General features: G+C 43.0%; 1 protein-coding gene and 1 long non-coding RNA gene across 2 annotated transcripts; both read right to left on the reverse strand.

Moving 5' to 3' along the window:
- Window positions 1-4,185: 4,185 nt before the first annotated feature.
- Window positions 4,186-31,490, reverse strand: EGLN3 (egl-9 family hypoxia inducible factor 3). The gene is made up of 5 exons (XM_080808414.1): window positions 30,821-31,490; window positions 10,825-10,944; window positions 9,060-9,196; window positions 7,018-7,091; window positions 4,186-5,862 (listed from the first exon to the last, which is right to left on the reverse strand). The coding sequence occupies exons 1-5, from the start codon at window positions 31,175-31,177 to the stop codon at window positions 5,831-5,833; spliced, it is 720 nt and encodes a 239-aa protein (XP_080664540.1). The 5' UTR covers window positions 31,178-31,490; the 3' UTR covers window positions 4,186-5,830.
- A 38,283-nt stretch (window positions 31,491-69,773) lies between these two features.
- Window positions 69,774-114,277, reverse strand: LOC308346454. The gene is made up of 3 exons (XR_013967183.1): window positions 114,179-114,277; window positions 94,545-94,618; window positions 69,774-70,246 (listed from the first exon to the last, which is right to left on the reverse strand). It is a non-coding gene; the product is annotated as an uncharacterized lncRNA (long non-coding RNA).
- Between the last annotated feature and the right edge of the window lie 29,902 nt (window positions 114,278-144,179).

Raw genomic sequence — 144,179 nt, forward strand, 5'->3', positions numbered from 1 at the left:
TGCCAGGAAGACAGTCCATGCTAATCACGGCAAGTCACAGCTGTCTTGTTTTGTTTTGTTTTAAAGCGTGTTTCCTTCATCAAGATAACAGAAATGTACTCACAAAGGAAACTTACAGACAGCCCAGAAAGGAAGCAGGAGGTAAGAGTGAATTGCCCAGTTAAAAACAAGAACGTGTGCAGAGGAGAAAGTTTCCCTCCCCTTGGAAACTAAGCCAGGTTCCCAGCACCCTGAGCGCCGCCTGCTCCAAGATGGGGACACCCGCCAGCCCGGTACCCTCCGTTGTCACCAGACGTACTCACACCTTCTGAGAAAGCTGGGGAAGGCCAAGGCGCACGTGGGCTCAGGAAAATAAGAAGCAAAGAAGAAAGGATGTAGAGGTTGGTTAAAAATAAAACTTATCAGATGAGAATTAAGTCCGGAGAATGTTATCTCTCCCTGCAGGAGGGTGGGAAAAAAAAATAGGCATGTCAAAGAGAACACAGGCCACAGGATGAATAAGCATAAAAATAGGAGGAAATGACCAAGGGAACGTGCCAACTCTGCCAGAGGAGGGCCTTTCTGGAGGTGCTGACACTCCAGGACAGGCCAGGAACCCTCAGGGGGGTACCCAAGGAACGGGCCAATGGACCATTTCTCAGGCTGAGATAGATTTTTTCCCCTCTATCCTTTTTTCAAATCAATTGCTTTAACCCTTTCCCTTTCCCTGCCGCACCGCCATGTGCCTTAATTATCTTTTCAGAAAAAAAATAAAAGATCTATGGAAAAGGTTCTTGGGGAATTCCTACTCACCAGCATTTTTATGGCAGGTAACCTTGTCCCCAGTGAATTTTTCAATATTCAAAAGTTGGCAAGTGCTTAAGCCTTCCCCGGCTGCTTGCTACCACTTCCTTCATCCTGGCCCAGCCCTTGGGCACAGGGAACAGCTGCCCACCTCCCCACCACCACCCACCCACAGCTTATGGGACACCTGACAGGAATTTGGGCTACTCCCAAAGCTCCCGTAGCAAGGAGCTGACCGCACCTGGCTCCTGTTCCCTTTTAACTCCCATTTCCCTGGAACCTTACAAATGATCCATAAAATGCTCCTTCCATTTCTCCGTCCCAAGTCACCTTCTGCCTCTAGACCCGCCAGGCATCTGTCATAACGGTGATGCTGTTTCCCCTCAAAAAAAAAAAAAAAAAAAAGGCACAAAACCGACTACTTGTTAAATTAATTTTTAATGACCCAGTGTTTATCCACTCCTAAAATTATGAATTTTCATTCCGCAACTGCTCTTAAATCTGCGACAAGAAATCGTGACAATAAAACCCAAAGGCCAGTCTCTGAGCTCCTTCTCTAGCTTTAAAAAAAAGAATCACATAATGGTCTTTGTAAATTTGCTGAAAAATCTCAGCATTCGGGAGCACGAGCAGCAACCACTTCCAAAAAAAAGCTGACTTTTCTAAGTGCGAAGTTTATCAAAGGTCAAACAAACAGTATTCAAGAAAGAAATCTGGTGCTTTTTCGTCACTCAGAGCATTTAAGTAAGCGAAAGAGCTGTGTTAAAGAAATTAAAATGACAGCCTCCCACAAGCCACCTTAAAAAGATTACGCAGAGACTGCCCAAGCGCCTTTGAGAATTAAAAATGTTTCTAAATCCCCACTCAATGTCACTCAGAGGTGATGAAAGTATTGCTGAAGATGCCAAGGTCTTTTTGGTCTTCTCCCTCAGTTTCTTTTTTCTTTTAAGATTTCATTTATTTGACAGAGAGAGATAGCGAGAGAGGGAACACAAGCAGGGGGACTGGGAGGGGGAGCAGCAGGCTCCCCACTGAGCAGGGAGCCCAGGGCTCAATTCCAGGACACTGGGATCATGACCTAAGCCCAAGACAGATGCTTAACCAACGAGCCACCGAGGTGCCCCTTCTCCCTTAGTTTCTACCTATCAGATGGAGAACCATCAGTAACAGAACTACGCAGACATCTCAGCCCGACCTCCATCCCAAATTGGGAAGGTAGGTGCATCAAAAAGAAAAATCTGCTTTCCTCCCCCAGAGTGCATCAAAGCAGGGACAAGAAGCGGTAGCACTTTGCACACTGCCCAGACATCCCGATGAGGCACCGTGGTCTGCTGGGAGGCCTCCAAATGGTGCCCAGGAAATCCAATCTGTTTTCCCTTCCGGTGGCCCCGCCCTGCTCCTGTCTAGCCTGAGCCTGAGAGGCAATGTTGGACACAGACCCAAAGTTCCTCCAAATCCTGAGAGATAGGAGGAAAAGATCCCATCGCCAGTCAAGGAATTTCTGCTCCTGTCCTTTACATTGAATAACTGACATTCCTTTAGGAGGCTGGGCAGGAGACCCCTGTGGATAACCAAAACATTATGTAAAAATCCAAGCATTAATCTCCCCTTCTCTCAAATCCACTTAATCCTACTCTTCTGTCTGGCCTCTCCTCCACAGGAAGCAGAGACCACCAAAGACCACAGTCACTGAGGAGCCTGCAAGTCCCAAGTCAAATCCTGGGTGCTGCTCAGTTACCCTGTCATCTCAGAGGAGCCACCTCACTGTTCTGAGAACATGTCCTCATGTGGAGAGAAGAGCTGTGTCACAGCAGCTGCAGAGAATGAACCCGTGACAGCCCGAAGCACAGGCCCAGCTGGCATAGAGGTATTCTTGCGGGCGGGGTTATCATTTTACCAGTTGTTCTCTGTGGAGACTCCTTGACCTCTGACCCCGGGCTTGCAAGGGTAAAGACAGGCCTTAGTAAACGCAGCCTCTCTGAGAACCTAACCTATCAACGTGGAGAAACAGAAACATATCTAAAAAATCACATTCAGATCGAAGTGGAGTGGGTCTGAGAGTAGATTGGTTCTTGAATACAAACCAGCATATATGACCCACAAGAGCTCAACTATAACCAGCTTTGTTTTGAGAAAAACTGTTTCTCTCTACTGTTTTGACAAGTCTCCAACCCACCTCACTGACCAGCAGTATTCTTTTCGTGTCAAAGGATTCAAGACTGAAGGTAGGTCAATCTTGTATTCTTTTTACTTAAAATAACTTGACCAAGAACATCCTTTGGGCTAGTCCTTGTAGTTAATCAAATATGAAAGTACCTGACATGTCCAAATTCCTCTTTAATACAAGCTGCTGACCCAGCATGGCATTTCCCATCATTGGCCTCTGAAACACAGGAAATTTCGGGATTGAATGGCCGACAGAAATGAGGATGACCCAGCCTCGAAAAAAAACCTGAGTTATTTAAAGGAGAAAAACAAAATCATGTCTGAATGGGTAATTCGTGATTCAGACAGCCCAGCATTTAATTGGTATTAACTACTCTACTAAAGATCTATTTAATGCACTTAGGTAAGACTTTTTATTTCCATGAAATTGGATCTTTGGTTCAAAATTGAATCTCCTGCCAAGGACTCTGCACTTTTTAGGTGACGTAACACTGAGGTGGGCTCTTAACATTTCATTGCCAGGAATATAAAGAAAATTGATCAGATTATTTGCCAAATAATGTTTCTTTGTCGGGGCTGAGTCCTCCTCTAAGTGGGCTGTCAAAGAGAAGAGCAAAAAGCAGACGCTATTACAGTTTTATTTTCTAGGTTCAACCTTCAGGGCTCAGAGTCAACCCTGAGAAAAATCAGTGCATTAAAAATTGATTCGGTATTTACTTTATTAGTTTATAGGACTTCTGTCTGAAAAGAATAAGCAAGGCCCAAGCGGTCAGATCTTTGGGCAAGTCAAAATAATGTCTCAAGTGAAAGATACAAGACATACTATTGGAATGATATGATATTCCTTCAGAATCTTGTCACGAGCACCCTCATGACATCAGGAACCATGGGAAAAACTTGGTTACAATTTAATGGCATATAAAATTCCTGGTGAACAACATTCTTTCTTTCTCTCTTACTGAAGTGTTTCAAAATTGTTCCAAAGGAGGGATGTACTCTGTCCTATCTGAAGCCCCAAGCTGCTGAAGGGCAGAATTTTTCGTTGTTCCATTTTCAGATTCCTAGTTGTCAAAGACCTATTCCAACAGGGAAACAGATACGGAATGACACTATGACCAAAACTTCCTAATACTCTTAGCCTCAATCTGGAAGTCAATGAGAGAGAGAGGTATATAAAAACTTCCAGCAGTCCTTTTTTGCCAGCGATGGAGGAAATGAATCAAACCATGAACACGCTAAGGTAGGAAAGCAAGTTTATTCAACAAAGTATTTACTGAGCCCTTAATGTGCCAGGCACTATTGTAGGTGCTGGGAGTACATTCCGTTGATTAAAAACATACAAAAATCCCTGTCTTCATTGTGCTTACACTCTAGAGAAAGAAAATGAGGCAATAAACATAATAAATAAGTAAATTACATAGGAAGTTAGAAGGTGATAAGCACTATGAAAAAAACAGAGCAGTTGTGAGAATGAAGACAAGTCTTATCTGGGAACTTTCCAAAACCAGAAACGGGGAAAAAAAAAAGCAAGCTTCTTTCTTGGAAAGTATATATATCTATAAATGACAGAAGAATATATTTCTGGCTCTTTCATGTTCATGGGATTTGTATGCAAGAAATTAATGGGAGTTAAAAACATGGGAATGGAATTGAAAACTAGGAGGACTAACTTTCATAAAACAGGTGCACAATTCAGGATTCTTGAGACAGTGGGACCTATGCTCACTGCAGTAGTAGGACTTTCCCCATTTCTGGTAAATTCCATAGTTCTGGACATACTGCCAACCACAGTGGATCTGAGAGTCAATTCTGATGAAGAAAGGCTACTAGGGACAGAAAATGGCCTTCTGGGATTTTTTTTTTTTTTTCATTTTCCTTTTTAGAACACAACACCCCATTTTTTTCTTATTTTCTCATTATGTTAAACAAGAAGGGTGAGCTCATTAAAAAGGAAAACTGAAATGCGGGAGCGCCTGCATTTCCAACCCCACTGCCATTCTCAGACAGTCCAAGATGCACACAGGTTTACAGTGTATTAGCAGACCCACGTCTTTTGATACCAGCTTTCAGAGGCTGCTGCCTCTGAACTACCTACCAAGTGGGCTCTTTTCCCCTTTGCTTGAAATTCAAATTCCATTTCAACAAAGTAACCCAAACAATTAAGGTCCAGTTTTTGCCTTTGGGGAATTAGGTTCTCAACTAACAAATGAAAATAAAAAATAGATGGTAGATCACCCCACCAGAAAACTCTATTTTCAGCAAAATGGGGCAGAGGCAGCAAATCCAGGTTACAGGACCAGGAAAAAGAGTGTGTCCACCCACAGGATACTTCTAAATTGATGACAATGACAGCAGCTCTTTCTAGAGGTAATAATGTCATTAGGTTGTGATAATTCTCCAGAAACCCCCCCAAAAAAGCCCGGGATTAAGAACATCTGGAAACTGTTCAGATGACACAAATTTCTGTTTGTGTCTCGGCATCTGTCGCCATTTTGTTTTTCTTTGCAAACCTCCTCCTTTCAAACCAGGAAGTGTACATAAAGTGCAAGTAAGAATCATTCCCTTGCCCATGCTTCCAGGATCTTGTGTTGGTAGCCAGTTATTATGAAATCTATCAGTTCAACCGCTGGCCAGCTAGGTCGTCCGCAATATTTCTGGAGTTAGCAAATGAGTTCATCTGGCAAAGAGTGTCTGAAGGTGGATGCAGTCTTGACAAGAAAACACAAAGTACCATACGTAAGACAGGGATGTGAATGACGCAAGCAGTAGGGGGGCTTCTTGTCACCACGTCACGGAAGAGGCCTTCTTTGGATGTCAACTCTTCAAGAGACCTCAGGAACCATTACCAAAATGAATGAGGCCAGCGGATTTCAGAGCACAGTCAGTCCTCAGTGAGGGCAGATTCAGTTTTCCCTGAGTTGAGGACGGAAGAGAAAACGAAGAGGGTAAGGAGCCAGATCTGCAAACGGCATCAAAAAAGCCTCCAGTAAACACTTCCCATTTTATAATCCAAAGCTGAGCACGATGCCCACCCCCATAGGACTTAGCACAATGTGTTTTCTTTGGTACCAAATGGGTAACTGGCAATGCTGCACATATCTTTATTTCAATTTTAGATTAACTTCTCTTGATTAATATGCCAGTGACCACTGTGAGTCTTCGAGAGAAGGACACAGCATGTAATATTTCCCACGTTTAGGGTGCCAGAAGTTTTCCCTTCACAAACCAACATGGCGAGACCACTAGCGGGATGTTTCAGTACGACATATTTTGGGAAATGCTCCCTTACAGCCAGAGGCAGGACAGGAATGGTGTTAACACTGGACAGGACATATTCAGTTTGTATTACGTGAGTGTTTGTAGACACAGTCACAGTCCCACACCAATATAATACATTAACCATTCTAGCTGGGCTCCACTGTATCCCCTATGCAATGTGCCAAAATCATGGGCCAAACTGAATGTTATGTTCGATGGGTGAACATTAATGAGAGAAAGTTAACTATTTACTGTCACACAATCAGTGGACATTCACAGGGGGAGGTCCTTTGCATTTTTTTCTCATTTTTCTAGCACAGCTAAGGCCAGGGTTTCTGGATTTAGCCCACCAAGATGTCATTACATATGAAGCTAAGGCCCAGTCAAGACCGAACAGAATACAGCTGACCCTTGAACAATATGGGTTTGAACTGAATGGGTCCTCTTCTACACAGATATTTTTCAATAAATGCAGTACAGTACTGTATTTTCTCTTCCTAACGATTTTCTTAATAGCATTCTTTTCACTAGCTTACTTTATTGTAATACAGAATATAACACATAGAACATATAAAATATGTGTTGATTGAACTGTTTGTATTTAAGGTTTCCTGTCAACAGGAAGCAATTATTAGTTAAGTGTTGGAGAGTCCAAAGGTATATAAAGATCTTCGAAGAGAGAGGGTCAGCACCCCTAATCCCACGCTCATTTTTCAAGGGTCAAGTATTTATTAGAACACACAGACAAATGTTAAATAAAAGTCACAGACTGACCCCATTAAAAGTCACAGAAAAATTTCAAACACCTACTCGTTAAATTCCTGAATTTCTTTTTGGCTTCTGCCCTTTCTTCTGCATCAAAGTACCAAACGGTCATAGCATATCTGTGAAAGATAAGCAGATATAAGAAAAGAAGTTTAGAAATACTACCAAAAAAATAAAAAATACTTATTATAAATCTCACATCAGAGTCATTCATAAAGCCAACATTTAAATTTCTCCCTATTATTAGAAGTCCATCCCAATTTTAATTTAAAATAAACTTCTCTGGTTTCAATTCTATTTAAATGTAAAAAAACACGTAAGGAATTCCAAGTATGAAGCAAGCATTATCCTGAGCAATGGGAATTCAAATAATCTTTGTGAATAAATCTGCCTCTTTCTCAAGGAGCTCAAGCTCTCATAGGGGAGACAAACAATTTAAGGAATAATGTAACAGGTCAAGATGGTCTACACAGAAAGGACGAGAAGGGAGTCATTCTTTTTTTTTTTTTTTTAAAGATTATTTATTTATTTGACAGAGAGAGACACAGCAAGAGAGAGAGAACACAAGCAGGGGGAGTGGGAGAGGGAGAAGCAGGCTTCCTGCCAAGCAGGAAGCCCGATGTAGGGCTCCATCCCAGGACCCTGAGTCCATGACCTGAGCCCGAGCCAAAGGCAGGCGCTTAACAACTGAGCTACCCAGGCACCCCAAAGGGAGTCATTCTGCTCAAGACTTGAGAGACCCAAGCTGTTGGGGGGGGGGGGGGGACACAGAGAAGAGGAGGTGACAGATGCGTAAAGCTTTGAAGAGCAACTTATTTAAACGACAGGACACTTAAAACTCTTGACCTGCTTTCTTTGGTTTTGGATACTGAGGCAAGGATGCAACAGAATAATGATGCCCTCAAGCTTTCTACTGTGTTTCCACTAATTTGCTTTATCCCATCTATGGGATAGACTGTAATATGAATCATTTCATGCATGAGTTTTCAGAAAGTTTCATTTTCTAATTATTATTAGCTACTGGAATTCCTATAGCCCTTGATTTTTTTTTTTTTCAAGGGCTTCCCATCAACATCTGCTAATGTTTCTCCTGTGACTTGGGTCATCAAGAGACTGGGGAATACTGAGGGAATGCTGGCACAAATGACAGGGCCCAATTATCGTACCCTATTAAACAAGCCACAACCAGGCTCTGGGGGGAGAATCAGCTACCTGCTCACCTAGGGCGCATTCCAATTTGACATTTAATATGCAACTCTGTGTGGGGCTCAGATCTGGGATTCCTTGGGCGGGGGGAACACCTATAAATCTTAAATACTTTACACATGCGATTCTAATTTAGTTAGGCTTGTTAAGGTTCAGTCATTATTCTCCCGTAGTTGTCTCTTCCTGCCCCCAACTGCGATTCCCAGTTCGGGCTGCATCCCCACAGCACTGGGCCACCGCCTGGTTTATAGCTCGGGCCATAAAACAAAGATAATGAAAGGTATATTCCGAAAGTAAGATTACATCAACAGTTTCTAGACTAATACTAAACAAGTCTGTCATGTTCCCCTGAAAATCTTCTCATGCTTCAACTAAAGAAGGGGCTTTTAGAAAAATCCCATTACTGGGACAGGATGGGTACAGTGGGCCCAAACCAACTTGAAGGGAAGGGAAGGGTAAAAAGAGAAAGAAGTCAGAACAAATTCCTCTCTCTTTTCTCAAGGTTCTCTCTCTGTTTGCAATCGGCAACTTATAAATTCATCCAGAGTTAACCATCAGAATTTCTGATTATGTGATGACCAAGACTCTCTAGGCCTACTTCAAAGTTAAGACGGGTTTTAGGGAGGAGTGGCAAAATTTCCTAATGGAAAATAATTTGTTATTAGTTCCAGCTGACATTATGGAAAACAATATGTTAATAGTTCCAGCTGACCTAAGGAATCTAGTTTCCCCTTCAACTGTGATCGCCTCCAAACAGGTTAGCTATCAGCCTTGGAGAGCGATTGGTCCTTCGTATGCATGGGACATGAATTTAGGGACTTCTCTGGGAACTGGGTTTTGTACAGAAGTTTCTCAAGAGGCATCATGGCTCTGGCTATTACCTGGTCGCATAAGAAGGCTGGACTTCATGCGGGTTCCGGCGGTCGGACCAGAAGAACAAGAGTCTGTCAAAAATGGGCTCCACATCTGCTATGAATGACTTCCCTTCCGGAAATATCCGCAAGACCCCCCCATGTAGCTGAGGGCCACAAAGAAGATGGATTATTTCCTAGCCTCACACATAATTAACTACCAACAGTAATTCAGCCTCATCTGGAGATAATGCCATCTTCCAAACTCCAGTCTGGGTGTGCATTACTCCCAAAATTCTCCACAGCCTGACACCTTGTACTTCATTTTATTTCCAACTTAGCTAGTCATCTCTCCTTATCCAACTCACATGGAATGAAGCCTTCCTACCCCCAGTCACGAAACCCCTGGACACAAAATGGAGTGCTATTAGGTCCAATCACACAAAAACTACCAACATCTGAATGGTTTTGACCTACAAAAACCCACTGGAAATTTCATAGGGTTCCATCTAATATTAAGAACGTCCTAGGACAGTTATCACACGTAATACCCCTTCAATGAGAATTTACAGCTTTCTTTTGAACTGCTCCAGCTCCTATGTGATCTCAGCAGCTGGAAGGTCCATGTTCTTTTTTGTGAACTCCGACTGCCTTATCTACACTTTTTAGTACATGCATCACTCTCTTCCTTGGATTTCTTCTTAAAAATATGTACACCCGAATCTCCTGCTGGGATAACCATATCAAGGTAGAATCCAGGCCTCACACATCAATGTTTCTGCACAAGGCCTGGCATTAACGGGCACTCATATATTTATTGCATGACTTCATACTTCATGATTTATTATCACTGACCTGATAACTTTACTCTCTTGCCTAGAACACTACCTTTTAAAGATTTTAAAAGACAACTAAGGGATGTATTCCAGTCATGTTACCAGAGAGGGGGAAGAGACATCTGACTCACTGGTTTCCCAGGTTTTGTTTCCCTGACACCAGATAAAATATCCTTGTGCTTCAGGACGACCAGTATCTGCCCCAATGAACAGGAAATGGAGATGCAGAAGGTTCAAAAGCCAAATGAGCTTGAAAAGTTCTCTGACTTCTCAGACTCCTAAATCATCCTTAAGTTTCGGAAAGCATACAAATTCCAGACAAATGTCTGTAAGCGTGGAACCAGACTTCATATCTCTATTTATCTATATGTTCAAAAATATAAAAATAAGCCAGAATGCCTCTGACATTCACAAACCATGGTGAGCCATGGCAAGCGGCCACCAATGAGACGTGTCACCCCGAGAGGGCTGTGTGGGAAACCTCACTTGGGGCCGGTTTTATATCCTACAGTTAGTTCTATTTTTATGGATTCTGTCAATGTTGCTGCTGGAAGGAAAAAGTATGTATCTTATTGTGCACTGAAAGTCCTATCAGCTCTGGTTTAGGAAAAAAAAAAAAAAATTGATTCCCATTCCTGAAATAGTAAATTACCTCCTTTCTATCAACCACCCTTCCCATAACCTAGTAATGACCCTCTCCTACTGCCCCCCCCACCCCGGCCCCACACCCCGCACCCCTCCCGATTAACTTCATATCCATTATTTTCATCTGGTCAATTTAAGTACTAAAACCACAGTAGGAGACAAAAAGGAAATGGTTAAAAAAAAAAAAAGGGAAATGGTGAAGTAGAAAAGAGTCATCCATGGGAATCATGAACTCCCAACCCTCCTCTAAGTCATCTGAATTCTTTCCCTAGAGTTCTCTAGCCCCTCATTCTACTCCCTTTATTCCACTGTACCTTGGCATCCCAATTCTTGTTCAGATAGTAGATGCAGGTGATGCAGCGGCCATCGCCGTTGGGGTTGTCCACATGTCGAACATAACCCGTCCCATTTCCTGGATAGCAAGCCACCATTGCCTGTGGAGACATCCCAAGAAAGCTGGTTAACAAAGCTGAGACACCTTCTCCCACTGGGGAACAGTAATGCAGTCTCTTTGGGTGCTATGTGACCTTACAGGCAGCCACGGGCTCCTTAATTGCATGGACAGTACATAAATCGAGATCCTTCATCATGTAAGATTAACAGCCAAGTCATACCTTATGGCTCAGCCCAAGTGGAAAGTGGTTCAGCAATATTCCCACAGTTCTAGAATATTTTAGACAGTAACCCAGCTATAGCATCATGAGGATGCCCTACTTTTCTCTAATCCTCCTCTTTGAAAAAGCAGGTTCTGGGCTCCCATCCTAGACCCACAAAATCAGACACACTAGATAATGGAGTTTAGGGATTATGCCTTATAAGAAGTGCTCCTGAATCACCAAATCTCACCAAATCACCCGCTGTCTTAGAATAATGGCTAAAGTTCCTTGCATTGACAAAGAAACAGGAACCAATCACAAAGAAGGAAAAGATCAGGCTTGCTTAATAAAATGATTAGGACAGAAAGAAGAGGGAAGGGTCAGTCGGAAGGAAGGATGCAGTGCCCCAGCTGGTTACCACAGGCAGCGTAATCAGGTCCAATTCATAGGTGAAGCAACAGAAACATCTGAGTATGTTTCTCAATGCCTGTCTTCTTGCCTAGTGATAACTATCACATCAGGCAAGAACCCGAAGTTCTTCTCTTCCTTTGCCCAGGCACTACCTGTATCAGCAAGGCGGAGGAATAAAGTAGAAAGCCATACCAACCAATCCTACTAAAAACTACTATTAGAGAATTACTACTGTGCAGGTACCAAACCTCTAATTGTTCCATGGGACGATTACAGCAAGGAGTAGAAACAATGGGCAAAGTGCAAAGACTAGTTCTCTTCACAGGATACTGCCTTTATTCCTAAAATATTTTCATAGGGATGAGACATATGCAGGGAAGATACTGGAACTGGCAACATAAGATGAGGAAAGGGATATTTTTCCTATTTTATTGGTTGATGCCTTCTTAGCGCCTAACACAGTGCCTGCCACATGGAAGGTGTCTGTTTAAAATGTGATTAAGTAAAAAAAAAAAAAGTGATTAAGTAATAAATAAATAAATAAATAAAATGTGATTAAGTAAATAAATTAGCAAATGGCTCTGTCCTCTACAGAGTAAGTTTACATTCTACCTAGATCAACAGAGGTTTCTGTCATCTTATTTTAAGGATTTATTTATTTTAGAGAGAGAGCACAAGCAGGGGGAAGGAGCAGTAGAAGAGGAAGAGAGAGAATCTCAAGCAGGCTCCCTGCTGAGCATGGAGCCCAACATGGGGCTGGATCCCAAGACCCTGAGATCAAGACCTGAACCAAAATCAAGAGTCAGATGCTTAACCAACTGAAGCACCCAGGTGCCCCAAGATTCCTGTTATTTTTAAATTTTTTCTAAGATTTTATTTATTTAGTTGAGAAACAGCATGAAAGAGAGCATGAGCAGGGAGAGAGGGAGAAGCAGATCCCCCTGCTGAGCAGGGAGCCCAAAACAGGCCTCGATCCCATGACCTGAGATCATGACCTGAGCGTAAGCAGACGCGTAACTGACTGAGCCACCCAGATGCCCCAAGATTTCCGTCATTTTAAAAACCTATCCTTAAAATACATGTACTGATCAGTTGGTATTGTCCCTCATAAAGGGCAGGGCTGTTTTGTTGGTAAAATGATCAGTCAGGTAGAGGTCCAAATTAATGCACGAGCGGCTCAACGAATCAGCTTAGCTGTAGCTGCCAAGTCACCGTGAGCAGTAGCATGAAAACGTGAACAAAGAGTGTCACTTTAAAGGCATCACACACGCTGCATACCAGAAGAGTAAGGCTCAACAGTAACTTGGCTTTACAATGATCTTAACACTGAAATCACCCTATCCCTCATGCGCCTATCGATCCCCGTATCCTGCCTTTGACCATCTACAATGTTGATGCAGTGTCGTATCTTGGAGCTGACGTGAGGCTGTTGGCCTGAACCTCATCCAGAAAGTGGAATTCTGAGGCCACTGCAATCAAGATTTAACAAATGATGGTACCATCAAGCGAAGGATGGCTTGGAGAAAGCTGATCGGTAGCAGACAGAAATGATGGGCCTGGCTGGGAAGAAGAGATAAATGAAGTCACCTATAATGACTAGGGAATTACTCATCCCTGGAAGCAGCTATTAGGATTATAAGAGCCACCACTGAGCCAATAATGAAAGTCACTTAAGCCACAAACAATTATAGGCGAGATTCCCTACTATCTCAGCCTCTCCCCACTGTGAAGCCCTGAAAAGCAGCAGCATTCCGTCAATGTTATATAATCTTATATTCTTAAACAGCTCTACTCTACGGAAAAGGTCAGTGGTCTGGATGCCTGCCATCTGGTTCACTCAGCAACTAATTATGTGATCCCGAGCTTAGTTTCTTTTCTAGAAGGAGGGGCACAGGTTGGAGGGCCTCGGAAGGTCTGAGACTCCAGCTAAGCAGCAACCCTAGAAGGAGCACTGGGGTTCTTCAGGGTGTTACGAAACACCTGTCTACCTCAGAATGCAGTCTCCAGCAAATACTGAAAAAAGAGATAAAAACTCACAATAGTACCTCCTTTACGAATACTTGCATCTATAAAACACAGACACACACACACACACAGAGAAAGAGCTAGACCCTCCCAGGGACTTATTAGGACAAAACCCCTAAGTGTCAGCAAAGAATCTGATTGCTTAGGGAAGGGGAGCAGAGGGAATTTTTCTGGCCAGAGCAAATCTTCGCCCTCTCTCCTGCTTTCTGAAGCCACAGCATCAAGTCTGAAACAATGGAAGGAAATTATTGTGGGCCTCAGTGGGCCTGTCGAAACGACACAGGCCAATTTTATCAGTGTTTTCTGGACATGAGCCACAGGCGATAGGTCTTGGCTTGGGCATGCTCCCAGCTTTTAGTTGGTCTCTGATACAGTCTAGAACCAGGAGGTAAGGATGTCCTGAGAAGCAAGGCTCCATTCAACAACTGGGCATGCATTTCTGGGCCAACTTGTGCACGGGACAGAAACAAACCCCGGAAATAGATCGGTTCAACTGCAGGGCGACCGAAGCCTCATCGAGGCTGGGAAGGGATTTGTAACGTATAAAGGCAGAGAACGCTTCAGAATAGTAAAAACGGGGCCAGAGCACTTGAATTATCGCGGGACCAACATTCCAAGCAGTAACACTGGCACTGACCAGGACAACGACTCACTTCCTGACTAGACTGATACCTGAAATTTACAGAAGTTTAGTGACATGTTAGCGTGGCCCACAGTAGTTCATACAATACAGCCCTAGATTTGCATTCTTGGATGTGCAAATGAATCCCGTGTCCCCTTATGCATTCATCATTTCTTCCTCCGACCCCGCTGTGCCCCACAACAACCCCCCACCACCACCCCTGGAGGCCTTTCCAGAGCTCTGTAGCAGAAGGAAATGAGCGGAGGGGTGAAACCCTCCCAGGCTGGCTCTAGACCAGAGACAGGTGCTCTAGACATCTGGGTGGCCACATTCAGGCAGGGACACACACTGTCTACTCAGCAGTGACGATCATTTTAGACCCATAGGTGGAGAGGGGATACGTCTGCCCCATCCAGCCTCCGATTAGACTAACCACTTCCTTAGGAACGACCTAGATTTTTAGAGAAACATACTTCACATCATTCATGACTTTGGAGTCAGACTCACTAGTATGCTTGGTTTTAAAAAAGTTATAAAGTGGCCTTTTACGTAAAACTGAATTTAGCACATCAAAATATTAATCAACTCATTTTATTCATAAAATTTGCAATCAATGTGAATCCACTGTAAAAAATGTGTCAAGAATAGCATAACTTCAAAGCTGTCTGGCTGAGTGACCTTCAAGCCCGTATTTTGGTCCCCTGCCAAATGCTAGACCCCTCTCATTGCTAGACAGAAATACCAGTCAGTCTTTGTAAGGATTTGCTTTCAATTATGAATGCTCTTGAGCACAAGCATACGTGGAATAAAATGCAACCAAAGTACAGGATAACCTGTACTTAACCTCTTCCTACCTCAGTTTTCTCACCTGTAAAATGGGCTTATGAGGACTGATGGAGTTAAGCCCTGTAAAATGCTGAGCTCAACGCCTGGCATACCCTAAACACTGCTTCTTTCACTATATATTTAGCTATTCCCCTCAGCCAGGGCTTCTGAATGTCGCCCCTTCAAGGATCAGATTCTACTTAAGTACTCTGCAGCTTCAAATCCAGGCCTGGCTGACTCAAATAGCTTTGGTGCTTCCAAGTAACAGAAATGACCGAAGCTAATCAGGAATATAATGTGTGACCTCCAGAATGTGTGCTCTGCTGCCTACAACCAGGAAATCTGCAGGTCTTTGCAACGAAGGCCCAGTGTTCCAAATCCGCAGATTTTAGGAGACACACGGGCAACCGAAGCAGATCTGTGTATAAACTCTCTTGAATGGTTTTTATTCCAATTTTTTAATCACGGTCACAAAAAATTACATCAGGCTGTACTCTGAGGTCGCCGTCTCTGGTCTCCTAAGAAGTCAAGCTACTCTGGGACAGTTCCTGAGCTCCAGGGTGACACTCCCCCATCTCTCCTCGCCCAGCTCAGATGTACCCCGTCCAAATGCAAGGCCTCATCCTTCAATGCCATCCACATCCCATGGGCCTCCTCTGGTCCTTCCTCCATGTGGGCTCTGGACAGGGTCCTTCCTCTCTCCACCATGAGACAGTTAACCACACAGAGAACTCGGGTGTGTAAAGACTTGAGAAGAAATACAGGAGATCATGTAGCTTTGTTAGCTTGCAAAAATAGCCAAGCAGCTCACCACTGTAGAAAAGGTAAGAGTTCAAACTTTCTGGCTAGAAATGGGTCCAATTTATAGATGGGTGACAACTGCCAAGGCGATAAACCTGCCAATTTTCCTAGTCAGCTCTGGGTCCAAGGAGCTGAAGGCTTTATACTCCCAGGGTCATTCTTCTGGGTGCTTGGAGTTCAGCACATATTTAAACACACACATTTCATGGGGACAGTGAACAGGGCAGTCCTGGGGCTGTATACTTTACATCCTGTATTCACAGAGACCCCCACTGAGGAAGGGGTCCCATTTGGTAATTCGGGATGGGGTAGGGGGAGTGTTAGTCCCTGCAACAAAGACATTAGCTCTAAAATTGAAGTTCTCCTATTTAAAAAGAAAAGCAAAAATTAGCCGTATTCAAACTGCTATATGCAGGTAAACCATAAGAAAGGCTAGAGAGAAAGTGGAAGAGGCATGACCTTTGCAAGTTTTGTTCTTAAAAAAAAAAGAAAAACAAAACAAAACAAAAAACTAAAGATAAATTAAGCCAAAATGTCATTTTCCATGGTTTTCCACTTGGCTCTGACAAGGACTGAGAGAGAAGAGAACTACAAAAATCCTTTGCAAGGGCAAGGAACTTAAATCCAGAGGACAAGAAAGCAAATGGTGGGATCACTGCATTAGCCTTTCCTCATCTTCTTTGTTCAGGGGTATGTAATCTTCAAGGACCCGCTTATGGGACCCACTGTTGTCACTTAAATTCCTACTGTACAATATTCATAAGGCATCTCTGCAAGATAAAGGCAACCATGTGCGGCTTCCTCCAAGAGTTTCCAGAAAAGTCACTCTACAAAGTTCACACTTCTTACAGTTCTAGCCTTCATTTGAAATTGAACAACAACCAAAAAAGCAAACTCTCAAGGTGATGACGAACCGCTCATGAACATAAAATGTTCTTTAGAAACCTTTTACACTCACTCTAACTTCATCCAGACTGGCATGAAGAAATTAGTTATAGATAATGTAGGCATTTTTGAGAACAAAGCAGGAAACTCTGCAAACTGTCACGAATTATCTTGGCATCTTGCTTGTTGTCTATCTGGTTGGTTAAGAGCAAACCTAGTTGTTTCCTTCCGCCTAGTGCTTCTAGTTAAAGACTTATGTAACAAAATGAGGAAAAAATAGGAAATATGCTTTTGGTGGGCAATAACATGAGCTTTGGCCAACTACCTACCATGCTCCCCTTCCCAAAGTTTCAGTATCTGACCAGACAATTCAGAGGAGTCAGAACACCAGACAACTACAACTGTAAGTAAGTAATCCTTTCAACAAACCTCAAGTTGTTCATTCAAACGTTTTCTGCTATTCTATTTCTACAATGAGAACCACTTCTGCCTTCCTCATTTGTTCTAAATCCACACTAAAAATACCTCTTCCTGGAGTGCCTGGATGGCTCAGTGGGTTATGCATCTGCCTCTTGATCTCAGCTCGTCTTGATCTCAGGGTCCTGAGTTCAAGCCCTGAGTTGACTTAAAAAAATAAAAAAAAAAAAGAAAGGAAAGGAAAGAAAAAAGAAAAGCCTCTTCCTGAACCCAGAGCACTGGGACACAAAACCTCACCTTCAATTTACAGCAATAATCATCATGCCCCCCCATGCATGGATTTTGTTGAAATTGCAAGAGCACTGGTAATTCTGAAAATGAAAAGTAATAAGGCCAAACCAACTCTCAGCTGCTCTGATGATGTGGATCTATCCACCACTTTCAGGTCAGGTGAGAGCATCGTGCATGTGAAGGCAGGGAATTTACCATCTTCACTTGAAAACCTGTCCCCAGGTAGACTTTTCCATCCGTGCCCTTGTTCACTCTACTAAGAATTTGGTCCTAGCTCTGGAATCATCCAAACCACCAACTACCCAGACTCTAGAACCTGATTTAGTTCTCCTAGCTCAATGACGGCAGTTTTACCAGATGCCAAAGCTCCTTGAAATTCTTCATTAAAGAGTTAGGTTCCTACCCTCACCCCAGAAATGCACGTGTGTGCGCGCACACACACACGTCTGCATAAAATCACAGGGGATTCACAGGCCTGTAAAGTCTGACTGCACTACATCAAGATTCTATTCCAGGGAATCCTGCACTACTTCGTGCATGAACTTGAGTGAATCACCCTCCCTGGAGAGGCCGTGGAAACTCTGTGAGGCCAAGAATTCAAGAAACTATTGTCATTCCTTTCTGAATTGTGGTTAATTCCTCCCCTTGGAGAGGATTCAGCCAGAGCTCTGCAATTAAACACAGTAAACAGACTGGGGAACATCGACATATCAATACAGGCTGTTTGGGTTTGGAAAGGCAGCCCTTCCCCCCCGGAGGCCTGGCTCCCGGCCAGCAGGGTGACGGCTGAGTGACAGGGCTACGTGCGCTGCGTGAGGGTGGCAGCTAGCCCACGCCCGAGCACACCGCAGGGCAGACTGCGGAGGGAACCGGCAGAGGACAGCCCTCCCCCGGCGCTCCCCGAGTCACCAGAGAAATGTTTTGAATAAGGGCTTCCTTGCACTTATGAAATCAGCAAAAGTCAGCCAGACTCAGGGTGAAGGACATTGAGAGGCGTTTAACCATATCCTTTCCAATGCCTTTCTCCACACTTTAACAGCTGCCATTTCCTGAGGACCTGTGTAGCCAGGTGGCCCTCTGGGGTGGCACTTTCCACGCACCATCCTGTTTCATTTCCTGATTATGGGGACGGTGAGCAGCAGCCTTCGGCCAGGAGTCTCCCTGCCCCCAAGTTCTCAGTAGAAGTCATTAACCACCACACGCCCCCCCCGCCAAGTTATCTTCTTTGTATAGAAAAACAAATTCATGACTAATCCTTAAGGCAATATGGGGGTCAGGACTCACAATATTTGACTTCTTTTGATGTTAGAAATAGGCTTATCAGAAGAACAAAACTTTACCTGCAGCTCTCAGAAAGGCTCTGAAAATAAGAGAAAACAAGAATGTTTGTGGTTGCGGAACTGTCAGAAACTAGGCGTGTCTGTCCTTAAGTTCTCTTCAGCCATGAATCCTCAAATATGTTAAGGGACTCCATAACTCAAATATAATTGGGAAGACAAGATTTTATAAATGGGTAATAAAAAAAAAGTTCCCAGTCAAAACACATCATGAAAAATGCCTTGAAACAATCTTCTTAAACTAAGAGAAACCAGCCAAAACACTACCTGCAATTCTCTAGGGACACTGCAGCTATGCTGGAGAAAATAAAGTCAGATTATTTCCTAGGAAGCCAGATCTTATATTTACATGTGCCCTTCAACACCTGGCAAAATGTATCAGCTGAATTAAAGAAATGACACACAGCAAATCAGCTGGAATTAGAAGTTACGACATTGAGGAGACACACAGATTTACTGAACATTTTGTATAGTGCTTACTACATGCCTGACACTGTTCCATGTGCTTCATGAATATTCCCTCACTCAATATTCATAAATAACCCCATGAGGCAGGAGCCCTCTTCAGGTCCATTTTACAGACAGGGAAACTGAGGCACCAGGAATTGCCTTTTCGAACCCAGTCAGTCTGGCTGCGGAGTGTGAAGCCTCCATCACCAAGCAAGGCCTCGTCAGTACCGCTTACCTAATGCCCAACACTAGCCAAGTCACCCGTTTCGGAGAGGGTGGGGGGGACAGAGATCTTCAGTTCTACTTGAAGCATTTAACTCCCTCTCACCCTTGCCTAGCACCCATTCCATAATCGTAGAAAACTGTAAAGGGAATTAAAAAAAAGACAAAAATATGAAAAAGAAGGGCACTCGTACTGACTCTGTGAACGAAAGCTTCAAGGCGGGAGAGCGGTTAACAGAAGCACAGGATAAAGGAGACGGATTCACTCCTGGTGGAAAGCACCAGCTGTCCACAGGGTCTTTGCTTCAGATCCTCCCACTGCAGGGCAAACTCACGCCCACTCTAAACCCCAGGCCCCCAGGGGCTGCTCCCAGGCCCGGGGTTCCATGGGAGGAGGTCGGCGTCTCTTGTTAGCTCAGGTCAACACCCGCCAAGGTTTTCACACTTGTTTCAAAGTCGGAAGATAAATGACCAAGGAAGAAAAAAAATCAAGGAAATACAATAGTGTTTTTGTCAAAGGAGCGGCACCTGGTAAACACAAAGGAATGCCTGGATGAGATTAAGTTGTCCTTACTCACTCTCGGAGCTTGCTCAGGAGACAACTCCAGCAGCACCGTGTCAACCGGAAATCACTGTGCACAGAACTTTCTAAAAAGCACGTTAACTAGAATACGCTGGCTACAGGCCCACTAAAGCCCAGAGGAGGGGTGAGACCCACAGGGGTAACTTAGAGGAGGAGAAAGTAAAAGGCTCCTCTGAGAGTGAAGTATAAACTACTTGGGGGCGCAGCAAGTAGACTAGAAATAAAGGGGTGGCTGGCTCTGAATCTGGGGGACAGGGATCATTCATTTGTGTGTCCGCGTGTTCTTCTAAGACCTATACAAAGCCCCAGTTTATAGAGGGGGAGAAACCCAAAGTAACTCATGGAACGTTGTAGAACTAAGCATGGTCCTTCCACCACTAAACACCGCTTCTAAAATATCAGGAAGCATTTGTTAACTGAAAACAGGTGCTCTTATTTCCAGGGCAACTGCTTCAACTCCAAGATAAAGCAAGGAGGTTGATTCTCAGATGACTCTCCTGACTTACCAGATGCAGACTCAAACCTTTAACTGGGGATTCAAGGCCTCCACACAGAAGGAAGAAAAGGCCAAGCAGCTGCTCCTGCCAGCCCTTCTCCAGGTCCTATCATCGATTCCCATCAGGCTGGATTTGGTTGTCAGCTTTTCATCCCACCCCCAAAGAGCTCCTCCTGTCCTCCTTCTCAGGTCTCCCATGGGGCAGCCACCCCCAACCTTGGAGGGCCAGAGACCATTCTAGGCTTCTGTGTGGGATTCACAGGGAGCACAGGCAGGTAGCACCTAAGCCAGGCGGTTTATGCGTGCGGTCTGCACTCATCCAAAATCACAAGGGGCCTGTTCCCCTTCCTCATGGAGCCTTTAGCTCCCACTTCTTGCGACACTGTTGGGCACGTGGAGGGCAGCCACACCCCGCAGTCCTTAACCAAGATTCTCACTGCCGCCCGCCCCGCCATTTCACAGAAAGAGGAGAGGTCATCAGTTCCAAGCTGCGCTCCAATTCTGGCTCTAGAAAACTTGTTTACTGATACAAACAACAGAAAAAAAGTCCTAACATGTTCACAGGTGGTGGGTTTTTCTCAGAAATCTCCCAGATGAGCCTCACATGCTTGTATGTTTTCGTCTTAGCAATAAATACACTGAGATCTGAGCAAACGACTGAACTCTAATTTTCTCACGAATAGGGAAAGTGTAGGAAGATACAGCTCCACCCCCGTTCAGCCTCCTCTGATTCATTTCACTGTTTCTCCAACTTGAGCCAGTGTGAGAATCACCTGGCGGACTCACGAGCTTCTGACTGATGAGGTCCGGGGGAAGGCCCAAGAACTTGCACCCCACTGTGCAAACCATGGCGATTCTGTGGCCAAACCAAGAGTTTTTGAGCAACGCCTCCCCCTAGACGGTGGAGAGTCACCAACCACCGGCGCTTGTTAATCTGGGGAGGGTGATGGGTACCCGGAGGAGGTGGGTAACAGCAGGAAGGGAGAGGAATTCCTCAGGCAGTTTCTGGCCCAGGCTTGGCAGTGTGATCCCTAAAGCTGGCAGGAAACATTCCAATTGTAACTCGGTGGAATGGCGGAGGATTACTGTCATGTCAGCGCTGGAGTGTGACCGCTGGTAGGAGTCGCTTCTGGAATCAAATAAGAAGTGCTGAGAGCACCCATCTGCCCTCTCAGATGGAAATTCAGTCTCAATTTTCATTTAATTCCCTATAATCCCAGAGGCAGAGAAATAGTATCATAGCCATGGTGTAGATGAGGAAAGCAAGGCTCAGAAAACAGGCCTGCCCAGAGTCAAGGCGAGATGAATGAAAATGTAAAATGCCCATCCTAGGGTCTAGTGGTAGGTACCAACTAAATAGAACTTTATATAAAAATAAAAATCCATCTCATTCATTAAGAAGTGGAGATGGAGGTCCTGAGATACCACTTGCCAGAAGCCAGGGCTCTAAGCTCACCGTCCGGGGTTTTCTTGCTTCCAGGTGCCAGACCCGTCCGAATGTGTGAGCTGCCAAGATCCGGGCGTGACTCCGGTACTTGCTGGGGCCAAGAATAAAATTTCACAACAGAGGGAGGAAAAAAACCTCATAAAGCCGAAGTCTTGTCTTTGAGATGCTCCTTCATAGCATGTTAATATAATAAAATATTTAAAGACTTTGACATCAAATTAGGGGCCACACTGCAAATCTTTTTTTCACCTAACAAAATATTTATAGCTTTTCTGACACCCTGACATCCTTTGAAATCAAAGTTCCTTTTGAAGATAATGAAATTAAGTCAAGCACCTATGAATTTTAAGAGACTATTCTGAGGCACTGGAAGTTTCTATCAAGCTTAACAGTCTCTGCCGGAGTTTGTAAGTAAATGGAGGGTAGGGTAACTAAGTAAGTAAATACAGGTACGTCTGTATGTAGCAGGGAGGCTTGGACTGAGCTACCCACAGAGTTCTGGGAAGCAGGAGGGACAGCTTCATGGAGAAGTCACTACGATGGATTCTGAACAGTAGAAGACAACATGGACGCTCAGTGTGCCTGGCAAATCAGCTTCTAGCATTTCAGGGAGTGGGAGGGAGAAGTCGGTCATCAGGAGATTAAGCAGAGCAGGGTCAGAAGGGGTCAAACGGGGTCAGACATGGAAGGCCTTAAATGACACGGTAAGAAGTTTGCAGCACATACGGTAGACACTGGGGTGAAAGCGTGGTTTAGTCTGCTGAAAGCATGGAGATGACATGATTAGTGTTGGGTTTTGGACTACTTACATTCTGGCAAAACCACATTAAAATCACATTAAAATGGATCACAGGAGTGATCGTTCGCAAGAAACAAAGGCAGGTGATTTATGGTTAAAATAAGGCTCTTTAAAATAATTCCCTCCTCAGGGATTCCTACTAGGAAAGCAAAACAAAATTTAGTTAAAAGGTTTGAGAAAAAACGACAAAACCTGAGGTTCCACAATGAACCTAAAACAAAACAGAAACAAAAATCCAAAGCAGGCCAAGTACGAACCAATAATATTGCATGTTCCTGCCCGAGTGTTTGATATTGTGTTTGTTTGTTTTTAAAAGATTTTATTTATTTGACAGAGACAAAGCAAGAGAGGGAACACAAGCAGGGCGACTGGAAGAGGGAGAAGCAGGCTTCCAGCCGAGCAGGGAGCCCATGTGGGGCTCGATCCCATGACCCTGGGATCATGACCTGAGCTGAAAGCAGCCGCTTAATGACTGAGCCACCCAGGTGCCCCAATATTTTGTGTTTTAAAAAGGTCCTGTATAGGCGGCGCCTGGCTGGGTCTGTCACTAGAGCATGGGACTCTTGATTTTGGGGTTGTGAGTTTGAGCCCCACGTTGGGTGCAGAGATTCCTTAGAAGATAAAATCTTAAAAGAAATTATTAAATAATTAAAATTAAAAATGAAAAGGTTTTGTTCTTCCACCCACTCCAGTAATTCAAATTAACCTGCAAAACAGTATGAATCCAAAAGGAGCCATCCAGAAAAACCCAAAAGCACACACACACACAAAGACTCCCTGTCAGTTCTGTGTGGAGTACCGAGCTCTCTCTCAGGTTTAACTAGAAAGACAGGGAGACATAGGAGGGGGCGTGGAATGAAGGGCACAGGCACAATCTTTGTTCTATGTGCTGTGTTGTGTCAGGAGAACACAGAGCAAAGCTCCCAGAGAAATTCAGACTGTTTAAAACCGTAGGTCCTTACCACTTCCAAGCAATGCTCAAAAGAATATTATCCCGAACACTTCAAAACAACCTCACATTCCCCCAGCAGAACCAAAAATAGATGTCACTGACACCTGGAATTGAGTTTGTCATTTTGTTTCCTTCCCAGTGAAAAAATAATCAGGACTACCATCATATTCTTTGATCCTTTGTAGCTCGGAACTTTTTAAATATGGTAATAGCATTTTGGCCTCATTTTGGAAGGAAAAATAACATTTAGTATGAAAGAGGCACACTTATTCCAGAACTTGAGAAACACTGATCGCTCTATCTCCTGAAGGATGAAAACCTGGCGTGGCCTGATAAGGAGGGATTCCTGTGGCACAGAACATGAGGGCTGCCCAGCAAGGAGGTACGGACTGAATCCAGTCCCAGATCTGAAAGCCTGCATTATACGACCGAACACCCACAGGTCCGTAAGGCTGGGATCAAGTTGGGGGAGGGGGTGAAAAATACAACCCTCAGTCCCTCCCGACTCACCAAACCGAGAATAGGAATGTAGCCCACAGATCATGATCGAAAGAAGATACGAAATTCAGGTAAGTGCCACCCTGGTTTAAGATTGAGATAATCAAGGGAAACAGGGTATAAATTCTATGTATAATGAACCAAGCTAACTAATCTCGCTTGGCAAACAGACACGGGGCTCTGAATCTGAGCCAAATCAACGGCTCCTGGCCACCTGCCAAAACCGAATTCCTTAGTCTGGCATCATAAAATGATTTGTCTGTCGCATTTACAATTCCAGTGCCTCTGGATTCCACTACCCGCTGGGCACCCCTGGCAGGAGCCCAGCAGAATACATCTGAACTATCATTACTGTCAGAACGTCAGCATTTGACAAACACTAGAGGAAAACGACACCCATTTCTTAGAGGAATATTACTTAACAACTATGAAGTGATACTACAAAGGAATGGTCAAATCTGTTGCTGTAATAATGAAAAAGGAACGAAGAACCTTCTCCCTGGAAGGTTACCTGCAAAGCCTAGAAGGCTAGCCAGCAAAATGCTTCCTGGGTGCTCAATAGACTTGGGTCGAAATGTCACTTAATGTACCCAAGGCCACAAGGGTGTGTCAGAGGCAGAGGTCTTGCCAAACGGAGCAAACGTGGCCCACAGGAGAGGTCCTCCACGTTTCATCCTGAAGGGCATGGAGTTGGGGTGCCTGGAGATATTTCTCAGATGCCCTCCGCTCCTGCTGGGTTAAACCACCCCACCTTAGAGCTTCAGCAGAGAAATCGTCTATACATGGTGTGTCTTCGGAATGGTGTTGTAACACGCAAGGCTGCTTGTTATTTACAAATTTGAAATTTTTCTAGCCAGAGTCAGAATACAGGAAGGAATTTACAAATTTTGCCAGAGCTGAACAAGGTCAGAAAGGGAAATAATTCATGATACCCAAAAGTCGAGCGCACATAATTCCACCTAAGGGTGTCTATCAATTTTAAGTCTTCACTGTATTTAAAATTCTCAAGTTGCATGTTGATGTGGCTGAATTAACCTAAGGACCCTGTCTCCTACTCTACCTGACTCACGAGGCCAGCTCCTCTCTAAAACATCTTTCCTTGCTCCAGCCCATGGCACACCCTAATCCCTTCCCCCCGGCTTAGGTAAGAGCTCATCTCTCCAAATATAAAAACACCTTACCTGCTGACTGACTGAGGGACTGGATAGGTGTGATTTCTCATACCTCTCTAGCTCTAAAGACCTCTTATTAAAGGTCTGTGTATTTTTGGTCACTTAAATTTTAAGTACGTTTTGGTCACTTCTCATTTTAAGTAAACAGAGAAACTGTTGAAAGCCCAAAGAAGAGAAACAAACATGACAAATCAGTGAACAAGGGGACTGTTTAACCAGAAAAAGAAAAAGCAAAGTTGGTGACAACGATCTCACCCTACTCCGTTTTCAGTGTACTTCTTTTTAGGTAGGTTTTTTCTTTTTCTTTTTCTTTTCTTTTTTTTTTTTTTACATTTTATTTATTTATTTGACAGAGAGAGACGCAGCAAGAGAGGGAGCACAAGCTGAGAGGGAGGGAGGAGCAGGCTTCCCTCCCAGCAGAGAGCCTGATGCGGGGGCCTCGATCCCAGAACCCTGGAATCATGACCTGAGCTGAAGGCAGATGCTTAACGGATGAGCCACCCAGATGCCCCTCTTTTTAGGGAGTTTTATAATCACTTTCCACATCCCTTTGCATATCCGTGTACAGGTCCACCACAGTGCAAGGCATTTAATGTTTTGTGAATAAATAAGTTAAGCTGACACCCACTGATTTGCAACTTCAATACAAGCAGATAAGTTGTGGTGGTATGGCCAGGGGCCCAAAATTGAGCAAAAGAAATTACAAGGTAAACGCGTGCACGCGTGCGTGCGCGCGCGCACACACACACACACACACCAACAGTCTTTTCCTTGCTCCTAAGTGTCATTCAACAAAATTCACCAAGAATATTATGAAAACCCACCCAATGGGGAAACTTGCTTTTCCCGTCACTGAGGTTGTATCCTACAAATTATTTCTTTGAATTAATATCCTTCCTCCAGGAGCTCAATTATTTTGAAATAAAAACCTTTTCTAGACATTCTTCACATCCCTACTAGAAGATATTCCAGTGCTTCAAACTCAGTGACTCTCCCCCTAAAATATCTTATTCACAGACAGACCGTTAAGGTCTTAATTACAGAGACACTGTGCATGGTGTCTAGTCTTCAAACACCATGCTCTAAGAACTGGACCTTTCTTTGGCCCTGGCAACTGTGGTTTCATATGATTATACATTCCCACTACCACTCCAACCCAGACTGACAGGTCCCCAGGACCAAGGTGAAACTCTCAGACTTTCCTCCAGAGAATGAAAACAAGGATTCTAGAATGTTCATCAAGTTTCTGTTGATTTCAGACTGAGGCTGAGGTGGCCATTGTGAGGCAGCCATCTTGAGCCAGATGCATGGAGAAGGAGCCAAAGCTAGATGGTAAGTAGATTGGGGTGGAATTCAAGAGCACACTCAGAGAAGCAAAGATGAGGGCCATAAAGCTCCAGAGAAAACAACTAACACACCAGCTGTCCTTTGGACTTTCAGCTTCCTAGTTCATGGCCCCAGTCTTCTGTGAACCCTGATCGCATTTCCTGCACTTGGGTCCTGAGACATATCCTAATCTTTGACGTATTATTATGCCATTTTTGCAACCATGAAAAGCGCCCCTGAGGCAAAGATATTCCCGATATCATGGGAGAACGGTGGGCCACAACTCTCAGTGCTCAGCTGGAGAGGAACAGGACTACTACCTTGCAACACATTTTCTTTCATTCACAACTTATCACTGAGTCATCTTTTGTCTGTGCTGCTTCAGGAGGGCTGATCTATCTGTTCACAATACAACTCCCGTGACTCCACTGTCCAGAACTACACCGGGCAGGAGATCCTACCAACCAACCTTGTTAGTGAACACTTTCCCCACAAATAACAGAAGGAAAACATTAGCCCAGCGTTCCACTTTCTTCTTCAATGTTTAGGTTTTGTCTTTCTGCTGTTTTAAGCTTGAGAATCAATCGAGTGGGAACTACGGGATCCTACGATACGACAGTACATGGGAATGGAAGCTCTATGAGGCAGGGATGATGCCTGTTTACCTTGGTGTCCTCGGGCCCTGCAGAGCCCCCCACACAGAGCAAACGCCACTAAACAAATCAAAGGATGAGAAGGAGAACAGTCAAGAACACAAACCCTGGAGTCAGATCTGGGTTAGAATTCTAGATCCTCCACTTACAGCCTCAGAACATTCACCGGGGTACAGAATTCCGCTAAGAATTTTATGTACGTTATCTTATTTAATGCTCCTTCCCCCAAAAAGCTTTAAGGTATTATTACCCCTCCTTTTACACTTTATGAAAAGCAAACAACTTACCTGAGGCCACAAAGTTCCCGAGCCCATGTCTAAGTCCCTAACACCTATAGGATAAACTGCGGCTTACCATTCGATTTGCGACCTTGGAGAAATGATTTAATCACTCAGTTTGCTGAAGACTGTGATTCTGAAGACTACATCAGATAGACAGTGTTTATAAAGTGCTTAGCACCATGCCAGACCGGGCAAACAGCTCAATAAAAAGTAGTTATTATTCTTAAAGTGACTAAATAGTGAGCCTACAGTGAGATGCTTCAAGCAGGAGAACATTTGGTTCCATAAATTACACGTTCTCTGGAAAACAGCCATTTCCAAGATCTAGGCAGCCAAAGCAAAAGGAGCAAATTATGACCACTATTTATCTTGGATGGGGTCTGAATTCTCCAAAAGGGAGTAATAGATAAGAAATCTCGATAGCCTGGAAGCAATGACCATGCTTGAAGTTAGGGGGCGCCATACCGCTGTGCATTTTAGGAAACTCCTTCCCCAGAGGGTCTCCAGCACCCTTGGATTTTTCTCCAACAAAGTGGAGGAAGACAAATTCTGACTGGTAACACCTTTTTTGGCAGTAAGGAGGAAGCCTTTAACATTTCTTTCCAGTCTCTTCCACAATTTCAACTTTAGATCCAACATATATATATTTCTATTTTATTCCCAACGCCTTTGTTTTTGCTTTTGCTTCATTGAGATAAAGGGCATTCTTGCATTATTCAATGACCTTTCAAAGTCCAAGAGAAAAAAGTGTTTAATTAGGATGAGTGGGTTAATAGATAAAACCCCAAGAAATATCCAAAAGGAAAAAAAAACCAACTGGTCTAAAATAAATGTATAAATTGGCAATTGCTGAAAATGGGTCAGAGGAGCAGAATTCACTACACTAACCTCTGTACCTCATACACATGTTTGAAATTTTCTATAATAAGACATTAGAAATAACTTTTGAAAATAAATGTGCACATCCTACCTTTCAAAAATTTAGTTTCTACTCAAAACCTGCTTGGAGGATGCAGTTGGAACTGGGTTTACATCACTACTCAGGGAAGCAGCATGGAGTAAGGCACTCAGATGAGGGAAGAGAAGAAAGTTAAATTAACGTGAAACTACTGAAAATCATGCTTTAATAAGACCCAAGCCCACAAAGCTAAGGACAACTGTATAACAAGCCAATCAAGCCTTTTTATTTTTGACTCTAATAATCCAGTTGGCCATGGAATAGCCCAGCCTAGAGGTGATTTTTCTAAAGGACGGGAATGAAGAGCTTTGTGCCAAAACAACCAAAGAAAAGCTGGAGATCTAGCTAGGGACAAAACATATACTTCTCTTTTCACTTCAGTCACCTTCTGAAAGGGTTAACTGAGAAGTTATTTGTTCTCTCCAGAAGAGAATCTATAACTAAAGAATCTTATCTAGAGATCTTTCTTTTCCCTTACCCAGGCACACACAGTGTTTCTCATTCAATTTGTCGAGTCAAATTCTAGCCTACAATCCTAGCACGGACGGTCCTTTAAATCACAGGTAAATACAAACACTTAACTTTCAAATCTGTTCGTGACATCTTTCTACCAACTAATTCTGCCCTCCCTCTCAGCAAATTACGTTCCCAGATTGCTGGGGGTAAAATCTTAGCACCTGAGTTGAAATGAAACTTGAAAAAGTGATAAGGCAGCCATCTGCTCTTCCAGACTGAAGCAACACCCACTTCTGCAACACTGAGGCCAGCCCTTCCCCCCACCCCCATTCCCGCCCCAGGGAGGCAAGGTCACTCTGTGCAAAGCCAAAACTAACCTAGACAAATGGCTTTCTAATCACCCAAACGATAAAGGAGCAAAGAAACACTTCAACGTCAACCTTCCAGAGTCCAGGTAACCGATTTTTCCCCAAATCAAAATAAAATTTAGAAAGCAGCATTTTCTCCCGAGATTTACTTTATTTGTGTCTGATTGGTAAGTGCTCTCAGACATTCTATTCATGTCCTCCTGGCTTGAAAGGCATACAGCAATGTGTTTTCTCAACAACTGGGTTCCCCCATTCCAACCTCTTCCTTTCCACACATTTCCAGTCTTCACCACTTGCCCTTTATTTAAACTGTCCTGAGTCTATGAGACAGATGAGACGATAAGGATATGTTTTATCAAAGAGTCAGTCTTGAACTGAGAAATACTACATGTATTGTTGAAGAATGGTGCGCCTCTCTTCTCGTGCTAGCACACACTTGCCTCACTAGTGTTAACGTATAAGTTTTCCACAGCTCCACGTGCCCCCTGACCAGTCCACAATAAAAGGGCAAATCACTCAGAACTGCCACTGGAAATGGCCGAACTACCATCTGTAGAAAAGACTGAGTAGCTGGACTAACCGAGAGTAAGGTACACGGACCAACATCAGGGTACCACACAGCCCCGTAGTTCTGCCAATCTACCCGTAAATGTTTCCAAGATAAATTACCACCCAGGGAGTCACTTCTGGCCCTCTGAACAAAAATAGGGATTTCTTTCCCAAGGTGTACTCCCCATCACTTACTTAACTAGCTGTTTTGAGTGGATCTAAGAGTTAGGAAAGGGAAGGTGATGGTGGTGTAGGGCTCAGCACCAGGAGAGAAAGAATGTTCTAATCAAGCAGTTGATCTAGGAGCGTCCTGGGCGCAACAAGCCAAGGGCACCTCTCAAAAGGAAAAAGCAGCTTTACTCTTTCACGGGGCAAACTTTCTTCCCACCTGCCAACTCCACACACCAAATGCCACACTGAAAAATCACAACCGTCTCCAGAAGCCTTGAAGCGCGCTCTTTTTTCGAAATACCCTCTGAACACCATGAAGTACAACAGTAGGTGACTTTAAAGTAGCCATTTAGCAGCATGAACTCGCACGTGTCTCAGATCATACGCAATGTTTCCAATAACCTGTCCCTCGTCTGGACCTTTGAGAACATTCACGTGTTACAATCAGACCAAAAAAACCACAGCTTGTCCGGTTCGCACCACCCACCGGACCCATTATTTCAGTTAACAGAAGGTCACCCTAACGACACACCTGAGTCCTTTAGTCTGGATTTTCGCTCAGAGGAGGGGTGGGGGAGGGGGAGGCCGACCGACTGCTCGCTTCTCAGGTGAAAAACTAAAGTTCACTCGCAGTCGCGAGAAGCCAACAGACCGCGGGCTCCGCAAGTCCCCAGTCCCCGCGGGCTACAGCGGCGGCGGGGAGCCCGCGCGCGTCCTACCTTGGATCTTTCCTTGACGTAGTATTTGCCCAGCCGGCTCCCGCAGTACAGGACCAGCCTGTCGATGAGGGACAGGAGGAAGCTGATGGCCTCGCAGCCCTCCTCGTTGCCCCCGATCCACGTGATCTGGTCGCCCCGCAGGTGCCGCTTGGAGACGCCGGCGCGCGGCCCCGCCAACTGGCCGTCCCGCAGGGCCCCGTTGCAGTGTAGCTGCTTGACGCGTTCCAGGACACAGTCGCCCACCACCTCGCCGAGGAAGTTGTCCAGGTAGCAAAAGCCGACCTCGTGCAGACAGGGCACGATGTACTCCAGGGCGATTTTCTCCAGATCCAGCCTCATGATGTGTCCCAGGGGCATCTCGCCCTCAGAGCCGAGCTCGGGGATCCCCAGCGTGCACGGAGACCCGGGGCGACCGACGCGCGCGCGCGCAGCCGAGGCGCGGGGAGCGTGGCCCGGGGTTCAGCTACCTGAGGTGGTCACTGTCCCCGAGCCGCCGCCGCCGCGCGGGGGAGAGGGGAAAGTTGCTCTAAACTCTGGAGGAGGGATCCCTTGAAAGGCCAGTGGGAGTTGCGCGGGGCTCCACGACCCGGCGCCGGACTGGCCCAGCGAGGAGTCGGAGGGCCCCTTTTGGAGATGCGGAGCCACCACTGGTGCCGCGGCGGCCCCAGGCGGGGAGAGGCTGAGGTCCAGCCCCCAAGCCGGCCGACTCGGCGCGTCACGGGCCCCGCCCAGGCCCCGCCCCGGGCCCGCCTCCGGGACAGCCCTCCCCGGGCCCGTCCCCCACCCGCTCCCCGACTACCGCTGCCCCGCGCCAGCCTCGCTTGTTTGTGACTAGAGGAGGGGCTGGAGAACAGACGGAATTTTTAGACTGTGGTCTATTTGCATATGTTTTGCATAAAGTCCCATCGCAAACTTGAAAACGTGGATCCCAACTCTGGAAATGTAAATGAAATTAGCACAGTTTACGGCCGCGTTCTGGGCCGATCACCTCTTGAACAGAATAACAAACTCAGGAACAAGTATGTGTATTAAACCGTGATCTGGTTCTAGCTTCACCTGGTTCCTTTCCTTATTCCCCTTGATTCTGCTGTTTGACCCAGGTCAGGAGACTCAAGCCACTGAAGACTGGGAGAAATCCAGTTTGAACTCAAACATTTCCCTAACCCCTGTGTCCCCAAAGCCCTGCGTCCTCTCAATTGGGGGGGGGGATGCACAGAAGAAATGCTGGATCTTATCTGACTGAACCCTGAAAATGCTGTATTTTGCTTTGTTGGATGTTTTCATCGACTTCTCTTGCAAGCTGCTTACTCAAATAGGGAAAGTCTGCCTTCAGAATTAATCACATGCTCATGTAACAACCATCTAAGTATATCCCCCAAAAGACAGACTAAATTCTAGGCCTCCAAGCTCACTTTTTTTTTTTTTTTACAAGAAACTACACTTAAGCAGGAGGGATGGACACCACCTGAAAAACTTTTTAGTTATCCAAAGGTAAGCTGACTGCTTTATGGATTTTTTTCATTCCCTTTCCTACCAAACACCAGAGATTAGAATCAGGGGGAAAAGTTTCATAAATTGCATGCAAAGTTATTTCCATATTTTAAATTTTACATTAGATTACATTCAGGTTCTTCATTTAAGTGGAACAAAAAAATGTACAAGTTTTACAGGTATTGTGTATTTTGTACACAATCCTCTACAGCTTTTTCACTTTCATTCTCCTTCCCATAGCCCTCTCTGCTCAGCAGGCTAGGGGAGAGATACGAAAGGAAGAAATGGTGAAATCCAAGCCAAGAACAAAGCGTAGAATAGGAAAGGGCTGCTGCTACATGATGGAAGGAAGCAGACAGGGGCACTCGGTGGAGTAAGAACCTGAGGAATGTTCCAGAGGAGCAGTCAATAAGAAACCTTTGGTGGAACTTCTGTTATCCTGAGAGGAGGTTCTCTGCCAAGACAATGAATAGTTGGCACTGTCCGCATGACCCTCCAACAGGAGCCACACCGACTGGGGTAAAGTCTTGACTCGGCCAGCCTCCACGAGCTGTTGTCCAAATGTCCACAGCAGCTTCTTGATGACAGGAGCCCATCCTCCTGGGGCCCCCCCAGGGTACCTAATAAATAGTTACTGGGAATCTGGTGTGCAACTTCCACAAGGGTTTGGGGCATGTCTGGACTTGTCTGAAAGGCTACAAGATCCATTTGCTTGAGGACCTGGGGAACCTGCTCAAATAGAAGCCACTGGAAAAGGGTCTGGCAGATCGGCCTGGTCCAGAACCAGAGGCCAGTGAAGGAGGCAGTCCGCAAGGTATTTGTCTCTTGGCTCTGTTTTCCCCATCCAGCCATGGTAAATGGTCCAGCCCTGGGGGCAGGAGACCTAAAGCAAAAGCTGAAGGACTGACTGTTCATCTGAGCAAGGAGGGAAACGAAGATGCCATACTGGAAGGGAGGAAAGCACTTCTCCCACTTCAGCAGGATCCCCCACACAGCCAGGAACTGCTCTGGTCCATTCAGTGATCTCCAGGGACATTATGGATAATGGGATACCCAGGAGAGATGTGGTCTGAGGTGGCCTGAATATGGGCCCTGGTAGGCTATGGCTTGTAGCATTTGCAGCTTTGGGGTCTGCTGTAGACCTTAGAAGTTGATACCTGAATGAAAAAAGGAGGAAATGACAGACAATCCTTGGTAGCTGGCTGAAATTTTGCTGGTTAAAACTTCTCTGCAGATACACCTGACACTCAGAGGAGTAATTAGAAGGGAACTTACAGAGGGCTGAAAATCTGCAGTAGCAGGTGGGGGAAGTAGCAGTCAGCAAAACACAGAAGACTGCATTCGTACCCATCTCCCAGAATGCACATATTGACCCAGGACTTTAAAACCCAGAACTGGGTAACCTTGGCTTACTAGGCAGCTAATGTTTTGATGGTTGTCACTAGTCTAGTTGTAACTAGAATAATAGTCTATAAACAAGTTCTAGTGACTGACAGCCTTCAACTGCTCTAGATGATTTGGCTGCACAATGTGGGCAGTATGGAAGGGGATTCAATCCCTTCCCACCCTTCCTGCTCAGCTAGGGTGCCTATTAATCAATCAAGGGCCCCCAATCCACTTGGGGCTGCCAGCTCCACACTTGGCAAAGGAGCCCGAGATACTGTGCCTGGCAAAAAGCACTCAGTGTGATTACACAGACAGGGGCAGACAGGCTGGAGCCACGGGCAGGCTTGGAGGCTGAGCCTCAGAGTGGCAAACCCCAAGCTAAGCATTAAAGTACATTTGCTTTCGTTATTTGCCCATTAATGTGTGACATTATAATAATATTAAAATACTTTTCATATTCATAACTAAAACAAATTAATGTCCATGTCATTTAGTTACAATAATATTGTCTTCCAGGGTCCATCTGCGGGACAGATGCTGTCATTTTCAAGCACATGGTTGAGTCAGGGAGAAAGAAGTGTGGTAAATTTCTTTGCCTTTGAATGAGAGCTGAAAGGGATCTTAGTGGTCACTTGGTCCAACTTCATTTTCCTACAGATGAGAAAATCAAGGCCCGAGGGGCTGGACATGAGCTCTTCATGAAGGAGTCTCTGGTAGGTGGGAGAGGGAACCTGGAATGCCTCTGTCTTCTCAACTAGAACAGAGAGAGCGCCCACTCTCATCCTCTTCTGTGTTTGTCTTTTTAATGAGGTGAAAATGACAAAACATAAAATAAACTCGTTTAAAGGGAACAATTCAGCGGCACTTAGTACACTCATATGTTGTGCAACAACGGCCTCTGTCTAGTGCCAAAACATTTTCACCACTCCGGATGAAAACCCTGTACCCACTAAGCAGTTCCTCCAGTTCCTACCTCCCCCCAGCCCCTGGCCACCACCAGTCTGCTTTCAATCTGATAGTCCCCATAAGTGGAACCACAGGATATGGGATCTTTCGTGACTCACTTCTTTCACTTGGCATGTTTTCCAGGTTCATCTGTGTGATATCATGTGTCAGGACTTTATGCCTTTTTGAGGCTGAATGATACTCCATTGTATGGATATACCACTTGTGTTTATCCATTCATAAGCTAGTGGACATTTGGGTTGTTTCCACTGTGGGGTTATTTTGAGTAATGCTGTTATAAGCATACATATGTAAGTATTTGAGAACCTGCTTTCAGTTCTTTGGGGTATATGTGTGGGAGTGGAATTGCTGGATCCTATGGTAATCCTGTTTAACTTTCTGAGGAACCACCACACTATTTTCCACAGCAGCTGCCCCATTTTACATTCCCACCAACAACATGGAAGAGTGGGAGAGTTCCAACACATCCTTTTTTATTTCTTCTATTTCTTTTTTTTTTTTTAGAGAGGGAGTGAGAGGTGGGTGGGAAGGGGCAGAGGGAGAGGGAGAGAGAGGAAGGAGGACTGAATCTCACAACCCTGAGATCATGACCCGAGCCGAAATCAAGTCCGAGGCTTTACTGACTGAGCCACCCAGGCGCCCCTATATGGGTTCTTAACTGTTCTAACATATGGACAAACTTAAGCCTCTCTCATTTGCTCTTTGATAATTCAGGCCATGTGCAGATTCTGGGAAGTGTGAACTATCAGGAATCTTCATTAATATTTTCCAAGTCAGCTCCTGCTTAAAGCCGAAAATGTTTTAAAAGCATTTGCTCTGACTAAAAACGTGACACTGATCATAAAAATATAGCAGGGTCAAGCTTATATTAACGTGGAGTATTTTAAAGAATGATTTATGCTTAATTTCATAAAGCCTTTTCCAAAATGTTTTTATCCATTAGAATTTCACATCTTAATGTATCGTATTTTTTTTTTTTTAAGATTGTATTTGTCAAAGAGAGAGAGAGCACAAGCCGGGGAGTAGCAGGCAGAGAGAGAAGCAGGCTCCCTGCTGAGCTAGGAACCTGATACAGGACTCCATCCCAGGACCCTGAGACCATGACCCAAGCAGGAAGCAGACACTTAACTGACTAAGCCACTCAACTGTCCCTTAATGCACTGTATTTTTGAAAACCTTTGTATTTTAGAGTAGTTTTAGATTTACAGGAGAATTGTGACGAGTTCCCATATGCCCCATGCCCAGTTTCCCAATTAATATCTGATTTAGTACAGATATGGTATATTGTCACAACTTATGAACCAATATTGATACATTATTTTTAACAAAAGTCCTTATTGTACTCAGATTTCCTGTGTTATCTAAAGGCCTTTTTTCTTTTCCAGGATCCTGTTGAAACTGTACAGTGGTTGAAATGAGTTCACAGTGTTTTCAAGAAAGTCTAGACCAAGAGAGTCTTTTCAGCCCTTGGGCTCCTGCAGAAACTTCCAGGGATTCCCCAAGGTAGGAAGGAACAGATACCAATAGAACATGTCTTCTTCCCATCCTAATAGCCCATTGTGGTGGCTGAGCCTTGGTGGAACCGTTGAGAGATGGTTCTGTACAACCAGGGTTCTCTGGGGTTCAGGTCACTAATCCCTCCTCTTTCCTCCCTTTTCCAGCCTGACTATGAAAGGGGGAATACTAAAGGCTCCAGTGACCTGAGGCTCACTGTTTAACAGAAACTTTATTTTGTTCACATATTTACACCTCCTCCCTAGCTCCAGAGAAAAAATCTGATTGGTCTAAGGCAGTGTGTCTCCAACATTAGCATCCATCCCAATCACCTGTCAAGCTTGCTAAAGCACAGATCTGTACTAAACCACAGATCCACAGGTAGAGCTTCTGATTCAGCAGGTCTGGGTGGGGCCCAATAATTTGCATTATGGATGCATATGCATATGCAATATGCAAATGAAGCTGCTTCTCCTGGTCTGGGTCACACTCTGAGATCCACTTTTCTAAGCCACTCCGTTCCTGATGTCACCCTGGTGATTGTTAGTCCAAGGGGTGGGCAGGTGACCTTAACCAGCCTAATCCAGGGGTTCTCCCCACTGACTGTACATCAGACTCACTTGGGAGCTCCTAAAAAACTACTTCCAGCCGGGGCCCATCCCAGACTAATAAATTAATATTTCCAGCAATAAGGCATAGGTATGGAGCAGTTTAAAATAGCGGGGCACCTGAGTGGCCCAGTGGGTTAAGCCTCTGCCTTCAGCTCGGGTCATGATCTCAGGGTCCTGGGATCAAGCCCCGTGTCGGGCTCTCTGCTCAGCAGGGAGCCTGCTTCCACTCTCTGCCTGCCTCTCTGCCTACTTGTGATCTCTGTCTGTCAAATAAATAAAATCTTTAAAAAAAATTAAAATAGCAAGTAAATAAATAATACATCAATTATATACCAATTATATACCAATTACTAAACAATAAATTGATTTAAAAATTAATCCATTAAAATGAAATAATAGCAATAATAAATAATAAAGCACTCCTGAGGATTGTAATGTATAGCAGTATTGAGAACCACTGGTTGGCTTGAACTGAAAAGAATTTATATTGGAGGGAGATGTCTCTCTGTTTTTCTTTATGCTGAATGTGGAGAAAAGCAACAGGCAGCTCTATGGCCCCTGGCAGCCCTCTAGTTACCACCAAGGGAGCCAGGGTCTGGATGAAGCCAACACTGAGGAAGGCAGAACTGAGTGTTGAAAGAACTTGGGACCTTGGTGACATCAGTGAGAGGCTTATCTTACCGTTCCGGGAATCTGTCCTACCTCTGGACTTCTAGTTATGTGAGAACGTGAGATAACACATTTCCTCATTTTAAAAACCAATTCAAGTCACAGTTTTCAGCAACTAGTACTGAGAAGCATTCTAACAGGTGACCCCAGAGAAATGGTCGTGCCATGGCCATCACAAATGGCATCTACTCTTAACAACACTCTGGCTCAGTGTCACCCCTCTGTACACTCCAGGGGACTAGTTTTCTTATCAGAAATCTGACTCATGAAGACTAGACAGATGGGGTAGAGGACAGTTCTGGGATAGTCTTTGGCTAAGCGCCTCTCTCTCTCCAGACTACATGTTTCCATCTCTGTAATTCTGTTGTCCTGTCCCCAACAGAGGAAATGAACAGGATGAGAAAAGACTTCGCATTTCACCTTTTGTTAAAAATAATTAGTTTTCTGTACCTACCTAAGCAAATTATCTCATAATAGTCAAACTGGAAGTTATAATTGTATGCTTCATGAGCTGTTTTCTTAAATGGCAAATTTGTTTTCAGGCAATAATTCCTTTTTTATATTTATAATAGGAAAATATGAGTAAAACATAAATATTCAACATTGGGAGCTGGTTAGACCAAAGTAAGTGTCCAGCAAATGTTTACTGCATAAATTTAGTGCAGTAGGTTACAAAACTGAAAAGTAGAGGAAGAGTCACTTTTTGAGAGAGAAAAAGAGAGAGACTGAGACCAATATGTTATTAATAATTATTTCTGAGTAAGTATGAATATGAAAGTTTTGTTATGTTGTATTATTTGTCTGTGGTTCTAATTTTTCTGTAATGGGCACATATTGTTTTTGTAAAAACAACATAATATATATTTGTAAAGGATAAGGGATTGTTTTTCCTACAGAAAACAAATCCTTAATTCTTCCACGTGCTGGTCATTGGCTTGTTGGTGCCAAGGACCATTCCCGCCATTCTGTGCAATGCTCTGTCGGAGGTGGCTGGAATCCTGTGAACTGCATTTCCCAGACTCCCTTGCCAGCTGGCTGAGTTAGATCCTGCCAGTGGGAAGCATTGGTGGGAAACTGGATGAAATGATGGAGAGACATCCTCCCCTTTGTTAAAAGCTTCTGGCAGTGGCTGTGGCCGTGACCAGCAGCTAGGGGCTCCAGCAACAGCATCAATGGCCAGGGCAGTGGCCAGTTCCAACAACATCAGCAGCTTCACAATGGCAGAGGCCCTCACTACCTCCCTTTCTCTCCTCCAGTATTAGGACTGGTCCTGACTTCCTGCAGATGCTTACCTCCAGGTTACCACACCTTCCCCTTTTCCTTCCTCTAATCTTGCCAACATTTACTTGTAACTGATTCCTTAAGCTGAACTCCCTGTTTGAAATACCTAGAATGACGTCTGTTTTCACAGTTGGACACTGACTGATATGCCTACGGACTCTCAGTTCCTGCCTCAAATTCACTGATAACTCCTCTACTGCCAAACTGTAACTCCAACCTCTCGTCTGCTCCTTATCTCCATTGCCAAGACTAGTCTGGACCACCATCGTCTCCCATGCACATTACGACAGCCTTCTCTCGGCTCTCCCTTCTTTTACACTTGCCCTCCAAAGATCCATACTCTACACAGAAGCTGGAGAAATCTTTCTTAGGCATAAGTAAGTTGGCATCATTCCCCTTTGTGAAGCCACTGCCTTTACAATCAAGTCCAAACTCATTACCATGGTCTAGGAGGCCCCGGTGACCCCAAACTCTTTCCTACCTCATGATACTGCATACGTGGTATCTTCACTGAAATACATTTCTCCCTACCCTATGAAAGGTAGCTCCTTCTGATGATCCCACATTTTCTTTCCTCAGAAAGGCCTTCTTTATCACCCTAATGAAAATAGACTGTGCCCATCTCATCTCCTTGTTCATTTCCTTCCATAGTGCCTATCAAAACGTGACTCTTTTTTTTTTTTTTTTTTTTGGTCTGTTTTACATCTATTTCTCCAAGAAGTCTGGAGGCAGGGACATGTTCACCACACTGTTTTCCAGTGCCCAGCACCGTGCCTGGAACAAATCAGATGTCTGCTATCCACTGAACGACTGTGCTGCATTTTTAAGTGTGTTCCTAAATTCACATGTAGAACTCAAGGAAATCTGATTTTCTCAAAAATTTTTTCCATTGTTGGATGTTCACCTTATGTTTCTATAGAGAATAAGCCAAAAGTTAATGAAAATCTAAAAAGTAGAAAGAAACAAATGGAAAAACAGGCCAAATTGACAAATTTTTGGAAAAACAGAACAAATTGACAAAAGATAAATAGAGCTGAAAAATCTTCCCATGATGCAGTTGCAAAACGTTCTACCAAATCTGATTTGGTCCAAACTCTTCTGTGGGCAAATTTGGTTTTGCCTGAGTTGATTTAAGCCCATTAGCTAAAGCTTATTTAGTTATCCAGCCTGGGTTCTGAGTCTCTTTTAAGGCTATGTGAAGGTCGAGCGGAGAATTTCACATAGGATCAGAGCTCATTCTTTTTTTTTTAAAGACTTTATTTATTTATTTGACAGAGAGCTAGCAAGAAAGGGAACACAAGCAGAGGGAGCAGCAGAGGGAGAGGGAGAAGCAGGCTCCCCACCAAGCACCAAGCAAGGAGCCCAATGTGGGACTTGATGCCAAGACCCTGGGATCATGAGCTGAGCCGAAGGCAGATGCTTAACAACAGAGCCACACAGGCGCCCCCAGACCTCATTTTTAAAACGCTTTTAGCTCTTGCATTCTTACATCCTTCAGTCAGGGCTTTATTCATTGAATCAGTCAGTCAGTCAGTCAACAAATACATTCTTGACTGCTTTCCCTGTGCCACACACTCTAGTAGGTGCAGGATACAAAGGGAAACAAGACAGATGGGCTTTGGAGAACTACATGCAAAAGGGAGACAGCCAGTCAACAAGAAAACACATAAGTAAAGCAAAATAATTTCAGGTAGTGATGAAGTGCTATGGGAAAATACAACAGGAGAATGTGAAACATAGTAGAGGGGCACCATTGAGTCTCTGGTCAGAGAACTCTTCCGTAAGAAGGCCCCACTCACAAGGCTACCCTGAGACTTGAACATACCAAAATGATGGTGTCTTCTCTCCTTCCCCCTCCCAGGTAATTAAAAATTTAAAAAGCCAACCAAGGCTTAAAATAAGTGCAAAGAAGGTCAACAAAGTTCTGATCACCCTCCACCCTCTGCCCCCCAACAATGACAACCACTTGAAGACTTTGGGGAAAATATCTAAAGTCAAATTCATTCCACAATATTTTCTCATTGTGAGGGCTCTTTTTTGGCTGGGTCTCCAAAGTATACTTTTAATCTGTTTACTGAGTGACCTAGTACCAAGGGCCATCTATGCAAAAACCTGAGGAGAAAGTATTCCAGGGTGAAGGGAGAGCGACCACAAAGCCTCTGATTGAGAACTTGGTGTATCCAGCCTGTGGGCTGAATACAGTTTTACTGGCACATTCTTTGTACACTGAGTCTACTGCCACCAAGAGGGACCATCTCTTCTAACTTTGTTCCTTCCCTTAGGCCACCGGTCTGGCTCCCCCTAGTGTGGCCCACCATCCCAGGACGATAGCATACAACAGCTACCATGTCAGATAAAACCTGAAGTACTGAGGGGCCCGCTACCGAAAAAGTTTGCTGATCCACAGATTTTCTTTTTCTTTCTTCTTCTTTTTTTTAATTTATGAAATAAGATCAAGAGCTGGTGGGGAATTTTCAGTTGCAGCGGGAGCATGATTTCCTTTTCCCTTTTTTAAAAGGCGACGATGGCCACTCTGCAGAGCCTGTGGGTGGGAGGCTGGGCATGGCAGAACTGGGTAGAAGCTTTGGCAGCAGTTGGGGTGAGTCCCCAGGGATGGGGGGCTCATGGTGAGGGTCAAGTCCCCTGGGGCTGGGACTTGCATGGGAACGGTAGGCATCAAGTCTCCAGGAGCGCCAATCCTTCTGCATCTACAAATGGGCTTATTTTTCTCAGGAAAGGGCTCAATGTATCCTTCCCAGTGTAGCTCTTAGCAGTCGAAAAAGTTGCCTTTCGAGTCGTCCCATTTGATTCATCCTCTTTGGGAGGCCTCTGATGTACTTCTGCCCATTTCAGGCCTTCACAGGAACCTCTGGACTCTGGCCTCCCATTTCGTTCCCAGATGCCTCGGAAGTCCCCCAGGGCCTCTGCCAGCTGCCTGAGCCATCGGAAACAGTGCAGACGTTGGTGTCACTCTCCAGCTTCTCCTGGGGACAAGCTGCTGAGAACCGGGGCAGGCTAATGGCAGAGACCTGATGCTGTGTCCTCCTTTCTGGTCATTCTCACAGAGCACAGTGTTCTCTGGGGGCTCTGCTGATATGCCCACCTGCCTGGGCTTCCCTTCTCAAGAGCTGAGAGTTTAGACAAAGCAGGCCCGTGTCTCTTTTTTTCTCTAAAAAAGCAAAGAGCAATGTGTCCTCTTTTCTCTAACTTAAGAACTCTGCATCTGCTGCCTGCCTGGTGACTGTCTGGGTGCTCTCTGGATCTGCTTTCTTCTGAGTGTTGGCTCTTCCTGGCAAGGGAAGGCAAGTGGGCTGTGGAAGGTGATGGAAGCTAAAGTTTTTGACAAAACTTCCTGGACTGACTGAGAGGCTGGTTTCTGCCATATCTCATTTGTTCACTCTCAACTGCATTCAGGTTCAATTCAGTTTTTAAAGATTTTTATTTATTTATTTATTTTGAGTGGGGAGGGGCAGAGGGAGAGTGAGAGGGAGAAAATCTCAAGCAGGTTCCCCATTGAGTGCACAGACTCATGAGGGGCTCAATCCAAGACCCTGAGATCATGAACTGAGTTGAAATCAAGAGTTGGACACCTAACTAACTGAGCCACCCGGGCGCCCCAATTCAATTTTTTTTTTCCAATTCAATTTTTAAAAAATAAATTGTTTTTCTCAAACTATTATAGATTTGAGTTGGAATCTTCAAAATTAAGTCCGAATGCAAATCAGATGAACACTGAGCCTGAGAGGTACCACAAAATAATATCAAGAACAACAAAAAATAAACCTTTATAGAGTGTTCTTAGCTCACTTTGTTCATTAAGAAGACAGAAAGGGAGGGAAGTAGGAAAGGGAAAAATTTAGGGAACTACATGGAATCATGTTACTCCTGAGTGCCCCTTCATTTTTCAAAGTTCTATGCCTCATTCACTTAAAAATAAATTGTGGGGTGCCTGGGTGGCTCAGTGGGTTAAGATTCTTCCTTCAGCTCAGGTCATGATCTCAGGGTCCTGGGATGGAGCCCCGCATCGGGCTCCCTGCTCAGCAGGGAGCCTGCTTCTCCCTCTGCCTGCTGCTCCCCCTGCTTCTGCTCACTGTCTCTCTGAAAAATAAATAAATAAAGTCTTTAAAAAGGTTAAAAAATTGTGGTTAAAAAAAAACCCACATAACTTCACTTCTTGATTTATGGGACTATAATCTTTCCTGCCAGCCTGGTTTACTCCCCACCCTCCTCAAAATCTCTCCAGACCTCCCCAGCAGCAGGTGTTTGTCTGACAACTGGGAAACGGAGACAGACAGAATGTGAATACCCAGGTGATTTTAAAGAGATAAGAACTATTTTGAGGCTGCCTGCTTCCAAAAAGGTGAGTGGCTTACAGAAGGATCTGGGAACTTCAGTACATTGCCACGTTTTCGAGATAGATGAGGCCAATAGTAGCTGTGTTGCAAGGCAGAGGTCAGAAAAGCCAGAGAGAGGAAACCATTCTGGAGTTTGCAAGGCTGGTCCGCCTTCCTTGGGCACCGCCAGGACCCAGAGAATGAGGCTGACAAAGGCAGGGAGGTGCAGTGAAATGGACAAAGGCCATTTGGACTTTCGCTGGGAGGTTAGTTCTCATCTGAGAGTGAAAGTGGTTTTAGAGCCTTAAAGGAACAGAGGGAGATGGCATGGCTGTGCAGGTTGAGGGTTTGTGGGTTGAACACGGAGTAAGAGTGCATCTCTAAAGGGGGAAGCATATCAGAATCACCTGTGAAACTTTTTCAAACTCATCATTTTGATCCAACTGTGTCCACCATGCCCCCCCAAGCCCCATATCGATACCTCCGTATCCTCCTTTTCCCCCTTACCACTATAGAATGAACCTCTGTTAACTCACAGGAGTGAGTCTGTCTCCCAAGTGGGTTGAGGCCAAGAGTGTATCCAGATTTGGGGGATCTGAAGCTGATACAGTTGTAGGGGCTCTCTTTAAACAAAATACAAAATAGCAGATATAAAATGCCTGTAAGCTCATATAAAATGCACTCAAAGCACTGCAGGGCCACAGACAGATCTGCCTCCTTCTTCTTAGTAACTGCATACTATTTTATTGTATGAATGCACCACAACTTATTTATCCATTCCTCTACTGATAGATCCATATGTGGTTTCCAGCCTCTTGCGCTTATATAAAATACTGCTATGAGCACCTGTGTAGATACATCAATTCCCACATTCAGGAACATATCTGTAGGGCAAATTTCTAGAACTAATAATCCCAGGGCGGAAAGTGCATTTGTGCATTTCTAATTTTGATAAATATTATGGAATCACCTTTATAAAAATTGTTCCAGTTTACACTGTTACCAGTAGGATACGAGGGTACCTGTTTCTCACATCCTTGCTGGCATAAGAATAGTATTGGTTTATCTTTGCCAATGTGATAGATGAAAAACTGTATCTCTCTCTCTCTCTCTCTTTTTTTTTTCAGTACTTTTTCATGTATTTGGGCAGCATATGTGGGTTGTTTACTTGAATTGTTTGTATCCTTTGCCTGGTTTTGTTTTGTTTACAGTAGACCAATAACCTAATTAGTCTTTTTCTCACCGAACTGTAGAAACACTTCATATTTTAGGAAAACTATCACAGTAATATGTAAAATGCAAATATTTTCCTCAGTTTTTTGTTGGTCTTTTGACTTGGCTTCTAGGGGCTTTGCCATCACATTAAAAAAAAAAAAAAAGTTACCCAATTTAGACTTCCAAGAGTGAAATTTTTTTTTTAAGATTTTTATTTATTTATTTGAGAGAGAGAGAGATCGGGAGAGAGCGCACAAGCAGGGGGAGTAGCAGAGGGAGAGGGAGAAGCAGACTCCCTGCTGAGCACAGAGCCTGATGCAGGACCCATCCCAGGACCAGGATGCTGGGATCATGACCTGAGCCAAAGGCAGAGGCTTAACAACTGAGCCCCGCAGGCGCCCCAGGCATGGGCTATTTTAGCTCTGGCCCTACGGGAAGGCTCCTCCCAAAGGGTGGCCCTTGACCCGAAATCTCAAAGATCGCCTGCACATCTATTTGTTCGGGGGTCTCATGCAAAGAGTGGGAATCAGGCGCTCTCGTCAGAAGGCGCTCTCGTCTTTCCTTTCTCCTCTCTCACTTGATAGTATAGCCGATGCTTTATTCCTGACCCCACTGACAGCATTAAGAGACAAGGTAAGACACCATTTATGTGGAAAAAACTCTCTATTTTCAGTGACATGTGTTTATAGTGATGTCGTGCATGTAACTGGCATGGGAACATTCTTTGCCCCGGGAGTCCCCGAGGACAGGAACCACACCATTTCCCTCTTGTGTTGTATTATGATGCAGAGACATGAATCTACTATGTCTACAAAAAGCAGGTGATGTTATTATGCATTCATGGGCTGTGTCTCCAAAATGGCTAACTGCAGAGAGTATGGCTTCCTATTAACAATTCAGGTCTAGGAGCAGTTGAGGGCAAAAACTGGTCTGAGAGGTCATTACAGGAAACAGATCTGAGAGTCTTCCTTATAGAAGAGGCAAAGCCATAATTAAAGATGGGATCAGTACATCAGAAGGCAGTCGAGAAGGTGCGGAGGGACAAGAAAACAAAGCCTACATCCATAAGATGGTTGGCAAAGGAACGCCTTTAAAACTTGAGGCAGACAGGGGCACCTGGGTGGCTCAGTGGGTTGAGCCTCTGCCTTCAGCTCAGGTCATGATCTCAGGGTCCTGAGATCGAGCCCCGCATCAGTCTCTCTGCTCAGCGGGGAGCCTGCTTCCCCCCCCCCCCACCTGCCTCTCTGCCTACTTGTGATCTCTGTCCCTCAAATAAATAAATAAAATCTTTTAAAAAAAAAAAAAACCACCAAACTTGAGGCAGACAATATCACATGATCCTAGATCTGGAGAAAGGCCAAGATAGGGCCCGAAACTGAGGTGGGAGGAAAGTAAGGAAAAGAGCACAGAGCGTCTCTCAGAATCCGGCTGGAAGTGCAGCAGACCAGGAGGGGAGTGGGCAAGGAGGAATACCGAGCAGGTTGGACACTGCGGAAGTGCTTTCCATTTTTTTGCCTCATTTCATTTCATGGCAGTTTTCCAAGTTACAAATTATGATCCTAGTTTTATGGCTGTGGAAACTGAGGCAAAGAAAAGTCGAGGGACTTCCCCAGAGTAGGCCATGGTGGTGGGATTTCCACCCCATCTACATACAAGGCCTCACCTCTATCACTCAACTCAATCAGGGCAAAAGGAAAGTTCCTGTTACTGAAAACATTCAGGGAGGTCTCCCAGGTGAGCGCCGGCTGTGCCTTCAGCCAGGTGAGCTGGGCCAGCAGATAGGCTCTGCTCTTGGCAGAAGAAGGAAAAGAGAACTGTAGTTACAAGTTTTCTCAGCTTCTCCCCCCAGCCAAGTCGACATCATATTTGTTCTAGGGCCATCTTTTATCCAAATAATATCTCAGTGTTTCCTCAAAGAAGATATCAGTGTGCTTGGTTTGGATGCACTGACTTCTTTCCAATTTCTTATTTCCCTGGGGCCACGTTCTCTTGACACATCTCTCCTCCACACATAGCAACCACACTAATTTGGAACTGGAATCCTACACAGAGAGGGAAAACACCCAGCCGAAAATAAATCCTAATTTTTTTTTTTTTTACCCACCATAGATTTAGTTGGAGATGAGAGGGGTCCTGTTTCAAATACACTGCAGTACAATTAAATACATAAACAGAAAGAATCCTTAAATATTCTGATTTGCTCACTGTTTACATTACAAAATTAATTGAATACAAGAACAAAGGCAAACAGCTGCAAATGGAGGAGAGGGGTGAACAGCCAAAAATATACCAGGAAACAAGAGCTGGTTTTCTGCTTTTTAAAAAAAATTGATGAATCCATTCCCCATGACTCCTTGCCTACCACTGATTTTTCTTATCAATGGGTACATAAGTAAAGTTGTTAGCTGTTATTATGGAACAAGCCCAAACGAAAAAGCCAAAAATGACAGAACACAGAGAATATTCCTTATGTAAATCCTGAATTCGAGAATGCCAAAAACCAATGGAAAATGACAGTGCCAGCTGACTTGGGACTTAGGACAAGACCCTCAAAGTTGCTTCCACTTTCTAAGGCTTCCCATTTCAGCCTTTGTCTCACTCACTATTGGCCAATGCTGCCCTCAACTCCGCCACTCAGGGAGTGTACGAGGCTCGGAGAAGTCAGTTCTGCCCTCTGAGTCTCAGGATCCTCACCTACCAGGTGAGGGGCACAGGACTAACAGATTCTCCAGATACCATCTCCCATGGTTCAATGCAAACTGTACATCTCACTGCCTTTTCCCCCTCATACTCTGGTCTAAGCCTGAGCCCGCTGGACGTGTGAGTATTATCACTAAGGATTCTGTAGGAGAAGGAGGGGCATCTGGTCTTTGGGTGCTTTTCTTGAAGTAAGACACATGCATTGTACATAAAACATCCCACCACCATCCAGGCAGGGGTCCTTCTGCTCCTTAAGGGGCAGGCAGGCCTGCAGGCTCTGTAATGTGATATAGTAACTCGGGGATCACAAAAGTGAGCTATCTTGCGAACCAAAATACTGTGGCTCAACTTTACTCAAAATCAAGTCCAGCCTGTTCATAACCAAATCCTCTCCTATGTAAAAAATTATCTAGAATTTATTTAAGTTGCCCCAGCTTTATAGTCCGTAATTATTTTTGCTTGTTCTTTAACACTGATGATAATAATAGACAGTACACTGTTCACCAAACCTCGTGTACATTTTGCAATACATTTCCATTTGGTGAACCTTGATACTTGGTTAGGAAATGTGTGATCTCATGAGAGCAGGTTTCCTCCAGACAAACCACTCTCGAAAACAAGTGAGAAGTTTTTGTCTTTAATTCCTGTTTTAGACATGTTATAAACATGCAAATTTATTTCCCAGTTGATTCAATCTGCCACCTCTAAATCTTTAGGGAGAATTACAGAAATGGAGATAAAATCTTGGTAATTTATTCAATTTTATCACTTCTACGGATCCCATAAAAAGACTCCATCTGTCAAATTATCTTTTCTTAAAAAAAAACCCACAAAAAACCTTTTATAATTTTCTTTATATGGGAATGTTGAAAACGAGTAGTTTAAGTATCTGTGTCATGAAAACTATTGACGTTCCAATAAAATCTGTTCTTTCTAAATTATCTGTTCCTTAGCCTCTTTTGAGAGGAAACTTCAGCTTCAATCATTTGTTTATAATTTGCTTGTGCAGCTTGGGATTTATTGCTTTGGGTGAATATATTATGGCATGTTTGGAAGTGTAGAATAAAATATTCTTATGTTAACATATTCTGCGATTTGGATTCCAATCCATAATCAGTACATCTTTCTTTCGAAATTTCTGCTGCCTTGGTTTTATGGAAAGCACAAACAGTAAGCATAAAGAGATGAGAAACCTAGCTGAATCCCATCTTTTATCATATATTTTAAACCTTGTTTCTGGAATCACAGGCTGCATGAATGCCAATGCACCTGAGTGGCTGAGTTCCATTAGAAAAACACCCCCACCCCCACCATGAATTTGCTGGTATCTAATCTTAATCGGGCCCTCCTTGCGCTAACCTCTGGTTAGCTCTCTCATTCTCTCCGTGACTATGCCAAAGCTTCACTTTTCTCTTGAAGGGCCCACCACCTATTGCGAGACAAAATACAGAATGCCCAGTTAAATTTGAATTTCAGATAAGCAATGAATAATTTTTAGTGGAAGTCTGTCCCGTGCCACATTTCATATGTCCTATATTTTTATTTGCTGAAATCTGGCAAGCCTGCCTCTAACGTCTCTTCCTCTCACAGCCACCTTTGTCTCCTGGTAAAATCTGAAGTCATTAGCAGGAACTCCCTCAATTTCCTGCCAGCTCTCCTTCAAATTCCCCTACCTTGAGATGCACGTTTACCTGTCTGTCTCCCACCCCAGCCACTAGCCTGTTCAAAACCAGCCTCCACAATGAGCTGTCGACCACTCCTGTGTGAGGTGTCCTACACAAAAAAGTACAGAGCTTGAGGCTGTATCCCAAAAGGAACGCGTCCCACAGAGGCCCGCCCTGGATGACTGTGTTTAATGGAGGAGAAGCAGGAATGAAATGTATGGACCCAGGAGCTAGTCTACGGAAAACTCTTCCAAATTTTATAGGAAAGAAGCCTGACAGTTTTCTCAGATTTGACAACGATCTTAAAATATTTACACGACATCATCAATAATTATTGTGATGCTCAAAGGAAACTTTCGAAACTCAATTTTTTAAAGCTTGAACAACCATGCTAGAGGAAAGAGAAAATTACCTATTTACTCTACGAAAAGTGATATTGCAAAACCATTATCATATGAATCAGTGATTAAAACTACAACGTCAAAAATTTAGGGGAAAAGTATTTTAGAGGTACTTAAAGGACTTAATTTTTTAAAAATTATGTGACTTTCTAGATTTTGTGATGTGGCATTTGCCAACTTCTAAAAATGTGTGATTATTGTCATTTCTCTTTTCAGTCTAAATAAATATTTTTGGACCTTATTTTATATTTATAATTTTGTAGTCTTTTTCTTAAAATGGCCTTCACTATTGTGTGAGCTTCAGGGTCTTTTCAAACCTGGATTCCTTCTCATGTGAAGAAATGCCAGAATAGAAAGCACAACTGAGTCCTTATTGATCAAGGTGGAAAATTTATAAAACCCACACCAGGTGGAAAGGGAAGCAGACAAAGGATCTAGAAAATCCCTTGAGAGAAACAGGCAGTGAACTTGATAAATTCCAGAAATGAAAAGCAAATGCCTTTGGCAGCTCTTGACACATTCTTGGAGTTCTCTTCACTGACAAGTCAGGTTTATTTTGGGAGAAATGGTTTCCTTTCCTTTGCTCAGCCCTCTAGTCAGATTCCTCAGGATTCTGTGCTTGTCCTTTCCTCTTTACTCTGCACAGTGAAAAAGTAACTACACCGTCTCATCTATTCCCAAGTTTATAATCAATGCTTATAACCTAATGGCGTTTGACTTTCTGTCCGACTTACCTCTCTCTCTCTCAAGTTTCATACTCAGAGGAACGCTTCCGAGCATTTTCCCAGCTCACAGCATCACTCCAGCAGCCGCCTCCGGGGCAGCCATCTTGTGTGTTGCGCTCTGGCCCCCAGGCCACAGTTGGTTGAGGAAGGGACAGTCATGTGATCCAGGCCAGAGTTCCTTTTTCTGTACATTTGGAATCCGGAGAGAGAGGGCAAAAGATCAACTGACTTTCCTTCTCCAGAGAGCTAGACCTGTTAAAGGTAAGTGAGGCTGAGCTGTGGGGCAAACCGTTTCCACAGCAGAGACTCAGGAGAGGCTGGTGCACAAGCAAAGAGAAGGAGCGCGTGTGTGCGGAGAAGCAAGGCTGACTCCTGACTCCTGGCCAGAGTGGCTACCCAGCTTCCCAGGTCTCTGTTTCAGAACCTCCCGAAGACCCTGTTGACAGGACACCTCTGCATTCCCATAACATATTTCTCATTTTAACTTAAGTTAGCATGAGCTGATTTCTGATACTTGCATCCAAAAAGATACATCTAACTAATAGAGCCAGCAGGTCATATACAAATTAATCAACCCCAAAGCATTAACATAGAAAATTCTCTTTCCAGAGGAAATCCTGCTGTTAGATTTGAGGGCATCTGAAAATTTTTTTCTAGGTAGAATTTTTGGAGCTTACTTCCATTTAATTACAGAAAACCTTATTGTTAAATATCATCAGCTTCATTACAGTCATTTGGATCACAGTCCAGCTGTTTCTTTATGGATATATAACTTTATGTAAATTGGATTTCCCTGTAGGAGATTGAGATTATTCCAACTTTTCCTGGAGTGATAGAATGAGCTGCAAATTGATAAAAATTATCCTTATGAGGTTTACCAATAATAATTACAGGAAATATTTCCTAACATGGCATATTACATTGGAGTATATGCAAATAAAGCCTGTATTTAAATTTTTAAAGAGCTCCCTTTACCTAATGATACAACCACATAGTATTGATTTAATAACTATCATTTTCTAAAATGACTTTACAACTGCATCTTAAAGAACTTAAGAAAGTGAAGAAAAATAGATTCCCGTATGGGTAAAATGTGTGGTAGAGTGGTTAATGTCAAAAGTTTTCAGGAAACGGAAACTTCAGAAAGTCTCTTCTTACCAGCTATGTGCTAGAATCCTTATTGCAGTATGATCTAAGAACTGGAAACAACCTAACTGTCCAACAATAAGATATTAGTTAAGTAAGCCACAGAAATCCCTGTAGCTATTAAAAATGATACAGGCTTAGAATTGTTGATGTGGAAGTATATTCACTGGGGAAAAAACAGGTTATAAAGTGGCAGGTTTCAATCCCATTTTTGTAAAATAAATAATACTGTATGAATCTGGAGTTTCTTTTTTTTTTTTTAAGAAGAATCTTTTTTTTAAGATTTTATTTATTTATTTGACAGACAGAGATCACAAGTAGGTAGAGAGGCAGGCAGAGAGAGAGGAAGAAGCAGGCTCCCTGTGTAGCAGAGAGCCCGATGTGGGGCTCGATCCCAGGACCCTGGGATCATGACCTGACCTGAAGGCAGAGACTTGAACCCACTGAGCGACCCAGTCGCCCCGAATCTGGAGTTTCAAATGATGTATGCCAAAATGTAAATGGCAGTGCTTTTCTCAAGGTGATGGAAATAGGGATGAATTATTTGAATTTCTTTTTTTTTATGATATACCTTTTTAAAACAATGTACACGTATTACCTTCATCATTAGAACCAACAGTAATATTATTTTCATTTTTTAAAACTCAACTTGAAGGGTAGAGTCCAAGAGTTTGGGTGTCGAAGAAACAGTAAAAAGCTTCCCTCATCCAACTCCACCACTCCCACCCTCTTACTGCCAGTGCTGGAACCCCTTCTGGAAGATTCTGACAGACCCTCGCCCAGACTTAATGAATGAATAGGAAACTCACAACTTTCCACGTATAACAAGATAATTCTGATGATGGTGGAATTCCATTTGGGATGGGAATAGAGTTTGGGGAAATACAGAATACTGGGGGGCACTAAGGTACAGAGGGCCTCCAAGACCTAGGGTATACCCGTGATCAAGTGCTCTGTACAAGACAAGGGGAAGAACAAGCGTTCTTCCTGAAGGAAATGGGAAAGAGCTTTGCAGAGAAAGATGAGGAGAGAGGGCATTTCACAAGCTAGAGAGAAGCTGGGACCACTAAAGCCATCTCTGAGAGGGGCTGGTGGGAGTTCTTTCCACCCAGGACACCATGAGACTGTTACTTGGTTTGTTTGGGTTTTTCTTTTATTCCCTGTGATGTTAACAGCTCCTTGTCTCTTCTGCTTTGCTTCCTCCCACTCTAATTTTTTTTTAGTGAAAATCAAAGTCGTGGGTAACTTTAAGCCTCAACCGACATGCTGTGAAACAGCACCCAGAGTCAACATCACCCATAAGGCCGGAACTTACCAAACTCTCAGTCACAGCTTGGGACCTGGTGGTCCCTGAGGGAGGAGGGTCCGTCTTGCTGGGATTCCACAGGCCCAGGCCCCAGTGGCCTGTGGGAATGGGTTACTCGGGGCAGCCCCTCCCAGAGCTCTGCTCAGAGCAGCTCCCAATCTGCGTCTGCCTCAGTGCCTTCAGTTCTGCTCTGTAACAACTCAGGACGTTTCATCCTGGTTCTGAATGAAAGATAAAGGCATGATGATGCCCTTGAAATATTAAACCAAAGTAATTTTCATTCCCCGTAAGTGGTGTTGTCCTATGACCCCTCACTCATTGAGTCAGTGGGTTTGACTACTTCAGGGAAAGGCTGCATACTTCAGTAGAACAAAGTCATTACTCAGCTTGGAGTGCCAAACTAAATTTCTTCAGTTCACAGCAAGATAATTCCAGACTTTGTTAAGAGAAAAAAAAAGGTTTTGCCTACTTTCAAGAAGTTTTCTTTTCAACCCTTAAAGAGCAAAGCTCAGGGGTCTGAGCCCAGAACTTCACTAGAATGCTTTGGTCTTCACACTGCTGTGTGTGTCCCCCTGGGAGTGCATGAAGATTTCCTAAGGGATACGTGGTCACTGGGGACTTTAAGGGAATGGTTTTCAAAATAATCAACTTCCGTGTGTATTCTTTCCTAAAATTAACCTACTTTTAGAATTTGCAGATGACCCTGCTTTTTTTCAAAGTGTTCTCCTTTTTTACAAAAGAAAAGCATACCCTTCATTGTCCAGAATCCTAAAATAGTACATTGCCCAAGGGTACAAAAACCTCTGGGTCATTTGGCCAAATGACTGGACAGTTGGAAAATGTGTGCCCCCGAGGGAAGGTTCTTTGAGAGTATCCCCAGGTGAGCTCCCAGGAAAATACAGAGGGTCATGGGGCCACATCTCATCTGGGCTTCAGCATCATCCATGGCCAAGGGCCTCATCTGTTTATCTTTGTTTCATTGTATTAGAATTCAGAAGTGATATGGTTGTCATGAGGACTTACACTGAAACATTGACTTAAACTGGGAAATAAAATCCAGACTTGTCCGGACAGAAAGTATGGTTGCTTTGGCTGACAGGCTAGAAAACAAAAACTGACTTCGCCAGTTAGGTTCTGCGTGGTTATTTTCCATATGTTGAATGAACAAAGGTTTTGACGAAAATCTATTTAGAGCATATATATGATATAAAATACACGAGAGATAACATCTTTTGCAACTATTAATCATGAGATAAAAATTTTCAGATGTCAACCTGAAAATGTGGAAGCTTTCAGAATTCTTGTAGAGGGTATAAGAGGAAAGTTTGCTAGAAAACCGTGTAGAGGGGCACCTGGATGGCTCAATGGGTTAAGCATCTGCCATCAGCTCAGGTCATGATCCTGGAGTCCCGGGATCAAGCCCCACAGCAGGCTCCCTGCTCAGTGGGGAGTCTGCTTCTCCCTCTCCCTGTGCTCTTCCCTCTGCTTGTGCTCTCTTAGTCTCAAATAAATAAATAAAATCTTTAAAAAAACAGTGTAGAGAGGCAGGGTAAGGTGGAAACCCACTTTTGGTTAGACATGAAGGGGAAGTGAGGTGAAGGGCAAGAGGTCCGATGTGAGTGTGGGAGCTGCCACCCCGGGACAAACCTAAAAATCCAAGAGCGGGTGGGGAGTTGGGAGTACATGGAATGAACAGATAAATTTGAGAGAATCCAGAGCACAAGGACTTGTTTCTTGCCCTCCGAGACTTGGTAGCTGAGGAAAACCTCAAGCATCTTAACCCACTATATGAAGTAACCCTAGGGCAGTGGGCACGGCGGTCAAGTATCCTTAGGTAGAGGAAAGACTTAGAGACTAAGGCCTGGCTGCCTGTGGCAGTCACGTGACGTGAAAGAAAGTCCCAAGACCCTACAAGACCCACTGAGGGATAAGCAAGGTGACCAGGAGTTCAGAATGACCAGATCTTTAGAGGAAGGAGGCGGAACTCCCCCGGTGCAATCCTACTCCCTCCCTCCTTCTCCCTTCTGTGCCCTGATATCATCCAGGAAGAAGAAAGGAGGCTGGTTGTAGGAAGAAATCTGGAGGCGGCAGTTTTAAACCAGCTGCCGGACTCCTACCCTGCAACTGTGAGTCATCAAATAATTTACACAGGTAAATTTTCATTAGTGTCATATATACAGTCATTGAGTTTTATGTTGTTGGTTTTTTTCTCTATTCTGTACTTTTTTCCTCTAATTTTTATCTAAATTCAAGTTAGTTAACATATAGCTCAGTATTGGTTTCAGGAGTAGAATTGAATGATTCATCACTTGCCTAGAACACCCAGTGTCCATCCCAGCAAGCTCTCTCTTTAATGCCCATCACCCATTTAGTTCATCCCTCTCCCCATCTCCCTTCCAGCAGCCCCCAGTTTGTTCCCTGTAGTTAAGAGTCTTCTCTCTTGTGGTTTGCCTCTTTCTCTGTTCTTATTTTTCCTTCCTTTGCCCAGTGTTCATCTGTTTTCGTTCTTAAATTCCCCGTAGGAATGAAATCATATGGTATTTGTCTTTCTCTAACTGACTTACTTCCCTTAGTATGACCCACTCCACATAATACACCCCACGTAATCCTTCCGCATAGTTGCAAATGGCAAGATTTCCTTCTTGTTGATGGCTGTATAGTCACTGAGTTTTAGAGCTTGAAGGAACTTAAGAGAATGTCAGCCCTTTGCTCTCATTTGACAAAGATGGAAACTAAAGCCCACAGCGAGCTCGTGGGTTGGCCTATGTTTGAGAGCTGGTATCAGCAGTGGTGACGTCCACTGGCTCACCTTAAGACTGAGTCTTTGGTAGTCCTTTATGGCACCTGCCCTCTAATGCTTTTTATTTACTTATTTTTAAAGATTTTATTTATTTATTTGACAGACGGAGATTTCAAGTAGGCAGAGAGGCAGGCAGAGAGGGGGAAGCAGGCTCCCTGCTGAGCAGAGAGCCCAATGTGGGGCTCGATCCCAGGACCCTGAGATCATGACCTGAGCCAAAGGCCGAGGCTTTAACCCACTGAGCCACCCAGGTGCCCCCCTCTAATGCCTTTTAGAACATAAATTCTCCGTACTCCATTTAGAGGCTCTGCAGTGTGTTCAGAATACCTCCAGGTTGGCTGAGCTGCCAACTCCTCCAGAGTAGCCCAAGAACACTTGACATCGTCTACTGGTTTAACGGTATATGAAGAGAACAACGGTGAAACAAACTTCGTAAGCACTGGTATGAGGCATCATGGAAGCCCTTTACAGTAGGGCTGCCCAGCTGAACCTCTGCGACTTTGGAGATGCTCTGTACTGGCACTGTCCAATATTGTGGCCACTGGCTGTTGAGGCTTTTGAGCACTAGAAGTGTGGCCAGTAGGACTGAGAAACTGAATTTGAGATTTTACTCAGTTTTAATTAATTGTAACTTATATATGCATAATCACATGCGGCGACTGTACTGGACAGTGGAGATCTAGAATATTCATAAAATGAGGTTCCTCGGGGCGCCTGGGTGGCTCAGTGGGTTAAAGCCTCTGCCTTCGGCTCGGGTCATGATCCCAGGGTCCTGGGATCGAGGCCCGCGTCAGGCTCTCTGCTCCGTGGAGAGCCTGCTTTCTCCTCTCTCTCTGCCTGCCTCTCTGCCTACTTGTGATCTCTGTCTGTCAAATGAATAAATCTATCAAATAAATAAATGAAAAAAATCTTTAAAAAAAAAGAAAAATGAGGTTCCTCTTCTTTTTAATCACAATGATCGGGAAATTGGTTGAAACCAGTAATTCCTGGCCTACATACCAATGTCTTCCTCAGATCCTTTACCTCCCAGTGCATGAGGAGACAGTATTTTATACTGTGCCAGAACATTAATCATTCCACAGAAGATCAAACATGTTCCTTTGAAGGCCAAAGGCTGAGCATAACTCTTAATCACTAGACCAAGATTTATTTGTATTATTTAGTTTTTTATTGTCTTTTACTGTACATGTGATTTTCAGAATTTTAAATTCAGTTTTAAGATCTTTAATGTCTCAGTAATGTTTTCCTAATTCCCCTCCATTTTCAGAGGATAGTTGGTCTCTAGTGCTCCTATATCTACTACTTATCACTGCATAAAAATGATCCCAAAACTTTGTGACTTAGAACACCAACATCTTCACTGTCACCAGTTTCTGGGGATCTGGAACCCGGACACGGCTTAGCTGGATTCCTCGGCTCACAGTGTCGCAAGAGGCTGCAGTCAAGATGTCAGCAGAAACTGTAGTCATCTCGAAGCTTGACCGGGGTAAGATGTACTTCCAAGCTCCTTCCTGGGGCTGTTGGGAGGCCTCAGATCCTGGCTGACTGCTGACTGGAGGCATCAATTCTTTGCCATGCAGGCCTCTGAAAGTGCTACTCACAACATGGCCACTGGCTGGTGGCTGCTCTCTGTTCCTTGCCACATGGGCCTCTACACAGAACAGATCACAACATGGCATCCTGCTTCATCAGAGAGAAGGCAAGAAAAACCAAAGACAGCATGGGAGCAAAGGGCCTGCTCTTTTGTAATCGAATCTCAGAAGCAACATCCCATCACTTTTGCTCTATCTTGTGAGAAGCAAGTCATTAGGCACATCTCGCACTCCAGGTGAAGGGATTAGACAAGGGGGTGCACCCCAGAAGGCAGGGATCATCAAAAAACAATGTGAGAAGCTGATCTCCACAACTACTTTAAAGAAGGCTCTTTTCCCTGCTGGTCTAGCCAATCTTGAATCTTAGCTTCAGGATCAGCTCTACCCAGAGTCACACCCACCATGTGGGTGTGTCCAACATCACTCACCTAGATAGTGGGAGAACTAGACCTAGAGCCCAAGGCTCCGAAGTTCCTATCAGTCCTCTGTTTTCTCTGATATGTGTTTGGTTAGGACTCCACTACAGGTACATGGAGCCCCACAGTGCCAAGCAAACGCATTTCGACTTTAAAACACAGGCTTTAAGGCTTCTAAACAGAAGAGTGCTATGACAGAAGTGATTTTTAAAGAAAGATTAGTGTGTGATGACTGTAAAGTGAATTGGAAAGGGAAAGACTGGAAATTACATTAGTTCCAGTTTATTTACACTTAGCAAATTTATGCTCTACAGTTTTGTAGTTTGTGACTGTAGAAACAACCCATGTGTTTTCATAAGTCTTAATAAAATGGTCTTTAAAAGAATTATTTGGGCCAAAAATATGTCAAATAAAATGCTACATTGGAAAGTCTATGACCAAGTTTTATAATACACAATATTTTCGCATGTGCACATTGAAATTAACTCTAAAAATGATCTCCAGTGAATTTCCAGAAATGGTGTCTTCTATTAACACAAGCAGCTCCTGGGAAAGTTAGAACTTGAAAACCCTGAGAAGATACTGTTGTCTGTAAGATGTTTTAAAGTACTGTCCTTCTAAGCCTCCACCTCCAGCCATGAGAACACACAAACTTGCATTTAAATGAGTAGGATGGCGTGGCTAAGTCTTCTGTTTATCCATCAGTATTCACCCTCGCCTTCTTCTTTTAATAATGAATTTTCTGAAGCTTAGCTGGGCACATCGCCCAGTCAAGACTACATTTCCCAGCCTCCCTTACAGTTAAGTGTGTCCATTAAGACAAAGTTCTGGCCAATGGGCTATAAGTGGAGGTGATGTAACTCCTTCCTGCTGTGTCCTTAATGGGACAGGTATGTGTTCCCCTTACTCTTTCTTCCCTTCTGACTGGTTGGTATGCAGATGTAATGACAAGAACTGGGAGTAGCCAAAGGTGAAAGCTCCCATAACAGCCTTGGAATGGAAATTTCCATTACAGTTAAAATTTCTTTTAAGCCTAAGTCACTGTGGTTTGGAGTATCCATATTAAAGAGTTTATACTATAACTTAACTACTACAATAACTATCCACCTTTCCTTTACCTTGGTCTCTACCTAAAGAAATAATAGGAAAAAAAGTTTTTAAATAAATAACAGACACCTAGACAAAAGTGATAAGGAAGAGGGATGTGTGAGGCCATGTTAAATTCTTGCTGTCCTCTCCTACTTTCCAGGGAAGCTACCAGGATCATAATGGTAGTAGCAAACTCCTAATTTTTCTTTCTATTTGACTTTACTCCCCTTATTTAAAAAAATTTATTTATAATTATTTATTTTAAAGGGAGAGAGAGTGCACACAATTGAGCTTGAGCCGGTAGGGATTAGGGAGGGGCAGAAGGAAAGGATCTCAAGCAGACTCCCAGGGAGTCTGACACAGGGCTGTACAACGTCCAAAATAAGACCTTAGCAGAAATCAAGAGTTGGAAACTCAACCGACTGAGCCACCCAGGCTCACCTACTCCCCGCCTCTTTTTAGTCAATAATGAAAAGAGCAGTAATATACATAATGTAAGTTCAGACTTGCTAATGAATCAAGGGTGACTTTAAGTTTCCCCTTCTCAGGTTTGACTAGGGTGAGAAGCTAGAGAACTACTCAGCTCAGTGTGGATAAATGTTTAACCACTGGCTCCCCAGGGCAAAACAAGCCCTAGTGGGTAGAATTTGCCAATTTCCATGATGTAAATATTCCCACCATGGTCAATTTCAAGCTAGGAGTATGAGAAGAAATGTTCACATTTGCACTTTGCAAGGTAATACCAGCTGGCTCCAGAACGCTGGGATCTCTTTCTGTGGCCTCGGCCTGGGATTGCTTCCCGGTTTCCTTACACTCCGGAGGAGGATACTAAATGTCCCGTGATGTGCACCGGGAAGAGTAAAGACAGCGTGGGGTGTGGCTCTCATGCATTCAGAAGTGCATCTGGGGCCTGAACTTCATCTGATTTATGATGCTCCCACAGGAACATTTCATCCTTTTGGTTCAAGTCAGGGGTTGGTCGACTTGACTGCACACCAGAAACCCTGGGGAGTTTTTTTGGTTTTGTTTTAAGATTTTGGACACACCGAGAGAGGGAACACAAGCAGGGGGAGTGAGAGCGGGAGAAGCAGGCTTCCAGCTAAACAGGGAACCCCATGCAGGGCTGGATCCCAAGACCCTGGGATCATGACCTGAGCCGAAAGCAGATGCTCAACAGCTGAGCCACCCAGGTGCTCCTTCACTGGGGAGTTTTAAAAAACTAGCAATGCCTGGGGTCCAGCCACAGAGATTCTGGTTCAATTGTTCTGGGCGGGGAATGTTAAAAAGGCAGATGATTTTAATTGCAGCCAAGGTTGAGAACTGCTGGTTTAAAGTAGCAGACTTCTGGGGTGCCTGGGTGGCTCAGTCGGTTAAGCAGCCAACCAGTCAAGTCTTGATTTTGGCTCAGGTCATGATCTCAGGGTCCTGGGATCAAGCCCAGCATCAGGCTCCGTGCTCACTGGGGAGTCTGCTTGAGGATCCTCTCTCTCCCTTGGTTCCTCCCCCCACTGGCTCTCCCTCTATCAAATAAATCTTTAAAAATAAATAAAGTAGCACACCTCTTATTTTTGTGGCAGAGGGTTGGTTTTATTATCTTTGCTTTTGGCCTCAAGAGGAAAAGTCAACCTTACATAGCCTGGCAAAAACGGAAGAAGTCAATGGCAAGGCCAGGACCGTTTCTTAGTGAAAGGGAAGCCTGAAGAGAAGAGGTCTGTGCTCTGACTCCTCTGTGGGTCCTAGAAAGACCTTAAATATTACTTTTCTGAATCCTTAAGAAAACGCTAGTGAGACTTCCTTTTTAATTAGAAATTTTAGGAAGCAGAGGAAATGCTGAAATCCTAGGGAGCTGTTGTAGATCATTTAATCATCCCTGTTATGTTTTGAATTTCTGAAAACTGGTATTCTCATTTCTTTCTGTCCATGTTAGAAGCAGATGCTGAATTTACTGCTATTTAAATATCAGCAGACAACTAGGTTGTGCAGTTTTTGACCATTAAGTTAACCTCTGAAGTAAGTTGTGATTAGAATTTTACAAATTGGGGCGCCTGGGTAGCTCAGTCCATTGAGCCTCTGACTTCGGCTCAGGCCATTACCTTAGGGTCCTAGGATCAAGCCGAGGTCAGGCTCTGCACTGAGCAGGGAATCCACTTGAGGATTCTCTCTCTCTGCCTCTCCCCAGTTCCCTCCCTCTCTCTCTCAAATAAATAAATATATCTGTAAAAAGAACAAAAGAATTTTACAAATTGATCAAATAGCTAGTTTACTAATGAATCATTTTCATGAGGTACTATTTCATACAATAATCCACACAAGTCTATATATAAATACACAGACAATATAAGCAGGACACAAAAGATCTGTTGGGCCCAGAACATGGTCAGTGGAGGCGCAACATGAGATGGAAGAAGAACAGAGGAGCAGGGCACCTGGAGGCCCAGCTGAACACTGTTCAAGCCTGATGCAGTTTCCTGAGTCACAGAAATGAGGGCATAGACAGGTGACTTTGGCCTTTTCAACTTTAATATTTTGATAGGGTATCCTGAGACTGAAATCCATCGGAGGTGTCAATGCACCCTACAGGTTCAAAGAACCAAATAGGTTCTTTCCCCTAGGTTTGGCAGATATCGACACATTCTGAGAATGAGTGTCTGTTTCTAGCAGTTTCTTTCCTCCCCCTGAGTTTATATTCTTTCTAAGTCAGACATCATAAAGAAGTCTCATCTCCAGGTCCAGTCCATTTCACTAGTAGTGTTAGGAGTTAGTTGGACAGTTAGATAGTCAGGGCCGGGGTCGCCAACAAGAAAATATGGAGTTGGGACAGCTAAGACAAAACAGCCCTAACATCCTGTTTTCAGCTTAAACAGAACCGCACTAACGCTCTGCTCTGCAGCCTTTGCAGAAATGACTTCTGCAAAACATCCTAAAATAAAACAATTAACCACAAAGCATTTGTTGTTTTTTGGGGTTTTTTTTTAACAGACTTCATTTATTTATTAGAGAGAGCGAGAGGGGAGGGGGAGAGAGAACATGTGCAAGGGGAGAAGGCAGATGGAGAAGCAGACTCCCCGCTGAGCAGGGAGCCGGATGCAGGGCTCCATCCCAGGACCCTGAGATCATGACCTGAACCCTGAGATCATGACCCAAGCCAAAGGCACACACTTAACCGACTGAGCTACCCAGGCACCCCAACCACAAAGCATTTGTCCCTATCACAAGCAAGGGACAGTTAAGATGTCAGCCCCCAGATGTCAGCCCCAAAAGGACTATTAGCACATAAACATTAGCCTAATAGGTAGACAAATGCTTGATCACAGCCCTGATTGGCACGACTCAGCACACCCTGATTGCTTAAGATAGTTTCACAAAAGAGCTCATAAAAGCTCCTAAACTTAGAAACTCCAAGGGCAACCCTCTTGGGTTCACTCCTTCTTCAGGAGCTTTGTACTATTGCTCGATAAGCTTTGCTTTACTGCCCACCAGTCTTCATCTGGTCTACCTCTTCATTCTTCGGAACAGCGTGACCAAGAACTGTGGGCACTGAAGACAGAGAAGTCCTGCGGCAGTAGCAGGCTCCCACAGCACCACGTTGAGAAGGTTTCTGAAGCCAGATACACACTTGGTGGGACTGAAGAGTGCCATGAGAAATGGGGATCGTCTTGGGTCCAAAGAGAGGGAAACAGCAATCCAGGCCTGCCATGTGCCATCTGTGTTCCTGATCTTTCCATTGAGACCAGTGTTTTCTTCACCTGCCATGAGGTACTTCTGAAGGGAAATGAATTGGGGGGACCCTGTATTTTATCACCTTCTGCTAGGAAAATTTAGTCCATTATCAAAGTCGAAATGGATCTGAAGGTTATTCAACCAAAGCATTTAACTACTTCCTGAGTCTTTGACAAGCAGCTCCAATTTGGGTAAAATCTTTATAATGATCAAATAACCAGTAGTTGACTCATTTAAACAATTAATTTACTTAAAGAAAAAAAAAAACCTTGTTATTTTGGTTTGGCTAAAATGAACAAACAAATAAACAAAAAACCCTGCTTTTTGATTCTTTGGCTTTCAAGCTAGTCCCAATAGACACAGTCTAAAAGATAACAGAAATCGTGACCTTCCTTCTCTCCCACCTCCTTAAGCCTCGGGTGACCGTAGTTTTCCATGTAAGCTGTGTGTCACTACAGCATGATCTGAACGGTAATTAACTACTTTAGAAGTTAATCCAGCATATACCTTGAAGGAGAAGCAATTCCATTCCTAATAGTTGCTTGGCAGATTGATTCTTACTTCTGGCTCTCGAAACTGTATGTAGTAATTGCCCCAGAATTTAAAAATCACCTGGGGAATTCCTTCTTCCACATCTAAGATACAAACGGCTAATGACTTTGACATTTCGTAGTGTGTGTGTGTGTATGTGTGTGTGCACTTTGTGGAGGAAGGGGTTGTGCTGCTTTTGGAACAGTGTCTTAAAAATCACTGTATGAATAAAAATTTTAAAAAAATTTTTTAAATTAAAAAAATAAAAAAATCACTGTATGATAATAAAGTTGTTTCTTATGGAAAAAAAAAAAAGAAAAGAAAGTTTCCTCTTCTCCCTGTAAAGACCTGAACAACCCTATTTGATCAGACTGTGAAACTGAGTTTCAAAACTAGTAAATCGATCATGTGTAGAGAGAAATCTTTACAAGATAGGTCTTCTCAGAGTAGTTGCTCTTGTACTTGGATCCTCTGGTTACAGAACTGCCTGCTTTCGTGTTGGCTTTGGTGCTGTTACTGATTGTGAATCAGGGTTATGACAGCCTTCAGAGCAACAATTCAGTCAGTTTGTAAATTAACCACTCACTTTGTTGATGGAAAGATCTTACTCTAACACTGTTCTCGTATGCCTCTGTTGTATGCCTATATCGATCTGATCATTAGACTATGTTCCGTACGCTACCCTTCCTAAACTTGCTAAATTCCTTGTGACTGGGGGAGTGGGCCAGATTCTCTTCCTATTTCCAGTTTCCAATTGCTTCAGTCTTCTCCAAATTTACAGTCTCATGTAGCACTTGACATACAAGAAAGACCTCACTGTGAATGTCTATGAATTCACTGTCATGATGGTTGTGTTTAGTTTTTATTTGTCAGTTATATTCTATCCTGCTTCAGAAACTAGATGTGGGATAAAACTGGAGATGGTTCAGTTGGGGTTTTCAACTATTATTAGTTATTCGTCAATTGACGTAAATCCTTGAACTGTCAAGTAGACTTCAATATCTTAATGGTTTGAAATACTAAGAGGAAGTGAACTAATAAACCAGACATAAATCTCCAATTCGGGGGTAATTAAGGGAATCTGTAAAAAAAAAAAAAAATTACTTATGGTGAAAAGAAAACAGAAAACAGGCCTGGCTCTGAAGTTGGTTGCAACGAGACAAGTTCAACATGAGGCATTTGATTACTGAGTCATAACGGCACTAAGTTATGGCGGGCATGATCCCAGAGGACTGGTTAATGAATAAAGGCTTCAGAGACGAGGTAAATTGAGTCCAGTATTAAAGGAGAACAAGGTTTGGAAAGGCAGAGGGAGAAGAGCAGGCATTCTGAGTGAGGCGCTGATGAGGGCAAATGCATGGAGAGAAAAACCACTGGGGTCGATGAGGTGGTCAGCCTGTCTCCAAGAGGGGTCTGGGATACTGGGGCAACTACGTAAATGTGATGGTAGGGGTAGGGGTAGGGGTCCAAGTACTGCGGGGCTTGAAAGCTACACTGAGAGGCTTGTGGTTTGTGTAATAGAAAACAAGGCACCGTGGAAGGATTTTGACCTAGGGAGTGACGTTATAAAATGTTGTTTTCAGATTCTATTTCTGGCAGTAAGACAGAGGATGAAGGAAGACTAGAAACAAGGCAGCTGAATCGGCTTAGCAGCAAGGGAAATCAGGGCATTCTGACTATAGTGGAGACCGTGGGAGCAGAGGCAAGAGAGAATTCAAAAGAAATTCCAACCAGGCTCAGCGTCTGGCTAGATGTGGGATAAGGATGGAGTCAGTCGAGGGTACATTTGAGGGTGGGTGAAGGCTGGGGTGGGGGTTTCAATGACAGAAGGAGGGAAGCCAGAGGAGGAAGTGTCTTCGAACGTGTGGAATTTGAAATGACCCTGTAGGAGGCTGATCTGAGAAAGTAATGAAACTTTGTCTTGAAACCCGAGTCTAAGTCATTTAACAGCACTAACAAGGAAAGGCGTACCTGACTCTCACGGCTGCAGAACTGATTGACTGTGGTCAGAATGTGAAAGTGGTCTGTGAAGTGCTATCCAAATGTGAGCCTTCAGCGTTTTACTATGCCTGCATCTTTCTCCCCAGGTGCATAGATGGTGCTGAAGAAGATGTAGAGCTTCTGCTCATAAACCTGAGTCTGGTATGTTTTGAGATCTATCACTTCCGGTGACAGGGAGACTGGGTGGGGGACAGGTAAGGGATAATGATGAGGGTCTGGCCTAGGGTAGTGACAGTGCAGGTAGAACTCAGTAGACTTACACCACTTTTCAGGAAGAAGAATTGATTGTATGTGGGGCATGAGTAAGAGGGAGGATCCTAGGATGACATCCAGGCTTCCGGTATGGGTAATTGATGGACTGTGATTTAAGTCACCAAGGAAGAAAAGATGGGAGGAGGAGCAGACTTGATCAGGGAGGAATACGATGAATTCAGTTGGCACACCGTGGTAGGCAGAGTTCTGTCCCACACAAAGAAGTCTGCATCCTAATTCTCAGAACCTGTGAACATGTTTATGGAAAAGGGACTCTGCAGTTGTGATTAAAGATTCTGAGATGAGATTATCCCAGACTGTCTGGATGGGCCCAGTGTCCTGAGTGAAAGAGAGAGACCAGGAGAGTGAAAGTCAGAGTGAAGGGATGTGAGAAGGACAGGCCATTGTTGGCTTTAAAGAAGGTGGGGGCTCGGGCCCCTGGGTGGCTCAGTCGTTAAGCATCTGCCTTTGACTCTCGTCATGATCCCAGGATCCTGAGATCGAGTCCCACACTGGGCTCCCTGCTCAGCGGGGAGCCTGCTTCTCCCTCTTCCTTTGCCTGCCAACTCCCCCTGCTTGTGCTTTCTCTCTTTCTGTGTCAAATAAAATCTTTTTTAAAAATCCAAAATAGATTTTTATGTAATTTCTACTTAAAAACATTCTTGACATCTTCAAAGATCTCAAAAGATTTTCACATATATAAGCTTTTCTACCCTAACGACTGAGCAGTAATGATCAGTCCCATTTTCTGGTAAAAGAATTGGTAAAGACCTGTCCAAGATATCCCACTGCACAAATATTCAAGTGAAAAATATAGTTAGCCTTTTGACTGCTTGAATGATAGCAACAACTGCCCAGCATTCTGTACTCATGGAGAATTGCTGAATAGTAATTTTCCAGCTACATGAAACTCATGTCTTTAGATATCAAGGACCCCCACTCCTACATTGAGAATTATTCTCTTCATCAATGCATCAAAATTTTCTCTACCTTCTTAAATGTATATCAAACATAATTTAGCCTTTCAAAATGGAAGGTTCGAATTATTAAAATGAATTATCAACAATTATATACTAACTTCTTTGCAGTGATGACTTCTTAGGTTATTTAAATTTATAATAATTTTTATGGGAAAATGGCCCCAGATATATTTTTACCTTTTGCATTCCCAAATAATTATTCCTGAATAAATCTATGTGTATACACACATAGACACATCCAAAGGCACGTGTGCGTGCACACATGCACGTGCACACACACACACACACACACACAGATTCCATCCTGGCAACCCTGCCTACTTTCCTACTGCCTCTTCTTTTTTTTTTTAAGGTTTTATTTATTTATGTATTTGAGAGATAGCGAGTGAGTGAGCAAGCAGGGGGAGGAGCAGAGGGAGAGTGACAAGCACACTCTCCACTAAGCGCAGAGCCTGATGCCAGGGCCCAACACAGAGCCCACGAAGGGCGATCCCACGACCCTAAGATCATGACCGGAGCTAAAATCAAGAGACTGATGCCCAGTCACTCAACAGACTGAGCCACCGAGGTAGCCCCTTACTGCCTCTTCTTAATTTCTACTTCTAGTTTGCCTTGGACATAAAAACTAGTAAGCAAGTTTGTTAAAAATGTGTGTAGAACAAAAGTTTAAAAGTTTGATTTAGGTACTTTTATATATGTAACATTATAAGCATTGATATGAAGTTATTTAGAGGCCCTTTTTAAATTTTATTTTATTTTATTTATTTGACAGAGAGAAATCACAAGTAGACAGAGAGCCAGGCAGAGAGAGAGGAGGAAGCAGGCTCCCTGCGGAGCAGAGAGCCCGATGCGGGGCTCGATCCCAGGACCCTGAGATCATGACCTGAGCCACAGAGGCTTTAACCCACTGAGCCACCCAGGCGCCCCTAGAGGCCCTTCTATGGAGAGATGAGATTGTTGGAAAAAGAAGTCCCAATTAAGGGCAAGTTGAGAAATAGCCATGTGCCAGGGACCTTGTGTTTTATTCCTCATTCTTTGACTTCTAGAAAATTCTCCCCATTTTATCTGGAAGTAAGCTCCATCTAGGTGGTTATAATGGGAAAAGCCATGGTGGCCAATACTTTCCCCTTTCCTCATAGGGTCATATGAGTGGGCACATGATTGAAGACTGGCCATTCATTTTCTTCTCTGGATGTTTGAAATCAGAAGGAAAGGAGGGAGAAAGGGAGAAAGATCAGTCTCTAAGCGGACAGATGTATCAAATGAAAATTCTGAGAACTGGTAAAGGTCATAATATCCATCCCATGAACACAAAGGCAGAGAGGGCGGGAAGAGAGGATGGAACAGATGCACAGAGAAAAGGACAGTAGGAGAGGCTAGACAGCTTCTAGGAGCCTGGTTTTAGTGCCTTCCTGAGGCCCAGTTAAATCTCTGTCCTTGAGCTCCATGTATCCTAGGGGGAGACTTTCAAAATACTTAACAGTGGCACAAGAAAAAAAAAAAAAAAAAAACAGGTCAGGGTCAGATGGCTGCTACGCGGTCCTGGAAGTCTGTTGCCCTTCTAGGCATTACCCCTTCTGTGATGGCGCACAGAATCCGGAGAAATCCCCAGAGGATAAGTTGGGCTGACTGAGGAATGAGGAGGCCTTTGTGGGTCTCAGAGCAACAGGAACAGAGCTTTTTTTTTTTTTAAGGAAGGAAGAACTTCCCCCTGTAAAAAAAAGAATAGATTTTATTTATTTATTTGAGAGAGAGAGAGAGAGAGAACGCACAAGCGGGGCATGGAGGGAGGAGGAGAGGTGCGGAGGGAGAGGGAGAAGTGGACTCCCCGCTGACCAGGAAACCTGATGCGGGGCTTGATCCCAGGACCTTAGGATCATGACCTGAACTTAAGGCAGATGCTTAATTGACCGAGCTACCTAGACACCCCATGAACAGAGCATTTTAAAATATAAATAACCAGCATCATCATATAAGTTCAACCACCTATCAGCCCTGTCTGTGTCCTTATTAAAAAAAAAAAGTTGCTTTTTTTCACATCAGTTAGTTTGAGTGGTTTCTGTTATTCACAGCTGGAAATCTACAAAATAATGATTTGTGCTGTGTCATGGCTTGCCATCTATTTTGCTAACTGAATTTGACGGTGACTTCATAAAGCCTTAGGGGCTGGAACAAACTTTGAAGTAATTGTCCAGCCTCCCACTCAGATTTTCCTTGTATTCAAATAATTTATCACAAGAAAGAAAAAAAAAAAGATCTGTGCCTTTTAATTTAATCAAAGTACAAGGAATAAATCCACTAATTAATTTTGTTCAAATTATAATGTAATATATGGTCATTATAGAAAATTGTTTTAAGTCTAGATTTTTAAAAACTCTTCTCCAATCATTAATTTAAAAAAAAATCACTACTAACCCTTTCTTTTGTATGTATCCTTATTTTATGCATTTATAGACTTCCTAGTTTTTTCAAGAATAGTTTTACATGGCAACCGTCTCTTACTTAATATATTATGCTCTTTCTTTCCACAAAACCGAGATTTTAAAAATCTCTTGTCCCGTATTTCATTTCTTGGTGTTTAGGCATTGGGGGAAGGGAGGAGGACAGATCTTCCGAGTTCTTCGAGGTACAAGGTTTATGTAGCTCTTTGCTCCTTGCTCACAGTGCAGATCTCAGGAGAACAGGGTTGACCTTATTTCCAGGCAGAATTATTCATGTCACCACTTTTACTTTGGAAGCTGCTTAGCGAGTCATGTCTGACTGTATGAGCAGGGATGAATTTACACATTCGGCAGCAGGTGCACTGAAGTCAACGAAGTCCATTATTTAATCTCCAGTATTAGCTCCCGCATTGCAAAACGGGAGGAAGACAAATGAGTTATGAAACCTCATATATCACTTAGCTTCCCTACTTTTATCCATTGGGAAGTAAAGTCTTTTCAAGTAAGAAAAGCTGTTTGCATTTAATCACCTAGACTTAAATCTAGAGTATTTTTAAGGTGATGCAAATTGTGGGTGTTAAAGAAGATCCGCCGGACCGAGTAAAGTGGTCAGCCACCGCATGGGGACACATGGCGCACAAAGCGGCAGAAATGGAGAGACCTGAGAATTCACATGGCCACAGAGGAATAGCCTGAGATGCTGGAAATAAAGAGCAGCAGTTCAGCTGTGTGAGGCTGGGCAGATCTGTGCTCCTAGAAGCCCAATAAAAAGAAAGAAGAAAAACAGTTGCCATTTCGGTCTGCATGGATAATGGAGCAATGTTCAGAAACATGGTAGCAGTTCGCCTGAACTCCACTTCATTGTCCTCTGTCTGGATCAGGTGCTCAGTTCTGCAAACTACTTTGGAAGAGAGAGATTGGGAAATTAGAGCATGTCAAACGTTAAAACAAGCCAGAGGGGGAAAAGGGCATATAAGGAGGTTTTAAGGTAACAGGTATGGTTCATTTGGCAAGAAGAAGACTGAAAGAGAGGACGACACTCTCTTTATAAATTTGAAAGTACTTAAATGTGTGTCAAAAGGAAAATATTTAAATATGTTATGGCATGTCTGTATGATGGAACACTATACAGCCATTAAGGATCTCGCATTTAAAAAACTAAGGAAGTGACAAAGTGAGAGTATAAAACAAGTTTGCTTAAAAATAAAATGTTTCTTCTTTGATGTTTACAAATTTTCTACAATAAAAATATCACATCTGTATTCATATGAAAACCAGTAAAATATAGATGAGAGAGAAAGAGGAAACAAAAGTCTGGCATGGTGAGATGGAGGGGGAGGTGTGAGTGTGCGTGCGTGCGCGCGGGCGTGTGTGTGTGTGTGTGTGTGTGTGTGTGTATAGGAGAAAGATTAGTGGTTTTCTCTCTTCATTTTTATTTTTAATTATAAAAACAATACATGAACATTTACTGTAAAGAATTAGAGAATAATTTCAATCCTTCAACAAATGTTTATTTGAACATCTATTAAGTACTTTTACTCTTCATGGTTCTAAAGGACAGAATGAGTAGCAGGGGGTAGAAGGGACTTGGGAACAGAAGGTGACTCAGTATAAGAAAGAAGTATCAGAACTGCCAGCAGAATGGGCTGCTTCATACGGTAAAGAACTTCCATGCCACTGGAAGTATTCAATCATGTACTTTACTATGGGAATTCTTATACTGAATGATAAGATATAGGACTTCCAAGATCTCTTCTCATTCTGGGGATATATTACTTTCTATATTAACATTAAGGATCGGGAGATCCGTCCTTACCACTCATCCACCATATAGTACTGGGCAACTCTATTCCCTTCTGATAGTCTTCTCCAAAATAGAAATAATTCTGACTTAGACCATTGTAAACTTGATGAATAAGACTTAGAGAATGTTTCTGCACTACTCAGATCATGTTTAGTAGATAAATTAAGTCATTTGTTGTAAATGATCTAATGCAATAGGGCCATAGCATCGTCTATAATATTAGAATCTTTAATGAATGTCTTAAACTCCAGCGAGGATTGCAAATACCTACTTTAAAAACCTCTGGTTCTACATCGGGTTCATTGTTCATCTATTATTTCCACACTTTCACAATACAATTATGTCATAGTGTGACAGGTACACTCATACCACAGTGATTCAGAAAACATCATTTTGGAGACTGGAGCATGTCTAAAAAGGAAAAGGAGAAAAGATCATTGTAAAAGCACATTAATACCACAATGAGCTACCACTCTGTACCCACTAGGATGACTGTAACCAAAAAGACACCATAAGAAATGTTGGTGTGGAGGGGCGCCTTGGTGCCTCCTCAGTCATTAAGCATTTGCCTTCGGCTCAGGTCATTATCCCAAGGTCCTGGGATCAAGCCCCACGTAGGGCTCCCGGCTTGGTGGGAAGCCTGCTTCTCCCTCTTCCACTCCCTCTGCTTGTGTTCCCTCTCTCGCTGTGTCTCTCTCTCTGTCAAATCAATAAATAAAATCTTTTAAAAAAAATGTTGGTGAGGAGATGGGGAAATAGAAGTTTCATACAGCGCTGGCGGGAAAGCAAAATAGTGTGACCCCTCTGAAAAATAGTTTGACAGTTCCTCAAATGTTCAATGGGGAGTCATCACAAGACCTAAAAATCCTCCTCCCAGGTATTAATCCAAGAGAAGTGAAAACTACATGCACATAACAACTCCTGTTCAAGCATCCATAGCTCCATGACTCGTAAAGCTAAAAAGTAGAAATCATTTAAGTACCCATCAACTGATGAATAAACAAAAATGTAGTAGTCATTGAAAGGAATATCATTCAGCAACAAAGAGGAATGAAGTATCGACAGGTACCATAATATTAGAGGAACCTTGGAGACATGACGCTAAGCGAAAGAAGCCAGTCCCCAAAGACCACACATTGCATGATTCCATTTATATGACATGTTCAGAATAGGCGTAGAAACGGAAAGTAGAGTAATGGTTGCCTAGGACTGGGAGGCTGTGGGAGGGGACACAACAGTGACTGCTAGGGGGCACAGGGTTTCTTTTGGGGTTATGAAATATTCTAAAATTAACTGTGCTGATGACAATGACTCTGAATATATTAAAATATTGCATCATATACCATAAATGGGTATGTATGTATATTTACATTTATATTTATATATTTTTTCCAAAATTTCCATAATGCCATTTTGGAAAATATCTGTATTTTTTTCAAGTTCCTTTCAGCTTCCTAAATTTCTCTGGCTGATATGAGGCCTGCTGTAGTATTTCCTGGATAAAGTTTCATAACCAAGACACCACTACAGAAGTAGGGTGTGTGGTCTTCCGATACGATGTTCTGTGGAGAGTCAAGACTTTAAAACAAAGGTTAGGGGGTAAAACAAGCTAGTAAACCAAATTTGGACCTTGTGGAAAACACTGCAAATGTAAAATATTGTCTCTAGGACCTTGGGACCTAGCCGGACCCAGTTAAAACCACTGTCGAGCAAAGAGCTTCATCTCACGGATCACAGTCTAACCCGATAACAAAGCAGATGTTCCAATGTTTCAAAGTGCACACGTGAGAAGCCAGTCCCTGATCTGAGTCAGAGTCTTCTAAAGATCAGAAAAGGATGCAAGAGTGATGTTTCAGTTGCCAAAAAGGAAAGAAGGAAAGAAACAAAACACCACAAATGAAGATATTCACCCAAGAATGGGGGGGATAGTAGCTGAAATACATCTTTTCTTTTTTCTTCTTTTTTTCTTGCTTACCTCCTTTTGAGTCCCTCCATGGAACTGACACGGTATCCTGCCACAAGGAATCACAGGGACCTAAGACCCCACACACACTGTCCAGCTCCTGCTCACCCTCACCGCGCTTCCTTCCACACCTGGCTCCCCGCATTCTGGTTCCTGCCGTTCTCAAATCTCCGGTTCTCGCCCACCTTAGGCCCCTGACCATGCTGGTCCTCTGCCTGCAAGCTCTCCCATGTTCTTTTCATGGCTCCGTTTCTTGTTCATTTTCAAGTCTCTGCTCAAACGTTACCTCCTCAGAGAGGCCCTCCCTCGCCACCCCATATAAAGCAAATCAGTTCCCACGAGAGTCAGTCATCGCATCCAATGTGTTTGCTTCATAGTATTTATCACAAAGCCTTTCACCAACATTCCACGAATATTCATTCAGTCCCTAGTTTTAGGTGCTGGGGATACAGCAGTGTACAAAACAAGTAGTAGTTAAGTTTGTACTTGTTGTTTCTTAAATATTCTTTGTCTTCTCTATAGTAACCTATCCTATAACCTTCTCTATCACATAATCTCTTTGTAAGCAGGGACTGGCTAAAGGGAGGCAGCATGATGAAGAGTTCAAGAGCAGTAGCTCCAGAAGGAGGATCAAACCCTGGACGTACCACCTAACCAAGTCTTTTTTTTTTTTTTTAAGATTTTATTTATTTATTTGACAGACAGAGATTACAAGTAGGCAACAGAGGCAGGCAGGGAGAGAGGAGGAAGCAGGCTCCCTGCTGAGCAGAGAGCCTGATGTGGGGTTCGATCCCAGGACCCTGGGATCATGACCTGAGCCGAAGGCAGAGGCTTTAACCCACTGAGCCACCCAGGCGCCCCTAACCAAATCATTTCATCACTCTGACCCTGTTTCTCCACCAGGCATGATTAATACAAGGACTCACCAAATAGTATGGTGTAGTCACTTAGAAAAATACTTAGCACATAGTAAACCCTATAAAAATGTTTACTAGAGAAATGTTTTTTGACTATTGGGCCAACCCAGTACCTGACAAATAGCTAGTATTAGCCGAATGGATTAATAATTGAGGTGCCTGTTGTTAAACATATTTTAACTGGGCCAAAACTTAAAGAGAACGCAGATTAACAAGACTAAGATGCTCTTCATCTCTGAGTTCCTTGCTGGAAAAAATTCTTTGGTCTTAGAGGTAGAATGTGACACCTTTGGTCAAGTCCAAGCCAGAGGCAGGATTCTCTTTGGAATCTGCTGGAAATATTGTGGCTGTTTCCTGCCATAGGAGGTTCTGGGACTTTCCAACAAGGAAGGGCTGTCAGAATGCCACTGAGTCGGTAGTATGCCATTGCTGTCACACGAAAGAGACAATCTGTCTCCTGGGGGGGGGGGGTCTGGTGGGGGAATCATAAAGATACCTCTGTACTCGTCATCTACTTCTCCTATCCTCTTCTCATTTTGCATACCCACAATTTCTAATCTGATTTTTTTTTATCTGCTGTAACACCAAAATAGATTTGTGAAGAGGCTAACTACTAACTATTCCTAATAATGCCTTCTGGTAAAAATTAGCCAACACATGGATAAAGGCATGCATCAGCACTTGAGTATTCTGTACATACAAACTTCCAGGAAAGACAGAATCAAATGGAGGAAGGATGACTATAGTCATCAAAGCCATTGGAGCTGCTGGTAAGTCTTTACCAAGATCCTATCAAATACTGGCATTTTTTTTTAAAGATTTTATTTATTTATTTGACAGAGAGAGATCACAAGTAGGCAGAGAGGCAGGCAGAGAGAGTGAGAGGGAAGCAGGCTCCCTGCCGAGCAGAGAGCCCGATGTGGGACTCGATCCCAGGACCCTGAGATCATGACCTGAGCCAAAGGCAGTGGCTTAAACCACTGAGCCACCCAGGCGCCCCAAATACTGGCATTTTTTAAAATGTTAATGGGGAAGACCAGAAATAAAGAAAAGCAAAGTATTTTGTCATAGATTTGCCTTCAAGAAGTTCGCAGTCTACTTAGATGAAAATCTCCATACATCAAAATGGGAAAAACTTTATAAAGGGGTACCAGGATATGGGAGGCAGAATAATGGGCAATGACCCCAAAAATATCCACATCCTATTTCCAGGACCTGTGACTATGTCAGGCTATATGGCAAAGGGGAATTAAAGTTGCAAATGTAATTAAATTGCTAATCGGCCATCCTTGAAATAGGGAGATTATTCTTAAGTTGGGTTGCCTGTAAACACAAGCGTACTCAAAAGGGAGGAGGGAGGCAGAGATTGTTGGAGAAAGAGCTGGGATGACAGAAGCAGGCTCACAAGAGATGTTATGTTGCCATCTTTGAAATGAAGGAATGAAGCCATGAGCCAAAGAATACAGGCAGCCTCTAGAAGCTGGAAAAAGTAAAGAAACAGATTCTCCCCTAGAGCTTCCAGAAGGAACAAATTCCACCGACATCTTGATTTTATTTCCAATGAGACCTCTGTTGGAGTTCTAGCCTACAGAACTGCAACATAATAAAAGTGTGTTATTTTCAACCACTAAGTTTATGATAATTTGTTACAGCAGCTAGAAAACTAATACAACATATAATAAATAAATAAATACTCCAAGTATTATCAGAAAATAAATTAGTAAGAGGGGGAGACAACAACGCTGACTGAAGTTATCAGGAAGAGCAATTGTGAGTGTGTGGGATTTCAGATTGCTCTTTACATAGATTATAGGATGAACGTAAAAAACAAAAGCTGAGAATGGATATATGTTAAAACTACAAAATCCTAAAGCGAGTGTGAATTTGTTTACTAAATCCTAACTTACCAGAACCAGGAAGTACCTCCCAGAAAATTGAAAAAAGTAGCATTAGGATAGATGGAGCGATGGACAAACAGATGGACAGATACATAGGATGGGATGATGGGCAGGCTGGGAGGACAGAGAGACAGAGAAAAAGAGAAAAGGAAACCATTGCTTTATGCAGAGTGAGACCCTTTTATCCTTAGAGGTTGAAAATATAAAAAGCTTTAAATTTACTGGATAAATTCAGGGATGCCAGATCCAAAATGAGGTCAGGGAAAACAAGATGTGTGGGGTGCAAGTTGAGATTCTGTTGTATAGAAAACTTGCTTTTCCCCAACCCGACTTACAAAATTCTCTCCAAGACAGACCCAGCTTCCAGCGACTTAGAACCGAGACAATATGGCAATTTCTGTTTCTGATCCCTGGTGCAGGGCTTCCTTGGAGAGTTAGGAAGCTGACTTACCTGTTCCTCTCTCTCCACACTATAATATGGTCTGAACACAGCAAACAGGGGAGCGCCTGGGCGGCTCACAGGGTTAAGTGCCTGCCTTCGGCTCAGGTCATAATCCCAGAGTCCTAGAGTCCAGAGCCCTGCTGCTGGGCTCCTTACTCAGCGGGGAGCCTGCTTCTCCCTCTCCCTCTGCTGCTCCCTGCTGCCTGTGTGCACTCTCTCTGTCAAATGAATAAATAAAATCTTTAAAAATAAAAATAAAACACAGCAAGCAGGAAAGGTCCTTATGTGCTCTTTGAGGGAGGAAAGTGAAACCTGCCATCTTGAGCCACTGAGAGCCTCTGTGCTCACTGGGCGTGGTGGCATCAGTCACACCACTGTTCTCTTGCCACATAGATCCCTGAGTACTCCTCTCCTACCGGAATTCTCCTCCCCCTCTAAGCTCTATCCTCTGCTTCCTACTGGAGTGCCTTCCGCTGACGGTAGACCAGCCCCCCTCCACAGGGAGCTAAGACAATGACGGATGTAGGGACACAGGTCAGCTTCCGCCAGGCCTTGCAGCTGCTTGTGTCCTCCAGACCAGAGGTCCCCATTTGCATGGATGGGGTGCATGGGATCAGTCTGAACCTGGTGCAGCCCATGAGGCCTGACCATGGGTCGCTGAGGGGAGGGCTCAAGGGAAGTGTCACTGCAACTGCAGTTAGGGGATGAGATGCCGAGCATCCCTCACTCTTTCCGTGTCCTGGGTTGACATGGCATGGTGGTAATCTGCCAAGAACCTGTGCATTCACTTAGGTCTTTAGACTGGTAAGATCTGGGAACTGGGCATGGTGGACACCTTCTGATCTGGACTCTGACAGACTCAAAAAAAAAAAAAAGAGAGCTGAAGCTCCTAACCTCTTTCGTTTGCTTTCCCGTGTAAATTGTCAGAGTGACTATGAAATCAGTTGTAACTCATTTCAAAGCCAGACATGTAGCTGTCATGCTTCATTTTAGAGAGTGATGGACTTAGAAATGTTTTAGGTTCCCAGCAACTGTTCAAAAGCAGATAAGAAATATAACCAACATGCACGGGGGCTGAAGGAACACCATGTGACCACCACATTCCCATCATAGAAGGCAGGTGGGCCTTTTCTCTCCACTTAAAGACATCACTGGTCACTTACAAGGTTGGGGAAGTGGAAGGCCTCCCTGACCAACATTGCTAGCTGTTGCTCTTTCAGGACGTAGACCTTATCAGCCCCAAAGGAAAATCTTAGAGCTACTTCAGGAGGCATTTTAAATGGACTGTTTTACCAACTGAAGGCCAAAAGGGCCATAGAAAACAAATGACCAGAAAATGAATTTTCTGCTATTGGAATAAAAAAGTTCCCTAGAAATTAACATCTCTGCCCTGTTGATCCCCTGATAGGGATTTCCAGTCATATTCAAAGAACTGTGCTCTTTCATCCCCACCACACCTCTTGTTCTTTTCAGTGTTTATTTCTATTATTATCCACCAATATATGAAGCAATTTTGTGCAGAAGTCCCTTCTTAAAGCTTGGCTCAGTTCTATTAACCTTTATGCCGTAATTTATAGTTAAGATCTAAATGGCACTGGTGCATGTAAATAGTGTCTGTGGGCTCTGCCATCAGGAGGAAAGCACTGTGCTTAAGTGGCTCCAACACATTTGCTCAGAACATTATGGAAGGAACTGCTGAGATCTCTGTAGGAAATTATTTAGTGAAATTCTCCGGAAGAGGAACATTGCTTTGTAACAGACTTTTTTTGTTGTGTTGAGTCTAGTAATTCTCAGGGAAGTGTGTGGTATCTGAGGCTCTGTCTTTCTTTGACATCAATTTCTGACATGCTCACCTAAAAAGAAAAAATTTTTGAAGCCAAGAAATTTCAGGGACTTTCAAATTCCCTTGTGGTTTGTCTTCAAGGATGAATGGGTTTGAGAAATTTCTCGTATCTCAGGAGGAAATGCAAAGAAAGTAATAACAGCCTTTGGTCAGGTTGATACTATGGAACAAATGTCTTTCCTTTCACATTCTCTTAGCCAAAAGCAGTCTATCTCTGACCCTTCTCTGAATCTGCCCACCTAGACTCAAAGGAGGCCCTACAGTATCCAAATGGCCCAGTCAATCCACTGTTCAAAGCTCCCCAGAAACTTGACTTGTTTCATATCTACCTCTACCCATCCATCCATCCAACCACTCATTAATATTCTACTGCTCGTCTGTATTTGTGAGGCCCTCTGCAAAATTCTGGGATAAAACTGTGGGCACTATGAATATGGCTCTTTCCCTCATGGAGCTGTAAGTCTTAGCTGGAAAAGACACATTCAAAAGGTAATTCCATAAATAATTATTTAATTGCAACTGGATAGGTGCTCTAGAAGAAAAGTATGGTCCAATGAGAGAATTTAACAGGGGTTTCTGGCCTACTCTGGGCATGGAGCTGGGGGAGGCACAAAAAACAAACAAACAAACAAATAAATAAGAGCTTCTCTGAGGAAGTAACATTTGTGCTTTATTCTTGAAGGAAGAATGGGAATTCATCAGGCAAATAATGTGTGTGCAAAGGAGGGCTGGCAGGAGAACGGAAGGAGGGCAGGGAAGTGGGAGCTAGAGAATCAATCTAGGCAGCCACAGAAGGAAAGAGGAGGACCTTGGTGTATGAAAGACCGGGGCACAGTGAGTGACAAGGGACAGCAGATCAGTGTGGCTGGAGCATGGCCAACAGGGGGCAAGGAGCAGAAGATCAGGCCAGATTTTACTCCTGGAAGGGTTTAGGAAGAAATAGTTGGGTCATCTTAGCTTGCTCCCAGAGCAGTCAAAATTCTGAACCTGTGACCTTCTTGGGGTTTTTAAGCTGGTTGTGCCCTAGAACTGTCAGACCTACATTGCTGAGGCCAAGCTAAATGACACAGGGCCCAAGCTACAAGCGATCAACAGTCAATCAAGACCATAAACCCCAAATGCAACGTGTGGACTTGGTCTGACTCTTATTTTGACTAAGTCAACTATAATTAAACACTTGAGGGACACTGAAGAAATCTAATGTGGATTAAATATTAATTGATATAAAGAGATTACTGTTCATTTGTAAATATAAAAAAGGTATTGTGTTTGAGAAAGAAAGTGTTCTTATACTCTCATAGTATTTAAGATACTATGTCATATCTATGATAAAAATTAAATTCAGCCAAATTTTCAGGAGGGATATATATAAACAAGCAACCTGCAAGATACACACTGAAAGGTTTCCTAAAAAAGAGATTCTTGTATCATCTCAGTGAGAGTACATTCCAGGATATAGAGAACAACAGGAGCAAAGATACAAAAAGTAAAGCATAAAGTGTGCTTCAGAAACAGCAAGTGATTCAATTCAGTTGGAATTCTTGGGTCTGTTCAAAGGAATGCTGAGAAACAAAACCAGAAAAGAGAGCTGGCACCCATTACGAAAGGCCTTGAATGCCAGAAAAAAAGAGTGATGGCACTCAAGAACCACCGAAAATGTGTGAACAAGGGAGAAACATGAATGTAGGAAAAAGAGTAATTATGTCACCGTGCGTATGACAGAGGATCCTGGAGACTTATAATAAAGAGTTACCGTGTTCATTGCCAGTGTTGGACATTGTGAGCAAAAGAGTCGCTGCCCACCTGGAGGCTACAGTCTAATGGAGGAATGAACTGTTAAATAACCACACAAGCAAGAGTTGTGAAGGAAAAGTACGGGGTGTTGGGAGATCTCATGTGGAACCTAATGTAGATGAAGGGATTCGGAACTCTTACCTGAAGAGGTAACATGTGCTGGAATGTAAAGATGCCAGGAGTACGCCAAGCAGGGACCGGAAAGAAGAGCTGGCCAGGCAGAGGGGCAGGCCAAGCACGGGATCTGTAGCAGGAGGGAAAATGGCCCTTGTAACCTTCGAAAAAGGCCAGTGGAGCACCGCCGGAGGTGGGGGGATGTGGCTTGAGATAGGGGAGCATGAGGCAGGGTTAAGTCACCCACCATCCTGGCCACAGCTGATAGGGCCAGGAGCAAACACCTGACTCCCTAAAGCTCTCCAGTCTCTCCAGTCTCCTATGAGGTGACCTGGAGTGACACCAGCTCTTGACTGCCAGAATCAATAAAAGCTTCTCTCTTGGGAAGTTTGAATATGGGATAGAGGGAGAGAAAGAACCAGAAAGAGAAAAAAGCAACCAACTGATAAATAGAATGCAGTCAAGTGGAGGCACAGAAACAGAGATGTGGTCCAGTAGCCCAGATGAAGTATCTTGGTCTTTATCTTAAGAACAGATACTGGTGAAGAGTGATAAGAGCCTGACCTAGCATGGAAGTAGAAACAAAGAAGAGGGGTCGTGGTTTGAAAAATAAAAATGTCCATGAATTCTTTAACTTTTCTCCCTTAGTTTCCTCATGCTATGTGTGGGCTGTACTTAATGATTTGCTTCTAACAGATAGAATATTGCAAACCCAATGATGTATGATTTTCAAGATTGGGTTATAAAGAGTCTGTGGCTTCCATCTTGAGTCTTCCCTCCCTCATCCCTCTCCCTTTCTCACTCCTCCTCTCTCTACATGTGAGGAGAAGCCAGCCATCTGTAGCAAGCAGAGCTATGGAGTGACCCACCTCGAAAGGAGCTCAAATCTCTGGCCAACAGCCAGCAAGGAACAGAGACCTGCTAACAACCACATGAACGATCTCTGAAGCAGATTCTCCAGCCCTTATCAAGCTTTGAGATGACTATAGCCCCAGCAAGAGCTTGCCTAAAACCTCATGAGACCAACTAAGCTAAGCCATTCTCAGATTCTTAACCCCCAGGAACTGTGTGAACCAATAAATATGTCTTGTTTAAGTGGCTATACCTCAACCTGCTTCGTGAAGCAGCATCAGATAATGAATATAGAGGGAATTGGATGACACTGGCATGACCCAGTAGAATTGCTAGGACTTTGCATGATCACTGTGGGTCACAAGGAGAAAAAAAGGAAGTCAAAAGGATTCTGAACTTTGAGTCCAGTTCACTGAGGTCCTGTGTTAGAGAAGGGGAAAGAACATAAGAGGAAGAACTTTAGAGGAAAAGAAAATAATTTCCATTTGAACTCAGTGAAAATGAGATACTGGTGAGACCTGCAGGTACAAATGACCAAGAGATCTGGAAATCTGGGAAGGTGGTAAAGTGGTCAGGGGATAGAGGACAACCAAGGCAGGGAGGGCATTTCCATGGAAGGCAAGGAGACAAAAAGAGATGAAAGGCAAACCACAAGGAACATATGTATTTATGAAACCGAAAGAGGAAAAGAAGGAATGCTCAGGAAAAAAGGGTGAAGAGCCCAAAGAGAGTCTTGATAAAGAAAAGATGTTCAATAGTGCCAAGAACTGTAACAAGGGGATCTCTATCTCTGGAAAGCTCTACCTCACATCACCACTCATACATTGGATGATTTAGAAATCTCCGACTTGGTGTAAGCCCACACTGTCTACATGGATGAAATCAAATTTCAAAGTATACAGCAGAGAAAACAAGACCTTGAATTGTGGTGACCCTAGCAAAGCATTTGCCACCATGTAAAGCTCTGCCCAGGCCATCTGTGTGTCATCCTATAATCTCTCTCTCAAACTGTAAAGGAAGGAACATTTTGTGATTCTCTCTAAACAACCTGCTCTTCTTACAAATGGGGATTTTTCAAGTTGCAAAATATGGAGACTACTCATTCACCTCAGGGTAAGAGTTTCCATTGTAGGGATACCTGGGAGGGCGGAGGAACCAAAGTGAATGGTTTCCAGAGCTACATGGCAGGCCTCATGGAGAACTAGAATATTGTTGGGAATAAAACAAGTTTCTCCAGCATCCTGCCGCTCCTGAAGCATCTCCAGCATCCTATTCTTTTCTCTACAAGCTTGTTCTACTGATGGTTTTCTATAACTTCTTTCATTGCCTCCATTACTGAAGTCATCTCTTGCCTCATAGTTTTGGCTTACTGCCTTCTCTTTCCACATCCCTTGTTTTCGGCGTTGGCACTGGACTACCTTGTTTGTGAATGAGTCTGATTTTCCCTTTCTGGATATTTCTGCCTCAAGTTCAGACTTCCCTGTGATTGGTTCAGACAACAACAATCCAGGGCCACTCTCCACTACCTCAAGGGGGCCTGGAGAGCCTAAAGCAGGCTATCCTTTTAGTCAGATGTTGACTCCTATTGCGGCCATGGTGGTGGGAGAGATGCCACTAAGTCTAGAGAATTCTGTCTGGCCTCTTTCCCAAAAGGAGGTGGTGAGCCTATGAATCTTAGTGATCTTTGAAGTACAAATCCCCCAGTGAATAAATGGTAGAAATGATTCAGAGTTTCCTCTTCTAAGTATGGATTTATTCCAAATAGGCTTTTATCTTTAATATTAGTTTAATTTAGCAGCAACTACCCATGGTACTAAACCTCAAAGTAGCACATGCTGGCTGCTTACAGATTAAAAACCCAAGGTAGACATAAAAATGCAAGCAAGGAAGCCTCTGATAGACTGAAAAGGTCTAAATTATTTCCGTGAACTCTGCCTAATCTTAGCCAGTTAGTTCCTGCTTTTCAATCCTCTTTTTTTTTTTCAAGAGAGAGAGAGTTTGTGCAAGTCTGGGAGTTGAGGAGGTGCAGACAGAAAGGGAGAAAGAGAATCTTAAGCAGGTTGCATGCCCAGCAAGGAGCCGATGCAGGGCTCAATTTCCCGACCCTGTGATAGGCATTTTCCTAACCTGATAAATTTATAAAGACAGTTAATAGAGAAATCCCACCTTCAAGGAGCTGATCTCTAAGGGAGGAGAAAGGAGCTGCATCTTCCTTCCCATCTCTTTTCAGTCTGGTTCAACCTTCTCTCCCCTTCTGGAAACATGTGTATTGAGAAAGAGGAGTTGGTATTCAGTTCTCCATGTGTCTTTACTATACTTGACAAGAATTCATAGAAAATTTACCTGGGGGCACCTGGCTGGCTCAGTCATTAAATGTCCAACTCTTGGTTTTGGCTCAAGTCATGATCTCAGGGTCCAGGGTTCGAGCCCTACACTGGGCTCCACATCAGCAGGGTGTCTGCTTGAGGATTCATTCTCTCAAAGAAATAAAAAGTCTTAAAAGAGAGAGGGAGAGAGAGAAGAAAATAAAGGAAAGGAAAGGAAAGGAAAGGAAAGGAAAGGAAAGGAAAGGAAAGGAAAGGAAAGGAAAGGAAAAAGAAAGAAACCCTAACTGACTCTGGTTCTACCAACAGATAAAAAGTAAATGTGGCTGGGGGCGCCTGGGTGGCTCAGTGGGTTAAGCCTCTACCTTCAGCTCAGGTCATGATCTCAGGGTCCTGGCATTGAGCCCCACATTGAGCTCTCTGCTCAGCAGGGAGCCTGCTTCTGCCTGCCTCTCTGCCTACTTGTGCTGTCAAATAAATAAATAAACTCTTGAAAAAAAGTAAATGTGGCTGGAAGAAAGGGGACTGGGGGACAGAGTATGTTTTTTTAATTTGTATGCCTTTATATTGTTTAAATTTTTACAAGCTTTTATTTAGAAATTACTTTTTATAATGGAAAAAGAAGTCAACTAAGTTGGGTTTTTTTTTTTTTAAGTTTTTGTCTATAAAGAAGGAAAAGAAACAAGAAGGGATGGGCAACTATGAACAAATGGAGTTGGTAAAAGTTTCCATGACCCTACTGGCAAGATTATTTTGGTTTCATTAAAAAAAAACAACAACGACCAAAAAAAGCCATCTCAAAGGAAGCATTGTGAAGAGAAGGAAGAACATACTATGCTGTGAGTGACTGAAAAAATTTCTTTTGTCCTTTAGATTTGCTTGATACATGTAGATTGCTTTCTTACCCTTGAAATTCACATAACCATATTCCCTCTGCACTATAGAAGAGCAATAGGTATGATCAAATAAGCAAGCATTAGATTTTAGAGGCAGGCAATGGAAAATCCGGTGGTAAGGGGCCAGCAGGGCATGGTTTCTTATATGTGTGAGCTTCCTGTAAAATGTGGAATGCGTACGTGTGAAATCACCAGTCACTACATTCGCAATAACTTCATAACATGACGGTTCCTCCACCCGTCCTCTTTCCCCACACGGAGTTCCAGTTTCACACGGGGCTACTTACAGTGAAGCTTTACAAAGAAAGAAGGAAGTACACCCACCCGTGAGGCAGCAGAGTGTTTCAAACGCCCCATTCTGAACTTGATGAAAGTTTCTTTTATCACAGTTATCAATAATGCTACATAGTTCAGAGTGGATGATCCACATCTTGTATTTAATTGTCTCCCCATGCCCTGGACCTTTCAAACTACGAATAATTATTTAAAAGGCTTTCCCTCACCGAGGCAGAGCTAACAGACAAAACAATCCTAGCCAGGGTCATCTTCCTTCTGCCACAAGACTGCACCTGTTCCCTCATCTGAACTAAAAGGGGAAGGAAAAAATGGGATATTAAAACACCCGGGTCCTTTTTTCTGATGCCAGAAAAGGGATGAGAGTTCCTGTTTCTACACCGTTGTTCATGCTAAAGAGTCTCCAAGTATGTAACACTTAGGGGAATTAGCTCCTAGCTCCCTAAAAGCAAATAGCTCTGCAGGGGTGAGGCAGCAGCTGGCCAGTGGGGCCCAGTAATCCCCAGCAGCACACCAGGGGCTAACAGAGGAGATGACTGTGTTTGAGGAAACTGACAGAATCTAGAGAGAAACCAAAGCTCAATACCTTGTCTGTCACTCTTCTTTAAACTTAGGAAACAGCAAAAATAAGGCAAATTGCTGCTTGAGGAGTGACTAAGGAGAGAAAAGGAAATTTGGGGCCTACTGCATTTTTCTAAAGCAACCCTTGGAACCCAAGCTAGGCTTGGTACCAAGGCAGATAGAGGCGGATGGGTCTGTGGAAATGGCTAAATTTAGTAATAATTCAGAATAATGCCATACCCTGGAACAGATTCAAAGTGGTATTTTACATGACTATTCAATTAGCAGAACCAGCTAGCTGACCAAATGAAAGTGGTATCTGGCTCCCGAAGAGAAGGTAAACCATGAACATGTAAATATTTTAATTAAAGTAGAATATAGAACTCACTGAACTTCACATTGAACTTGGGACTACTATTATTCACTGCTTAAATCTTAGCTCTGACACTGTCAAACATAAGCAGTGAGTGAGAATGCAATGTTTTGCTTTAAAAAAAAATGCATTTTTGAAAAATCCAGAAGCTAAGATCATTAACAATGCTAAAGCAGTAACGAAAGTCATGAATGCTCATTCTACCATTTGCAATTTTGGAAGAATGTTTTCCATCTGTCCTTGAATCTTATGAGAGAATTTTGAAAAACATCAATCAAAGGTCTGCTCTGAATCTCCAGGTATGGAAACAGGGTATGATGGGAAAGCCAAGATGGTCAAAGTATCAGCAGAGTTTTTGTATTTGTGATTAGTACAGAGAAGGAGGACTATGTATGAAGTACCACAGATGGGAAATGCCAACTTCATCACTAAAAGTATTATTCTTACTTACCCCGCAATCTGGAGAAAAGCCATGCCCTTGCTCTGTTTATAGATGGCAGTCCTTTTCCAGACAAGGGGCAACTTAACAGACCCATTTAATTATCCTCACACCACACTTCCTTGGTTAAGATGTAGTCAACACTATCTCCATTAGTTAATAAAAGGAGTTACAGCCAGTCATTAAAAAATAGCAGTCTTCTTAGAGATTTAAATACTACATGTACATTTTATCATCCTGAAAGACAAACTGGAAAAGAAATCTACAGCTGAGTGATTGAGCAACACAAGTGCTCCAGCTAATACACACGTGCATCTGAGTGTGTGTACACCTGAGCACAGTTACATTTTTAAGTAGCAGGAAAAAAATCATCCTTTGCGTGTTTAAGAGATCTCACTGGCCGCTCAACCACCTCCCCCAACGTCTTGCCTCAGGCAGGAAGAGGACTATTATTTCCTTCTGCTTAGAAGCAAAGGGGAGTGTTACCCAAGGTCCTGTAGCCAATTAAAGAGAAGGAGGGGGATAGAGAAAGGAGGGTGGAGGAGAGGAAGAGGGAGAGAAGAAGAGAGAAAGAGAGACAGAGGGAGAGGACGGCAAGGCAAGGGAAGGGATAGGGAGGAAGGATGTGGCTCATCCAACATCAACTTCTGTTTAAGTACCCAGCCCAGCAGATCATCCAGTCTTAGGAGTCCCTGTCATCTGCCTTGGAGTTCTGGCCTGTGTTTGTCCTGATTTAGATTACTGCTAAAATAGAGGAAACAACAACCCCACACATGAAGTCAGTGAAGCAGAAGAAAACATAAATTTTCCTTTAAAAATATTTGGAATTGAAAGTCTTTGGAAATGGATGATATAAATACAAAATCGGCGAATGCTCAAAAGTATTTGTAATTTTCCCTTATTTAACTTCAAGTAATTATTTATCTCTAAATGAAACCACAACTATTCGTAAAGATGATGTTTTCTGACTCTTGATTTGGGAGTTTCTGCCAGAAAGCAACTGAGGCATACACCAAGTTCACAAACCCATGCGCACACCAGGTGAAAGCAGTCAGGAGCAGACTTTGTTTGTGTCACCAATTTCAGCTGCTTTTCTTTCTAAGGAAAAATCTGCATCACTTTCATTTAAGAAGTTGTTGTGTTTTTTTTAACTCAAATCAAAAGGATGACAAAGAATTAATAGCCTTATTAGCTTTTAAAAACCTTAGAAATTGACAGAAAGATATACAGTGCCTAAGAAAAATGTTCAAAGGACATAAATACTTTGTAAATGGCCGATAATCATGTGAAAGGATGCTTCAGGACATTAAGAATCTAAGGAGTGGAAATTGCAAGCATGAGACACCATTTTTCACTTGTCAAATTGGAAAAATATTGAAAATAATATGGAGTGCTGGGGAATATATATAAAAATAAGTACAATGATATACACTGCTAGTATAAATTGATTCAGCCTTTCTGAAGGAGTGCATGTGCGTGTGTGTGCTTTAAAGCCTTAAAAGAATGAGCACTCTTTGATTTAGCAACTAGATATCTAGAAGTTCATCTAAGAAAGCATCATAGATGTGCTTAAAATATAGCCATAAGGATACTCATTAGAGAGCTACACATATTGTCAAAAACTTGGAGATGGCCTAGATGTCCAACAACAGAGAATTGTTTAAATTCTTTATAAAACATTTATATTACAGAACACTGTGCAGAAGCAGAAGAATATTTAATGTTCATAACACATTGTGAAAAAGATTTCAACACGACTTACTGCACTATTTCAGGTCGGTATTCACAGACCAAAACCAAGAGAAAATAAATCATGCTACCAGCGGTTCTCTCTGGGAACTGGGAATATTGGTGATTTTTATTTGATTCTCATTGTTTACCTATCTTCTTAATAATGTTGTTACTACATTTTTCTAAACAACTGTGTCAAGATATAATTCACGTATCACACAATTATGTTATTACTCCTAAGAAAAAGGCAATAAAGTTATTCTTAGTGATTGAGGCAACGCTTCGGGAGACAGACATTTCATTCATATTTGATCTCAATTATTCTAACATGGGGTTCATATCCAACATCTGTGCAGCATTTTGCATTTTATGATGCACGTTTATCTTTGCACAAGGGTCTTCTAGCCAGGTGGACCTTATCACAGATGAACAACTAATGACCTATACCTATCATAGCACAAGTAACTAAATCTTTTTGGGGGTCTTTGCTCCCTCTTAACAGAAATTACACTGTGAATAAGAGAGCAGAAAGAGCCTTATTCCTTTTTTTTTTTTTAAGATAATTTATTTATTTGACAGAGAGAGAGAGAGCACAAACAGAGCAGCATAAGGAGAGGGAGAAACAGGCTCCCTGCGAGCCTGATGCGGGCTCAATCCCAGGACCCTCGGATTATGACCTAAACCCAAGGCAGACACTTAACCCACAGACCCACCCAGGTGCCTGGAAAGAGCCTTATTCTAAAGACTTAGATATGTGTCATGTCCCCCGACACACTGCGGGTCTTCACCAAATTCCCAGTATGACTCATACAAAAGAGAGAAAGAACAGGACATCTGTCTTTCTCCATTGCTGTTCTCAAGACATCAAGGATTAACACCCACACGGGAAGTACAAAACCATGGCCGCCATGGACATACCTGAAAACGTATCCTATAGTGTTCATTTCATTTTTGTTATTAACACACAAAACTACCTTTTTAGATGTGAATAAAACCTGCATTCAGAGACACCTCAAATACTGGCCAGTGTCTCACTGAAAGCACCTTAGTGATGCTGGGCACCTTGAAAAGATCAGTGTGGGTAGTCTGCACACTTGGGGTGTTGGGGGCCAAGTACTGTCTGCAGGGGGAGCCCACTGATTGCGCTCAGAGGGTGGGAAGAGTTCAAAGTGTGGAAAAACGAGGGTCAGTACAACGGTTCAATGAAGGTGAAATCATGCTGACCCAGAAATGCAAATCAGTGTGCCTGAGCCCTCTGTAGGACCTTTGGCACCTGAACACTCTCTTCTTGCTTCAGATGACCTCGTGTCCCGAGAGAGGCTCCGGCGATTTTGAGAAAAGAGATGAAATGCAGAGGAAAGTGGCAGGCAGCGGGAGAATCTAATTTTATTTGAGAAGCATCTCTAAAATTTATAGTGGACTTCTCATAGGGAGAAAAAAAAAAGGCAGTTTTGAAGTTTATTTCCCTTTCTTTATATTGCCTTTACTACCTTTACTAGTCCAAATTCAAAGCCCAAAATCAGAGGTGGTTTTAAAACTGTATCTCAAGGAATCATAAAAGTAAGAGCGCACGCGCTTCGAGATTTATAATGCTTATCTGCATTTTGTCCTACATAGTTGCAAAGTGGGCAGGAAGCTCCTGGCTGCTGAGAAAAAAAGCTTCCTGAAATATAAATTCCAGGTAAATAATGTCATGGTTCTCCTCACTAATGGAATTATGAGGGATAAAGGGAGGGAAGACAGAGGGAAGAAAGAGGCAGGGGAAGAGAAGGGAAAGGATAAATTAGAGAAGAAATGGGTGCAGATTTTAAAGAAAAAGAACAGACACCAAAATCAGAGAGTGTCTCGCAGTCGGGTTGGGGAGGGGGGCACGGAACAAAGTAAGCCAAGGACAGACAGCAAAAAGATTGCAAATGTGTATGGAGAGCCAAATGGCTCAGGCTTGAACACAGGCTCCACACCTAATTTCTGGGTGACTGTAGGCAAGTTACTTAACCTCCTGAAAGGCTTGTGGAGAGAGATTAATTGCCGGAATCTACACAAAGTGATGCTAGGGCAGGGTGGTGTTCAAGGACCACAAGCTATGGGGACAGCCCTTCCTGGACCCAGAGGGAGGCATGAGCCAGACTCCCCACCTGTACCTTCCTCTGTCTCCACACCTGTGGTCCTTTGATGAGAATGGCCATTTGGGGGCGTTAATGGGGTGTTAATTTCTGAGTTCAGATCTGTTCTGCTACTTGGCAGCTGTTGTTTGTGTGCTAATTTATACAACGAATACCTCCCGATTATTCACTACCTTCAGGTTCTGGGCTAGGGTCTAATCCTGTCCTCATGCAGCCTACAGGCTCATAGGAGAGCCAGAGAGTAATAAAAAAATTAAGCAAGTATGAATAAATTTAAAACTATGAAAAAGGCACACACACATAAAGTACATGGAAATCCCTCGAGGAAGACGCTATGGAGCTGAGCTCTGCCAGCAGAGCAGGCAACAGCCTAGACTCTGAAAGGGAAGGGAAAAGCCACGTAGGCTAAGGAAACAGCTGGAATAGTGGAAGCCCAGAAGATGAGAAGAGACTGGAGAGGTCATCTGAAGCCAAACCAAACAGGGCATGGTAGACCTGGTTAAGGACTTTGGTCTGTGCCCTAAGAGAGAATAGGAAAATCAGTGGAGGATTTTTAATTAAGAAAATTACGTGGGCATACATGAGTTCTGAGAAGACCACTCAAGCTTTGGTGCGGGGGATAGATTTGAGGAGGGCAAGGAAGACGACTGAGATGGCTACTGAGCCATCCACGGAGGGCAGATGGTGACTGGAGCCGGAATGGAAGCCGTGCAGGGTGTCTATGGATGGATGGGTGGACGTTACCTCAGCAAGACTCAGAAGCTGGACAGAGAGGGAAGGTTTCTCGCTGGAGGAAGTGGATGCTGAAGCTTTCATCCACTGGGACAGAGAGTCCTGGGAGAAGGCCAAGGTTGGGGGAGGCTTGTCCCTGGGTTTAGTTTGAGGTACATTTTACTTATTTGACCTAGAGGAAGTCAATCGCTTGTGAGGATTAAATGAATTCATGTGCCTCTGAATGCCTGACACAGAGTAGATGCCCAGTAGCCGGTAACTGTGTTACTGGGATTTTAGGCGAGAGATACTGAAACAAGTTTGCCTTAGTCTTCCACAGACAGTAATATCCTTCACTTTTAGTCCAGATATCACCTTTTTTTAAAAAAAAAAAAAAGATTTTACTTATTCATTTGACAGAGAGAGCGCGTATAAGCAGGGAGAGCAGAAGAAGGAGAAGCAGGCTCCCCACTGAGCAGGGAGCCCAATGTGTGGCTCAAATCCAGGACCCTGGGATCATGACCTGAGCCGAAGGTAGACGCTTAATCAACTTAGCCACCCAGGTGCTCCCGATATCACCTTTCTTGAGTATCTAATCCACAAATGCAAGATCCTAAAGTAGAATGTCCCATTTGAGCACAAAGTAAATCAGGACTCTTGGATCACACTGGGGAGGAATTCACATTTCATTTATGAGGACACTCCTCGATCTGCCCTTTAAAAAAATTGCTGTGAGAAGTCAAGTTATGAGAACTGCATATGTGATATTTTCTCTTTTTCATACCTTGCACAGGGAAATAACCTACATCTGATTGTCTAATTTATGAGCTTTTCGGATAAACATATGTTTAACAAATATTTCTTAAGTACCTCCTTTATGTAATGAACTATGGAATACAAAGACAAATAAGACACATTCCTTGTTCTTAATGAGTTTGTGGGCTGGTCAGAGTCACACATATGTATTAAAATACCATGAAGGTGTGTAGGATGACAGATCACGGGAGCAAAACTCTCAGATCGGGAAATAGAAGATCCTAAGTTTCAAACCAGAAAGTGGACAACACGCACTGCCTTCAAATGCTGTGCCAGCCCCATGGTTTGGGTGGTGAAGGGTCCTCTTCAGATCTGGGGGTCTGGAAAACCACTGGAATGGACACCCTCCCAACACAAAGAGAACAGAAGATGAAGATACTATCAGGTCTGGATATAATAAACATCAGCAGACAAAAATCATTATTAAATTGAATTTTGGGAAGGTGAAAAGGGAAGACCTGACATGCTAAGTCTAAAGAAAAAGAGTATTTGCTAAAGAAATTGTCTACTAACATCAAATTAGAGAACTATTCGTACGGCCAGAGAAGTGATGGGTATTATGTCACATAATTGACAGCCATGGATTTGACTCATAAAAATTACTTGAAAAAAATCCACAGAATTCTGCCCAGTACTAGGTCTGATAACCACCTTCCGGTGTCAGCTAAGAAACAGCAAACTCAAGGAGCCAGCTTACCCCACACGTTCTTGTGCTTTGTAAAATTTCTTCTGAAGTTTAAATCAAAACCTGTTCTTCAGTAATGAGCTTTATTTTCATCCAAACAGCAATTTAAACATGCCATTTATTTTCTGTCTGCCATGAGATTGGGAAACTAGGCATTATTGAACATAAAGCAAAGCTAAATTCTAGGAATTTCCAAAACCGAAGACTATCGCTAGAATATTTTTACATCAGGGAAACTCGAGACTAAGTTCTAGACAGTCTACTTTCTAGATGGTCTTGTCCTCTGATAACTGAAATGATTAAGACCTGAACACTCACGGAATTGCTTGAAATAAGAGTCTAGGCTTTAGCTAATAGATTCTGTCAGTTAGTCTCCTGATTTAATCCAAAACAATACCTCCCCATCTAGCAGGCTGGTTGCCATGAAGCAGAAAAAAGTAATTCTATAATGGAAAAATCCGTGTTCAACACGTTCTCTAAGACTAGACCCAAATGCCGCCTCCATTACTGCCTCCCTGGTCATCACGCATCGCTCTTGTGGAGTCTTTGTCACACCGAATGGAAATTGTCTCCAGTGCTCATCTGCTCGTCTACACTGTGCTCTCCTCAAGGGCAAGGACCAGGGCATATGCATTTTTGTGACATAATACCTGACATGTAGCAGGCATTGCTGAACATGGACAAAAACACAGAAATACAATCAGAGAGATAAGGGGGCCAGAGAAATAACAAAACTGCATACCTCCCACAGTCATACACAAGAGGAAAGGCAATGAAAGACACTGGAGGTATGGTACCATGTCAGGTAGGCCGCTGAGGGAGCTGGATGTCAACCAAGGACCTGAGCAGGAGAGCCTATCTGTTTTCTTTAAAGGTGACTTTGCCCTTGGAAATTTCTCCTTGGGTCTAGCTCACTGGTCAAAGGAATGGAGCAACTCCAGAGGCTGAGTGTGTTGTCTGAGGCAAGTCCCAGGCTCCCATCTAAGTAATACACCTGAGGCTGGGGTTTGAAGTCCTTGCTGTTGCTTTTTGTTTGTTGAGTTTTAATGGAGAGTGGAGGGGAAGGGATCTTAAAGGTGAAGGTGCTTGGGAAATGAACATTTCGGACTCTACATGCACCATGGGCTTGAGGAAGAAACTCAGCTGCACAACCCCTCAAGATACACCACGAATTTGTATTACCCCCATTATGTAAGCCTTCATCAAAGCAGGAAAGGGGAGGGGTTAAATTCTATAACCCGATAGGAGTTCAGATGAAAATTTTATAACTTTTAACTTTGATGCTTTCCAAAGGAAATTTTCATCTTTGTTTTACACTCCTTGTGGGGGAGGGGGATTGTTTTTAAAAACATAATTTTTAAAGCCATCTTTTAGATTAGATATTTAAAAATGCCAGAACTATTATATAATGTTTTAATTTCTAGCTTTAGTCTTCATGTTAGTAAACTTAAATTTGTAATTCTATGAGAAGACACTCTTGAAAAACTTTTCTTCACTTATTAAATCAGGAATCACCAAATTTTCAAACTCAAAGGGACCTCCTCAGTTGACTGGTCTAATATCCCCACCTGGACTCTCTCCCTGCTGTGCAGAACCAGGAGGAGTCACATTGTCAAGAACAACCTTTGTACTGACATAAATCCAATAAACAGGATTTGATTACATGTTATTGAAAGGTAGTATTTCCCAAAACATATTTCATATAAAACTAGACTTTTGAGATAATATTTTAATAAGATTCTGTGGTCAAACAAGTTTTATAAAGACAATGCTCAAGAAAGTTCAAATAGTATGGACACTGGGGAGGGTATGTGCTATGGTGAGTGCTGTGAAGTGTGTAAACCTGGTGATTCACAGACCTGTACCCCTGGGGCTAATAATACATTTTATGTTTATAAAAAAATATAAAAAATTATTTAAAAAATTAAAATAAACAAATAAATTTAAAAAAAGAATGTTCAAATGGGTTTTTGTTTGTTTTGATTTTAGATGATCAGACTCCTCAGAACATTTAAGACACCAATAAAAACATCAAGGCTATCAAAGAAGGAGGTAAAAGATACAGTGTCCAGGACCCCAAAACTCCTCTCCCACACCAAGAAATAGCTATGGCTGGTGTTCAGTGGAACACAGCTCCGGAAAAGTGGCTATGAAGTTTTCGGCCACAGCAAACATCTATAATTTGTAGTAGCTATTGGCTTTTAGTCACAAAGGTAGCATGTAAAGTTGGCCTTGAGCTTTCTAGTAGCCAATTCAAAAGGCATTAATCCTATGATCAATGATCACATAAAAAGCTCATGACGTTCATCAGATGAAAACAGTTGTCTCAGAAGTGCTGGCCATTCTCAATGCTTAGAACAGAAAGATATGGCCACTCGAGTGTTTACGTAAACAGGATCAGGATGACATCCTCAACTTCATCTCCTTTAGGACACAAAATGCCATTTTGTAGGCAATCTTATAGCAGCCTTTTTTGGAGACTAATGGCGTATTGCTGTGGTGTAGCTCAGTAGAAGCAGCTTTACAAGGAGTCATACCATGTTTCACATGTTCATAGTTCTTAATTGTCTAGCTCAACCCAAGACTCTAATCCCATTCTCCCATTAATCAGCTATGTCCGCTCTCCAAGGGTGAATCATTTGCCTACTCTGGACTTGAACTAGATGGTCCCTGAAGTCCAGCTTCAAAGTGCTAGAGGTCTATGGGATTTATTACTTTGTTTTTCAGAAAAACATCAAGATTTCAGTGTCCTTGAAAGTGTGAATCCATCCTTGCAGGTATCTGTACCTTTAATCGCTTGCACTCATGGCGGATATGTTTAACACGTCATGAAAACCTCAAGCCATGGCCATGAGGTCAGAAATTTGGAAAAGCCAGAACAAAAAGGGAGAGACTAAGAACAGGAGTGGAAGAGTGCCAAGCATAATTTTAGCTACTTGAGCATTTAGCTTTAAATCAACCTTGGTTTCTTTAGGAGTACTTTGATAATGATGGCAATCCTAGTCATAATCCTCTGCTCTCAATGAGTCTGTAGTTTTCATAGGTAGTAGCAGCAGCAGCAGCAAACACGTATTTGGTGCTTCCAACATACAAGACCCTATTGCAAGTGTGAGACACAATTCCTCTTTGAATGCTCGCAATAACTCAAAGAGGTAGATGCCGTTCCTATCTAATTTCACAAATGAAGAAACTGTGATTCTGAGGGGTTGGATAACTCGCCTCAAGTCCTGTGAGTAGGAGCAACAGATCCAGAATTCAAGTGGGCTCCGGATCTGAGGTCTAACCAACATACATGACTGCTTCTGGGCCCCTGAGGTCAGACACCGCAGATCGTCGGAGAGGTGCCCTCCATCTAGCTACAGACCGGGTATCATATTAGAGTACCTTCCTCTCAAAATAAGACTTGGCTGAAAAGAAAAATATGGGGCTTTCTAAGAAAAGCAGCTCCATAAGAGCAGAGAATAATAAAGATTTTAATGCTCTGTGATTATTACCCACATAACAATGACCCAGAAAACAAGCCTCCAGTTTTCTTGGAAAATGGAAGGTGGTTTCCCCTGTGACGATACAGCAGTCATGGAGTCCTCCGGTAAAACTTGAACAAAGAGACCACCCTAAAAGTCAACAGAGTTTCAGGGGGTGAGAAGGCAGACTCTCCTGGGGAACACAGGAGGCCCAGGTCCCACTCTCAGATGTGCATCTTCTGCAAAGACCCTGAGACCCCAGGGCTATCTTCCTCCCGCTTCACAGGAAATACAAGTCTTTGTTCCAATAGCTCTTCTTCCTCCCAGCCCTTCCCTCCACCCTTCCCAGCACACACTTGCCTATTTGGAGATGCAGGAGAGGAATGCATTGGAAGTAGTCTAGCACCACTCTTTACATATAATCACATGTAATCAACATCTAGGAACCACGTATCATACTTCTAATTACCTTCCTTTGGAGGATCTCAAAGCGCTTTTCAGACAGGAATTAATCACCTCTTCTTAGGTATTTCCTCCTAAGACCTGAAAAGAGATATACATCAATTATATGTCTTGCCCTCTAAACTACTACCAACATTTCTTTTGAAAACACACACACACACACACACACACACACGCAAACACGCAAGCATATGCAGGGAAAGAGGAGGAGAGATGGGGAGAGAGATTTTTTAATGGTGACAAAGTGGTGGAATTCTTCATATCCTGTCCTGTGCTCACAGCAGGGGTGGGACCCATGTCATCTGTACACCATAAGTGTTGTGATGATGTAAAGTTTTCCTGTACATCATGAATGAAATGGAATCCATTTTCATCTGTGAAATTGCCTGCCTCCTTTTAGTCATTCATCTTCTCTAAGCCACCCATACCCTGACTTAGCAAAACCACCCTTGTCTCATCTCCTAGGCCATTGTTGTAGTCTTAAAGTGCAGCCCTTCCTTCATAAAGAACTGTGTATTTCCAAATTGGGTGAAACAGTTCTTAAAAGTTGGCTACTTTCAAAATCAATGAAATTTACTTGCTCCTCAAGAGTAAACTGCCAACTCATACTAACTATCTTAAGGAATATGGACGATTAAGATGTTAAGTGGTTGTTGTTGTTGTTGTTGCTTTAATTTTTCCCTGGCCCTTACCAGGGGATTCTTTTTAAAAATTAATTTATATTTATTAACATATAAGATATTATTTGTTTCAGGACTACAGGTCCGTGATTTATCAGTCTTGCACAATTCATAGCCCTGACCACAGCATATACCCTCCCCAGTGTCCATCCCCCAGCCACCCCATCCCTCCCACCTTCTCCACTCCAACGACCCTCAGTTTGTTTCCTGAGATTAAGAATCTCTTATGGTTTGTCTCCCTCTCTGGTTTCATTTTTTCTCCTAAGAGGCTAAGTTTTAAGCTAACTTTTAGTTAGCTCCTGTCTGTCAAAATAAGACCTGGGAGAAAGCCAGAAACTTCTGGTGTCTCAGTATTCACTGTGGCTTCCTACTAGGAGTCCTACCTCCACACCTGACATGGCCCCGGTGGCTGGGCCTGGCCTCAGGGACAACACCCAGCCATTTCCAACTGGTCCCTGAAAGGATTGTATCAACAGTGACCAAAGGGGACAGCTTCAGGCTGAAGAAGCGTGGACACTGTGAACAGGAACTTCCAGCCCTATCTCCGCAAAAAGAGGCAACAGTCTTTGCCTGCCAGTCTCAGAAAGAGCCTACTGGCCGGAAGTACACAGGCTGTTGAGTAGAGGTTTATCAGGCCTCTCTGGGACCTGAAGATGGGCCTCTTCAGACAAACAAACATTTGGTTAGTGTGTGGGATAATCCAAATTATGATTAGAAACAGATTACACAGCTCAAGACTTATGTTTGGCCAGGAACAAAACCACACACCCAAATCCCTCGTCACTCTCCAGGAAGAGGCCTCTCTTCAGCTGGGATTGGGAACAACAGCCTTTTCTTGAACTTTTCATCATCTCACATATTTCTAGATCCCTGTGCTTCTCCTTGAGGCACCAGCCCGGAAGCAGCTTCCAGAGTGTTGAGCTTACTCCGTTGCCAAGGTGGCCGGGGTATGTGAGCAAAGCCTGGTCACCAGCAACTGGCGGATCCAGAAAGGTCAATTTCTAATGTTCTCATCATCAGGATTTGGAATAAAACATGAAATGAATTTGTCCTTGATACAGAATCAAAACTTTTTAAGAATATTTAATTTACCACCCTTAAAAGAAATTTGGCCAGCAATGTTTACCCACTCCCTGCTATGAATCCCCCCATCTCTCTCTCTCTCCTACATCTCTCTCTCTCTCTCTCTCTCTCTCTCTCTCTCACACACACACACACACACACACTCATCTTGGCAGCAGCTGTAGCCAGACAGTATCTTCATCCTGGATGCCTTCTTGATTCCCAACACACAGCTGCTAAGTTGGCCCTCACTCACCCTCTCCAGCTGTTGTTTGCAGAATTAGAAGTGGACAACTGAGGGAAAAGAGGCAACGCTGTGCTAAGTGGAGGAGGGTAAGACTAATGTACTCCTTTCTTCGAATCTCAAAGATCCAAGTGCTGTGTTGGAGGGATCAGGACTAGCCAGCCAGGCACCAGAAAACATCCCTCCACCTGCCCTTGCCCATGCAACTGGAAACCCACGCCTTTCTTTAGGTGATTGAGGAAGGGAAACAATTTGCCATTCCAACTACTACCCCTGTGATGATAGCTCCCAAATCTTCATCTTCAGCCCTGACTACATTCTTGAGCTCCAGATCTGAATTCCAGTGTCATATCCAGACACACATCCTGCCAGCCCCTCCAATTCAACATGATCTATTGTGAAGACCCCCATTCCCAACCTAGCAGATACCTCCTCCTCAGTTCCCCTTCTCGGTGGCATCCTTCCCCACCCTTGGCCCCAGTATACATGGGCTCGAAACCTTGGGACTTGAAACTTTCAAAGCCCTCTTCTCTACTGCCACATCTTTCTATCTCTCAGATCTGCCCTCTTATTTCCATTTTTGTGGAAGTAATTCTCTCTCACCAAAATTAATTATATTATTCTGCCTTGGTTTTTTCCTTCACTCAGAGATTTTTTCCCAAATAATTCAGACTTTGTCCCTTACTTCTAAAACATCAGTGGCTCTCCTTGACCAAGGATGTTTCCGAACAAGCTTTTCAAAGACCACCATAGCTCATTCACCACCCCACCTTTTCTTTCTCATCTGTCCTTGGATCCCTCTGTCTTCCAGCCATTAAAAATTACCCGTCTCCCTGGAGCACGGCAAATACACCTGGCTGTTGCTCATGCTACTTCCTCAGAACGGAGTCTTCTTCACCTCTTTCTCAGTGATTAACAGTGAGTCCTGAATCACATGCGGCCTCCTCACCCAGAAAACCTCTTTCTTCTTTATTCACGTGATACATTTTTTAGAGTAGTTCACATTTCATATATACATCTTATGCTGTAGCTAGTCTACTCCCCTCATTCCATGTATGAGAATACTGAGGCACAGTATCTGCATCTACTACTTAGTTGCTCTGGAAATCTTTGTGAATTAAAACCAAGTCCTAGAAAGAACAGGCCAGTACAAGTGAAACCAAGATAAGATTAATTTGGGGGCAGAGTTGAAGGAGGGAAATGTACTGAAAGAGGAATATATAAGAAGGGTGTTGGGACACCTGGGTGGCTCAGTTAGTTAAGCATCTGCTCTCGGCTCAGGTCATGATCCCAGGGTCCTGGGATGAGTACTACAACAGGCTCTCTGCTCAGCAGGCAGCCTGCTTCTCCCTCTCCCTATGCGCCTCCTCCAGCTTGTACTCTCTCTCACTCTCAGTCTCTCAAATAATTAAATAAAATCTTTTAAAAAAAGAAGAAGAAGGGTGTTGGGGGTGGGGAAAGGCAAAGGCAGACCACCCCTTTACTTTGGCAGTGAGGGAAAGGGAGGAGGTCCACCCCACCCCACATCTCCAGTTCCCGCAGGGATCCACAGCCTTCGCCTATGGAAAGAACCTGATTAAGCAACGTCCCAGTGACTGCACTGTAACAGAGAACAAACTGAACACTGCCTTGGGGTTAAGAATTAAGGAACCAACCCCCACAGTGAGCTCACTGGGCCAACCACACACCAAGGAGCCTTTTCCCAGAGACTTCCTTCAATGTAGTAACTCAACACTAAATGTTTTCTTGGTTCTGAACACGTATTTAAACTGTGGTTCTTCTACTTCAAATGTTCCTTAAAAAAAAAAAAAAAAAAAAAAAGCCTCAGGGGACTGTTGATGAGAGTAATTACATGGAAAGCAGACATCTCAAGCCAAAAGTTTCTTCGAAAACTTAGAAAACTCTCAGCCCTGTTGAAGTGACTAAAAAAGCTGAAAAAGTGAGGCAATGAATCATTATTATTTAAATTCATTCAAATCTTAGTTGTTGAATACCTACCCTATTCTAGGAAGCCGCTGCATCTACCCGTCCCACGTCACACCAGGTAGATGGAGTTATCCTCATTTTAGATGCAAGAAAGCTGAGATTCAGAAGCATGCATGCAAGTTTACTTTGTCTCTTAACTAACTTAAATCTTTTTGAAGAAAGCCCACGTACAGCCAATCCTACTCTATCATCCTCAGTGTCAAAGAATAGTGTGTTTCCAATAAATACTTGGTAAGCCTCAGAATCAAGATCCCCCCCACCTTTTGTGGAAGCCATACCTTCGGTTATCTCTGTCCTCCCTATTAACTAGATGTCGTCCCCTCTTGCCTCTGACCTGCTACCTGGCCACCAGGAGAACAAGCCCCGCCCCGGGCTTGCCCCTCCGGGACCAGGAAGCTACTTGAGTAGTGCTCTCAGCAGCCTCTAAATGTGCCACGCCTCCCATGGCACTCCCAGCCAATCAGGAAAGGGGGCTGAGTTTCAGGAGCCTGCTGTTCCTGTGAGAGGGGGCACTCCTCTGCCTTTCAACTTTGGCTGGCCTCTGGGAACCTGCCCAGGCTGCATCGGAATGTATATGATGGTCCTCCCCACCTTCCTGTCTTCTCTTCTTCACTCTAGGATCAGACTTGCATCATAGTTTGATGACCCTCCCAGCTTTCCATGCTGCCCCCACTCCCCCCCCCCCCCCGAATAAAATCCTGGCACGTTTAATCCTGCGTTGATGTCTAATTTTTGGAGGACTGGAGACTAACACATTTCAGTTTTTGCTCTAATAAATTGTTTATAATCTTTGTTCCCTTCATAGTATTTAGTGAGCACCTATTGTGTGCTGGGAGTATGACGGTCAACAACAAAAGCGTTATTAAAGCCCTTAAGGAGCTGGTGAATAAAGCAAATAATTACAAAAATTTACTGCTGAGGGAGCTACGATAAGATGTAACAGGGGAATCCCGACGTAATCTATAGGACTGTAACAGACTCCCCTAAAGAAGAGCGGTTTCTCACGAGACCTGAAGGATGAGGAGGAGTTAATGAGGCTAAGGTGTGGAGTAGTTCAGGCTGATGGAACAGAAGGTGCAAAGGCTCTGAGGTGGTAGGAAGCTCAACAAACAAAAGGACACAAAGGCAGGGGATGCGAAGCAATGAGACTAAAGAGGAAGACAGGGCCCATCTTGGAAATTTAATATTATTTACCTTTCTAGAGTGTGGTTCTTTGAGAGCAAATACCCTGTAATAACCCTCTTTGCTAGGTCTAGTATAATGCCCGGCACAAAGTGAATGCTCACTAAATATTTGTTGAATCAAAGTAGTAGCAATCAATAAGAAAATAACTTAATTTTTCTGTTATTATCCCTAATATCAAAGATGTAGCAAATTAACCCAAAGTATCAACCAGGTAGAGGCTTCTGGGCCCCACTGGTTGATCAAACTAATGATAACAATGAGGATGGTCACTCTCAGGCATTGATTTAATCCTTGGAGATGTATAAGCAGAGAGACACAATGGCAGTGGGCACTATGGTGGGTTAGAATGCCCTGGACCAGACTGCCTGGTTCAAATACTGGTGTTACCACCTCCTACATGGGTGGCCTTGAGCAAGTTACCTAACAACACCATATCCCAGGGTCCTCGTGTATAAGGCAGAGCTGATCACACTCTCTCCTTCGGAGTGTTGGCAGGAAGACTGCAGGAAATCACTACGTAAAGCACCCTTAGCAAGCTGCCTGGGGCATAGCATGTGTTCAATAAATGGCACCAATTGTTAGTATTCAAACATGGTTCTCTCTGCCAAGATAAGAGAACATCGGCAGGGAGATTTCCCAAACCAGTGTGAATTGTCATAAACCATAAGTCATCGGAACTGCGTGGGATCACTTACGATGTAAGAGCCCAGCTCTGGGGACCAGCTGGGTGGGTTGCAAAGCCTGGGGCTTGGCCAAGAGACCATGCCCAGACATGCACTTCATACAGTTGAATTCCAAAACCCGCACTAGTACTTAAAGAGAGACCTGCAGATCAGACCAGGCAGTGAACCACGCACATGTTGATATACGCAGTACCGTCCCTGGGCAGGCAGCAGCTGGAAAAAGGACAAGCTGCCTCTAGGTTTTCTGTCCTCAAGGACAGAGGCTGTGCCTCTTGGCTTTATTTCCAAACAGCAAAATGAAGCACCATAAGCAGACCCAGCTCAGTTCCTGCCTTCTGGATTTGTTTTTCCATGTTAGGCATTGCAGTTAGAGCCCAAGCTTAGAAGAAAATGCCTATGGAATTAAAAAGGATGAAAGGGGAAAAACACCTGGCTCCCTCCCCAGGCACTGTGTCCCAGCTGGCTCTGGCTGCCTTGGAATGGGGCAGGGTGGCTGGGATGTAATTGCCCAGGCACAGATACGAGGTATGTGGGCCTACGTGCGCTGCTGCACATACCACCGGGTCGGGAGGGACTCTGTTTAGTCAGTGTCCATCTGATTACAACCCAAACCCTTAAGATGCCAGCTGCCAGCCAAGCTGCACATGTCCACACAGTGGCACCCAGAGGTCCAGAAGGCAGAACAAAGGACCTATTATTGACTCAGTCCCATGTTAGCACGTCATCCTCACCAAAACAAGTCTTGGGCCAGCTTGGCAGAGAGGCGGTCTCCAGGAACTCCATAATCTAGAATAGAGATTGTCAAATTCTATTGGGCTCTCAGATGGCAATTTCAATGCCCACCCTGAACCTGAGTCATTGCATTAGGATTTGGCACTTGGGTTCCTATCTCCTAGTCTTTTCTCCCCCTCCCACTGTCACCAGGCCCCATAAGTGTTGGCTCTCTTGGTGCCCTCTTCTTTAGGGCACAGCATCCCTCAAGGCCTGAAACCTTTCTTCTCCCCATTTCACTAGGACATAATAATATTAATTATGGCCAACCCATGTTTATTACTTACACTGACCACTTAGTGCTCTAAGTGTTTTATATAAATCTCAACTCCTTTACTTATGGCAGCAACCCTATGAGATGTCCACAGTTATTTTCCCATTTAACAGATGTGTAAACTCAGGCACCAAGAGGTTAAATAATTTACCCAAACTCACGTAGCTCATCAAGTGGTAGAGCCAGGAAGCAAGTGCTGATACTTTCAATCCTGAGTCTGGGCTCTTCTTCATCATCTCTACTTCCTCTCTATGTATGATCAATTTCCTACTGATGAAAAAATTTTAAAGGCACTTTAAAGGCCCTTTTTCCAGGATGAACTGCACTCCAGGGTGAGCTAGGATTTTAGAACTTTCTATTTTGCGTGTAGTAGAATGGGGAAATATTTCTAAATTAGGAGAGGCTAGGAAGGAAGCTACTGCTCAAGAACTTGATTAATATGAACCATAATATGAATATTGAGAACTCTGGTATTTTTAGCCAAGTGAGTACTTGGGCAAAGTGTCTCTCTTGGTATAAGCTCTGCCTTGGAGTTCCCAGCTTAAGAGAGACATACTTAGCCCAGTGAGGGACCTGGGTACACAGTGAGGAAAAGCTTCTGTTGACCCCTGCTTTGTTCATAGTATTGCCTCCCCACAAGGAGAAATCACAACCTTGCAAATCTAAGCTCTGCATCCAAATTGGTGAGCCATTTCCAGGAATTCATCCCAGAAGGAATGCCATGCAGCCACAGAAATGAAGGAAGGGAGGGAACATTACTAAGCATGTACTCAGCTAGGATTTAATGCCCACAGAAAGCATAGGATATAGTTGCTATCTTCCCCATCTTGTGGCCCAGAGAGCTTATATATTCGTCCAACGTTAAGTCTAGAACTCACACACCATTCCAAAGGAGGGAAGAACTCAGTGCCAGTCCAAGTCCCACTTTTCCAGGAGCCTTTCCTGCATCCTCAGACCCATCCATCCCTCTTTCTTGAAACACCTGTATTGTTGTAATCTTTGCCACAGTCCAATGCTTACTAACATTGTTTCATACTGGACAAGTCTTGCTAAATTTGGGGGGCCAGTGGCTGTGAGTTGAATTTTTTTCAGGTTGTCCCTGTTTCAGGGAAGGAAACCAGGAGAGGTAAAAACCTAGGACCACAGGCTGGTCTCCCTGACCAAGGGAGTCAGTCACTCCATCCCCAACAGGTGCCAGCTTGGCTTTACGAGTTACTACTGCATTATCTGGTAACAGCCTTCCTGTTACTCCTGTCCTCCTTTGTCATTCCCTTTAAAACTCCTTGCAGATGGTTCCAGACAATGCAAAATATCCCCAAAGTAAATAATTATGATTGTATTGTCACTAACTTGGGTTTGGCACAAGAGGAAAGATCGCCAAGTTTTCAACCCTGCTTCTGCTTTCCAGCAGCCTCCTCCTGGTGTGGAGGCAACCAACACGACACCCAAGGACGACTCACAGCTTTCCCTGCACCCCAACACTTGGGGCTAGAAAGAAGGCATTGCCACACAGCAGGCACACTCAGACATACCTGCGTCATCACCAAGTCAAAGCCAACATATATTTCAGGAGAATTTACAAGGCAGAAAGCACCCTCTAATTTAACAAAAAAGCAAGCGGGCTGGGTGTTTCCTTTCTCCTCCAAAGCTAGGACAGAAGCTTCTTATATTAAAGAGCCAGAACCCACCCAACCTGATTGTCTCCTCTCAGTCAAGGAGTATATCATCATCAGCCACAGGGATGAGGGTAGACTGAGTCAGGGAACAGGCAACAAGAAGAAGCTGTTGTCTCTGCCCCACCACCTCTCCAGGATATGGGAGCGCGAGGGGGTGGTCAGCTGACTGCTTCAAGGACAAGCAGGGCAGTGGTCGTTCCACATCCCCTGGGAACCTGAATATCACCTCACACCATGATTTACTACAGAAACAGAGCTGGGACCAGCAGAGACAGACCTAAAATATGATGGCGAAGTCTTCAAGTACAGGTCTTAAATGTAGGAAATTCTCTTAAGTCAGACTCCCAATTTCAGCTCATTCCACACTAGTGAGGCTTGAGCTATGGTTCTGCTCAAATCCTTATTTCTCAGCTACTTCCTCCACCTGCCCCTAAGGTGCACCGTGAAGGACACTGGCCTAAGGCAAGAGTTCCAGGTGATAACCACAGTTTTTCCTGCTCCTCCTCTGATGGCAGTCCACTCGAACTTTGTCTCAAGTGTGGTTATTCTTGGTGCAATGCTTCCCCAGGGACGTGTGCACAGTCTGGTCAAGGAGAAGGAACTAGAGACAAAGGGTGACTCCTTGTCCTCTTCCTCCCTGGCACTGTCCACTTCTCTCCATAGCTCATCTTCCATGTCTTTGGAAGGCAGGTACCCAGAACTGTCCTTCAGAGGCCATGGAATTAGTTCAGTGTGTCTCGAAAGATCGGTAGTGAAGAGCAAGTTCTTTTTTTTTTTTTTTTTGTAATTTCCAATCTATTATGAACTCCAAATTTTTAACATAAAAATAAATTACTAGAAAAGAGTTTGAAGTAAAAGACATGTGAAATATAAGAACAATTTTTTTGTTCTTCGATCCAACAGTTATAAAATTAGGTTGGCATGTTGCTATAAAGGTTTCTAAACACTTAGTCTCAACTTCTTATTCCCAGACCAGCACAGGTGTGAGTAGCCCTGCTCTAATGGAAGGCCTTTGCTACTTACTTAACCACCTAAACCCTTGAACCTCTGGTCTTCGCAAGATGGGAGAACAGGCAGCATCTCAGCAGGCCAACCCATGCCTCCCATCTGTATATTCCAGGGACTTATTCCCAATCCTTCCTTAGGTTCCAGCACTACCTCTACCATTAGAATAGTGCTGACTTCCTCAGGAGGAGCTCTGTCTGCACTTCTCACTACAATCTGGAGGTATCTAACCCCAAAGCACCTTGGAGAGCAATGAGGAAACGGTATGAGAAGGAACAGGCAAATGGGCAGGTCACTGTCTCAGGCCATCCTGTGTAGGACCGATGGGAATTTTGAAAAGCACCCCCAGAACGTGTGAAAGGTCTGAGAATTGTTATCATTGGGGCTGGTAAGTCATGGCCCACTGAGGCTCACAGTCATGCAAGTGCCAGCCACACGAGATCAGCTGCTGTTTATTCAAAAATCTGTTGCTGGAGCTGGCGGGGAGCAGTCCCTAAATGACTACAGACAGAAGAGGGCAAGCTTCTCTGTAGCATTCAGGAGGGCCTGGGAATTAAGTGGGAGGAAATAGTGACCCAGTTTAAATACTTTCTTTACTTCCAGAAGAACTCTCAGTGCCTACCATAAAAAAGGACTGATTGCACATTAGGAACAAAATTGGGTGTGATCACCTTTCAGCAGGAGGAAGCTGGAAAGTGAGGTAGGAAATACAGGGTGGGGAATAGGACTCCATTTCCTTGCAAAAATTTTAAAAACAGCTTTATTGGTGTGTAACTGACACACCAATAATTTGCATATTTACAATGCATAACTCGACCAGCTTTGACATACATACACACTTGTGAAACCATTACCACAATCATAATAATAATGAGCATACCCATCACAATCCAAAGTTTTCTGGTACCCTTTTCTAACCCCTGCCTCCTACTTCTTCCCTTCCCACCTACGAGGCAACCACTTTCTGTCACTGTAGTTTGCATTTTCTAGAATTTTGTGTAAGTGGAATCACAGGGTATATATTGTTTGCTCTGATTTCTTTCACTCAGCAAAATTATTTTGAGATTTATTCAGGTTGTTGTACTATCACATTGTTCATTCTTTCTTACTGCTGAGTAATCTTCCACTGAGAAGCAATTTTACATCACAAACTAGGTTAGCCCATGACTAAGATTTTGAGGTGTTAAGGGAAATTTACAAAGATGTGGGGTTTCCCCTAGAGTTGAGTTTGCTGTACCTATCTTGGGAAATAAACCTTTTTTGCTTCAAAATTAAGGAGGATAACAAAGAAAAATTAGGCATTTGTGATTCTTAAATGATAAAAAGGATTTTGTAATACCCAGGGTCTATGGGCTGTGAGGAGTTAAGAAGAAAGAACCGGAGAAACCAGGAATCATCCCTGCTACCCAAGATACTTCTCAGCCTTCCTGATTTCCAATTTCTGATTCAGTTTATTTCTTCCCTTGTGGTAGGAAATAGTCTGGTGAGGATATTCCCATGAGTTGTGGTTTTGCTTTTGGAGTCAACAAAAAGGAAGACTATTCTACAGTCACAATTAGCATTAGCCATTCATTCACTCACTGAACATTTCTTAGGTGTCTTCTTCTGCTGGACATCAGACTGGGGATAGAGAAACAGGCCAAAGACTTATAAAAAGACTTGGTTTCTGCTTTCACAGAGTTGTAGGGTGTGCAGGATTCACAGCTGGTTATTTTATGACAAATTCCTTCACAATAAACAAGAGATCAGAGATGACAAATAGGTCAACATGGTGATTGGGGCCGAGCTGTTACCACCATGCAGACATGACTGAATGTGGACATGGCAGCAAAGGAAGAGTTCTGGTTCATAGATTATCAGGAAGCACAGTGTCCCATTGACAGTGACAGAGAATGCAACCCCCCCTGCCTCATATGGGGTAGTGAGGAAGATGGGAAGATTTAGTGGGTATATGGAACATGTCTCCTGGCCCCACCCCCAAATGTGTCTTAGACAAGCACATTATTGTTTGTCCTGCCAAAATGTAGAGAAACTATTTTTCTAAATAGGTGACAGTGTTCTAACAGAAGCTTTCACAAAAAAGCAGACCGGTATTTGCTCCTAATCCTTCTGTCATAGAGTTATCCTAAAAGAACACAAATGGAATACAGCAGGATACAAAGCTGAATAAGTAAGGTGATGATTACAGTTAAACAACCAACCTATTCCTTGGAAGGGAAGGGTGTAGTGGGGAAATGTCCAAGGAAAACATCCAAAAAGTTGAAAAACCACTTGTTTGTGTCTTCTTCAAATTTTCTTTGGTGAGTATTTTGCTGTTACATTTTTGAAGAACTACTTTGAAACACACTCTTCATGGAAAGTCATGGATTCTCAGCCAAAGGAAACCAAAGTCAACATTCTGAATTTGCCTGTAGTCTGGAGAGAAGCCTGGCCATGGAGGGACTCTGTGGAAAGCAGTGACAGAGGAGCGGTGAGACCTTATGGGAGGGTTTTTGCCAGGCTGAGTCTTCACCCTCAGGTGCAGAGAGCCAAGAAGGGGTGCAGCCGAAGTGGGACAGCAGCGCATCTGGAGAGCAGTGCAGAGGTGGGCGTGAGCATACAGACAGCCTGGAAGGCCAGGACCAACAAGGCCAGGACCTGACTGGGTGACCATGAGAAAGTAACTTGATGGGCCTTCCAGATCCTTGCTTATAAAAGGAAAAAGCAAGTCTGGATAACCTCTAAGCTCCTTTTAAACTCTAAACATGTAGGAATCCAAGTCGTATGGTTCACTTCAACATTTATCCATAGTAGACCTTGGCTGTACCTGAAGAAGCCCTGTGGGCCAACCACCACCAACGTCCTCTTTGATTTAGCACACATCAATTAAAAACCATTGAACACCTGTTACTAAATGTATAGTGACGTGTATTTTCCAGAAAAGGAGTTCTGCAAAAGCAGTCCCTGATTAGAGCAAGGGCTAAGAGAGCAAATCCACTTCTTTGATAATGTGACAATCCGTGTGGTTAGGGACACAGGAAAAGGGATTTTCCAGGAGTCATGGAATGGAAATTGACCCATAGCTCAAAGGGGAGAGGCCAAGGCACTAAGAACAAGACTGCTGCCTTCACAGGCACTGCTGTTGGAAGAGGTGGCCCCAGCTTACTCCCAGAACTATCTCCACTTACCACTCTTGACTCAAGTTAGAGGTAAGTTGTTGTCTGTTGGTGAGGAATGTGAAAACTCACGCACAGATGGGTGGAGCAGGAAGCCAGGGAAGGTCAGAGAGAAAACAAAGGGGTTTCCTGTGATGAGTCACTGCCTTCTGGGAAACAATTTCAGAAGCCACTACATCCCCAGCACCTGTCCAAGGCTTGTATTTTGTGCTGAAAAAAAAATGTGGCAAACGAAGCATCGAACCACATCTGAGAGCCCACAGGCCACGTACATGGCTGAAATCTGGGAGAGAGCCAGGCCAGGCACATGTGACAATTTGCACATTGCCTGCCAGAGTCTCCAAGCAGGGAGATTGTGGGTGGGCTAAAGATGTTTAATTCAAGTCACCTTTTTCTTAAAATGGAGCAAACTTTATACTGTTCTTTCCTCTGATAATCACAGATTGGATTTTCAGATAAAGGTTTTCTTCTTTTTTTTTTCCTATTGCCTTGTGATTAAGGGCAATGAGGGAGCAGTGGGTGTGGTACATAAACAATGAATCTTGGAACACTGAAAAAATAAAATTAAATGTAAAAAAATCAAAGGGGACACCTGGGTGGCACAGTTGGTTAAGCTACTGCCTTCAGCTCAGAGGCAGTGTCCTATGGCTTGAGTCCCACACTGGGCCTTGCTCAGTGGGGAACATGCTTCTCTCTCTGCCTCTGCCTGCCACTCTGCCTGTTTGTGCATGTGCACGCGCTCTCTCTCTCTCTCTCTCTCTCTCTGACAAATAATTAAATAAATAAGATCCTTAAAAAAATAAAAATTTAAAAAATCAAAGTTTCTAACTGTAACAAGCCTGCTGAATCTAGAAAGGAAACAAATTTGACTAGTTCTGGAATGGAAATTGTTAGACTCCACATGGGATGAATTCCTTTTCTTGGTTTATGCTGAACTGAAAACAAAAACCAACATTTATTTCCTCACGCATTAAAAGGATGAGGTTTATATGTAGCAGGGTAAAAAAGACATAGGCAGGGGCACCTGGGTGGCTCAGTGGGTTGAAGCCTCTGCCTTCAGCTCAGGTCGTGATCTCAGGGTCCTGGGATCGAGCCCCACATCGGGCTCTCTGCTCAGCGGGGAGCCTGCTTCCTCCTCTCTCTCTCTCTGCCTGCTTCTCTGCTTACTTGTGATCTCCATCTGTCAAATAAATAAATAAAATCTTAAAAAAAAAAAAAAAAGACATAGGCAGTCTCAGGTCGCTCCTGGATAGCATATATAATAAAACTAAGAGAGTAAACTAAGACACAAGAAGACATAGAAGCCAGAATTAGGGGATCCAACTCAGGAGAGAGGTGGAGAAAAGTTCCAGGGTGATGGTGAGAAGAACACGTAGCAGTCCTGGAGAGCCACCAGTCCTGATAGGGGATGGGAGACAGGAGCCTCTTAGGAGAGCTCTATCGGGGAATAAATAAATAAATAAATAAATAATGTTTGCACATATATCGAGATGTGATTTGCAGTTATGTGAAAGAGCTCGGTATAGAAAACCAAGCAACTAAGCAAATTAAAGCAAAAATAAGTTAAGTATTAACTCCGGGCGCAAAGAGTTCAATAAAATAGAAAGCACACTCCTAGTACTCTATATGGCTCAACCTTAGTGATATTTACATACTTGTAGAAATGTGATTACTGAATATTCATTTAATCCACATTACCAAACAGTGTTATGACCATATTTGGAGAAAGGGAGGAAGAGAAGAGTGAGGGACAGGGGGGACACAAATGTAAGAAACCAAACCATCATCTTACACAGAGGAAGTCAATGCATAATATCTAAACCTGAAACCTAAAAAATAGCATTATAAGCTTGTTATTTAGAAAGCTCTAAGATTTAGAAGTACGCACCTTTGGAGTGGAATCAAATGTGGGGTAGGAGGAACATGGTAAATATTTCTCAACATAAGAGTCGTAGTACTAGTTTGACTTTTTCAATCACGGGCATATATTACTTTGGTTAAAAAAAAATTTTTTTTCAGATTTTATTTTTTATTTGAAAAAGAGAGAGTGCATGAGGGAGAGGGAGAAGCAGACTCTCCGCTGAGCACAGAACCCAACATAGGACTCCAGGATCATGACCTGAGCCGAAGGCAGACACTTAACTGACTGAGCCACCCAGGTGCCCCCCACCCCCTGCAAAAAAAAAAAAATTTTAAGGGTTTAGTCTAGGGGTACCACCTAGATGGCTCAGTCAGTTAAGTATCAAATCCTGATTTCAGTTCAGGTCATGATCTCAGGTTCCTGGGATGGAGCCCCAGTAGGATTCTGTGCTCAGTGCAGAGACAGCTTGCCCTTCTCCCTCTCCCCCTCTATCTCTAAAATAAAATTTTTTTTAAAAAAAGAGTTTAGTCTAAAGGCTCTTTTATTCCCCCTCTTTGGGTCAAGGCAAAAAAAGGGAAGAAAAAAGAAAAAAGCATGTTATAGAAATGACAAGTAGTATGAAGCCATATTGATAATATCATCTATTGTATGCACAGAAAAGAATGCAAGATGACATACTCCAAGGTGTTAACAGTGATCATCTCTAAGTGGTAGAATTATAATTTTTTATTCTTTTCTAATCTTATCTATATTTTATTCTATCTTAATATATTAATAACATTTAGCAAGGATCATATATTGCCTCCATAAGGAAGAAAAACAAATAAAACCATTAAAATTAAAAAGAGAAGGAAAAGAAGAAGAATGGAAGAAGGGGGTAGTGTCACTAGATTCGAGTTCAGAAATCGGGCCCTACCTCTTCCTAGGTTTTTCCTCTATTAGGCATGTTTTTATCCTTTTGGGGCTTAAAGATTTCCCACTTTTAAAACAAGGATATTTCTACCTGCTCTGTCTCCCTAGAGAGGTTATTGCAAAAAGTATCCAAACCCGCCCAGTTGTAAAGCGTGTTATTAAATGTGGTAGATATGGCAAGAGCCATGGGAAGAACATGCAAAATGAGGGACTCCTTGTACTTCACACAATCCTCGGTGGCGCCACTGCCCTTCCTCCCTAGAGATGTTCACTCAAGAGCTTCCTCAGCCCACCTCAGGGACATCCCTCAGAAGCTCAGAAGCTCCTTCCTGGGAGAGCTGGCTGGAGGATGAAATTCAAAGACACCTCCTTTGGGCTTCTCCTCCTTTCTTTACCTTCAGGGGCAGCCCTGCAAAATCACATTCTCTATCCCTGCCCTTTTCAGAAACCTTCCATTTTCCAGGATACACGGATTTGCCCTCATTCCTCACCAGGCCCACCCCCCCCAAACATTCCCATTCCTCCTCCCACCAGGACCTATCCCAGCCGGACGCTGCCACACTGGCATTTTTGCACAGGGCCTCAGAGCGGGCCTCAAAGGGGGGCTCCTCCTAAGACCTCTACCAAAATAAGAGGACATTCCTCTCAGAACTAGGATGCTTTGAAAGGTCCAGGATTCAGGCCCAGGATCCAGAAGAGACTTAAAAGTCTACAGGAAGGAGGTGAATGTATTTAATGATTTCTATCTAAAGCCTTAGAAGACAGGCAGTAGCCCTTCAGACAAACTGTAAAATCTGTACCACCAACCTGTGCTCTGACTTGATGTTGACCATCAAAACCACTTACCCTGCATTGATACCAAGAAGTGCTCTGAAAGGAATCCTGAATTAGGAGTTGTTAGAGGATCCATTGTCCAGTCTCATCTCTACCTCTGACTAGCCAGCCACGGGATCTTGATGAAACATTAACCTCTCCCAGGCTCAGTTTCCTTATCTATAAAATGATTTGGTTCCTTTATTGCTTCTAGAGTTGCCTCTTGCTCTGTCATCTACTCTCACATTTTGCTTTCCCTGCTGTCTTTGTAGCTCTCAGCCCTATTGCCCACTCTCCTATAGAGGCAAAATCAACATGCCCCTGAGGAAAAAGGGAGTTGGCTGCCTCTACCTCCTGGACTCCCAGACACCAAGGCTCTCCACTTCCCCCACGGGGTCCCGCCTTAGCCCGCCTTCCTCCAAGGGCAAGCTAGCTGGAAGTACGAGTCATTAACATATGGAAGGACTAGGCATCCAGCGGCCACCGGGCCCCTGATAGAATAATGAGATTTTTTTTTGCAATATCAAGGACCTTCTCTTTACATAGAAATGATTACAGAGAGCTACTTTGATTTTTAAAATTTAATCCTCAAATGGTTGAAGTTACAAACTTGAAAAATCTAGGTCTCCCTTAAACTTTTAAGCTCAGTTTGGAGGTATTATTAGTCTTCATAAATACAGCAAGTGCTAATCACATTTAAGAGGTTTTTAATTAATGTTTGATTCCATTTACAAATTCAGTTTACAAAACTAACTCAAACATTTTAGGTCACATTTATGTTTTAAAATTCAATATATAAGTGATATATATTTAATATTTAAATTATATTATAAATACATTTGCTGCAATTATAAAATATACTATAAATATATTCAATATTAATATGTAACATGACATAATCTTCTATAAGGACATCAAACATCTAAAAATCTCTTAGAGCTCTAATAAAATAAACTTTAAAGTATGACAAATTTTCCAGTCTCTCAAATATTCCAATACTGACAGTAATTTTAGAATGTCTTTTAATTTAAAATCACAAAACTAAATCAATTTCTTAATCCCATTATTTAAAATAGTCAAAAAAATGACCATTACTCTCTTGGGCCAATTTCCCTTAAATATTGCAAATACTTCGAATACCAAGGGTACACAAATTAACAGAACTATTATGAGTTTGATGGTTCTCTTAAACATTTCTACATTTACTTACATATCTTTGCAAGAGGAAAACTGCTAAGCCAAGATCCAGTATTTACATTAGGGTAGTACAGTCTGCGGGTTAGCACAAATGTATGACAACACTGTACCGTAAATGATGGACTTGGCGGCAATATGGCGGGTCAGTGTGGGTTCATCAGTTATAACAAATGTACCACTCTGGTGGGGGAGGTTGATGATGATGGCTATTTATGCGTGTGGACAGGGCAGCTGTAAGCCATCTCCATACCTACCCCTCAATTTTGCTGCTCTAAAACTGAACACAAAACTGCTCTAACAAATTAAGTCTTCATTTAAAAAAAAAAAAAACAAAAAACTGCTTACCCTCTAAGAAACAATGTCAGATTAAATAGCCTGAGCCCCCTTGCAGCTGGAATAGGTTTGCCAACAACCAGAGGCCACTGGGGGTGACCCCACAGATCATGGCTTTGTGTCGAAGCCTGTTTCTGAGTTGCCTCGTCTCACAACCTACCTCCCCCAAATTCAGGTAACTCCTCACCCAATTCTCTTCTCTCCATGTGTTTAGCTTCAACCAGCCTATTTGCTGGTCCATTCTATCCTGAACTTTTTTCTTACTCATTTTTTTAGCACCACACCTTTACAGATATTTCAATGTACTCCTGCCCACCCCCCACCCCATAGAATTCCTCACGGCTTTGTCCAACTCTGTTTTCCCAGTTTCAAGATCATGTCACTGACGCCTGGAAGAAGGTAGGGTAGGTAGAGCATATTTAAATTTCTGGATGGCTTCCACCTTCCTCTCTATACAGATGGGAAACAAGCAGAGAATGTATCACTGTCCCTGACCTCTCTTTCCATAGTGGGGTCATCTCTGTCACTTCTCATCTGCCTGACCTCAGGCTTCTCCCGGTAGAGTCCTGCAGGCCCACTGGGTCTAGACACCCCAGGGTCAGTTCAACAGGCTGATGAGGTTGGCAAGGTATTTTGCATTTTTTTTAAACTCCCTCTCTCTCTCTCATATGCACATGCATCCACACACCCATAGGTATAAGTGTGCATGCACACACAGCTCTGTACAACTGACCCTCTGTGGCCCAGCGCACAGGCTCTGTGATCATGCCCATCAACTCCCACGAGGCTGGGGAATTCCACCTTGAAATCCCTAAGCAGGCTAATTCTATCATATCCTTCAGCTGTTGACAATGAGGCTGCCTAACCTATTTCCTTTTCAGTCTTCTTTTGTTGCAGATGCTCTTACTTGAATACAAAATAGGTTTCTCCACCACGGCACACAAGTGGAATGACTAGTTTAGAACAGACCATTTTCAAGGTAAGGGGAATAACTCAATAAAATTGATGGGGCAAGTCTCCCTCTTCTGACCAAGAGGGGTCCATGGTGCAGAAATGTAGTACAAGGAAAAGACACTGGACATAGAGTCGGACAAATCATTCTCTAATCCAATTTCTGCTACAAACTGTGCGTCTTGGGCCCAAACTGTGTGAGCCCTGGTTCCTCCACTTGTTACATCACCTACATGGTTACAGGGGCAACTGACAAGGATGTTTCCAAGATTACGTTTTAAAACATGTAAAACACTTGAATCTCTTCTTTGGGTGGTTACCAGGATTCTAACATGCTCCTGGTTTTCCACCTGCCTCACTGAGGTCCACCTCAGTCTTTGCTGGTTCCTCCTCATCTCCCCAGCTTCTGAAGATTGGGTTCAAGCCTTAGACTTCTGCTTTCCATCTCTACTTACTGCTTCGGTGATTTTAACCAGTCACATGGTTTTTTACATTGTCTGTAGGCCAATGAGTTGTGCATCCTGTCTCCATTCCAGAACTCCTCCCTGAACTCCAGACTCATATGTCCACCTGCCTACTTATCATCTCAGTAGGTGACACATAGGCATCTCCAACTACACGTTCCAACCCCACTCTCCTACAGTCTTTCCTTATTCAGTAAATGGCAATTCCATCCTTCCAGTTGATTGACTCCAAAATTGTGTAGTCATCCATGACTCATCTTTTTCACACCTCCTATCCATTCCATCAGTAACTCCCGGAATGGAGTTCTACCTTCAAAACATCCTGAAAAACACTGTTTTTCACCACCTCAGCTGCCGCCATCCTGACACAAGCCAACAACATATCTTACCTGGACTCTTGCTATAGTTTCCTAAGTAGTCTCCTTGGTTCTGGCCTTGCCCCTTCCAGCCTCCGCAGTCTGTTTTTCACACAGCAGATGCAGTAATCCTGTTAAAATATAAATTAGATCATGTTATTCCTCTTCACAATACTGTCCATTTTCTACCCATCACATTCAGTGAATCACACTTACTAAAATATGGGGATCAGGTTGCCTGGGTGGTTCAGTCAATTAAGCATCTGACTCTTGGTTTCTGCTCAGGTGGTGATCTCAGGGTCATGGGACAGAGCCCTGTATAAGGGCTCCACATTCATCGGGGAGTCTGCTTGGGATTCTCTCTCCCTCTGCTCCTCCCCCCCAACCCCAGTGCATGTGATCTCTCTGATAAATAAATAAATCTTTAAATAAAATAAAATATATTTTTAATTTGCAAACCAGTGTCTGCTTCATAGGGTTGTTACTATATGTCACTATATGTGAAGCATTTAGAACTGATATTCACTGAGTGTTTACTGCATAGCAAGCCCTGCCCTACATACTTTACATATATACTCATTATATATCAGCTTATTAACCCTCATAAGAATTTTGGGGTATGTACTATTATTATACCCATTGTACAGCTGAGGAAGTCATATTACAGAGAGATTAAATACCTCTCCCAAGGTCACACAGCTAGTGAGTCGCAGAACTAGGTTTCCACTCCAGACAGTGGGCCACCAAGGCCTGTGTTTTTACCAACCTGCCTAGTCAGGAAGCCTTCTTCTGTGACATACTCTTTATTTTATTTTTAAGATTTTACTTTAAGTACTCTCTATACCCAACATGGGACTTGAACTCTCAACCTTGTCACACACTCCACCTCCACCGACTGAGCCAGCCAGGTGCCCCAGTGGCATACTCTTTAGATGCTGAATAGTATCCCATCATATAGAGGGACCACTAATTGACTTAACCAATTCCTCACTAAGTCATCTGACCTGATCATTCTTAAGCTTCTCACTTAAGGTAGGAAATTCATGTATTCGACAAATATTATTGAATGACAAAATACTAGGCACCGGGGACACAGCAGTGAACAACCAAAAAATGGATGTAAAACTGTTGTCACACAACTTACATTATTTAGAAGTACTTTTTACAATGGAAGTGTCACCAGAGGCCTGATTTGCTTATTGACTAATTGTTCTTCTCTACTGAGGCAACCAGACTCAGCTTCATTCATTTGACATATCTCTTGGGCAAGGTGGTCAGCTAACTTCAGCGGGAGGAATGAAAATGATTCAGACATGGACCTTGCTCTCAGGAGGTTGTATATTAACACGTGTCGGAGTATCTCTAGGAAGCAGTTCTTGTAGAACTTGTTTCTGGGTCTATCCTGCGCCTTTTTTCATTTGCATACCTGTTATTAAACATCTAAGCTCCCCAAGGTGGAAGAACATTCATGTGGTTTCTTTTTTCTCTTCCCACAGAGCCTAGGAGAGTGCTTTGAAAACAATGGCTTCACAGATCTACGGAGTCCCAAGTTCTAGAAAGAGTCCCCAAACTATTTGGCCACAAATTTGATTCCCCCATTGTTCTGCTTTTATTTAGGCCACATCAACAGAGAGAAGAAGAAAAGAATTAAGACTTTGAGCCACCTTTAATGATTATATTTTAATTATTCTCTCCCTGACTTTTAACCTTTTAACCATTTAGCCGCTGGGATGGAGGAACCCTGACAATCAACTAGAATTTCACTTCAAAATACAAAAGATTAATCATCACACACACACACACACACACACACACACACACAATGCATGCACACATGCACACACACCCTGCTTAAAACCCTTCAATGATTTCCCATCATTCTTGAGGAAAAAATGGGCAAATCCTCAGCAAGGCCTCCAATGCACAAGGCCCCAAGTGGCCTGGCTGTGCCTGCCTCTCCAGCCCGGCCTCACAGGGCACCGTAAGTGCTCTTGCTTTCTGCATACTGGCCACAGGGCCTGGCTGTGGTTCTTGAAACAAGCCTGCACCATTCCGCCCCAGGGCTTTTGCACACTCAGTTTCCCCTTCCTAAGAAAGCATTTTTTCTCCAACCTTCAGATTCAACTCAATCATTATTTCCTTGGGCAAGCTTTCACTAGCTCAGGGCCCCAGACTCCACCTGGTGTCATAACTTTCTCAAAGCATCCATACCCTTCCTTTAGGCTTAGGCATCTGTTCATTCAACCCAGTTGTAATTTTACTTGTGTATGTGAAAATACATCATTGATGTTTCTCTCTCCTCCACTAAACTCTAGGCTTCGTGAGCTCAAGAATCATTTCTGGTTTTACTCATCATTATACATCCAAAGCTGAGCACAGTCCTGGAAACCTTTACAGTGATCATTCATTCAACAGATATATAATGAGCACATTCTATGTACACAGTCTTGTTCTATGTGCTGAGAATACAACAGTGAACAAGCCCAAATCCCTGTCTTTCTGGAACTTATATACTGGTTTTGGAGAAGAGACAGTAAGCAAATAAACAAGATGTTTTCACGGGCATAAGTGTTATCAAGATAAGGGGGTAGGATGTGACCACTGGGGATGGGGTGGGATACTACGTCAGACAATGATCAGGGAAGGCCTCTATCGAGAGGTAACATATGAGCAGAGTCTTGAGTATTTTGAAGGTGGGGCTGGAGTTTCTGTGCAAAAATTGGAATAGTCCCAGGCCAATGAGAACAATCAACTAATCACCCTAGCACAGAATGCTGCTGAGAGCCTGACTGCCTGCCTTTGGCCTCTTACCCAAGAGTATGTCTCTCTCATACCTCCTAAGTGTCTTTTCCAGAAATATTCACTTTTTGAGAAACTATTAGAGCTTAAGACTTAATAAATACTTTGTAATGATGAGGCTTCCCAGGAATCCACCCCCACTCAGCTAAGAATGATCTTGGCTTTAAGATTCCCAGACACACCAGGCCCCCTCCTGTCATCCACCAACTCTTGGAGGCCCATATTTGGACTTCCATTTGGGTGAAATCCACCCACCAGGAAAAGCTCATTTCCTCCCTCCCTCTGGCTCACACTTGCAGCTGGAACCTTCCCCTACAATATCCCTTGGCAGACTCCTTCTTTACTCCCTCCTGGCTGGCTGTGCTTCCAGCGAGTTCCACCCAATAGTAAATTATCTGTCATAAACTACAGAGTGGCAGATCTCTCCCCAGGGGTGTTCCCACTCCTCTGGGCCCCAACAATTTGTGGCTGCCCCCTTGGAACAGGTGCTAATTCCTCCCCCATTCTAATTGCTCTAAACTACCTCTTTAATGGATTCCAAAAACAGTTCACTGGCTAAACTTATTTTTTGTTTCATGTCCAGTCAAATTCCCAAGCCACTGTTAAGAGCTTCTCTTTTTCTGTTACCCCCTTTCCCACCTTCCTTCACCCTAGCCTTCTCCCCTTGCCTCCCCACTGCCTCCAACTGAGCTGAGTGTCCTAGTGCTCCAGAGCCAAACCTACAGGGCTCTGATCCCAACTCACCTCCCACCAACTGTATGGGCAACATTATTACCTACCTCACTGGGATGTAAAGAGGGTAAGAGAGTTAATTCACATTAAGCACCTAGAACAATAGTACACAGTAGACCTTCACGCGAATGTATTGCACAAATGAAATGTTGGCTCTTATTACTATCCTCAAGAACTAAGGGCCCTTTCTGCTGTGCTGGAGAGTAAGTGGCTGCAGTCTCTGGTTTTATTTGAAGAGACAAAATGCCCTTCTGCCCAAATGCCTCCCTCTCAACTTTAGAACTCCTACCACTAGCATCTGCATTTTAAATAACATGGGGAGGAGAGGAAACATTGTAACAATTATTCTATTATTTTTCTAGAAGAGTTTATCAGATTAAATGGAAGAAGAATAAGCTTATAGCTGGATGGGAAGGAGGGAGTATGTGGTTTGTGTGGAGAGAGGGTCCGGGGCGGGGGACAGGGGGGAGGGCACTCTAAGGAGGGGGCACCATGAGGGCCCTGGGTCTTGAGAGGGTGAGAAAAGCTGAAGCAGAGGGCATGCAGAAATGTAAAGGGTGGAGAGAGAGAGATACAGAGACAAAATTCATCTAGGTTGTTGGAACCAAGTGTTTTTCTAAACCAACACACCCTTCTTCCCCAGCTCTGCCCCAGTCGAGACTGAGCTGTTTACTGCAGGCATCCTGGTCACGAGAAAAGAGCCCGTATTTCCAAGCCAGTCTAAGCTTAAAGAAAAATGCCAATTCTACCATTTAGAGACTGACAAAAGTTAACTGAACCTTTCTAAACCTTCTCTGTAAAACTGCCCCCCCCCAAAAAAAACTCTTAAATAGTAAAGTTGTGAGGATTAAATAAGGGAAAACCTGTGAGAAGCCAGGGTTGGGCTAGCTCCTGGGAAGCACTCAAATCCTTCAGCTTCCTCTATTACCCCAGCTCCAGCCCTGGGCACACTCGGTCAGCTTTCTCAGCACACGCTCAATCCTCTTGTACAGTTTCATGCCTGGTCTTTGCATGTGATTTATTCCATTTAATTCAATTCAACAAAAATCTTGTAGAATGCCAAGCACTACACTGAGTGCTACGGATACAAAAGGATCAAGTCCCATTTGCTCCCTCCCCACCAAAAACATGTAGGCTATAGAGGAGACAGGTGAGTACGTAGTTCGCACAATAACAAGCACACCAGTAAGAGAAACACAAGGGCTGTCGGAACACAGACAGCTCTCATATTGTGTAATAAATGCATACATAAAATCCATGGCATTTATGTTGTTTCAAGACTCCCCTATCATGGACATCTGCAATAGAAATCTGCATAGACATCACAGTGGAGCTAACTTTTACGCTGGAAGTAGTTCCAAAGTTGGCACTAACTGAAAACTACATAAGCAATCACCTTTTAAAAAAAAATCCATATTATTAATAAAATGCAGTAGACATGGTTTTTACATACAACTGTGCATAGTTATATACATGTAAATTTGTAAAAATCTACAATAATAAAGATTATTTATAAGGAATACATATGTAAAATATAAGTTTATAAAATTTTATTACATAGAAGAAACCAAAAATTGAATTAGATTGCAAAATCAATGTTCACGTAAAAGCTTTTGGGAAAAATACATGTTTATATTTTCTTTTTTTAAGATTTTTATTTTGGGGGGTGCCTGGGTGGCTTAGTCAGTTAAGCGTCTTCCTTCAGCTGAGGTCATGATCCCAGGGTCCTGGGATAGAGCCCTAGTCAAGCTCCCTGCTCAGTGGAGAGTCTGCTTCTCTCTCCCCCTGGTCTTGTGTGTGCGCGCTCTCTCTCTCTCTCTCTCTCTCTCTCTCCCCCCATCCTCCCTCTCAAATAAATAAATAAAATCTTTTTTAAAAGGGAGTGGTGGGGTATTTTTAAGTAATCCCTACACCCAACATGGGTCTTGAATTTACAATCCCAGGGTCAAGAGTCATATACTCTACCAATTGAGTCAGCCAGGCACCCCAAAAATGCATGTTTATTTCTGGTAAATAAATTCCTAAAGGGCCAGGATACAGCTCAACACAAGGCACATTCACACTCTTCAACTGGGCTTTTCTGGAAAAATGTACATAGAGGCAACAGACTCAGAAAATCATCCTTTAATTCTAATAGGATCCGGTTGATTTTACAGAGTATAGAAAGAAAACTAGCTTCCAAAACTTATTAGTCTTATATCCTTGGACAAATGATAGGATCACAAAATCTCTAGGTTTTAAGAGAACTTAAAGATCACTAGTCCAACCTCTCATTCAGATGTTTTAGTTCCTCCCTAAGGGATCAAATAGCCTCTACTTAGATCATTCCAGTGGCTAGAAACTACCCATTCCTAAGAACACCTCCAGCAATAAGTAATGTAAACATACAATTACTTCAAAAATTTAATACATCAAAATAATGTGTTACATCAGGATCTTCCTGGTGTTGCTTCACTTTGAAAATATTATGATTACTCTGTAATATCCTTAGTATATTAAAGGGTCATACAAACTGATAAATCACTAAGATCACAATAAATAAAAATATAAATAGAGAATCACAGCACTGTATTAAAAGGTTCAGTTTAGGGGCTCCTGGGTGGCTCAGTTGGTTAAGCATGTAACTCTTGGTTTCAGCTCAGGTCATGATCTCAGTTCCTGGAATCAAGCCCCATGCTGGGCTCTATGCCCAGTGCAGAGTCTGCTTGAGACTTTCTCTCCCTCTCCTTCTGCCCTCCCTCCATCCCAGCCCATCCCCACCTCTCTCTCTCCCTCCCTGTCTCTTTCTCTCTCTCTAAATTAAATAAATAAAGCTTTTTAAAAAATAAAAAACAAAAGGTTCAGTCTAGCTCATTTGACAGGCAAAAAAAATTTTCACTAACAGAGGTGCTGAAAATTGTCATATGCAATATTAGCAAAGGAACAATGAAACACACTTAGAAACTGATAAAAAAAAATTGTAGATTGCTATGTATTTCATGACTTAAAATTCGACAATACTCATTTGTCAAAGAATAAAGACCAAGAGCAACTGAGGTGTTTTTTTTTCTTTTTCTAAATCACACTTGAGTCTACTAATTTACCAGCCAAGGGAGCACACACCACTGGAGACAGTCACGGAGTGGTACCCTAAAGGGGGAAAAGTCCAGATTTGGTACGGTTTGGTCTGAAGTGCTAGGAAGGAGGAGTGCCTGATGGCACTCTAATCAAGCTCTGAAAACTAGCCTTCTGGGTGGGTAGTAAGTTTAAACTAGTCCCGTTACTGAGTGGACAGAAAAGTCTTCAGTCAGTTCCTGAGGTGGGGGGTGGGGGGGGTTGTCCCTTTACGGTTCAAGGTTCTTTATTAGCTTCACGTGGTTAGAACCAGTTGGGATGAAACATAATTTTTGGTTTTAATATCTACCAGGCAAGTTTTGTTGTAAATGAAAATTTGTCCTTGTAGCCATTCCTTCAACGCTGCACAGTAACCAACTCCACTGTGCAGTAACCAACTCCACGCTGGGCACTGGCAATACTGTAAGAAGGCAGAGTTAGTCTCTGCACACGTGGGAATGGCCAATAGGCAATGTGATCTCATCATGAAAATGTTTATATTATTTGACCTAAAAATTCCACTTCAGGAAACCCATGCTAAGGATATAATAAATAAAATGGTCAAATAATTATACACAAAGATATTCATTGGAATATTGCTTAGTCAAAAAATGGAAACAACCTAAACTTCCAACAATGTTGAAAAAATATAATGCATTCATGAAAGTGACTATAAAGGTTTAATGACATTGGAGGATGTGTATGCTATAACATTAAGCAAGGTAAATAAAATAACATAGACTATGGACTCAGTTATGTTAAAAAGAATTTTTAAAGTCACTAGGAAGAAATATACCTGAAAGGCTAACATTATCGGTGTGTATATATATATACACCGATAATGTATATATAATATATATATATGTATATGTTGGATTATAAAGGGTTTTGTGTCTTTATATCTTAGTTTATTTGTTTTTTACAAAATCATGTATTAATTTTAAAATCTGGAGTTTGGCAAACCCTCTACCCCCTCCAAAAAAAAAAAAAAAGTTTAAAACAAAAACAAAGTAGGCAAACTGAAGAGTGCTCTCCAAGTGGCTTAGCTCGCGTTTGCAGTCAAGATCCCATAACCTTGGGCTGTGTCTAAAGGCAGAATTTCCATGAGAATTAACTCATCTTTGTTCCTACTGACTCTATAGAAACTGTGTTCTCCGTGGTTTACCCGAGATGAGCAAACAAAAGTGACACAGATTTTTCTGAAGTGGACGATGTCTCCCACTTCCCATCCCTGATATTGTAGGACCGAGGAAAAGAACCCCCCCCCCACCTCCCCCACCCCCGCTTCTCCTTTCTACGGGTCACGGTAGAGAAGGAAACTCCAAACACATTCTCATCCTGAACCTCATGGCAATCCGAAGTGGGAAGAAGCTGAGTGATGTCAGTCACACTGCCCAGGGTCACTGGCAATGACAAAAGCCTCAGGATTCAGACACAGGCCTCGCGTTCCAGGTGCGGTCCTCCCCCTACCCCGCAGCAGCAGTACCCTCATCTATGGCGGGCATCCTAGGAGCCCCTTGGCGTATTTGAGGAGGACTGGCCAGTTATTCAGTGAACACTGGTCTTACTGTAAGCTCAGCTGTGTCCCTTTAAAGCCTACCAAAAGGTAACAGCTGTGTAGACAGTGGGCCGATTTCACACTTACTAATATAAACTCCCCCTCCCCCAGCCCCCCGCGCCCCCCTACACACCCCCGGACTCTTTTTTCCCTCTTTAACTTGTCTTCCCAGTGAACACAGGAGAATGTTAGATGTTGGCAAAACAGGCTCTGCCGGCACTCAAATGTATTTATTCAAGAGCTAAGTATCTCTACATATAAGTTACAGCAAAGTGTTTTCTTGCCAAGGGATAAAATACTAAAACATAAGCTTTGATTTCCTCGGCTGTCCCGAGGATTGAACAGCACCTGTCCTTCCTATCCTGCCCGCGTCACAGGGTCGTTTAGGGATCGACCGAAACAAAGAGGGTGCGAGACTACAGATGGCTCTTCACTGAGGTAAGAGGCAGCGAAGTGAAAACCCAGACGCCGGGCCTCTGGTCTCCGTGGACTCGCCCCCCCCCCCCCCAAGCAGGGAGAGGTAAAGCCCGGCGCCCACGAGGACCCGACGTGATCGTGGCCGCCCCTGCCTGGCAGAAATCCCCGGGTGCCGCCGCTGCGGATCAAAGATCACAGCCCCGCAGCAGCCATAAAGCCGTAAAAAAGATCAAAATCGGGCCCAGCGGCCAGCCTGGGGTGAAGTCCTCGGCGGGCGCGCGGCGCGGGCGCGCGCACCTGTGCGCGAACGACCCAAACAGCGCGCGGGCGGTGGCGGCGCGGGCTTGGCCCCCTCGCCCGGCCCGGCCCGGCTCGCCGCGCACGTAGCGAGAGCGTGAGTCAGCGCGCTCGGCCGCGCCCCTGAGCCCAGGCAGGGTTCCCTGGAACCGCGCAGGCAGCCAACACGTCCCGCCGCCCGGCTCTGCAGGCCGATCCGCGGGGCTGCTGTCCGCGTGGGCGGCCGAGACAGCGCGAAGGGCCGGGCGGTAGCAGCCTGGAGAGCCACGCGGTTGTGGGGCTCGCCTTCCATCCGCCGAGCTTTCCTCCACCCCACCCCACCCCCCCACACCTCCCCGGGCCCGGAAGGAGGGGCGGCAGGGGGGAAGGGTAGGACGGAGCCTTGGACGGTGGTTCTGCGCCAGCGGGAGTTCGACCTTCGTGTCCCAGTGTACTTTACTTGAGCCGCAGCCTCGCTGCTCACGTTGGGCGCGACTCGACAGTTCCCCGGCCGGGGCTGTGGGGCCCAGCTGCGGGGGGTCGTGCCCGGGGCAGACAGGGGGTGGGGGTGGGGTGAATAAATTAAGGGGGGGAAGTCCCTTATCAACCTAATCTCACAGGCGGCAGGGGCTTAGTGGAGGCGGCCTGCATTTCCTCAAATCTGCACCTGTTTAGTTACAACCACCAACTTCATAAGAGGAAATTGCCTACGTGCCTGACGGCTGAAGGACAGAATTAGAAGTACTCTTGACTAAACGTGTGAACACAGCAGTGCCTCCCGTTCAGCCCTAGACCTACAGGGTTGCAAGACGGGGCCTCCTGAGGGCAGAAAAAAATACAAGCCCTCCTTTGCTCTTTGGTAAAATAATTCTTTTTCAAATTAGGGCACGTTATAAAGCTTTCCTTCTTATGTTTCTGTGATGTGCCTTTGTCACTCTGAAAGCCCGAGACAGGGGTAGCCATGTTATGGGGAGGGGGCAGGAGAAGAATGCTTACGAAGGGAAAGAGATGGGGAAGGGGAAATGTGAATTAGGAAATGAGCACTGTTTGAACAAGGAGTAAAGTGATTCACGGAATATTAGTGAGCCCCTCATAGAGGTGAGACATGCCTGGGCACCAGAATGCAAAATCAGTGGCTCCCCAGGGTCTCTACTCCTAAAGGTTTACAATTGAGAGGGGACATCAACAACGTGAAGTGAAACACAAGGGAGAATTAGTGCAATGGTTCAACACTGGGACCCAGAAGCCAGGCTGTCCAAGTTCCCATGCCTGCTCTCCAGCATGCGGAGCCAACTGATTGCCCTCAACCCCCTTCATTTTCCTTGTCTGAAAAATGAGAATGGAAAACAATAAATTTTAGGACTTTACAAAGAACTAAATACATTAATACAAGCAAAGCACTTGAACAATGCCCTGTGTTCCCGAGGCATTCAATAAATATTGTTAGAAAAATGAAGGAGACGCAGGCAGGGCCCAGTACAGCAAGGCAGACTTTGTACTGCTTAACTCCAGAAAGCACATACACACAGATGTGAATGGAACTTTCCAGAGCTGGACTATGGGGTAATCCTGAACATATCTATTTTAATATTGTTCATAATAGCAAAAAATGGAAAACTGAAATGCATTTATTTGTAAATAAAATGTACATTCATAAAATGGAGTGATATTAGAGCCATTAAAAGGAATAAATTACATCTATGTGTATCAAAATGGATAAATCTCAAAAAGATATTAACTGAAAAACAGTTAAGTTGCAAACAGCATGATGCCATTTATAGAAAGAATGCACACCCAAAAATCCATATATTTCATATGTCTTCTTTTTAACACCAGAAGAACACACACCAAACTTGAAGGTCTCTCTGGAGGAGGAATTAGGATTTGACATTGGGGTCACTAGGGATTTAGCTTATTCTATTATTATACTAATGTTTCAAAGACTAATATATCATGAAGTTTTGTGGGTTTCTTTTAAGGTAGAGATATACAAAATAAGATGAGAAGCAAATGCATCGACACTGGCTAATTCTGGGTTCCAAGAATATGAGTGATCATTCCTTTTTCATTTGTACTTTTCTGTATATTCAAATTAAAAATAATTACAACCTTGCAGTACAAGCGTTATCGGTTATGAAAGTGGTGGGCCTGGAGAGCCTGTCTCGGGTGAAGCTAGGCTTGCATGCCCAGAACTTCGGGTCACAAAAGAGGAAAGAACTGGCTTTCCAAGACCCCTCTGTTCTGAGTGCACCCCAGGACAGGAGTGGGTGCCTCTGGCATGCCGGGGCTGGCCGGTAGACTGGGCCAGGGCTTCCCTGAGCATGGTGTTGCGGGTGCCTACCCTTTGTAGGTTCCTCCTTCAGTCCTTAGACTCCCTAAAATACTGCATTCTAGTGCCTGCAGGGGAGACAGCTTGTGACAGTAGATCCCGTGAGATAGGGCGCCATGCCACTGACAATACTGAAAATGTAGGGAGCTACTGAATGTCACACAGCAGGTAAATAGTAAAGGTGGAAATGGAAAGCTTATCCAACTCCCAGCTGTGAATGCCTGCTCTTCTTCTCAGCCTCTGCTGAAGACCCTTTTTTAAAAAAAAATTTTTTTTCAGTGTTCCAAAATTCATTGTTTATGCACCACACCCAGTACTTCATGCAATACATGCCCTCCTTAATACCCATCACTGGGCTCACCCATCCCCCCACAGCACCCCTCCCCCCATCCAAAACCCTCAGTTTGTTTCTCAGAGTCCACAGTCTGTCATGGTTTATCTCCCCCAGTTCGGTGTAGTGGTCAAGGTTTCAGGCTTTGCAGACACTCAGATCTAGACTATGATTTGAGGCAAGTTACTCAACTTCTCTGAGCCTCTTTTGTGAAATGGGGATAACGCCGGTCCCACGGGGGACCCCCTCAGTCTGTTGTGGCTAGCTGTGGATCAGGAAGAGAAGTCTTTTGATAACAGACTGTTTTAAAGAGATTATTTCTTATCCTTTGGCTGTCTTTTACCCTAGTAAAGGGTTAAATGGGTGTAGAAAAAGGATGAAAGCCTTTTGCTTCAGTCACGTGGGACTGAACTTGATATTGACATTCTAAGAGAGTTTTAGGCCTAGGAACAGTTGTTTGAGAAGAAAGCCGATTACCCCCCCTTAAAGAACCCTTTGTTTTTGTTTCTTAATAGCTAGAATTATCCACTCAAAGCCGCCATCTCCAAACAGGATGCTCTCACGTTTAGAAAATCACTTGGACACCAGTGCCTTCTGAAGGAAGCAGACGGAACTTGTGATTACACGAAACACACGAAGAATTCCTTCTTCCTCCCTTACTTGCTTTCTCTCCCTGGCACCCATAAACAAAAGCGTCTAAGGGATTTTTAATTCTGTCGTGCTGAAACCCCATGATTTAAACCGGATTCCCAGCTGCTCCTTCAGAACGGGTTGCACAAAATGTTGTTCAGTCCAACCAGCCCTGGGGAGGGGTAAACACATACCGTGGGATGGTGGGACGTGCAGAACGTCAGGGGAGCAGAACCCAGCAGAGTTAAGCATGTGCTGTGACTAATAAAGGAGACCCGGGTGTGGCTGTCATGAGAGAAGTCACCTCCCCAGAGGGCCCCAGTACCTACGAAAGTTGGGGAAAACAACGACTGATTTCCAGGCAGTATTTACCCAGCCAGGGTGAATGTGGCTTAAGTTATCACATTCATGCTTTTCCAAGCTGCCCTCCTATGTTTGTTCAGGAAGGGGGTGCTGCCGCAGGAAATCTAAATGATCTCTTTCGGGTAAGCCCTGTATCTAGGAAGCCAGCAGCCCGGCCCACAGCAAGACAGAAAAGCCTCCACCCTCGGCCCTGGCCTGAGTGTAGATGCCCAGGCATTTCCCCAGGCATCCCAGCCCAACACCCCTCCCTGTCTTGTTACCGGGGTTGGGCTGGGTAGGTAGGAAGCCTCCCAGCACAGGGCATCATCACTGGCATGAGTAACCATTCCTCTACGTTTCAGGACAGCACTGGCCCTTTCACCAAATGCAGTTTGTGTTATTTCTCAGTGTACTGGTGGTGGGCATAGCATTTGTTTGTTTGTTTGTTTGTTTGCTTGTTTCTTGGTTTTGGGGTTTTATTGCTGCTATAGAAGTAACACGCATCGGTTGCAGAAAGAAACCTAAACGAAATAAGGGAATATCAACCACCCCTATACTTGGTGGAAGAGTGTTCCCCTGCTCAAATTCATGCTTCTCTAGAACCAGTGAAAGTGAACTGTGAATGGAAATAGGGTCATTGCCTATGTAATTAAGAAGTCATACCAGGGGCACCTGAGTGGCTCAGTCAGTTAAAGGTCAGACTCTTGGTTTCGGTTCAGGTCATGATGTCATCAGGGTCATGAGATGGAGCCCTCCGTCGGGCTCCATGCTCAGTGTGAGGTCTCTTTGGGATTCAGTCTCTTCCTGTCCCAGTGTCCCTCCACATCATCCCCCTCAAAATATAAATAAGTAAATCTTAAAAAAAAAAAAAAAAGTCAAACTGGACTATGGTCCCAACATGACTGGTACCATATGACTGGTACCAATACGACTGGTGTTCTTGTAAGAATAAGGGATTTGGACACAACACGCAGGGAGAAGGCCATATGATTACAGATAGAGACTGAAGGGCTACTTGCAAACCAAGAAACACCAAGGATGGTTGGCTACCAGCAGAAGCTATAAAGAGACAAGGAAAGATCAAGAGCCGTTAAAGAGAACACAGTTCTGCCAACCTTGATTTTGGACTTCTGGCCTTTGGAACTATGAGATAATAAATTTCTGTTGTTCTAAGCCACCCAGTTTGTGATACTCTGTTATGGCAGCCCTTGGAAACTGATACAACCCCAAAACCCACCACACCCAGGGATAAGCAATATTAATATTTCAGTGTATATCCTTTGGTTCTTTCTTTTTTTTTTTTTTAAGATTTTATTTATTTGTTTGACAGAGAAAGACACAGCAAAGAGGGAACACGAACACAAGCAGGGGAAATGGGAGAGGGAGAAGCAGGCTTCCTGCTGAGCAGGGAGCCCAATGTGGGGCTGGATCCCAGGTCGATCCCAGGTCCCTGGGATCATGACCTGAACAGAAGTCAGCCGTTTGAGGACTGAGCCACCCAGGCACCCCTCTTTGGTTCTTTCTATAGTCAAATGTATGTTCTGAAATAGATGGCCAGACTTTCTCTGCAAAAATATTGGCGATGCCTCTCCTCATTGACGTTAGGCCTCCACTGTTTTTTCAAATAACTAAGCAACTGAGAGAATACTGAGGAATATCCCCAGACTCCTCCTACCATACCCCAAACTCAGAGCTCAAGACCCTAAAAAGTCCCGATTCACCTGCAGGTGACTCTACAAGTCATTCTGGGAAGGAATGTCCTAGCTGATCTGCCTGGCAGACACAGCCAGCAGGATCTAGGCACCAGTCACACTCTCTATCCCTGTGTCCCGGGGCAGTGAGAGCCTCAGCCATGGAACTCTCTTTGCCCCAACCCTCCCCCAGTTCCCAAGAGAGGAAACTGCCTACAGATTAAATTTCTTTACGTGGACAGATCACCAGCACCACCACTGTAGTTGTCATCTACTAGCCATGAGCCCAGGCACCCACATTAGAGAGGCACCTTGGCTCCTCCCCTCTTTTTCCTTATTCCAGCCATATTCCCAAAATCTAAGTAAATGTCAAGTCCTGAAAACCTTCCCTGTGTAACATTTCATAAGTCTGTCCTCTTTCTACAGCTACCCGGAGGCTCCAGATCAAGGTCAACATTGACAGGGATATATCATGTTAATAGTATGTACTCTTGATATGAGGTGATAAAAATAGCACAGTTTACCTCTATGATCTTCCTCCCCAAAACCAAACCCCATCTAATTGTTAGGAAAGGCATCAGACATACCCAAGTAGAGAGACATTCTACAAAACACGTGAATAGTACTCCTCAAGACTGTCAAGGTCGGTACGCCTGGGTGGCTTAGTCAGTTAAGTGTCTGACACTTGGGATTCCGCTCAGGTTGTGATCTCTGAGTGGTGAGACAGAGCCCTGAGGTGGACTCCACACTTAGCACAGAGCCTGCTTAAGACTCACGCTCTCGGGGCACCTGGGTGGCTCAGTGGGTTGGGCCTCTGTCTTTGGCTCAGGTCATGGTCTCAGGGTCCTGGGATCAAGTCCCGCATCAGGCTCTCTGCTCAGCAGAGAGCCTGTTTCCCCTCTCTCTCTGCCCGCCTCTCTGCCTACTTGTGATCTCTCTCTGTCAAATAAATAAATAAAATCTTAAAAATAAAAAAAGATTCACTCTCTTTCCCTCTCCCTCTGCCCCTCCCCCCACACTCACTCTCGCTAAAATAAATAAACAAATCTTAAAAAAAATAACACCCATCAAGATCATCAAAAACAAAGAAAGCTTGTTAAACCATAATAGCCAAAAGGATTCTAAGTAGTCATAATGATTAAATATAACGGGGTATCCTGAATAGATCCTGGAATGACAAAAATGGACATTATATAGATACTAAATCTGGATCAAATATGGTCTTTAGTTAATAATAATGGATCAATATTGGCTTGCTAATCATAATAAATGTGCCACATGAATGAATATAAGATGTTAACAATAGGAGAAACCAGGTGTGGCAGTATATGGGAATTCTCTGTACTATATTTGTAATTTTTCTGTAAGCCTAAAACCATGCTAAAATATTAAGTTTATTAAAACAAGAAAAAAGAAAAGGAAATTGTGTGCATAGGGCAAGGAGCTGCTTGTGGGTGAGGGTGAGGGTCAGAAGAGTCATCAGAAGTATTACATTCCCTCCTGACCTGAAAAAATCAAAACACCATTAACTGAACCTATTCCTTCCTCCCAAACACCAGCAAGGGTGTCTAGAATTCAAACTATTCATGACTCTTCCAACAAAAGATTATATTTCAGTAAAGTAAAAACAAACAACACACAGGGTACTCGCTACATCAAAATTCACAATAATACAGTCCTCAATTTTTCTTACCACTTTATTTACCACAGCCTATCCCCCATACATCCCATGTTTTAGTCAGACTGTTCTAGAATGGTAGTTCCCAAACTTTGTTGTGCATCAAAGTCACCTGGCAGACTTATTAAAAACAAATTTCTGAGTTCCAGCCCTAGAGTTTTTTGTACATTAGGTCTGGAGTCAGGCCTGAGGATTTTCATTTCTGACTAGTTTCTGGGTGATGTTGATGCTGCTAGTCTGGGGACTAATAGTTGGAGAACGACTGGTCTAGAATTACCCTCCTCATCTACAGACTTTTTTTTCCTTCTTATCTCTGTGCCTTTGTACATTTAGAATCCTATCTGGAAGGCAAGCAACATATTTAGTACCAGGCATGCCAATAGAGTCAGCCTATAACAGTGGTTCCTAGACTCATGAGACTTACATTCTAGGAGTCAGACAGGCAAACAATCAATCAATTTATCAATCAATAAGAGAATTATAGTCTATGGAAAGTGCTCTGAAGGAAATAAACAGGGTTCTGTGACAACAACTAATTAAGAGTAGGAAGTATATGAACATTTCTTGGGTACCTGATTACCATCCATTCTCCCCATTTCCCAGGCCTACACTATCATGAGTTCTTCAGCAATGTTGGGTGGGTGGGATGGACCCCAGCCATAGGTCCAAAAATGAACCCTACCTGGCTTAAACCATTTAGCACAGCAATCTTCCTGATCCCAGTGGTGTGATGGATGTTATGGTGCCCAGTTCAGATGTTCTTTTCCAGGCAGCACACATGTCCCCCAGATGCTGTGCATGCATATTGACTGCTAAGGCACACAGCTGCCCTCTTCTCCAGAGAACTGTCCTGGCTGATAGGAGCTGCCCAACCTGGGGGGCAGCACTCAGCCAACAGATGGCTAATCTATAGGCACAAAAAGCTACCTTGCCCCTGTGTTGTGGGTTTATGCTCCCTCTGTGCATCAGGCCAAGACTAGAATTGACCTGATGTTTCTTAATTCTTCAGTATGTTTGCCTTCCTTATCCTGTCCTACTCTCTCCCTCACAAATGTGTCTTCCTTCTTTCTTTCTTTTCTTTCCCTTTGTTCTTCCTTCCTTCTTCCTTCTTCCTTCCTTGCTTCCTTTCTTCAGTACTTTCTTTTCCTTTTATAGTCATCGTGTTGCACATTAGGTTTCCAGAACTTACCTTACAAGTAAAAGTTTGTATACTCTGACCAACATCTCCCCACGTCTCCCACCCCCCAACCCCAGGTAATCATTAGTCTCCCTGTTTCTCTGAGTTTGACTTACTTGGATTCCACATGTAAGTGAGATCATGCAGTATTTGTTTTCCTCCATCCGGTTTATTTCATTTAGTATAATTTCTTCCACAATCATCTGTGTTTTCACAAATGTCCTTTTAAAAAAATGTTAATGTAATTTTTAAGGATTTTATTTAAGTAATCTCTACACTCAACATGGAGCTCAAACCCAGAACCCCAAGATCAAGGGTTGCACGCTCCACCAACTAAGCCAGCCGGGTGCCCCTGCATGTCCTTCCTTCTTAAGACTGAATACATCCATTCACCCATTGATAGATATGTAGATTGTCTCCATATGTTTACTTGAATAATGCTACAATGAACATGGGAGTGCAGATATATTTTCAAGATAGTGATTTCATTCCCTCTGGATATATACCCAGAAGTAAGATTGTTGGACCATACATGGTAGTTCTATTTTTAATTTTTTGAGGAGCCTCTATACAGTGTTCCATAATGGCTGTACATATTTGCATTCCCACCAACAACGTATGGAGCATGTTCCTTTTTCTCCACCTGCTCACCAACACTTGTTATCTTTGACTCTTTTATAGCAGGCATCCTAATAGGTGCGATGTCTCTCACTGTGGTTTTGATTGGCATTTCCATGATAATTAGTGATGCTGAGGATCTTTTCATGTACCTGTTGACCATTTGTATGTTTTTTGGAAAATGTCCATTCAGGTCCTTTGACCATTTTTGAAATCAGGTTATTTGGTTTTTTGCTGCTGAGTTGTTTGAATTCCTTACATATTTTGGATATTAACCCTTTATCAGATATATGATTTGCAAATATTTTCTTCCATTCTGTAAAGTTGCCTTTTCGTTGATTGTTCCCTTGGCTGTGCAGAAAGTTTTCAGTTTGATGTAGTCCCATTGTTTATTCTTGCTTTTGTTGCCTGTGCTTCTGGTGTCAAATCCAAAAAAAAAAAAATCATTGCCAAGATCAATGCCACGGAGTTTTCCCCCACATTTTCTTCTAGGAGTTTTATACTTTCAGGTCTCACATTGAAGTTTTTAATCCATTCTGAGTTAATTTTTCTGATGGCAGAGGGTCCAATTTCACTCTTTTGCAGGTATGTATTCAGTTTTCCCAACACAATTCATTGAAGAGACTATCCTATTCCCATTATATATTCTTCACACCTTTCCCGAAGATTGTTTGTATATGAATGGGTTTATTTCTGGGGACTTGATCCTGTTCCATTAATCTATGTGTCTGTTTTTATGCCAGTACCATGCTGTTTTGACTAGTGTAACTTCTTCTTCTTTTTTTTTTTTTTAAAGATTTTATTTCTTTATTTGACAAAGAGAGAGATGGCAAGAGCAGGAACACGAGAAGGGGTAGTGGGAGAGGGAGAAGCAAGCCTCCCGCGGAGCGGGGAACCTGATGCAGGGCTCGATCCCAGGACCCTGGGATCATGACCTGAGCCAAAGGCAGATGCTTAACAACTGAGCCACCCGGGCACTCCGACTAGTGTAACTTCTAATATAATTTGAAAGCAGGAAGTGTGAGGTCTCCAGCTTTGTTTTTCTTACCCAAGATTACTTTAGCTATTTGGATTTCTCTGAGGTTTCATATACATTTTATGATTGTTTTTCCTATTTCTGTGAAAAATGCCATTAGAATTTTTATAGGAATTACACTGAATCTATAGACCATTTTGGGTTGTATGGACATTTTAACAATATTGATACTTCCAAACCATGAAAAAGGGATAATTTCCCTTTGCTTGTGTCTTTTTTGGTTTCTTTCATCAATGTTTTATAGCTTTCAGTGTACAGATCTTTTACCTTCTTGGTTAAATTTATTCCTAAGTATGTTATTCCTTTCGATGTTATTATAAACAGGATTGTCTTATCTCTTTCAGATAGCTCATTATTGCTGTATAGAAATGCACCTGATTTTTGTATGTTTTTATACCCTGCAACTTTACTGAATTTATTTATTAGTGTTAACAGTTTTTGATGGAGTCTTTAGGGTTTTCTATATATAAGGTCATGTCATCTGCAGTGACAATTTTATTTCCTCCTTTCTGATTGGATACTTTTTATTTTCCATTTTTTTTTCCCCCTTACCAGCTCTGACTAGGACTTTCAGTACTATTTTTAAATAGGAGTGGCGAGAGAGGGCATCATTGTCTTGTTTCTGATTTTAAAGGAAAAGCTTCAGCTTTTGACTATTGAATATAATGGTAGCTGTGGCTTGTCATATATGGCCTTTATTATGTTTAGGTATATTACTTTATACCTAATTTGTAACTTTTTATCATGCGAGGATGTTGAATTTTGTCAAATGCTTTTCCTCCATCTATTAAGATGATCATATGATTTTTATCCTTCTTTATGTTAATATCACATTTACTCATTGCATATGTTGAACCAACCTTGAACCCCAGAGATAACTCCTACTTTATATTATGGTGTGTGATCTTTTTAATGTGTTATTAATTTGGTTTCCTAGTATTCTGATGAGGATTTTTATATCTATCCTCATCAGGGATATTGGCCTGTAGTTTTCTTATAGTGTCCTTATTTGTCTTTAGTATCAGAATAAGGCTGGCCTTGTGAAATGTTTGGAAATATTCCCTTCTCTCCAATTTTTTGGAAATGTTTGAGAAAGACTGGTATTAATTTTTCTTTAAATGTTTGGTAGAATTCAAAAATAAAGCCATGTGGTCTTGAGTTTTTCTTTGTTGGGAGGTTTTGTATGACTGATTCAATTTCCTTATTCATTATTGGTCTGTTCAGATTTTCTGTTTCTTCATGATTCAGTCTTGGTAAGTTGTATATTTCTAGGAGGGTAGCCATTGCCTCTATTTTATCTTCTGGGTTTGTTGGTGTATAATGCTTGCAGTAATCTCTAACAATTCTTTGCATTTCTGGGCAAAAGTTGTAAAATCTCCTCTTTCTTTTCTGATTTATTTATTTGAGTCTTCTCTCTTCTTGGTTAGTCTAGCTAAAGATTTGTCAACTTTGTTTCTCTTTTCTAGAAAAACCACTCTTAGTTTTGTTCTTTTCTATTGTTTTTCTTTTTATTGTTTTTTCAGTCTCCATTTCATTTTGTTTCTACTTCAATCTTTGTTATTTCTGCGGCTAACTTTAGGCTTAGTTTGTTCTTTTTTTTTCCCTAATTCCCTGAGGTTATTTAAGGTCTTCATGTTTTTCTTAATTTGGTGTTTATCACTATAAACTTAACTCTTAAACTGCTTTTTCTGCATCCTTCAAGTTTTGGTATGTTGTGTTTCCATTTTCCTTTGTTTCAAGGTATTTTTAATTTCCCTTTTGATGTTTCTTTGATCCATTGGTTGTTCGGGAGTGCACTCTTTAATGTCCATGAATCTGTGAACTTTCTGGGTTTTCTCTTGTTACTGATTTCCAGTTTCTTATGTGGTCAGAAAAGATACTTGACACTTTTCAGGTATTTCTTGAAGAACACTTACACATGCATCTGAATACCTACCTCAGACTCTGCTTTTGGAAAAAATGGCCTAAGACAAATGAGCACAAGACCCGTATCAGGACTATCAGAGCCAATGTATATTCATCTCAATACCCAGATATCAGGTGAGTTGTTGGCAGCCATTGGAAAGAAGAGAAGAATCAAGTCATTTAGTTTAAACCATGGCTAGGATGTATTATTAGGCCAGATCTATGACTGGTTATTTAGTTATGTGAGACAATAAACTCCTTTTTATAATATAAGCCAATTAAGCTGGACTTTTTTACTTGCAAGAAAAATTATCCTGACTGATATACTGGGGTTATCAAAGAAGTTGACCCTGAAATGACAACTAGACTGAGATTTAAAGCATGAGAAAGAGCCAACCATGCAAAGAGGCAGGAAAAGGAAAGGAGAAAATAACCAATGCAAAGGCCGTTCAGTGGGAATTTAACAACTGGAGCAACATAGAGGCCAATGTGAGCAGGGTGGAAAGAGGCAGGGCACAAGATTGGGAAGAAGAGCAGAGACATCATACATGTGGCTTATGCAAGAAAGGTGAGTAGAATTCTAGTCGGCAAACCCATACTCAAAGAAAAGATTCTGTCTTAATATCAAAAGATTAATGAATACTTCTACATTTAGAGAGTTTAGGTGAAAATTTTTTGTTTAAAATACATATGTATAATTTTTTATGATTCCCCATTTTAAAATTTTCAATTAAGCAACTATCCATTGCACATCTCATCAAATCAGAGCATTGTTACCCTACCCTCTCATATGGACTATAATCTATTAGCCTTATCGATGGTTGCCAGTGTTGCACTTAATAGTTCTGCAGCGAACGACCTCGTATGTATACCTTTGTACGGTTATTGGAGTAAACCCGTAATTTTATAAACAGAATTTCTCAATCACAGAAATGTCACATTCCCTTTTTAAATGTTGCCAAGTTTTTCCTGAAAGCACCAATTTATACTCCATTTATGGAGTATAAATGGATATTTTATCAATTAAAAAATATATTTTCCGGGGCACCTCGGTGGCTCAGTCGGTTAAGCGTCTGCCTTTGGCTCAGGTCATGACCCTGGAGTCCTGGGATCCAGTGGCAGCATTGGGCTCTCTGCCCAATGGGGAGTCTGCTTCTTCCCTGCCTCTCCCCCTGCTCCTGTTCTCTCCTTCTAAGTAAATAGATAAAATCTGAAAAATAAATAAATAAACATTTTCCAACCAAATAGGCCAAAAAAAAAAAAGGGCTTTCATTTACATTTCTTTAATTTTTTTTTTTTAAGATTTATTTATTTGACAGAGAGAGACACAGCGAGAGAGGGAACATAAGCAAGGGGAGTGGGAGAGGGAGAAACAGGCTTCCCACTGAGCGGGGAGCTAGATGTGATGCAGGGCTCGATCCCAGGACCTGAGTCAAAGGCAGATGCTTAATGACTGACTCACCCAGGCGCCCCTACATTTCTTTAATTATTGAAGTGTATTTTTATACACTGTTGCCATTGTCATACATTATACAATGTCTGTTGGCCATTTGTAGTTCTATTAAAAATGCCCAATTCATGTCTCTTTAAATTTCTGAAGAGTTCTTTATCTTTCTGTAGACTTACAGAAGTTCTTTGGATATTATGAATATCAGTCCTTTATTTGTCATATGTGATTTAAATATTTTTCCCATTGTCATTGTTTGACTTCAGTCAAACTTCAGTGTTTGACTTCATTTATGGTGTGTTTTAGATTTTTATGTAGTGAAAATCACTTTCTTAAAAATGCCACTAGGTTATTTTTTTCATGCTTGGCAAAGACTATATGCAGGCACGCCTCGGAGATAATACAGGTTCAGTTCCAGATCAGTGCAACAGAGCAAATATCACAATAAAGTGAGACAAAAGAATTTTTTTGGCTTTCCAGCAAAAGTTATGTTTACACTACACTGTAGTCTCTTAAGTGTGCATGAACATTATGTATTTTAAAAAAAGTTTATACCTTAATTTAAAGCTAAGTTCTTCTAAAAATACATAAATAAAAAACACTTTATTGCTAAAAAATGCTAACCATCATTCTGAGCTTTCAGTGAGTTGTAATCTTTTTGCTGCCGGCAGGTCTTGCCTCGATGTTGATGGTTGCTGACTGATCAGTAGTGGTTGCTGAAGGATGGGGTGGCTGTGACAATTTCTTAAAATAACACAACGAGGAAACTTGCCTCATTAATTGAACCTTCCTTTCACCAAGGATTTCTCTATAACATGCAATGCTGTATGCTTGCATTTTACTCACAGTAGAACTTCTTTCAAAATTGGAGTCCTCTCAAACCCTGACACTGTTTTTATCAACTAAATTTACAGAATATTCTAAATCCTTTGCTGTCATTTCCACAGTCTTCACAACATCTTCACCCAGAGTAGATTCCACCTCATGAAACTACTTTCTTTGCTCAGTCATAAGAAACAACTCCTCATCTGTTAAAGTACCGCAAGATTACAGCAATTCGTCACATCTTCAGCCTTCACTCCTAATTCTAGTCCTCTTGCTATTTCCACCACATCTGCAGTTACTTCCTCCATTCAAGTCTTGAACCCTTCCAAGTTATCTATGAGGGTTAGAATCAACTCTTCCAAATTCCTGTGAATGTTGCTATTTTGACCTTTTCTCCGGAATCACAAATGGTAAATCCCTTCCAGAAGGTTTTCAATTTACTTTGCCCAGATCCTTCAGATGATTCACTATCTATGGCAGCTGTAGCCTAATGAAATGTATTTCTTAAATAACAAGACTTGAAAATCCAAATGATTGCTTGATCCACAGGCCGCATAATGGATTTGGTGTTCGCAGGCACAAAAACAACATTAATCTCACTGTGCATCTCCATCAGAGCTCTTGGGTGACCAAGTGCCTTATCAAGGAGCATCTTTTTTTCTAGCAGTAGGTCTCAACAGTAGGCTTAAAATATTCAATAAACCATATTGTAAACAGATGTGCCATCAACGAGGCTTTTTTGTTATTTATGTGCATGGGCAAACTGGACTTAACATAATTCTTAAGCGTCCTAAGACTTTCAGAATGGTAAATGAGCACTGGCTTCAATTTAAGGTCACCACGTGCATCAGCCTATACTAAGAGAGTCAGCCTGTCCTTTAAAGCTTTAGATCCAGCCTTTGACTTCTCCTCTTTAGCTATGAAAGTCCTAGGTGGCATCTTCTTCCAGCAAAAGGTTCTTTCATCTACACTGAAAATCTGTGTAGTGTAGCCACCTTTGTGAATCAGCTACATCTTCTGGATAACTTGAGGCTTTACCTTAAACTTGAATGTCATGGACATGGCTTCTTTTCTTAAACCTCACACACCAACCTCTGCTAGCTTCCAATTTTTGCTTTTACAGTGTATTCACCTCTCTCAGCTTCCACAGGTTGAAAATTCAGCTTAAGGTAATGTGACTGGTTTAGTCTTCCATGCAGACCACTCCAACTTTCTATAAATCAGCAATAAGATGTTTTGTTTTCTTATCATTCGCGTGTTCCCTACCACAGCATTTTAAATTTCCTTTAGGAATTTCCCCTTGTCTTCACAACTTGGCTAACTGGCACAAGAGACCTAGCTTTCAGCCCATGTTGGCTTTTAATTCGCCTTTCTCCCCAAGCTCAGTCATTTCTAGCTTTCAATTTAAAGTGAGACACATTTGACTCTCCCTTTCACTGAAACGCTTAGAGGCCATCGTAGGGTTATTAATTGGCCTAATTTCAATATCACCGTGTCTCAGGGAATGGGGAGGCCTGAGGAGAGGAAGAGAGATGAGGGAATGGTTGGTCGGTGGAGCAGTCAGAACACACTCACATTTATCAGTTAAGTTTGCCATCACGCATGGTGTGATCCATGGCAATCTGAAACAATTACAATAGTAACATCAAAGATACTGATCACAGATTACTATCACAAATATAATAATAATGGAAAAGTTAAAATACTATGAGGAAGACCAAAATTGACACAGAGCTCTGAAGTGAGGAAATGCTGTTGGAAAAATGATGCTGGTACAGTTGCTCAAAGCAGGGTTGCCACAAAACTTCAATTAAAAAAAAAAACAAAACCAACCACAGTATTTATAAAACACAATACAGCAAAGTACAATAAAACAAGGTTGCCTGTAATTAAAATTAGAAAGCCTCTTACCTGTGTTTTCTCAAATATATTTATGGTTTAATTCTTTACATTTAAATCCATTTGGAATTAATTTCATGTGAGGAGTGAGGTAAGGATGCAGTTTAATTTATTTTCCAGAAGCCTTGCCAATTGTCTCACTATAATTTATTGAGCAAACTGTATTTTCCCTACCAATTTGAAAAGAGGTCATTATCAAATATTATTTTTATGTTCAGGTATATTTCTATGCTCACTATTCAATTTCATCAATGTATCTATTCCTACATCAGTACTAACCTGTTTTCATTACTGCAACAAAAATGCTTGCCTTATACCTGCCTTTCCTCAGCTATTCTCTTTGCCAAGTTTTATTTGTTTTACTCCCCCTAGTGAAATTAAGTTCCTTTAGAGCAGGAACCGTTGCTTAAGCATTTTTATAGCCTTGACAATTTGACTATTTTTCTTAGTAGTTTTCCATCTTGCCCCCCCCACCCCACAGTGCCTTGCACAAAGTAATCACTCAGTAAACACTTATTAAATTTTAACTGGTAAGGGGCACCTGGGTGGTTCATTGGGTTAAGCCTTTGCTTTCAGCTCAGGTCATGACCCCAGGGTCCTGGGATGGAGTCCTACACTGGGCGGGGGGGGGGGGGGGGGGGAGGGGGTCCCTGCTCAGCAGGGAGTCTGCTCCTCCCCCTCCCTTTCCCTCCATCCCTCCCCCCATTCATGTTCAGGCACGTATGCGCACGTGCTCTCTCTCTCTCTCAAATAAATAAATCAAATCTTTTAAAAAATAACATAAAATAAAATGAATTTTAAGTGTTAAAGTAGGAAGAGCAAGATGTCCCAAGCTGAGAGACAGAAATCAAAAGCGCGAATTCATGAGAGCGCAGGCAGACAGCCCCAGTGGTAGTTTATGTAAGACAAGGGGGATGACAAGCAGCCCCAACCAGGGTGTCTGTCTGCTCACAAAAGCACCAGTGTTGCTGGTGTCAGTGAACCTGATCTAGTGCTTGATCAAGCACTATGGTCAACAGATCTCGATGACTGAGGGAATGACTGCCTTTGTCATCCAAGTCTGTAATAGATGAAGAACCGACTACCCGTTGCCTCCTGTGTTTCCTGAAGAATGGCTGTCCCTGTAAAGCACTGTGATTTGGCAAATGTGTACCTCATCATCCTGAGGAGCTCTCTCCCTCTCAAAGTAGCCCCCTGCGTGTTGATGAATTGCCCGTGTTAGGAAGCTGTATATTTATTCCAGTGATTCTGCCATAGCCCACAAAGTTTTATTGGCATTGCCCTCAGAGCCTAGGGATAATCCACATGTAAGAGGATTTGGGGTAAAGCTGCCAGCTGAGAGTTAAACTCCCAAAACTAACACAGAACCATCATTTTCCAAAATTTGCATCTTTCTTAAATGGTAAAAATTTCAGATTTCCAGTCACGTGGAGAGTCTGGTTCGGGAGGTCGTGGTGGGTTTGAATATGTATGCCTAAAAGGTGCCCTCAGTGATTATCAGTTTGGGAACCACTAACATAATGGATTAGATTACTCTAGATAGAAATGGGTTGTATAAGAGACTGAGGAAACACGGGAGTCCAATTAAGTTAATTCGGGTGTAGCCTTAAAACAAGAATGTAACTAAAGAAAACCAACCTCATTATTTACACTGAGGTCTATTTAAAAACAAAACAAAACAAAACAAAGGACCAGTGCTGATAGAAGACTGTGTGTCAGACTCAAACCTAAAGGAGAAATCAGAAAAATGTGTTGGTACTATGAAAATGAAAGAATGAATGAACACACAGACCAGCCAAAGCAAATTTTCAGCTCTCCTTCAATAACAGAATTTCAGAAAAGTTCTGGCCATGGCAGTTGCTAGAATGAAGTATGCAACCGACCTTTAAAATATGAAAATCCTCTGAATGCAGATGTTTCAACGTGGATTACCCTTGAAAAGGCCCATTAGTTTGAAGTCACAGTATGTAGACCTGACGATAGCTAAGTGCATAATTTTGGGCAAGCTGCTTACCTCTGGGGGCCTGTTTTCCTACCTCTGAACTAGCGTTAGATTGTTTCTGAGTCCAGATAATCTGTAAGTTCTCCTATAGGCCTCAAATTCTTTGGTTCTAGGACATAACCACCTCTTAACGGATGCACACACAAGAATCCCTGCTACTGACATGGGCCCAAAATCTTGCGGCCTCACTTCTTCTAGTCCTTCCCTAAGACAAGACCTGTGACAACTGGGGAGTCAGACGAAGAGACAGACTGCTACTGAGAACTCAGGCTCCTCTACAGATCACTGTCTGATCTCTGAAGGGGTTTCTGGTCTGTGTTCCAGGACTCAGCCTTGGTCTCACATCATTCCTTCCTTTCTAATAGGCATTGTCCCTTAACTGCTGGTTGAAAGTGAAGGTGATTTCCCATGATCTTTCCAAGGCCTCTGCTCTTTGAGAGTTATCTAAGCAAAGACATTTGTTTGTCATTAAGAGTCTCTAAAACAATGTTACTAAACAAATATGTCAGAAAGGTATGAAAGAGAGAGAATTATATCTTTTATTTTGTAAGGATTTTATGCTTAATTAATCCCTATACCCAACATGGGACTCGAACCTACAACCCCAAGATCAAGAGTCACCTGCTCTACCAACTGAGCCAGCCAAGTGCCTCAAGAACTATACCCATTAAAAAAGTAGATAGAAATTGGGGCACCTGAGTGGCTCAGTCAGTCAAGCACCCAACTCTTGATCTCAGCTGGGGTCTTGATCTCAGGGTTGTGAGTTCAAGTCCTACATCAGGCTCCATGCTGGGCGTGGAGCCTACTTAAATAAACAAATAGGGAAATAAATAAGTAGATGGAAATAAGGACAGAGATAGGAACTGTGATAGAGATGGAGAGATCTTTCCATTAGGGGTATCAACCTAATGTCACAATATACACAGAACTCTGAGAAACTGAAGAATAAATAACTAAAAATCACATAGCTGAAGATATCAACCATTGACCCAAAAAGACATAAAAACAATCCATAAACATTTAGAAATTGTTCACCTTCAAAATAATAAGAGAAATACAAATTAAAGCAATGCTGAAATAGCTTTTTGTTCTTACCAGGTAGTCAAAACTTAAAAGCCTTGACAAAATATTCTGCTGGCAAGACATTGGGGAAATAGTCGCTCTCACAGATTACTAGTGGAAATGCAAAATGGCACACACTTATAGAAGGGAATTGGGCAATATCTAACTAAACTACATGTATGTTTACCTTTTGGCCCAGCAATCCCCCATTTATGACTTTACCCTGAAACTATACTTCTACCATAATGAACAGACATAACAGCAAAAAATAAGCAGTTGAATAAGGTATAACACATCCATTCAATGGAGTACCGTATAGCTATAAAAAAGAATAAGGAAGATCTCTATGAAATGATACGGAGTGATTTACAGAATATAGATTTAGGTTTAAAAAAAAGTGAAGTGCAAAGAGTATAGATGGTATGCTCCCTTTCGTGTAAGAAAATAAAGGTGAAATAAGAATATGTATATTCGCTACATATTTTTGCAAAAAGAAACACAGCAAGAAAAAATGAGAAATTAATGAGTCTGGTTTTCCACAGAGTAAAAACAGGGTATAAAGGGATAAAGGAACACTACACATTTTGGAATATCCTTTTTAGGTATCATTTTGGCTTCTGGAAGTATATTACTGCTCTATATACTCAAAAACATAAAATTAAAGCAACAAGAATGGAGGTGGATGAAAAATCTAAAATGGGATACAAACAGAAACAAAAGTCTTACTATATTTCAAATAAATAACCTAAGCACACTAAAGAAAAATAAATTAAGCCAAATAACTTTTGAACACAATGCCCTGCTTGTAGAACCTTGATCTAAAGACTAAAACAGCTATGAACACTGAACTCCACTTTAATATATACATTTTTCTCAGTGGTTTGGGTGCATAATTTTGAAATTATTTTCAGTGTGTCATAGGATGGAGCAAATGAATAAATATTTTGAGAATGCAGGGAACCAGTTTTCTTGCTTTTGGAGAAGACATACAAATATGGAGAGGGCAGGCTTTAAGGAATCCTGTGTTGTTGGATTGAAATTGGATACAATATGAATTTATAGTTTTTAGTGCATATATAAGTATAGAAATAGACATGCTTGTTTGTGTATATATGAATGTTTAGATACAGTATGAATTTATAGTTTTTTAATATATATATACGGACATAGAAATAGATGTATATATCTGTTTCCCAAGTTTGTCTGCTGAAGGTGCCGAAAAAATCGGACACTCCATTAGCATCCAAATCTGAGTTTCTAGATACCATTCCCCACTAAAAGGAACTAGGGATCCCTTGAGAAACAAGTGATTGCAGGGCTCATGTGGAAAAAGTACAAAATGAGAGTTTCCATTATCTTGTGTCAGAAAGTAAATAAGTGCTCAAAAAAATGATGAGACATTTCAAAGGAACACAAGAACCAGCTTAAAAAGTGCATCCATTGGTCAAATCTGAGACAGTTTGAGCACAAAAATTAATAATCATAGCAATAAACAGTAACCCATTGAACAAAAATAAGAATCTGTTAGTCCATACTTATAAATGGCACCAGAAAGTGCTCCCTCCCCACAGCATGCCAACTCATAAATGTAGAAAAAATGATGGAGTTAGAAAATCAACATTTTGCAGCTATATAGTAATAATTGATTCAGATAGATCATTAATGAATGATAAAACTAGTAGATAAAAGTTTGATGAGAAACAGTTTATTTACAAAGTCTCAAAACATCTCACTACCAGTTATTAATTACAAAGGGGAAAGTAGTAAATTTGCAGGAGAGAAATCTGGCAGACACCACCTTAACCAAGTGATCAAAATTAGCACCATCAATAATGAGTCAAACTGACACAGAACGTCTCTTCATAGAACACCCTGAGAAGGACACAGTAGCACTTAGGTAGGATTCCTGCCAAAAAGGCATAAGCTAAGTCTCATCATGACGGAACATTAGACAAACCCATATTGAGAACTATTTTGGAAAATATATGACCTGTACTCTTAAAAAAAAAAAAAAAAAAAAGTCAATGACATGAAAGGCAGAGAAAGCCAAGGAATCCAGACTATGCACACTAAATTCCAGACTATGTAAACTAAAAAGCCATATAAGTAAATGTAATACTTAATCCCATATTGGATTATGGGTCAGAAAAGCAAAATTGCTAAAAGGGACACAATTGGTGAAATTTG

This window comes from Martes martes (genome assembly GCF_963455335.1).
Source record: "Martes martes genome assembly, chromosome: 7".
NCBI lineage: Eukaryota > Metazoa > Chordata > Mammalia > Carnivora > Mustelidae > Martes > Martes martes.

Bases quoted from the DNA above. Each gene is read 5' to 3' on its own strand.
- EGLN3 (XM_080808414.1), bottom strand. From the start codon at position 31,177: ATGCCCCTGGGACACATCATGAGGCTGGATCTGGAGAAAATCGCCCTG. The intron at 10,945-30,820 runs GTAGGACGCGCG...ATGTCTCCACAG, and splicing joins ACGTCAAGGAAAGATCCAAG to GCAATGGTGGCTTGCTATCC. The intron at 5,863-7,017 runs GTAGGTGTTTGA...TCCTCAACTCAG, and splicing joins GAAATTCAGGAATTTAACGA to GGAAAACTGAATCTGCCCTC.